Consider the following 144179-nt stretch of genomic DNA (forward strand, 5'->3'; position numbering starts at 1 on the left):
AGGGAGAGAGAAGGGAAATTGCATGGAAATGGAAGGAGACCCTCAGGGTTATACAGTGGAGGGGGTAGAGAGAGAGGAGGGAAGGGGAGGGGAGAGGTGGGGAGTGGGGATGGTGGAGGATGGGAAATGCAGCAGAGCACAACAGACACTAGTATGGCAATATGTAAATCAATGGATGTGTAACTGATGTGATTCTGCAATCTGTGTATGGGGTGAAGGTGGGAGTTCATAACCCACTTGAATCAAAGTGTGGAATATGATATGTCAAGAAATTTGTAATGTTTTGAACAAGCAACAATAAAAAATTAAAAAAAAATAAAAAATAATTATAAATCTCGGTTTTGTTACCAAGAAAGAAAAGAAATTGCTATTGTGTATCTATTATGTCACTTAGTTTTCTGGTAGAAAACTGATCATATACTCTTTACCTCTCTTTTTAACTTAGGTAACTACTATTGAGTTTATCTTTACTTGCATCTCTTTTTTTAAAATTTCATGTTAAGTTTGTTAAAATTTCAGTGCTTTAAAAAAATTACATGTTGTATTTTTCACTTGTAGAATTTTCTTTTGGTCCTTTCTATAGTTAGTATATTTTTTTGTGTGTGAATCTGTTACTTCAGTCTCCCCAAAAGCTGGGATTTGGGTAATGTTATTTATTTATTTATTTATATTTTTAGTTGTAGCCAGATACAATACCTTTATTTTATTTACTTAGTTTATGTGGTACTAAATATGTTGTGTTTTTTCATATGAGCTATTTAAAAAATTAATGAATAGTTATAACGTCTACTTGAAAATTCTTATTTATTGCATCCTTTGAATTATCTCATGATCAGTCTCCATTTTGCTTGAGTGTGTGTAGAAATTCTGTGTTATATCTTGAACATGGTGAATGGTACATTGTAGATATTCTGGATTTCTTTTTTTTTTTTCTCATTTTATTTCTGGGTATTTGTTTATAGATAACTATAGCAAAACTTAGTATATTAGAACAAGGACAACGTTTAGTTTGCTATTGACCTTGTAATTTGTGCTGGGCTTAGTTGGACAGGTTTCCTCCTGGTGTTAGTTTTGGCAGTTTGAAATCTGTGGTTTGGAATCATCTGAATGCTTGCTTACTTGCAGGTCTGATAGTAAAATGCTAGCTGTTGGCTCGGGTTTTAGGCTATAACTAGGACAACTGTATGTAGCTACATAACAATATGATGGCTATGTTCATAGAATGAGGTAGTGTGAGAAAGCGAGTGTGCACTTGATATTATCCTGATGAAGAGCATCAAGATCCTTATGGGATCAGTTGGCAGACTTCCTTACAATGTAAATACAACAGATAAGACACTGTTCTGAAGGTTTACCTGAATATTTTATGTTGAAAAAAAAATGGGAGTTGCTATCTGGTTGTATAAGCATGCAAGCTCTCATAATATCACGATATCAGAACACAAAGACAAGATCTGTTTTTCCATTGAGAATATCAGATGCCTCAAACTATTTCTTAGTTTTCATTAAATACAGGTGTTTGCTACAGGACTCTTTTCATAGCTTCTTTAATCTTCTTATTCATTAGGGTTTTTGACATTAGGGTTATCAATCCACAAAGTAGCCTGATGATCTCATCAGATTTGTTTTCTTTTATTTGGTTTTCATGTATATAAAAAAGGCTGAACCATCAAATAAGATGAGTACTGTCCAGTGGGAGAAAGGCTTCTGTCTCTTAAAATTTATTATCATTCTGAAAGAGATGTTGGGACTTCAGTTTCCAAGAGTTTTAAGACACAATGGTACTCATTGCTATATATCATCACTTTCTATAGTAGTTTAACCACTTCTTCCTGTCTCGATATTAAATGAAATAGGTTGCGCTTCCTCAAGCTAGTTCACATCTTAGCTGTCTTCTTTTTCAGCTGTTTCCATGCCATGGGCCCCTAAGAGAAGAATGCAAGGAATTCCATCATTCCACAAGTTTTCAGTACATTATAATCCCATTTGTCTGTTTTCACTTTGTTCCCTGTGCTTTCAGTCTTATCTCCCAAATTCTTGCCCATTCCAATGTCCTTAGGTATTTCTCCTAGGTTTTCTTCTAGTCATTTCATGGTTTCAGGTCTTGCCTTTAAGTCTTTTATTCTTAAAGGTGTATTTATTATTGCATAAAAGTTATGTGTAATATTGGGGAATCAGTTTGATATGCTCAAACTTGCATGGAATATAATTTGCTGTATTTCAGTCCCCAGGACTTATTCTTTCCTGCCCTTCCTTACTTCCCTATTCCCCTTACTCTCTTCTACTGTTTTTTCATCTATTTATTTATTGTTTTTAAAAATAAGTGCTTCATAGATACATGTAAATTTTAAATTCAGTGGTATATTCATAAATGTACATAGAATTATTTGGTCAATATAATTCTGCAGTTCCTCCCTTTTCCCGTCTGCCCTTAATCCCTCTGTATTTCCTTCCTCTAATCCACTGTGCTCTCTTCTATTTTTATGGGATCCCCTATCCTTTCCACTTCTTATTTTGTTTTACCTTTCATATATGAGAAAAATATTTGACCCTTGATTTTCTGAGTCTTGCTTATTTTATTTAGCATGATGTTCTTCATTTCCATGTAATTACCAGCAAATGTCATGATTTAAATCTTCTATTTCATTTCATTTCATTCTTATTTTTTTCATTCTTATCAGGGGACTCAGAAGATCTAGTGCTGGGTGAAAAAGACATAATTTTAAAATGGTATTGAGCCTAGAAATTTTGTTGTATTTTCAGGAACTGTAAATGAAGTTTGACGATATCTATGAGTTTTTATTGGCTAACAAAGTCAGAAGATCTGCTATAATATTGTAGTTTATTACCTCCCTTCATAAACAAAGGATTGCTTTATTTCAATTAGAATGCAGTGACAATAAATACATAACCTTTAATTATGTAAGTTACCAGATCTACAGAGTCCTTAATAGACTTCCTTTGACTCTGTGTGTACTAGAGATTACAAACTGCTGCTGTAGTATATGAAACACGCGGTGGAAATCCTGGTTCATAAATTATGTTCATATTAATCTTTACCAAGTATTGACAAAATATTTTATAACTTTATCCCCTTAAAAGCAGTTTATGAGGTTTATCTGACCAACTTTTTATTTTTGCCCATTTAGTCTTTGAATATGAAGATACATTGTTACACTGTTGAGGGCCACAGCCGAGTCAGGATGACACATGGCATTTTTGCCAGAAGTAGTGGTTGAGATGTGACGCCAGCGAGCCATTAAGATGATGACTTTTGAGTTCTGGCGGAGTTCCCGTTGAGTTCCAGTTGAGCTCTTGCCAGGATTCCTGAAGAGTTTGCGTTGGTTGGTGAAGTTCCATTGGTGAGAGTTCCGGTTGGTGTGTGGTGTGTCCCGGAGAAAGCCGCTTGGGTGGCGTTCCTGGGAGTTCGGAAATAAAGTTTGTTCCTGCTTGAGTGGCTCGTGATTTGTGCCCAGCCAGACTGCGGAATTACACCTTGTATTACAAATAGGCAGGAATTGCATGGTGGTGGAAATTATTAGGTGGCTGAGGGTATATAGTCTCTTGATGGTGCTCCTGCTAGCTTTTGTTTGAAAGCTGGGTTCATACAAGTTTGCAGCAGGAAGCAGGAGAGGTGGATTCAATGCTGCCTCAACTGAGTAGGTGGGCAGAAGCTTCAGCTCAACTCTAGGTGTTTATGTTCTGGGGCTACATCCCTGGGTAAGTACCTTCTTTTTTTAATGCCCTGTTATATAGTCACTAGATGGAGGCATAGACTAACTTTCCCTTCATTAAGTTTCTGAATATATACGACTATTTTTATTGTGTGTATGTATTTTCATGTGTGTAATGCTGGATTATACAGTGGACAAAATTGCAATAAAGTGATGTTGTATTGTTATTATTAACAGTAATTGATATTAAAACAATAAAAACTTTTCTTCACTTTTCCTTACAGAATCCCACTAGAATCATTAGATTTTTGTTAGGTAACTATTGGGTGATGAATACTGAATTAAATGTTTTTGAGAGGAAAATAAAGCAGCCACTGCATCTCTCCTCTTTTAAAAATGTGTTTTTACTAGTGCATTCTAATTATACATTGTACTGTGGTTCATTTTTACATATTCAGAAATGCACATAACATCATTTGCTCTAATACATTCCCTAGTACTCCCCCGCAATCCCACTATCCTTCCTATACTCTTCTGGTCTTCCTTCATGTGTTTACATTCATTTTTGATATAAATGTGGAATTCATTGAGATATATTCATACAGGTATTCCTGTTATTTTTTTTTTAAATTAATTTATTTGTTTCAATTAGTTATACATGATAGCAGAATGCTCTTCAATTTAAAACATATGGTTCACAATTTTTCACTTCTCTGGTTGTACATGAAATAGGGTCACACCATCTGTGCAATCATACATGTACCTAGGGTAATGATGTTCATCTCATTTCACCATCTTTCCTATCCCCATTCCCCTTCCCCATCCCTCCCTCCCCTTTGCTCAACTCAAAGTTCCTCCACTCATCATATGCCCTGCCCAATTAAGGATTAGCATGCATGTATCAGAGAAAGCATTGGTCTTTGTTTTTTTGGGATTGGCTTACCTCGCTTAGCATTATATTCTGAGTTCCATCCATTTACCTGCAAATGCCATAATTTTATTCTCTTTTATTGTCAACTAATATTCCATTGTGTATATACACCACAGTTTCTATGTCCATTCATCTATTGAAGGGCGTCAAAGTTGGTTACACAGTTTGGTTATTGTGAATTGTGCTGGTATAAACCTTGATGTGGCTGCATCAGTATAGTATACTATTTTTAAGTCCTTTGGGTATAGATCATGGAGTGGGATAGTTAGGTCAAAAGGTGGTTCCATTCCAAGTATTTAAGGACTCTCCTTACTACTTTCCAGATTGGTTGCACCAATTTGCAGTCCCACCAACAAAATGTGCCTTTTCCCCCACATCCTCCCCAATACTTACTGTTTCTTGTATTCTTGATAACTGCCATTCTGACTCATAGTGAGATGAAATCTTAGAGTACTTTTGATTTGCATTTCTCTAATTGCTAGAGATGTTGAGCATGTTTTCAAATATTTCTTGATTTATTGTATATTTTCCATTGAGAACTGTCTGCTTAAATTCTTAGCCCATTTATTGATTGGGCTGTTTGTTTTTTGGTGCTAAGTTTTTTGAGTTCTTTATAAATCCTGGAGATTAGTGCACTATTTGATGTGTGTGTGGTAATAATTTTCTCCTATTCTGTAGGCTCTCTCTTCACCTCACTGTTTGTTTCTTTTGCTGACAAGAACCTTTTTAGTTTGAATCCATCCCATTTGTTGATTCTTGATTTCATTTCTTGCACTTTCAGAATCTTATTAAGGAAATTGGGGCCTAATCCAAAATGATGAAGATTTGGGCCTACTTTTTCTTCTATTAGGCATAGGGTTTCTGGTCTAATTCCTAGGTCATTGATCCACTTTGAGTTGAATTTTGTGCATAGTGAGAGACAGGGGTTTAATTTCATCTTGTTGAATATGGGTTTCCAGTTTTCCTAGCACCATTTGTTGAAGGAGCTGTCTTTTTTTCAATGTGTGTTTTGGAAACCTTTGTCTAGTATGAGCTAACTATTTTTATGTGGGTTTGTTTCTTTGTCTTCTATTCTGTACCACTGGTTTACATGTGTGTTTTAGTGCCTACCAGGCTGTTTTTGTTACTATTGCTCTGTAGTATAGTTTAAGGTCTGGTATTGTGATGCCTCCTCCATCACACTTCTTGCTAAGTATTGCTTTGTCTATTCTATTTTTACAGACAAATTTCATGATTGCTTTTTCTATTACTGTGAGGTATGACATTGGGACTTTAATTGGTATTGCATTGAATCTGTATAGTGCTTTTGGTAGTGTGGCCGTCTTGACATTGATTCCACTTATTCAAGAGAATGGGAAATCCTTCTATCTTCTGATGTCTTCTTTAATTTCTTTTAAAAAATGTTCTGTAGTTTTCTTTGTAGAGGTCTTTCACTTCTTTTGATAAATTGATTCCCAAGTATTTTATTTTTTTGAGGTTATTATGAATGGGATGGTTTCCCCAATTTCTCTTTCAGAGGATTCACCAGTGATGTATCAAAATGCATTCGATTTATGGGTATTGATTTTATTTCCTGCTACATTGCTGAATTCATTTATTTCATCTATATATTTTCTGGTGGATTTTTTTGGATCCTGTAAGTATAGAATCATGTCATCAGCAAATAGTGATAATTTGAGTTCTTTTTTTCCTATTCATATCGCTTTAATTTCTTTTGTCCCTCTAATTGCTCTGGCTAGAGTTTAAAGGACTATGTTGAATAAACATGGTGAAAAGTGGCATCCCAGTCTTTTCCCGTTTGTAGAAGGAATGCTTCTAATTTTTCTCCATTTAGAATGATACTGGCTTTGGGTTTAGCATAGATAGCTTTTACAATGTTGAGGTATGTCCTACTATCTCTAGTTTTTCCAGTGTTTTGGACATGAAAGTGTAGTGTATTTTGTCAGATGCTTTATCTGCATCTATTGGTATGATCATATGGTTCTTATCTTTGAGTCCATTGATGTGGTGAATTACATTTATTGATTTCTATATGTTGAAACATCCTTGCATCCCTGGGATGAACTCCAGTTGATCTTGGTGCACTATCCTTTTAATATGTTCCTGTATGTAATTTACCAGAATTTGAGAATTTTTGTGTCTGTGTTCATCAGGGATATTGGTCTGAAATTTTCTTTCCTTGATGAGTCTTTGTCTGGCTTTGGTATTAAGATGATACTAGCTTAGGAGAATGAGTTTGGAAGGGTTCATTCCTTTTCTATTTCATGGAATAATTTGAGGAATATTGGTATTAATTCTTCTCTGAAGGTCTTGTAGAACTTGGCTGAGAATCTGTCTAGTCCCTTGCTTTTCTGGTTTGGTAGGCCTTTCATGGTGTCTTCTATTTCCTTACTTGTAATTGATCTGTTTAATTTGTATATGTCCTCCTGATTCAGTTTGGGCACATCATACGCCTCTAGAAATTTGTTGGTGTCTTTGGGATTTTGTATTTAATTGGAGTATAAAGTTTCAAAATAGTTCATAATTATCTTCTGTATTTCAGTAGTGTCTGACAGCCTGTGGATGTCATGATGGTTCCTTTTTCATCATAAATTTTAATAATTTGTGTTTTCTCTCTCCTTATTTTCATTAGGGTGGCTAAGGGTTTATCAATTTTATTTATTTTTTTTCAAATAATCTACTTTTTTTTTCAAATTTTTCAAGTGTTTCTTTTGTTTCAATTCATTGATTTCAGCCCTGATTTAATTATTCCCTGTTTTTTATTGCTTTTTATGTTGATTTGTTCTTCTTTTGCTAGAGCTTTGAGATGTAATTCCAGGTCATTTATTTGTTGACTTTTTCTTCTTTTAATGAAAGAGCTTAATGCAATGAACTTTCCTCTTAGCACTGCCTTCATAGTTGATTTTGATATGTTGTGTCAGTATTCTCATTTACTTCTAAGAATTTTTTTTAACTCCTCCCTGATGTCTTCTGTTATCCATGCATCATTTAGTAGTCTGTCATTTAGTCTCTAGGTGTTGGACTTTGTTATATTGTTTATTTTATTATTGATTTCTAATTTCATTCCATTATGGTGTGATGGAATTCAGGGTAGTATTTCCATTTTTTCTGTATTTGCTAAGACTTGCTTTGTGGTGTAACATATGGTCTATTTTAGAGAAGGACCCATGTGCTGTTGAGAAAAAAAGTACATTCGTTTGTTGATGTATGAAATAGTCTATATATGTTTGTTAAGTCTAAATTATTGATAGTATTATTGAGGTCTATAGTTTGTTTATTTTTTGTTTGGAAAGCTATCCAGTGGTGAAAGAGGTGTGTTAAATTCACCAGTATTAATGTGTTGTGGTCTATTCAATTCTTGAAATTTATAAGGGTTTGTTTGATATACATGGATGCTCCATTGTTTGGAGCTAAATATTTGTGATTATTATGTCTTGTTGATGTATGATTCTCTTAAGCAGTATGAAACATCCTTCTTTCTCCCTTCTGACTGACTTTGGTTTGAAGTCACTTTATCCGATATGAGGATGGAAACTGCTATTTGTTTGCTCAGTCCATGTGAGTGGTATGTTTTTTCCCTTCAGTTCACTTTCAGCCTGTGGATGTCTTTTTCATAAAATGAGTCTCTCAAAGGCAGTATATTTTTTGGGTCTTGTTTTTAAAAAATCCAATCAGCCAGTCTATGTCTTTTAATTGATGAGTTTAGGCCATTAACATTCAGGATTATTATTGAAATATGTTTCTTTATTCCTGGTCATTTTGGTGTGTTTCTGGTGTTTTACTTGACTTGGTTTCTCCTTTGATTGGCTTTTACTTTACTGTAGTTCCTTCTTTGCTGGGTTTCCTTATAGTTTTTCATTTTCTCCTCATGGAATATTTTGCTGAGGATGTTCTCTAATGCAGGCTTTCTTTTATTCTTTTAACTTTTGTTCATCATGGAAGGTTTTTGTTTTGCTGTCAAATCTGAAGCTTAATTTTGCTAGATATAAGATTCTTGGTTGGCATTCATTTTCTTTTGAAAGCTTAGTATATGTTGTTCCTTTATCTCCTAGCTTTGAGGGTCTGGGTTGAGAAATCTACTGAGATCCAAATTGGTTTTCCCCTATATGTAATCTGAGACTTTTCTCTTATAGCTTTTTAAAATTCCTTATTCTGTATGCTAGGCATTTTCATTATAATGTGCCTCACTTTACATCTGTTGTAATTTTGTGCACTAGATGTCCTATAAGCCTCTTGTATTTGATTTTCCAATTTGCTTCTTCATATTTGGGAAATTTTCTAATATTATTTCATTGAAGAGATTGTGCTTTCCTTTTGTTTGTATCTTTATGCCTTGATCTATCCCAATTAATCTTAGATTTGGTCTTTTGACCAAATAATTCTTGGAGATTCTGTTCATGGTTTCTTATCATCTTCACTGTGTGGTCAACTTTATTCTCAAATTTGTATATTTTGTCTTTATTATCTAAGGTTCTGTCTTCCAAGTGATCTACTCTGTTAGTGATGCTTTCTATTGATTTTTTTGTTTAGTTTATTGTTTCCTTCATTTCAAGGATTTATTTGTTTGGTTTTTTTTTCTTTTCAGAATCTCCATCTCTTTCTTGAAGTAATCTTTTGCTACCTATGTTTGCTCTCTTATCTCTTTGTTGAAATGATCAATTGTTGCCTTTATTTGGTCTATTATGTCATTACTTATTTGCAGATCATTTTAATTATGTACATTCTAAACTCCCTCTCTGACATTTCATCTACTGTTCTTCTAAAGGATTCTATTATTGTATCATCTTGGTTTGTTTGGGTCACTTTCTTCCCTTGTCTTTTCATGCTTTTTGTGTCTCTTCCCCTTTAGCAGTATGAATCTTAGGTGTTACAGTTTCTACCCTATAATTTTAAAGTATCCCTGAAGATTTTGGTGTCTTGCCTTTAAGGAGAGAATCAATATTAACAGTTCCCAATGCATGTGTTACACAGCTTTAAACCAACTAGTTCCTGTTTAATGAATTAGTTTTGTAATTGATTAAATGATGTGTTCAATTATTATCTGCAATATAAATAGTAGGTTAGCAAAAGTGTCTACAGTTTGTACTGGTGAGCAAAGGCAGAAGTGGAGTGAGGGTAAAGGGTGTGAAGTTTATGAGGTTGGAGCTGAGAAAACAGAGGTGTTAGATCATAGGCAAAGTGAAAGATGACTCAAAATAAGTTGGCTATTAACAGGCAAAAGGAGAGAAAGAGGAAAACCTATCTAAGGTTCTCTTCTGCCTCTGTAACAAGATGGTGGCTATCAGCAGTGATTAGATCTATCAGTGATACATCTGGTGTAACCAGGTCTGCAGGAACTTGATGATGGTCTTATGGGTCCTGGCTGTTGTCCCTAGATGGAAGTGGCCACTTCCCTAGTTGGTGGTGGCAGTAGCATCAAATCTATACTGAAAGTGGTGGTGTCAGCAGAGGAGAAGATAACCCAAGATGGCATGGAAGTGTCGCAAAATGGAAACTACCACTTTCAGAGATGGAGCTGAAAGGTCAGGCTGTAGGATAGCTTTGTGAGGTCTTTTAGGAGATGTAGAGCTGTGGCATGTGTTGCTATGAGAAGCAGCTTCATCCATATCCTGTCAGATGTTCCAAGGTAGAGGCTACTATGTGGGGAGGACTATGGTGATGGCTGTAGTGTCCTAAGATGGAGGAAGGCCAGGAGAAGCCACGCATTTGGGAGTCACATTCAACCTCCCTTCTTCTATTTTTCTGCTTTTGGAAAGCACCTTTCTACTTTCTGTCTGTGCATTTTACTACTTGAATAGCTACTACATATTAGTAGGCTCAGATGGTATTTGTCTTTTTTGTGACTGGCTTATTTCAATTAGCATAATGTCTTCAAGTTTCATCTATGGAGTCTTTGTCAAAATTTTCTTCCTTTTTAAGACTGAATGATATTATGTTGTAAATATACACCACATTTTGCTATTCATGTATCCTTAGAGAGAGAACTTGGGTTACTTCTGTGTTTTAGCTATTGTAATAATGCTGTTATGAACATAGATATACACATATCCCTTGGAGATCATGCCTTCACTTATTTACTTATTTATTTATTTGGCGTTGTGTACTCAGATGTGGAATTGCTGCTCTGTATGGTAATTGCACTTTTAAGTTTTTGAGGAACTGTCATACTATTTCCATTGTGGCTGTACCATTTTACATTTCTACTAGCAGAGTACATGGGTTCCAATATCTTTATATCCTCTCTAGCACATGTTATTTTTGTTATTTTGATAGTATTCATCTTAATGGGTGTGAAGTAGTATCTCACTGTAGTTTTGATTTGCATTTCTTTAATAATCGGTGATATTGAGCATCTCTTCCTGCTTCTTTTGGCCATTCTCATGTCCTCTTTGGAAAATATGCCTATTCAACTTCCTTGCCCATTTTTTAATTTGTTTTTGTATTTTTGTTATGTCTTACTAAAATTTTTAAACTACTTATTAGTCTTCTACCTGTCATTGGATTTCTTTATTTCCTGTTTTTTTTTCTAAATTTTTAAGCTTCCTGGATTCTAAGAGTATTAATTTTCCATCTTTCTTATTTTCCATTGTATGTGTTTGAACACATAATTCATTTATTACACAAATTTTGATTGTAATTTTATCATCATTAACATTTTAAATATTTTAAATTTCCATTATGATTTTTAAACTTTGGATTATTTAAAAGTATTTTTTAATTCCATTTTTTTTTGTTTCATCGGTTTCTTGATCATATGTCCAGAATTCAGTATGGAAATCTTTCAAAAATAATGAGCTATTACAAGATGAGTTTATAAGTCATCTCTGATTATGCAAGTACTTGATACAGGAGACCATTTTTACAAATATGCATGTTTATAAGAATTATAAGTTATAAGAATTCTTTAATAAAGAAAATAATTCTCCATACATCTTACAGCAAATTTTATGCATTTTCATTTGACCATTCTCTCATCCTGTTGGGTTTTACATTATAGCAAATATATTACATCCAAAAAACCAAATTTCAACCTGCAGCTTCTTCTCACTTTCAAATACTATTGTGAATTTACACAAAGTTCAACATTTAAAAGTCATTGTTTTTGGGGGTTCTTTTTGATGTGAATTTATAATGTGTGTTATATTGTGACCTTGGATTGTAGTTTGAATGTCTTTGGTATTCATTGAAACTTGCTTCCTTTTCCTTAATTTTATGAATACTGTAGTACATTTTAAAACATTTTCTATTATGAGAGCACATTCTCTCTCCCCCCTCTCTCTCATTCTCTGTCTCATATACACAACACAAACACACAACATACACCACACACACACACACACGATTGCCTTAACATAAAGATGGGTATACAAGGGCCTTAAAATGTTTACATTTAACCTCTCTTATCATCTTCCATGTTGTGTCTATTCTTTTTTACCTTGTTTTTAAGTCCTTCATTTATTCTTTCTTTTCCTTACAAAGCCAGTGACAGTTTATATATACCTATAAATTTAGCAATTTCATTGTTTATTATATTTTAGTTTTAATTTAATTCTTTTAAGTTAGGGAATTTTTTTTTCTAGGATTGTTTGGATGATAAAATCTCTTTCTTTTTTTCTCCTAAAAATGTATTTATTTTGCCTTCTCTCATGAAAGTTTAATTTGATACAGAATTCCCAGTTTTCAGTTATTTTATTTGGATATTATGAAGATATTATTCCATTGACAAGAGCCTTGTGCTTTTTGCTGACATTTTTTATTCTCTTGAAGCATTTCTGAAACAAATGATGTTATATGATATTAAGATATAAGATCATTCATTAAAAAGAACAAGTTTAGCTGAAATTTTTAAAGGCTACTGTAAGTATTCTGTGTGGGAAGCATCATGACATTGTTAGACCAATATCCTCATTTCCATTTAGCCATTTATTCTTTTTTTTTAAAGAGAGAGTGAGAGAGGGAGAGAGAGAGAAAGAGAGAATTTTTAATATTTTATTTTTTAGTTATCGGAGGACACAACATCTTTGTTTGTATGTGGTGCTGAGGATCGAACCCGGGCCGCACGCATGCCAGGCGAGCGCGCTACCCCTTGAGCCACATCCCCAGCCCGCCATTTATTCTTATCATTACATTTTGCTTATTTATAAACATGCTTATATACTTGTATTTACTTTTTAAAAGTGAATTACTTTGTTTTAAGCATTAGGTAAACATTGTTACATATTATACAAATGATTAATTGAAACCACCTTTCATAAGTTTTAGATTTTAAAATGTAAATGAGTCTGCAAAATCATACTATAAAACCTAGACTGGATTGTACATACAATAAACCAAAAAGATATCTTCTGCAGACAGAGCCTTATTATAGGTGTTATCATTTTACTCTTTATGTTATAAACTTAAAAAGCTTTATAACATAAATTATGTATTTCATAATTTGGTATCTTAAAGAAGAGATATAAGGCAAATATCAATGTCATAATATACATATAGAAACATTATTTAGTTTTGTACACACTATATTCTACATAATCATTCTAATGACCTCACTATTGTAGTGAGACAACTAGTTTAAAAACATAATGAAATTTCCTAATCTAGTTCAGTTAAAAATATGAGTCACTCTCTCAAATCTATTTTGCACTATGACTCTTACATAATTATTTTGGTATTTACCATGGGGTTGTTTCTTTTTTTGTTCCTGAATACCATTCCACTGTATGAGAGAGTGTAAGACATTAAGATACCTAAATCTTCGTGTATTTCTCACAAAGACATCATTCCTTCTGAACCCAGATCATTATAGTATATAGTCTTTGCCATCTAATTTTCTTGATTTATGTCCTAAATAATTTATTTCACTTGTTATTCAGTCACTGATGTTTTCATTTTTGCTGTCTCTCAACACTTTAACTTTCATGAGGAGCATAAAACTCAATAGGCTTTTCATCACTAATACCATTAGTATGCATTATATTGAGTAGTCTCATCTCCCACTTTAAATAATGATATAGAGTACAGCCTACATATTAACACCTGTGTTCTGTAATCACCTGAATTATTATTATAATATTACTACTGTTCATTTACATTAGCCTTACCCAATGGTACCTCATATTTATAATAATTTTTGTCACATATCTGATGTGAGAACATGAGTGGCATGGAATAGAATCAGTTCAGCCAATTTATAGATTAATTGTTGGAATTAAACTTCAACTTATTTTTTATAGAGGTTCCAAGTCAGAAAAAAATCTCTGGGAATTGTGATTATGTAACTTGATTGTTTTAAGGGTATCAGCGTTACAAGGTGTATAGGCAAATATCTTGTGAATACATGAATGGCATCATCAAAAACTTCTTGGCTTTAATTGTCGTGAAAAGGTGTATACTTACAAAATACATGCTGTAGGAAGAGCCCAATTTCTTTTGCTAAACCCTGTACAGTCTAGTATGACAGGGGAATCACTAGTTCTGTCAGAAAAAGCCAAAAACACATGAATGACCACCATCAACAACACATCATATCAAACAAATTTATTGTTTTCCTTTTCTCTATTATCTTTGAACTTAATTCTAGTAAATCGTCTGATGTCTTACTTTTCTTCACTTTCCTTCTCCCCTTGTGCTAATTCCCCAAGGATTAGCAACTGAAACCCTGACAAGAGTTCAATATAGGAAATTAAGTTTCATAGGGACCATTAAAATTTATTTTTAACTTCTCTCTTTCAAAAGTTGTAAATAACCTGTTACTATGTTTTCCCTTTTAAAGTAGAAGAACTTTTTCTTAAACTAAGTTTAAGAGAATTTATAATGATATCATTTAGGATCCAAATTCTGTCCTTGTCTCATTATTCATGAATATAAAATTCATTCAAGAGCTTTATTCCTGCCAGATTTTGACAGTTTTTTTTATATGGTACTGTGAAAATTTGAAACATAAAGAAAAACTGAAAAAAAATTGTTATACCTATATATTTACCAACTAGATTCTACCATCCATATTTTACTAGATTTGCTTATCTCATTCTATGTATTTATCCCTGTATCCCTACATTAAGTCCAGATCATTTTTTTGGGTGCATTTCTAACCAAACTATAGATATCATTACACTTTTCTTTAAATAGTTGAGCATCTTTATTATTAACTAGAGTTTAATATTTATTTAGTTTTCCTTTTAAACAATTTCAATAAACAAATGTGAATGTAAGAAAGTTCTAACAAATGCATGCCTGTTTCACTGAAACACCTATCAAGTTACAGAACATTAATATAGCCTCAGAATATTCCCTCATGCCCCAGCCCAGTTGATACCTGAAATCACCCCTCACCCACAATGACAGCCACTATTCTGATTTTAAAGATACCATTGACAGGTTTTTATCTGTTCTATGACTTAAGTGTGCGCCATTCTAAAAACAAAACTCTGTTTGGTGTGCAAAGAATGAATTGTGGGAAAACAAAAGTGGAGTTGTGGGAGAAAAAAAGTCTGGATTTGGGAAGCTTTTGTATTAGCATAGGTAAGACCATGTGACTTGGAATAGAATGGTAGCAATGGAGGTGATCACACTAAATTGTGCTGGTGGGTTGGATGGGCATTCCTGTGTGGTGCTATACTTCCTGAGATGATCAAGACTTGAGAAGTAGTTTGAGGATAGGGAAATCAACTTTCTGTTTTGGACTGGTTATATTTAAAATGCCTATTATACTCATTCTCAGGGCTGAGGCACACATATAGGACTCATTGTTCTTCATATTAATGTCTTTTTCTTTTGGTTATTGTCAAGTCTCTGTAACTAGCTTGGAGATTATATGTATGTGAAAATGGATTAGGTAGACTATGCCAATCTGTTAACAGTCAATCTTCTGATGCCCAGAATTAAAAAAAAATACTATATATAAAACAGGGCATATTAGTTTAACCAGATTTTTTTTCTTTTGTATTTGCATATATTATGTATATCACAGGCATATTTCCCATATTGTATGAAAATGAAATTCTCTTAAGTGAATAAACTTCATACAAAAAGGCACTCTACAATGACACCGTTAATGTTCTTATTGAAGCCCACTTTGTTAATAATTGTATGATTACAAGACCAGATAAGTCATAGGCTTTTCCCCTGTTAAAATTTCAATGAATAGAAGGTTAATTGTAAAGAGAATATAAACCTTAACATAATAAATATTCCAAAACCTAAATAGTTTGCTATGGAAATTTAACACAGAGGAAGAAGAGCTAAGAATTGTGCTAGGATTTTTAAAAAGGCTTTGAGTTAGAGGAGACATTTTTGAGAGGCAGTTTGAGTTTTTACAAGTTGATTACAGTATTGGCAATTTTGTGGGAGTGAATGGCCATTGTAGGGCTTATTTAGGAAATGGCAAATATCCTTATTTATGTATAGCATAAGAAAGGCAATCACATATGTATTCAATTAGTCAATACACTTTATAACAAATGCCTTTTATCTGGATACCAATGTCTCTTAAATAAAGATTAGTTTCATATTTTCCCTTCACGAAATTTAGAATCTATTTGAAGAGATAGGTATATATGTGTAAAGGTATGAAGAATGTATGTATTTTTCATTGCATGACATTGGAAAAACATTAATAAGACATTTTGCTTTTTTTAATTCAATCATAATTACCCCTCCCCCCCAATCTAGGTAGTAAATTCAACATTCTAGTTCATGGGAAATGTAGCGTCTATTACATGAAAGTTCCTAATTCTAGTAAACTATAGTTCATAATCGTTTCTTCTTGACCTCTAAGCGCATCCTCATTTATGCTACATTGAATAAATATAAAACATATAACAAGAAATGTAACAGAGGCACATTATAAAACCTATATTAGAATAAAAGAGAAAGAAATAATTTCTTCCTAAAGAAATTGATAAAGTGGTAGAAAGATAACATCTGTGAAGTGTGGTGTAAAAAGCTAGATTTGTGTTGGTAAGTAATATTGTAGGATAAATCTTTTTGAGAATTTTAACAGCTTTCCCCCCATGAAGTTAGGGCTCAAATGTTCATTTTCTTTAAAATCCATGTCGTTCTAAATTCCTTGCCATCAGAGTATTCACTATTTTATGTGAAAAAAATATCCTGATCAAGGAAGGTTGGAATAGAAAAGAAAGGATGTAAACTGTAAAAAAAGAAGACTGGGTCTTAGGAAATGATGGAAGGAGATGCTCCAGAGCAGCTGTGAGCAGGGATTTTTAAAATACAATGGGATTTTAAAAAATATTACTATAGTATTGGAACTTATAAGAAACTCAACTAAAGGATGTTAAAATTTGTTTTGATTGCTGGATTCCAATCATGGTACTTCCATTGTTAAGAATGAATCATGTGGACCTTAGTATTAGAAGAGTTGTGATGATTATTCTAATATTTATTATGTGAGGCAGGCAATGGGTTGTGCATTACTTTATTGAATCCTTTTTGAGAGTGGACAAATCCTAAGTGTGCAGCTTGATATATTTTCAAACAGAACTTATCATTCAAGGTTCTTGTAGATTGGACTTTAATATTTTAAAATCATTAAGGCCCAATTTCCTGGTGAGTAAGCACTGTTCTTTTAAAAATGAATAGACAATATCAACCTGGTAGCAGGAAAGTGATAAAGAGGAAAATAGACTTGAGAGAGGCCGTGGGCATTGGCATGGCTAAGAGATAACAAAAACAGTGATGTTTTTCTTGCTGTCTCACTGATCTTATCTTTCAGCCTACAGAAGGATGTTAAATATAGTGATCTGTAGAATATGGTTATTTAGGAGACTTATGTCTATTGTTTGTGGGCAAAATATACTGTTGAGTTTTAAAACAAAGAGGTATTTAAGATTACCCAAGGAATGGTAGTAAAGTTTAGAATGATAGTCTGGGGCAAAAATGAAAACCAGAATGTTAGAAAACGTAAACACTGCTTAGAAATTATTGGGGAGAAATCTCTATTCTGGCTGCACCAATTTGCAGTCCCAACAGCAGTGTATGAGTGTGCCTTTCCCCCCACATCCTCACCAACACTTATTGTTGTTTGTATTCATAATAGCTGCCATTCTGACTGGAGTGAGATGAAATCTTAGAGTGGTTTTGATTTGCATTTCTCAAATTGCTAGCAATTGTGAACATTTTTTCATATATTTGTCGATTGATTGTATATCATCATCTGAGAAGGTCCTTAGCCCATTTATTTATTGGGTTATTTGTTTATTTGGTGTTTAACTTTTTGAGTTCTTTATATACCCTATAGATTAGTGCTCTATCTGATGTGTGAGGGGTAAAGATTTGCCCCCCAAAATGTAGGCTCTCTGTTCACCTCACAGTTTGTTTCTTTTGCTGAGAAGACTACAGGGAAACAGCTATATCAATGTTTATAGCAGCACAATTCACAATAGATAAACTGTAGAACCAACTTAGATGCCCTTTTATAAATGAATGGATTAAAAATGTGGCATATATACACAATGGAATATTACTCAGCAATAAAAGAGAATAAAATCATGGCATTTGCAGGAAAATGGATGGAGCTAGAGAAGATAATGTTAAGTTAGCCAATCCCAAAAAGCCAAATGCTGAATGTTTTCTCTGATATAAGGAGGCTGATTCATAGTGGAATAGGGAGAAGGACCATGGGAGGAATAGATGAACTCTAGATATGGCAGAGGTATGGAGGGGAAGGGTGAGGGTATGGGATGAGAAATGATGGTAGAATGTGATAGTCATTATTATCCAAAGTACATGTATGAAGACATGAATTGGTGTAAATATACTTTATATACAACCAGAGATATGAAAAACTGTGCTCTATATGTGTAATAAGAATTATAATGCATTTCGCTGTCATATATAAATAAATGAATAAATAAATAAATAAATAAATAAATAAAAGTCTTTCATTGGGGAGTTGACTAGAGTATTTACTTACATTCAGAACAGAAATTATATGATCATAATTTAATTAAAGAAAGGAAAATAAGGATCCCTGAGTTCTGGAAAACTTGGGGCTACATAAATAACATATCCCCACAATTTTTTTGCCTTAAAATAAGAATGGAGAGGTGACAAAGGAATACATTAGTTAGGACTATTTGATTGTATGTAATTAAGAGTCCAATTCAACGTTAGTTTTTAAAGAAATTATTTTTATTGAGTGTAATTATTCAATTAACTAATTGACTAATATAAGCGTATATAAATAATATAACTCATATAACCAAAAAATGCTTGGGAATTTGACTTTAGACACAGCTTAATCAAGAAGCTAAAATCACTGCATCAGACATCCCCTCCCCTCCCTCACACAACCCTTGTTTTTTCTTTCATTTAGACTTTCTCCATGTATGGGCAAAGATTACCTCCAGATGAATACTCTACCTACTTAGCAACTCTAGCAGGAAGTGTTCCCCTTTTTTCTCATACAGGGACAGTACAGATTGAGTTTGATTAGCCTGACTTGGCTCACTTGAAATGTTAAATCAATCACTGTGGCAGGAAGGATTTTGTTTTTAATCACTTAGGCCAATGTTAAGTGCTTATACTATTTCCAAAGGATTGGATCAGCTCTATCCAGAACTATACAAACTCAAGTGGATGGACTGTGGATTCATCAAAAGAAGGATACTTTTAACAGAAGAGTGGATTCCAGACAAAAATAAATCAATACATGTTCAATTTAAAATGACAGAGAAATGAGACTGAGAGTACAAAAGGAAGGAAGAGAAATGAAATAGATGAAGGAGAGTTGAGGGGAAGGACAAAGAGGAGAAAGAGACAGGGGAGAAGAAGGAGTAAAAAATGAGGAAGAAAGAAAAATAGAGGAGATAGCAGAGGGCAGAGAGAATAAGATGCATATGATGGAAAGATGTTTAGAGACTAATTAGAGGAGCTGTGCACACACAGAGACTGCAAACAAGACAATATTCAGAAGCTTTATATGAGCATTCCATGTTGAAAAGAATGGAGTCCCATGTATGGCCTTACAAGCAGACTTTTTCTGTGACTATAAAACACCTGATCTGATCCTGTGTTGAGAGAATCATGTTTCATGGCCTTTCATACTTTTGTTAGATGCAAGTATCCGTTTGAAATTTTCTTCACAGCCGCTTTTACTTCCTTATTCCTCAGGCTATAGATGATGGGATTCAACATTGGGGTTATCACTCCATAAGACAGTACAATGATTTCATCAGATACTTTGGTGTTGTTTGACTTGGGCTTTGTGTACATAAAAAGGGCTATCCCATAGAATAAGATCACCACAATCAGGTGGGCTGAACAGGTAGAAAAGGCTTTTTTTCTCCCCTCAGCAAAATTAATTTTTAGGATGGAAGAGAGAATGAAAATATAGGATACAAAAATTAACAGCAGAGGAATTACCAATAAAACAACACTTGCCACTGTCAGAATAAGCACATTCATTGATATATCTGAGCACACAAGTTTTAGAAGAGCCAGGATCTCACAGGTAAGATGATCAATAACATTGTTACCACAGAAAGGCAACACCATTGCCATGACTGTTTGCACTAAGGAATTCATGCAGCCTATGACCCAGGACCATGCCGCCAAGTGCATGTATAACACCTTGTTCATGATGATGGGGTACCTCAGTGGGTTGCAGATGGCTACATACCTGTCATAGGCCATCACAGCCAGAAGGACACATTCTGTGGAGCCCAAGCCAAGGGTGAAAAACATCTGTAGAGTACAGCTAAGAAAGGAGATGGATATTCTCTCTGACATAAATATAATAAGCACTGAGGGAATGGATGATGATGTGTAACAGATGTCTAAGAATGAAAGATTTCCAAGAAAGAAGTACATGGGAGTATGGAGGCGAGGATCCAGGATGGTGATGATAATGAGGAGACTGTTTCCTAGTAGGATAATCTTGTACATGATGAGGCAGAGCACAAAGAGAAAATGCTGTAGTTCTGGGTATTGAGAAAGCCCCACCAGAAAGAATTCAGTCACTGAAGAATAATTCCCCATCTTCATGTGTCCTTGTCATCTACAGGGTTCATATCAGGAGGTGACTCAGGGGAATCTGAACTTTTCATGTATTATATCTAATCATTTCACTTCCATTATTTATTTATTTTGATGTTTTAGAACATGTCCTGGAATCAGTAACAGCAGGGATAGTATATTAATTTTACTTATGATGAAAGAGACACTGAAAGATAGGTAATACTACCTAGCGTCAAATAGCAACAGAGACTTGGAATTGTGCTGAGAAATGCCAGGCCTTTTATTATGTATAAATTTAAGACAAACTGCATTCACATTTGTATACCTTAAAATCTCTTTATTAATGAATGTTTTGAAATAAAACTATTCTAATAAAGCTCATTCAAAATTAAAGTACCATGTAGATTTAGTGCCATGCTACTTATCTTCAGTATGATCCGTTGTAAGTTACCTAACTATTTTGAGTTTCAACTAGCTCAGCTACTAACCTCAGCCTGTAAAATGGAGGATGTTATTAATTATTTGGTATTTTTTGTGAGAATTATATTAGATAACATCTATTAGGTGGAAAGTACAATAGACAGCTTCAACATGTCATCTAAAACTATGTGAGAATAAATTATAATAAAATATATAATTAAATATAACAAAATAAATATATAATTCTTATTTGTAACTGTAATAAACTACAATTTTAAAATGTCCTTGATTGGCTTAGAAGGAAAAGTTGATTTTTTAAAAAATGTGGATTGAAGTTGGGAAATGTCATTGATGAAAATGAATATTTCCTGATCTGTGGGACATGTAATCAGTTAATATTCTAAGATTCATTGGAGTTTGATTTCTAACAACTAGCTGGCACAAAGGGATCTGTGCTGCCATTATGCGGAGATTTTGTTTTCCTTTTTGTGGGGTGCACATACCAGAGATTGAACCCAGGGGCACTTAACCACTGAGCCACATGCCCAGCAATTTTTATTGATTGATTGATTGATTGATTGATTGGACAGGGACTTGCTAATTGCTGAAGCTGGTCTTGAACTTGTGACTTTACTGCCTCAGCCTCCTGAGCTGCTGGGATTACAGGTGTGAATCACCGCACACAACCATGCACAGATTTTTAGGGCCTATAATTCTATCCTTCAATTTAAATCACCAAACATTACCTTTCCTCCTTACTTGTATACATTTCCAGTCAATCTAAATTCTCCATTCCTTTTTCTCTACCACTTTTCCTTTAGGTGTATATTTTATGTTTTCTAGGCATATTCCTATCATTGCACAAAATAATATTAATATATCTATTATTTCATTTATTATATTTGATGCTTTGTAATGCATCCATGGATCTTCCTGTTTTTTTATTTTTTGGCCACGAAGCTTCTGTAAATGACTAAACTAATACTGGTTATTTTATATTGAGTTTGCTGTAAGTATATTAGATTAATGTAACTCATTGAATGTGTTAACTGATTTAAACTTCAGGGCAACTCTGTAATACAAATATCACTTTAAACTCCCATTTTATGTGGAACAAACAAAGACACAAAAATTGAAATAACTTTCACAAGGTCATGATATAATAGATGATCAAACTAGAATTGAGTATTTTAGTCATGGTTCTAGAGTCAGCCCTCTTAACCACCAGAGCAGACTATATGTCACAGATTTCTATACTGATTTTAAGTAACAGAAAACTATTAGAAAAATGTGTTACACTTATATAGGAATCAAGACATTTTTTTTTTAAATTTCTGACCTTAAGTGTTATGACAGAAAGCTCTGAAGCCTGGGTCATACCATCCTTAATTTTCCACATGTAGGAAGGAATCTCACAATTATGAGGATTAGCATAATCAGGATTAATGGCCTGAGAACCCTTATCATTTTATTTGCCTCTGGCAAACACACACCTGGAATTCTTAGCATTTGGCTTTCCTCTCAAAATCAGTAAACACTTCCGGAAATTCAGTTACCTTAATTTTGGCCTTTTGTTTTCTTCTCTGAATTTTCTATCCTTTCGAGTTATGCTTCAAAAATTAACATTTTTTCTTTTTTCACATTTTTTATAGGTGCATCATAGTCATACATAATGATGAGATTTGTTGATATTTGGACATGCACACAATATAGCAATATAATTTGGCCAAAGTTTGGCCTTTTCTACCCTTTTCCTCCCAACTCATATTTTCTGAAGTTCTGTCTACTTATAACTTCAAACTATATAATTAGAAACTTAGTTGTGTTCCAATTATTTCATACTTTTAAGATGCTTAAACATGAATGTAAATATATTATATAAAGGATTTCATCTTTTATTCTTTTATTTCTTCACTGTTGTAGCTTGTGTTCTCTGAGTTATGGTGATAGAATGCAAATATTCATTTTGAATCATATATATCCCATAACTATAGTTTTTTTTGGCTTGTTTATATCCCAAGAGCTTGAAGATATAGATGAAGGACTTACTACTTGGGGGGGTCACAAGATGACAGGACTTTCTTCCTATCAGGATCAAGACAGGATGGAAAAATAATTTAATCTTCATTTTTTTTCCCCTTTACATTTGTCTTCCTGTTGGAGAGTATCCCTTGGACAGTGATTTTTGATAAGGCTAAAAAAATGATAGAACCAGTATCAGCATATTGAAAACTATTCCCTTCTTCCTATCTTTCCTTTCCTGTCTAGGCACATTGGCCACAGGGACTTATTCCACAAAGGAAAGAGTTAAGATAGCAGTTTTAATTAATTCTCCACATTTGTGGAGAAGAGAGGGAGGGCAGGGAAGAGAAGAAGAAGAAAAGAAGGAAAAGTAGTCAAATAAAGTTAAATAAAGTAGTTAGATAAAGTTCACTAAACATTTGTATTCTAGAGTAGGGTTCTTGGAAAAATAGGCACGAAGAAAACGTAGTTTCCTTTTTCTCTGTTCAAAATCTTTCAGGGAAGGTGTATATCTTTTCATAATTAAGGAGGATTTTAAGAGAAAGAAAAAAAGTCATGTTGCCATAAATATAGTTAACCCATTACAAAAAGTCTATCTGGTCTCCCTCAGTTTTCATTCCTCCTCTCATTTCTGATATTTCTCTTCCCATTTTGGTGTGCAGTAAGGAGTTACTGGGTGGGTTTGCCCTGGAATATTCCTCATCAGCATCCTCATAAAAGCCATACCAACAGAGGAATACAGTCTGAGGAAAACTATGTGCTGCCTATGCAACTCAGCTTAAAAGACTCCAGCCAATCATGCAATCATTCTTTGGTCCCTTTGAAGTAGAAATTCTGAAACCACTAGTGACACTTCCAATGCTCTGCAATGACCATGCTGAGTATCTTTTAGTCATCCTGAAACACTAAAATCTTTTTTCTTTTTGCCTTTGTACATGCTGTTTTCTTAAACTGGAAGGACTTCTTTCAATTCAGATGTTGTTTTTTTCTAGGAAACTTTGTCACCTTCTATTGGGAGGGTGATGCTCCTGCTATGTCACACAACCCTGTGCTTCCTACTTTCATAGCATACTTCATTTACTTATTTATTCAACACAAACTATGCCATTTATATTGTGATATATAGCAGGGCTCCAATGTGAGACTTTCCAAATGGACACTGGATGCAGAATAACTATAGGGATTTTAAGAAACAAATAATTTATATGCTATCTAACACTTTAATGTGAAAAATTGTTACAAATTATTTTATGAAATTAAAATATCATTTTTACCCAAATGTGTGAGTGCCAATAAAGTTCTGTTCAATCCAATTTATGACTGTATATGCAAAGCATACAAGGTACATCCAACTACACAATAAAGTGAAATTACTTATTTTTTATTAATGCTTGGAATTCCACATTAATGCCTGAAAGATTGTCAAGATAATATATGAAGTGAATTAGTTACAAAAATAAGATTCACTGCCATCTAACTCTATGTGCAAGAGCATTTGATAGAATACAGGATTCATTCTTGGTACAAACTTTTGGGAAACTAGACTGAGGAAGATAAATTATTAAGATGATAAAATCATCTCTCTCAAAGTGTTGATCAATATAATTTCAAGTGTTGAGATGCTGGAAGTATTTTCCTAAAAGCCATTAAAATGCATTATTATTATTTGACATTTTAATGGACAGTTACAACAACTGGATCAGAATATAAAAATAAATGACATTGCACACAGTCTCTTATTTCAAGTTAAATTATACTTTAGTAATTGCTATATTATTTCCTCTAAGATACTGAAATTCTGGCATATGATGGCCATGGTGTAACAAGTGAAAAGACATAAAGTCACATGTAATATTACCAGTGCAAATTGTAGTCTTAGAGAAGTGTTAAAAACAATGGAGGATAATGCTCATGGCATATTTCCAGAGAAAAGAAGTTTCCCAAAACTACATAAATGATTGCAGTTTTGTAAAAAAACTGCCAAAAGGAATTACACTGTGTTTATTGAGGTTTTCCCTGGAATGTGAGACTTGAAGCATTAACAATTTAATCTTCTCCATATTTTCCAAATAGTTTTTAATTGGACTATATTTTATCATTGTAAATATAAAATATACTATTTCCTAATTTTTAAAGGAAGAGAATAGTAGAATGGACATCTACAACTTTCACACCAGTTTTCTTTCAAACCCAAGCAGAAAATAAAACTGTCATTGGGCAGGAAATTTGAAGGAAACTTTTGTTGCTTTATATTATTTAGATGACTACAATGCCATTTAGTGTTCTGATTTCATCCAGTACATCTCACACAGATACTCACTATTAGCAAACAGCCTGATGCAGTCTCAGTTATTGTAAAAGAATTCCATAATCCACCATTTAGAATCTCAACATTGTGTACATCCACAAGACTGGGATCCTAATTAGAATAAGATATACTTCATGTTTGTATAAAGCTGTTCAAATGGAGTCTATTGTCATGTATAACTAAAAAGAACAAATAACACTCACATGAATGTGATCAAGTTTGACACTGTATATAGGAGTCATTGTAAATCATGTTGTAATCTCTCTGTCTCTCTCTCACACACACACACACGCACACACATATACACACACACACACAGAAACAGAGTTACTTGGTAGACAAAAGGAAGCATGAGGAAAGATCAGGGGCTTCTTTACCTCTCTTTTTTTTCTGTCAGAAAACTGTATAATTTTGATTCCTGGTCCTCCACATTTTATTCATCTCTCCAAATACTCAGTCATAGATTGGTCCTCACCATTGTGCATCACTTGTGGAAAGAAAGAAGTCAAACTGCTGATCATGAAGCATTCACTCTTTTTCTCTGCATGTTTATCAAAAAGAAAGAGTATTAAGTTGTAAAGTATGTTATTCACCCAAATTCTCTGATTTTAACCCATGGAATGTTTGAGCAGTATATGACAACAATCATCTCCCTTCCTCCAGGTTTTCCTAATGTTTACAAAGTGCCTTTGTTCTCCACAGCATGAAAGTTCACTCACTGGCATGAGGCCTCTAATGCTTATCTAAATAAATTACTTCCTAGAAGCCCCCAAAGGAGTTGTTAATAAACAGTAGTGGATGAGTTAGAATTAAGCCCTCTTTTTTCTTTTTTTACACAGTCTTAAAAATTATTCTGTTTTTTTTTAATTCTTTTTTAAAATTACCATCATTATGTGAGTACAAAATGCATCCCTCCCATACCGGAATACAGAGGAAGCTTTAAACTCTTACCTATAGGAACTTCTATTTGTGCCATAGGCTCTCTGGGATTGATTAGCACATGCAACACACTCAATTATTTCTAAGGCTCTGCCATGTAAGCCTATTTTGTCTGATCTTCTTTTTTGTTCTTATTGTTAGTTATGTATCTTTATGGAGAAGGACCATGTTTTAATGGAAAGAGCAGTTAACTTAGAGTCAGGATTCCTAGAGTTCAGTCTGGGTCTGTGATTTACCAGCTATACAAACTTGTGTGTCATGAGCGTCATGAAAAATTGGTTAATCATACCCTCATTGGAGTGTTAAGATGATTAGCATAACATACCTGAAAGATTTTGGCACAAAGGGAGTGCGCAGTAGAAAGTATGTCAGTTCACTCTGAACTCCTAAACTGCCATATTTTAATTTTCCAAGGTAAGCAGAAAATAATTTAAAATGATGTTCATAAATATTCAAGGTATTTCCTTCATCAAATAAACATATCCCATATTCTTTTCACTATTTTATTAAAAACTTACCAAATACAATAAATCATTCAGAATTCTTAACTGCTACATCCTTTTTGCTTTCTGAAAATAGCTCTTCCCAACTCTGCTGTAATTTACCTCATTTAAATATTAGTGTAGGATTTTCAAATTCTCCACATAGAATAAATTACCTGGTTTATTGGGACTACAATCTTCAAAACAAATACGACATTGTAGACATAAGCATGGATATCACTAATATTCACTTCTTCTAGTACATCATTAAATTTTTATATTTATATATTGAAGTATGAAGATACTTCATGGCTTCATGCTGAAGTATAAATTCAAGAATTAAGTAGCTATGATTGTTCCTCTTCATATTAGTTTTAAACTTATTTATCTTCTCTTTGAGCTTAATAATACCATAGAACCCATACATCAGGATCCTACAGCTCTTGAATAATGCTAGTAGTTGGAGTCAGTGGGAGGCAGATCAGAGTAAAGCTTTTATGTCTAATACAATCTCATGTCATAAATTGGAGTTTGTAGTAAGTCAATCTGCCACCTAGGTACTCTCTAACCTCTGGGTTCCTACTATTTCCAGTGGGCCTATTGGTGCTTCTGGCAGCCAATTTAAGTCCATCTTTGGTTTCTTCTAAGAGACTCTATAATCCCACAAGTGATTTAAAGTTGAATTTAAATCTTCCTAATGGTAACAAATTGTAGAATACTAAAGATAATGTCTCAAAGACCTAATCATGTCTTCCTCATTAAATAGCATTGTTTTCTTCTTTGAATTAATTTTCTCTGATTTTAGATATAATATAAATTTATTGTGGAAAATTGATTTATTCAGAAAAAGCCAAGAAGGAAAGGAAAGTCATTTATAATTTTAGATATAAGTACTGAAATTTTAGCATATTTTCATGAATATACTTTATAAGGTATGGAGTATAATTGATAGCATGCTATCAATTATACTCCTTACCTTAAATATTTGCTATTTTATAACCTTCTGTTTAAAGTTCTTTTTATAAGTTTTCTCATTCCATTTATTTATGGTACTGAGAATTGAGCCTAGGGAAACCACTGAGCTACATGCCAGCCCCTTTTATTTTTTATTTTGAGACAGGGTCTCACTAAGTTGCAGAGGGTGGCCTCAAAATTGTGAATCTGTTACTTCAGTCTCCCCAAAAGCTGGGATTTGAGTAATCTTATTTTTTTAGCTGTAGCCAGATACAATACCTTTATTTTATTTATTTACTTTTATGTGGTGCTGAATATCGAACCCAGTGCCTCTCACATGCTAGGTGAGCGCTCTTGTGCTGAGCCACATCCCCAGCCCCAGACTCATGTTATTTTTAAAGCAGGTGTTTAATGAAACCTGTCATTTTCAAATGGAATATAGAGAGGAAGAAAACCTGTGTATTGGATGAGTAGAAATTATACAGGTTCCTCTTGAATTTCTTGGTACTTTCTTCTTGTCTTCAGCATTAAGATGATTACAAGGTTGGAGGGCATTATTCTTATTCTGTGTTAATAAAATCTAATTCCAATTATCATAAATTTTGTAATGCCCTTTATATAGAATAGAAAATGGAGTGAGTGTGCAATACATTTTTTTCTTGGTTGTGTGAAATAGATATAAGTGTGTAACAACCAAAGCTGTGGACATGTATCCTCCAGGGAATGAACAACAAACTCCTGCCATGGCTCCCTGGTAGCGTCCTCTTCCTCTACTTATCCTATTTCAACTTCCTTAACCCTGCCCACGCTGTACTAACTCCAGATTTTAATATTTTAATTATGTTCCTCTTGTAGTCTTTTGACACCTATGTAATCATGTAGGCCTTATTTAGAACAGTTGTTCTCAAGGACTTTAGCTCGTTTAAAGTAAATTCAATATCAAATGAGAGGATAGAACACATAATTTGAAAGAGAAGCAATCAATTACAGTTTAGTGGCATCATACGTGTTTCTCATTTCCATTTTTTCACCTCTGTTTGCCTTTAAAATTAAAAGGAAATTGTACCTATGTGGTACCCTTTGCTCAATTTTGATGCAAAATAGTCATTGTTGTATGGATATGCAAAATGATAAACAGAAGTCCTTGTCATAAAGATTAGTGTGGAATCATCAATAAGCAGGAGACAATCTAAATGAAACTATTAGAAAAGTCATAGTAGATTTGGAGATTTAAAATATTTCCTCTATATGTAGCACTTCTGAAAATAAAAGTAGACACTGTTAATAAAATAACATCATAACTATTCAAGATTAAAATAGAGCATATGTGCAAAGAAAAAATTAGTGACTTAAAGTAAGAAATTATTACCTTATCGGTCATGAGAATCAGGAAATATTTGAGATAGAATAGGCTCAGTGACAAGTTTTTCATGTCAGAAAAGTTTCCTTGGATGCAACTTAGGGAAAATGCAACCTCAAAGTGTATTATAAAGTAAAGTATTTATTAACTCACTTAACAAGAACTTAATAGATTCAAGACTTAGAGAGGTTATCAAGGACCCAAGGGTTTTCCAGGTTTTTTTCCTTTATTTTTTGATATTTATTTATTTATTTATTATTATTATTTTGCATTACAATTCTTAATACACCTTTATACCACAATTTATCATGTCTCTGATTGTATATAAGGTATGTTGACACCAAATTCACATCTTCATACATGTATTTTGCATAATGATGAGGGTCTCCTTCCACCATCCATGCTATTCCCATTTTTCTTGGTTATTGCTACTGTGCTGGCAGTGACAGAAATCAAATCGTCATACTATAAAAGTCAGGAACATAGATCAGGTCCCTGCCTATTACTCTTCTTAAGGGCAAGAAGCATTCCCAGAAAGTCTGTCTCATTCACTCTCAGTCTAATTTTCGAGACCTGGGTCATATGCCTATCTAAAGGTTGGCGTACATAACATTAATTACAAAAGGAAATAGGATTTACCATATTAGCCTGAAATAAACATGCTTCTTCTTTCCCACCATTCCTGACCATGAAGCTGATAGTTAAATATAAATTGTGCTGGTGAGTTGGATGGGCATTCCTGTGTGGTGCTGTACTTCCTGAGATGAGCAAGACTTAGGAAGTAGTTTGAGGATAGGAAAGTCAAAGCTTCTGTTTTGGACTGGTTATATTTAAAGTACCTATTATGCTAGATATCAGGGCTGGAGTACACATATAGGACTCATTGTTCTTCATTTTAATATCTTTTTTTCCTGTTGGCTATTTTCAAGCTATAAGCTCAGTAAATTAGTGATTATTATTATTATTAGTGATTATTTCCATGTGTACCTGCATTAGTAAAACTATGCCAACCTGTTAACAGTCAATCTTTTGATGCCCAGAATTAAAAAAACAAACAAAACAAACAAACAAAAAACTATACATAAAACAGGGCATGTTAATTTAACCAGGATTTTTGCTATAGTTGTATGTGTTATATTATCACAGTCATGCTTCCCATATTCTATGAAAATGAAATTATGTTAAGTGAATAATCTTCATACAAGAAGGCACTATACAATGACACAGTTAATGTATTAATTGAAGCCCACTTTGTTAATAATTGTGGCATTACAATACCAGATAAGTCATAGACTTTTTTTGTATTCCACTGTCATATATTTAAAAAATAAAATCAATTAAATATAAATAAATAAATAAATAAACAAATAAATAAATAAGTAAAATTCTAAAAAAAATTCAATCAATAGCAAGTTTATTGTCAAGAGAACATAAATCTTAAAATAATAAATATTCCAAAACCTAAATAGTTTGCTATGGAAATTTAACTTAGAGGAATAAAAGGTAAGAATTGTGCTAGGATTTTTAAAAAGGCTTTAAATAAGAGGAGACCTTTTTGAGAGGTAGTTTGAGATTTTATAGGTAGATTATAGAGAGGGCAATTTTAGTGGGAGTGAATGGCAATTGTAGGGATTAATTAGGCAATGGCAGATATCCTTATTTATTTATAGCATAAGAAAGGTAGTCACACACTTTATAATAAATTCTTTTGTTTCTGGATACCAAGGTTTCTAAAATAAAGATTAGTTTTATATCTTTCCTTGAGGAAATTCAGAGTCTATTGTAAGAGATAGTTGTGTATGGGTAATGGTATGAAGAATGTGTATTTTTAATTGCATGACAATTTTTTTAGCCTATAGAAGGATGTTAAATATAATGACCTTTATTATAGTTATTTAGGAATATTTCGTCTATTGTTTATGGGCAAAATGTACTGCTGAGAGTTTCAAAACTAAGAAGCACATAAGATTACCCAAGGAATGGTAGTAAAGTTTAGAATAATAGTCTGGGGCAAAACTGAAAACCAGAATGTAGGAAAATGTAAACACTGTTTAGAAATTATTGGTGGGGGGTGATTAGTGTATTTACCTTCATGTAAAACAGAAATTATATGATTATAATTCATTTAATGAAAGAAAAAAGAGAACCCCTGAGTGCTGGAGAACTTGGGACTACTTCAAGAATCTATCCCCACAATTTTTGGCTTCACAAAATGAATGCAGAAGCAACAAAGGAATACATTAATCAGGACAATTTGATTGTATGTAATTAAGAATCCAATTCAAAGTTAGTTTTTTTATAGAAAAGTAATTTATTGACTCATAAAACCAAAAGAACATTTGTGAATTCGACTTTAGACACAGCTTGATCAAGGAGTTAAAACAACCTTTCCCACACTCCTTTCAACTTTTCTTTTACCTTTCAGTTAGGCTTTCTCCACATAAGGGCAGTGATTGGCTCTAGATGAATACTCAACCTGTTTAGCAACTCTAGCAGAAAGAGTTCCCCTTTTTCTTCAAATTGGGACAGAAATCTTGGATTGAGTTTGATTAGCCTGACTTGGCTCACTTGAAATGCTGAATGAATCACTGTAGCAGGAAAGATTTTGTTTTTAATCAATTAGGCCAATGTTCATTGCTTATACTATTTCCAAAATATTGGATTAGCCCTGTCCAGAACCACACAAACTCAAATGGACGGACTGTTGACTCATCACAAGAAGAATACTCTTACCGAAAAGAGAGTGACAGACCAAAAAGACATACATGTTCAACTTTAAATAACTGAGAAAGGAGACTGAGAGGACAAAAGAAAGGAAGAGAGATGAAATAGATGAAGGAGGGAGGAGGAGAAGGACCAAAAGGAGAAGGAAACAGGAGCAGAGAGAATGAAAAATGAGGAAGAAAGAAAAATAGTAGAGACGAGATAGCAGAGGGCAGAGAGGATAAGATTCATATGATGGAAAGGTGTATAGGGACTAATTAGAGGAGCTGTGCACATTCAGGGACTGCAAACAAGACAATATTCAGAAGCTTTATATGAGCATTCCAGATTGAAAAGAACGGAGTCCTATGTATGGCCTTACAAGCAGACTTTTTCTGTGACTATAATATACCTGATCTGATCCTGTATTGAGAGAATCACATGTTTCAAGGCCTTTCATATTTTTGTTAGATGCAAGTGTCTTTTCAAAACTTTCTTCAGAGCCTCTTTTACTTCCTTATTCCTCAGGCTATAGATGATGGGATTCAACATTGGGGTTATCACTCCATAGGACAGTCCAATGATTTCATCAGATACTTTGGTGTTGTTTGACTTGGGTTTTGTGTACATAAAAAGGGCTAACCCATAGAATAAGATTACCACAGTCAGGTGGGCTGAACAAGTAGAAAAGTCTTTTTTTCTCCCCTCAGCAGAATCAATTCTTAGGATGGAAGAGAGAATGAAAATATAGGACACAAAAATTAACAGCAGAGGAACCACCAGTATAATAATACTTGCCACTGTCATAATAAGCACATTCATTGATATATCTGAGCACACTAGTTTTAGAAGAGCCAGGATCTCACAGGTAAGATGATCAATAACATTGTTACCACAGAAAGGCAACACCATTGCCATGGCTGTTTGCACTAAGGAGTTCATGTAGCCTATAGCCCAGGACCACGCAGCCAAGTGCATATATAACACCTTGTTCATGATGATGGGGTACCTCAGTGGGTTGCAGATGGCTACATACCTGTCATAGGCCATCACAGCCAGGAGAACACATTCAGTGGAGCCCAAGCCAAGGGAGATAACCATCTGTAGGGCACAACCAAGAAAGGAGATGGATATTCTCTCTGACATAAACATAACAAGCATTGGTGGAATGAATGATGATGTGTAACAGATGTCTAAGAATGAAAGATTTCCAAGAAAGAAGTACATAGGGGTATGGAGGCGAGGATCCAGGATGGTGATGATAATGAGGAGACTGTTTCCTAGTAGGATAATCTTGTACATGATGAGGCAGAGCACAAAGAGAAAATGCTGTAGTTCTGGGTATTGAGAAAGCCCCACTAGGAGGAATTCAGTCACTGCAGAATAATTCCCCATCTTCATGTGTCCTTGTCATTTACAGAGTTCATATGAGGACATGACTCAGGGAAATCTGAATTTTTGATGTAGATATATCTAATCATTTCTCTTCCATTATTTATTTATTTTGATTTTTTAGAACATGGCCTGTAATCAGTAACAGCAGGGATAGTATATTAATTTTACTAATGATGAAAGAGACACTGAAAGATAGGTAATACTATGTAGCAGCAAACAGTAGCAGAGATTTGGAATCGTGGTGAGAAGTGCCAAGCTTTCCGATGAACACATAATTTTAGGGCAATCTTCATTGAAATCTGGACACATAAAAATCTTCTTATTATCAATATTTTGAAATGATACCATTCTAATAAAGCTCATTTTAATTTAAAGTACCATGTGGATTTTGTGCCATCCCACTTAGCTTTAGTGTGATCCATTTTAAGTAGCTTAACTATTTGAGTTTCAACTAGCTAAGCTACTAGTCTCAGATAGGAGAATGGGAGATTTTATTAATTCTTTGGTAGGTTTGTGTGAGAATTAAATTAGATAACATCCATTAGGTGGCAGGAACAGTAGACCATTTCAACATGTCATCTAAAACTATATGTAAGAATACAACATAATAAAATATAACAATATTAAATATACATTTCTATATTTATAACTGTTAAAAATGACAATTTTTATGTCTACATGTTTTTCTTAGAAGGAAAAGTTTATTTAAAAAATGAGGATTTAAGTTGGGAATCATAAATGATGAACATGAATATTTTCTGATCTGTGGGACATGTCATCAATTAAGATTCTGATAATCACTGGAGTGTGGTTTCTAGGAATTTGTAGGCACTAAAGAGTCTGGGCTGCCATTATGCACAGATTTTCTTTCCTTTTCTTTTTTTCTTTTCTTTCTCTCTCTCTCTTTTTTTAAGGGAGGATACCAGAGATTGAACCCAGGGGCACTTAACCAGTGAGCCACTTTCCCAGCACTTTTTATTTTTATTTTGGATAGGGACTTGCTAATTGCTGAGGATGGCTTTGAACTTGTGACTTTTCTGCCTCAGCCTTTTGTGCTGTTGGGAATACAGTTGTGCACCACTGCACCCAACTATGCACAGATTTTCTAGGGCCTATAATTCACCGTCCTTCACTTTAAGTCACAAAACATTACCTTTCCTCCTGACTTTTACACATTTCCAGTTGATTTTAAGTATCTAAATTCTCCATTCTTTTTTCTCTATCACTTACCTTTTAGTTGCACATTTTATTTTTTTTCTAGGCATATTCCTATCATTTCATATCTATTACTTCATTTTTTATATTTGATACTTTGGAAAGCATCCCTGGATCTTCCAAATTATTTTTATTTTTAGCCATAAAGTTTACATAAGTGACTAAACTGATTTTGGCTAACATTTATTGAGCACTTTGTTGTAAGCACATTACACTAATGTAAGTTCATTGAATATATTAACTGACTTAAACTCAGGGCAACTCTATAATTAGTACCATTTAAAACTCATATTTGATATGGAGCAAACAAAGATACACAAATTGAAGTAACTATCACAAGGCCACAGATATAATAGATGATCAAACTAGAATTGAATATTTTAGTCTTGGTTCTAGAATCAACCCTCTTAACCACCAGACCAGACTATATGTCACAGATTCCTATACTGATTTTAAGCAACAGAAACTATTAGAAAAAATGTGTTACATTTATATAGGAATCATCACAGTTTGTTTTATTTCTGACCTTAAGTATTATGACAGAAAGCTCTGAAGGGTGGATTATAGCCTCCTTAATTTTCCACATATAGGAAGGAATTTCACAATTATGAGGATTAGCATAATCAGGAATAATGGCCTGAGAACCCTTACCATTTTATTTGCCTCTAACAATCACACACCTGGAATTCTTAGCATTTGGCTTTCCTCTCAAAATCAGTATATACTTCAGGAACTTCAGTTATCTCAATTTTGGCCTTTTGTTTTCTTCTCTGAATTTTGTATTCTTTCAATTTTCTTCACAAATTAACTTTTTCCACATTTTTTATTGGTGCATTATAGTAATACATAATAATGAGATTTGCTCATATTTGGACATGCACACAATATAGCAATATAATTTGGCCAAAGTTTTGGCCTTTTCTGTCTTTTTACTCCCAATTCATATTTTTTGAAGTTCTGTCTACTTATAACTTTAAACTATATCATTAGAACTTAGTTGTGTTCCAATTGTTTCATACTTACTTTTAAGATGCTTAAACATGAGTGTAAACCTATTATATAAAGGATTTCATCTTTCATTATTTTATCCCTTCACTGTTGTAGTTGTATTCTCTGGATTGTCATAATAGAAAGAAAAAAATTATTTGTGATCATATCCATCCCATAACTATAGGTTTCCTTTTGTCTTATTTGTATCCCAAGAGTTTGAAGATGTAGATGAAGGACTTACTGCTTGGCTGGTCACAGATAACAAGACTGTCTTCCTACAAGGGAACACAGGGCTGGAAAAATAATTTCATCTTCATTTTTTTTTCTTTACATTTATCTTCCTTTTAGAGAGTATCCCTTGGACAGTGATTTTTTGGTGAGGCTAAAAAAATTATAGTACCAATATCAGTATATTGGAGAATAATCCCTTCTTCCTATACCTTTCCCTTCCTATTGGCCACATGGACTTATTCCACAAAGGAAAGAGTTAAGACAGCTGTTTTAATTTGTTGTAAGGCATTAGTGGAAGAAGAGAGGGGGGATGGGGAAGAGAGAAAGAAGAAAAGTAGAAAAAGTGGTTATTATTTACTATTTAATAAAATACACTAAACATTTGTATTCAGCAGTGAGGTTCTTGGATAAAAGGGATAAAAATGGTTTTTCTTTTGCTCTATTCAAAAAACTTGCAGGTAATTGTGCATATTTTTTTTTCAAAATCAAGGATGAATAAGAGAAAGAAAAAACAGTCATGTTGTCAAAAACATAGTTAACCCATCATAAAAAGTCTATCTTGACTCCCTCAGTTTTCTTTCCTCCTCTCAGTTCTGATTTTTCTCCTCCCATGATGGTGTCCAGTAAGGAGTTACTGGGTAGGTTTGCCTTCAAATAATCTGCATCAGTATCCTCATAAAAGTTACATCGACAGAGGGATAGAGTCTAAGGAAAACAATGTGCTGCCTATGCTACACAGCTTAAAAGACCTACAGCTCATCCTCCAATCATTCTTTGGTCCCTTTGAGGTAGAAATTCTGAAACCACTAGTGGCACTTCCAGTGCTCTGCAATGACCAATCTGAGATTCTTTTAGTTATCCTCAAGCACAATAGTCATTTATCTTTATGCATTTGTACTGTTTTCTTAAACTGGAAGGACTTCTTTCAATTCAGATATTATATTTTCTAGGAAACTTTCTCACCTCCTGTTATGAGGGTTATGCTTCTGCTATGTGCTGTCACACAACCCTGTGCTTCCTGCTCTCATAGCATACTTCATTTACTTATTTGTTCAACACAAACCATGCCATTTATACTATGATATATAGTAGGGTTCCAATGTGATACTTTCAAAATGGGCACTGAATAAAGAATAAGTATTGTGATTTTAAGAAACAAATAATTTATATGCTATCTAACATTTTAATGTGAAAAATTATTGGAAATTATTTTATCAAATTAAAATATCAATTTTACCCAAATGTATTAGAGCCAAGAAAGTGTTGGTCAATCCAATTTATGAACATATTTACAAAGAATATAAAGTACACCCAACTATACAATAAAGTGATGTTAATTATTATTTTTAATTCTTGGAATTCCACATTAATTTCTGAAAATTTGTCAATATAATATATGAAGTGAATTGGTTACAAAAGTAAAATACATTGGCATCTAACTAGGTGTTCAAGAGCATTTAATAGAGCACAGTATTCATTCTTCATACAAACTTTTGGTAATCTAGACTTAGGATGATAAATCATTAAGATGATAAAAATCATCTCTCTCAAACTGTCAGTCAATATAATTTCAAGTGTTGAGATGCTGGAGGTATATTTTTAGAAGTCATTAAAATGTATTATTTGAGTTTTTAATTGAAAGTTCTAACAAATGAGAAAATAAAAAAATATTTTTCACTTATTTTATTGTGTCATAGTTTAAATTAAATTATGCTTTATTAATTGCTATATTATTTCCTCTAAGATAGTGAAATTCTGGCATATAATGGCCATGGTATTAAGAGTGAAAAGACATGAGTCCCATGTTATATCACCAATGCAAACTGTAGTCTGAGAGAAGTGTTAAAAAAAATGGAGGACACTTTCATGACATATTGCCTGAGAAGGGAAGTGTCTCAAAAGCACCTAAATCATTGCAGTTTTGTACACAAAACTGCAGTTTTATTTTTAAAAAAGCTGCCTAAAGAAATTATCCCTGGGGCTGTGGCTGCAGCTCCTTGGCAAAGTGCTTGCCTAGTGCTTGATCCTTAGCACCACATAAAAATAAACAAATAAAATAAAAGTATTGTCCATCTACAGTTACAAAAATAATTAAAAAGGAAAAAAAATTATAGTGTGTTGATTGAAGTTTTCTCTGGAACAAGGAACTTGGAGCATTAACAATTTAATCTCCATATTTTCCAAATAATTCTTAATCAGTCTACATTTAATTATTATAAATATAAAATATATACTATTTCCTAATTTTTAATAATAATTTTAATAAATATAAAATATATACTATACTATATTTAATAAATATAAAATATATACTATTTCCTAATTTTTAAAGGAAGGGAATAGTAGAATTGACACAAGAACTTTTACACCAGTGTTATTTCAAACCCAAGTAGGAAATAACACAGTCAATGGTCAGGAAATTGGAGAGAAACTTTTTGTTGCTTTATATCATATAGAGAAATACAACATTTAGTGTTCTGATTTCAACCAGTAAATCTCACACAGATACCCACTATTAGCATACAGCCTGACAAAGCCTCAATTATTGTAAAAGGATTCCATTTAGAATCTCAACATCATGTATATCCACAAGACTTGGATCCTAATTAGAATAAGATATACTCCATGTTTGTATAAATATGTCAAAATAGAGTCTACTGTCATGTATCTAAAAAGAACAAATAACACACACACACACACACACACGAATGTGATCAAGTTTGACAGTGCTCATAGGAGGCACTGTAAATCATCCTATAGTATCTCTCTCTCTCTCTCTCTCTCTCTCTCTCTCTCTCTCTCTCACACTCACACACACACACACACACAAATGCAGAGATACTTGGTGGGCAAAACTACGCATAATAAAAAAAAAGTAGGCATCAGGAAAGATCAAGGGCTTCTCTTACTATCTTTTCTTTCTGTCAGAAAGCAGTAATTTTGGTTATTTGTCCTCCACATTTTATTCATCTCTCCAAATACTCAGACATAGATTGGTTCTCAGCATTGTGCATCACTTGTGGAAAGAAAGCAAACTGTTGATCATGAAGCATTCACTCTTTTTCTCTGCATGTTTGCATGTTTATCAAGAAAGAATAGTAGTTGGAAAAGGATACATACTCACCCAGACTCTCTGATTTTAACCCATGGAATGTTTGAACAGTATATGACAACAGTCATCTTGCTTAATCCAAGTTTTCCTAATGTTTACAAAGTGCCTTTGTTCTTTACAGTATGAAAGATCACTGGCAGGAGGCTCCTAATGCTCATCTAAATAAATGACTTCCTAGGAGCCCTAAAAGGGGTTGATAATAATCAGTACTGGGTGAGTTAGAATTTAGCCCTTTTTTTTTTTAGTCTTAAAATTATTGTTTTTTAATTAACATCATCATGTGAGTACAAAATGCATCCCTCCCCGACAGGAATATCGTGGATTGTTTAAACTCTTACATTGTTGGAACTTCTATCTGTGCTATAGGTTTTCTGGGATTGATTAGAACATGCAACTCATTCAATTATTTCTAAGGCTCTGCTATGTAAGCCTATTTTGTCTGATCCTCTTCTTTGTTCTTACTGTTAGTTATGTATCTTTATGGAGAAGGACCATGTTTTAATAGAAAGAGCAGTTGACTTAGAGTCAGAATTCCTAGAGTTCAGTCTGGATCTGTGATTTACCAGCGATACAAACTTGCATGTCATGAGTGTCATGAAAAATAAGATAATAGTACACTCATTGTACTGATAAGATGATTAACATAACATACCTGAAAGATTTTGGTACAAAGGGAGTGCACGGTACATAGTATGTCAGTTCACTCTGAACTCCTAAACTGCCATTTTTAAATTTTCCAAGGTAAGCAAAAAATAATTTAAATATGTTCATAAATATTCAAGGTATTTTCTTTATCAAATAATTATATCCCATGTTCTTTTCACTATTTTATTAAAAACTTACCAAATATAATAAATCATTCAGAATTCTTAACTGTTACATCCTCTTTGCTTTCTGAAAATAGCTCTTCCCAACTTTGCTTTAATCTACCTCATTTACACATTAGTGTAGGGTTCTCAAGTTCTCCACATAGAATAAATTACCTGGTTTATTGGGACTACAATCTTCAAAACAAGTAAGACAGTATAGACATAAACATTGATATCTCTAATATTCACATCCTCTAGTATATCATTAAATTTTTCTATTTATGCATTGAAGTATGAACATACTTTATGGCTTCATGCTGAAGTGTGAAGGCAAGAATTAAGTAGCTGAGACTGTTCCTGTTTTTTTTTTATATTTTTTTAGATGTTGATGGACCTTTAGTTTATTTATTTATATGCAGTGCTGAGAATTGAATCCAGAGCCTCACAAATGCTAGGCAAGTGCTCTACCACTGAGCCACAACTCCAGCCCCTGTTCCTCTTTTTAGTATTTTTAACCTTAGCTATCTTCTCTTTGAGCTGTACTCATGTGTAGAATCCATACAGAAGAATCCTACACCTCCAGATGAATGCTAGTAGTTGGAGTCAGTGGGAGGCAGATCAAAAGTAAAGCTTTTATCTCTAATACAAACTCATGTCATATATTTGAGTTTGTAGTAAGTCAGTCTGCCACCTAAGTACTCTCTTACCTCTGGGTTCTAAGTATTTTCAGGGGGGTTACTGGTGCCTCTGGCAGCCAATTTAAGTCCATCTTTGTTTTCTTCTAGGAGACTCTATATTCCCACAAGTGATTTAAAGTTGAATCTTTCAAACTTCCTAATGGTAGCCAATTGTAGAATACTAAGGACAATGAAACAAAGACCTAATCATGTCTTACTCATTAAATAGCATTTTTTCTTTTTAATTAATTTTTTTCTGATTTTAGAAATAATATATATTCATTGTGGAAAATTGGTTTATTCAGAAACGGCCAAAGAAAAAAATGAAAGCCATCCATTATTTTAGATATAAGTATTGAAATTTTAGCATATTTTCATGAATATACTTCATATAGTATGAAGCGTTATTGATAGCATATTCTACTTGCTATATTATATTCTTGTGGTTAAAGTTCATGTATTTTATATATTTTTGATTTTATTTATTATGGAACTGAGGAGTGAACCTAGGGGCACCCTACCACTGAGTTACATCCCAACTCCTTTTATTTTTTTATTTTGAGACAGGGACTCATTAAGTTGATGAGGGTGGCCTCAATCTTGTCTTCTCCTATTTCAGTCTCCCAAGTAGCTGGGTTTTGGCTCATGCTATTTTTAAGCAGGGTTTTAATGAATCATCATTGATTTCTAATTTCATTCTATTGTGATCTGATAGAATGCAGGGTAGTATCTCTACTTTTTTGTATTTCTAAGGTTTACTTTGTGTCATAATGTGTGGTCTATTTTAGAGAAGGATCCATGTGTTGCTGAGAAGAACGTGCATTCGCTCATTGACGGATGAAATATTCTATATATATATATCAGTTAAGTCTAAGTTATTTATTGTATTATTGAGTTCGAGAATTTCTTTGTTCAGCTTTTATTTGGAAGACCTATCAAGTGGTGAAAGAGGTGTGTTAAAGTCACCCAAAATTATTGTGTTGTGTCTATTTGACTCTTGAACTTGAGAAGAATTTGTTTGATGAATATATATGCTTCATTTGTTTGGTGCATATACGTTTATAATTTTATATCTTGTTGATGTATGGTTACCTTAAGCAGTATGAAATGTCCTTCTTTATCCCTTTTGATTAACTTTGGCTTGCAGTCTATTTTATTTGACATGAGGATGGAAACCTCTGCTTGTTTCCATAGTCCATGTGAGTGGTATGTTTTTTTCCAACCTTTTACCTTCAGTCTGTGGATGTCTTTTCCTATGAGATGAGTCTCTTGGAGGCAGCATATTGTTGGGTCTTTATTTTAAATTCAATCTGCCAGTCTGTGTCTTTTGATTAGTGAGTTTAAGCCATTAACATTCAGGATTATTATTGAGACATAATTTGTATTCCTAGTCAGTTTTGTTTATTTTGGGGATTTAACTTGACTTTGTTTCTCCTTTGATTAGTTTTTCCTTCAGTGTAATACCTCCCTCTGTTGATTTTCATTGTTGTTTTTCATTTCTTCCTCATGGAATATCATTCCAATATGAAAAGTAATATCTATAATATCAAAATTAAAATTAGAATTATTTATGAAACCCATGCCCATGTGGGGAGATTTCTAATTGAGTTTTCCTGATTTTATTCTTCTCAGGATTTGAGACATTTAGAAAATAACCACTTCCTGACTTTTCCTCCAACTTTTCTTGGGTTGGGGTTAGTGATCATACCAGCTTACCTCTGATACAGTTCTAGGGAGGATCTTTCCAATCTTTGGTGTGTCTCAGTACCTACTAATTTTCTGTTGGGTCAATGGAGACAGTCCCTGATTGGGACTTAGTGGCCAAGTTATTTCCTTTTTTGGAGTGCAGGCTTATGTTCCCTTCTGAAGAGAAGGTCCATGTTTCTGGGCTGTCACACCCAATGTGGGCTACCTGATGCATATTTTGGAGTGTGCAGGGGATGGAAATTCTAAGGTAGAGGTATTGAAATCTTTTTGATGTGGTGCTGACTGGGTTTGTGGATGGGTGCTGTCTCCTCTTGAGTGCAGAGGTCACAGGTTAATGGGCTTGTATCTGGGCACACTGGATGGTGGTTGGCTGTGGGATGCTCCTTCATAAGCCTATTTGTGGGGTATACTGCTGTTGTGTATGTGCACAAGGTTCTCTGCTGGCTGTTTGGGGTTATCTTTAGAATTGCCTTCTGTGGGTCTGTACCTTTGAATGATAAATGAATTAATGGCAACTCTGGGAGTCACAGCTGTGGATCTTCCTAGAGGTGCTGGGGCACTGGAGTTACTTTCTATTCCTGGGTTTTTTTCTCCAGCTAATGCTTATTCATCAGTCCAGGAGACCAAATCTGCACGCTTGGAAGATGCTGCAGCTGCTGGCTGTTTCTATTAGGTGTGAGGGCACAGGATGCAGGGCTGAGGGGTGCCACTGATTGCTCTGAATGCTGTGCATCCGTTGCTTCCACAGAGGCTTCTTTAAATTGGCATAGAGCTTAGTGGCTGACTGGTCAGCTGTTCTTTCAGTGCTTCATTTCTGGAGTATGGAGAAGTTGAGGCTTGTTGCCTGGATCCACTCCATCATCTTCCATTTCTTTAGTATTGCCGCAGTCTGGCTGGGCACAAAATAACCGAGCCGCCACACAGCCTTGTAGGTTCAAAACAGGAACTCCTTTATTTTCCGCACTCCCTCCAACGCCATACACACGGCCTTCTCCCAGGACACACCACACACCATCCGGAAATCCCTCCTGCGCAAATCCCTCCTCCGGCACTTCCCCAACCAACGCGAACTCCCCAGGAATCCCCAAAGTAGCAGGAGAACTCCAAAGTAGCAGGCCAAGGAGGACAGCAGGGGTCTAACATACAATTGAATACACAGCTTAACATAACCATCATCATCTCAGTGGCTTGCTGGCATCACCTTTCAACCACTCCGTTCTGGCAAAGATGCCATGCATCATCCTGACTCAGCTGTGGCCCTCAACAAGTATTTTCATGGTAGCATCTTGTCCTTTGGTTTGTGCAAAGAATCGCTGCAGAGGTACTACTTTTCCATGGTGTATTCTTGTGAGCACATTCAAATATTTATATTAAGTTTTTTAAGTGGTAAGAGATAGATAGGGGTCTAATTTCATTCTTCCATATGAGGCTAGCCAGCACTATTTATCAAAATGATTATCCTGGGGCCAGGGTTGTAGCTCAGTGGCAGAGTGCTTGCCTACATGCATGAGACACTGGGTTCAATCACTGGCACCATATAAAAATAAAAACAAATAAAATAAAGGTATTGTGTCCATCTGCAAATAAAAAAAAAGAAAAATGATTATTCTTTCTTCAGAGCATGTTTTTAGCCTCTGTTTTGAAAATTGTTATGGTTTGGACATGAGTTGTCCTTGTGTGAGACAGTGCAAGAAGGTTCAGAGAAATGAATGATCTGACTGTTAAAAGTCTTAACCCAATTAGTGAGATTTAATCCCCTCATAGGCATTAACTGAATGGTGGCTGAAGTGGTAGGGTATAGCTGGAGGAGGTGGGAATCAGGGTGTGGCTTTGGTGTATATATTTTATCTGGAGAGTTGAGTCTCTCTCTGCCTCCTGGTCACCATGATGTGAGCTGCTTCCTTTGGCCACCATCTCCTGCTGTGATGTTCAGCCTCACCCCAAGCCCAGAGGAATGAAGCTGGCCCTCTGTGGACTAAGGCCTCTGAAACTGTGAGGCCTCAAATAAATTTTTCCTCCTTTAAAATTGTTCTGGTTAGATCCTTTAGTCACAACAGCAAAAAAGCTGACTAAAACAAAAATCATTTGGCTTCAAATGTGAGGGTTTAATTCTAAGCTCTCTATTCTGTTCTCTTGCTCTCAGTGTCTGCTTTTCTGCCAGTATCATGTTGTTTTTATTACTACAGCTTTGTGATATATTTTGAAGTCAAGTAGTTTCATGTCTCCTGCTTTGTTCTGTTTTGTTTAAGATGGCTGTTGCTTTTATTTTTTATTTTTTATTTTTTTGTGGTACAAAAAAAGTTGCTAGAAATTAGAGTAGAATGGTTGATCATCAGAACCTGGACAGATTAGAGGGATGGGGTGGGGAAAGGTTGATGAGTGGGAAATTAATTATAATTAGATAGAAATGTGTAATTCTGATGTGCTATTGCACAGTAGGATGACTATAGATAGTGGTAAGATATTGTATAATTTAAAAACCTGAAAGAAAAGATTTTAAATATTGTCACTATAATTTATAAACATTTGAGGAGACAGATAAGTGTAACCTGATATAAACATTATGCAATGTGCCCATGTATTGAAACATCATTTGGTACCTCATAAATATGTACAATTTTTATGTTTTAGTTAAAAATAATAATAAAAAAGAATTCCACCATTCCAGGCTATCATGGGTAATCTCAAAGGGAACAGACTAAAGGTAAGTCTTGCTTAAATGTTCTACCTTGAATTTGTATCAACAGCAAACAATATAGGTTTACTCTGACATTTGAGCCCTAAAACTTTCCAGAGAACTAAATGGAGACTCCAGTAGAGAATATAAATCCTTCTTTGCTTTCTTCAAAGAGACTCTTGTAATCCCAGAAGTGATTTAAAGTGATATTTCTCATCTGTGTGGGAAATAGTAGGTCCTAAAAGTTTAATAATACTGTCTCAAAGAACTAATTGTATCTTATTTATTAAGCAATAGCTTATTTTTTAAAAAATAAACTAAATTTTTATAATTCAATAATACATATTAATTGAAGAAAATCTGGGAAATTTGGGAAACCCTAAATGAAGAAATCAAATTCATCCATAATTCCAGACATGGTAACTATTATTAGTTTAATATGTTCATAGGCATATGGTAAATAATAGGAAAAACTGTAATTCTCCTATTGTATTTTCAACACAGAACACTCTGTCAACAATTTACTTCTGACATGAGATAACCAGATGTGTATTTTCTCCACATCAAGCAATTTTCTGACTTCACTGGATTGTCCTACAATTTATTTCAATTCTGACACTACCTACGTGGAGTTTGCATCAGATCCCACAGGTAAAGGGCTCAGTGCCACAAGATTGTCCCGTACTTTAGATGCCAAAAGCAAATCTGAGCCTCAGGGACTTCTGACCAACTGGCTGCATGTTGAAAGTTCCTTTTGGTATTATGTTTTTTTGAGTTCTTTATATATCCTGGAGGTTAGTTCTCTATCTGATGTGCATATGGTAAAAATTTGCTCGCATTCGGTAAGCTCTGTCTCTACCTCATTGATTGTTTCTTTGGCTGACTTTTGATTTATTGATTTCTGATTTATCGATGATTAAATATTTTGATTTATTGATTCTTGATTTTATTTCTTGCACTTTAGGAGTCTTGTTAAGGAAATTGGGGCCTAAACTGGCATGATGAAGATTTTGGCCTTTACAGTGGCCACATCAACCTACTTAATTCTTCTGTTCATTGAACATTGTTTAGAGTGAAAAATTCTCAACAGTTGCATTATGAGCCAGTATACTGAGCATGTCTTTGCATATAGTTAACAACTCTGAGAATTGATTTTCAAATTTTATTTATTGAAGAAAGTCATAACATCTTTCATGGCATATGTTGCTTTTCTATGTTGTATTTCTTCCTCAATGACATTTAAAAATATTTTTCACTGACAAAAATGAATCATGTTGTCAGATTTTATTCTCTTCTTTTTAATACTACACATAGTGATTCCATTTAATTTCAGAATTTGAAACAAAAAGTATATTTTGTAATATCCATGTTAAAGAATTGAATTTTCATGAGTTAACATTCATTTCAACAGATAGTCAAGGCAAATGTTATTAATTATAATAACATTTAGTTAATAATTATTTCAAGTCAGAATTTATTTTCCTGTTCTAAAGTAAACTATGGTTTTTCTCAGCCATTGAAATTGTTGCATTTCTATTACTTTTTGTGCCAGGCCATTGTGAGCTTAAGTAAAGGAAAGGTTGGATAAGTTTGGGACCTTGTGTATATACTTGAACAGAGACATGGATAAGCAAAATTAAAATGACTGTGCTTATAGTTATGTCTGTTTAGAGGAACCAATGATACCAGAATGATGCTTATGGGATCTGGGACTCTAGTACTGAAGGTCAAAGTAAAGATAATTGGCAATTATCGAGAGCAAAGTATCATTTTGAACCAAGTGTCACAGATTTCTGACATATCTCTCCATTAAATATTGTCCATTCTAATTTCTATCTCTTGATCATTTTACCTGGGTAGTAGTCATTTGCTCTTCCCAGAGAGTGTGAGCTGGAAAAATTATTGCTGGTTTGCAAGTTATACAATTAAATTGTACTAGCTACTTTGTTTTAATTGCTTCTGAGGGACTTTATCCCAAAATTACTAGGAAGTGAACTTTAAATTACTTTGGGGATTAGAAACATTCTCAAAGCAGCAAACACTTTAAGTTGCTTTGGTGTTCCATTGGCTGATCCTTTAAAGGATCCTCTAGTAGTAAAGAAGACTGTGAAGAGCCCCGGCTTTCATCATTACTGGAAGTCGTTTCTGTTTTGCCACTGGTTAATTGGTTTTTACAATGCCAGCAACTTGATTTTAATGAGAACTGGGAAGTAGATAGTTCTTATTTATTTTGCTGAAATTATTGAAGTGGAAATTATGAGACTAGCAATCTTGTAAAAATGCAGGACTTCTGGTTTTGGCATTTTAATATAGAAACACTCCATATTCCAATGTAATGGGGATACAAATAATTATAGAAAATTGCTACATTAAGAATTTTCAAGTGGCCTACTCCTTACTGTCATAAGTATTGCTAAATATGCAGGGAGAAGACCCCAGCTCTGCTGTTAGAGCAGAGGAAGCTGACATCTGTGCAAAGAGGAGGTAATACACATTTTCTCCTACCTGAAGGTAAAAGAGTAAATCTCTTGTTACTGAAATTTTGTAATTTGTACATTTATGATTGTAGCTTGAGACTGGGCACTAGTGTTTTCCTGAGGTCAATTTATTATTCATTATGTGCATCAGGCAGGACAATATAATGTTTTACAGATACTTCCTGATTGTTACTCAAAGACAGAAAGAAAAATCGTTCTACCTAACAGTGTTTCTTGTTTTGTTTACCAACATGCTGTAGTTAATATTCTTAGGATGTTGCAGGCACTTATAGTTCCCCCAAATTAAAAACAACCAAAAGTCCTTTTTCAAAAAATACGTCTTCTTTTCTATTTGTCCTTTGAGCTCCAAAACTCTTCTGAAACTGAGGTTAAATTACCTTTGGAGCAGGATTTACATATGCTGCTTTGTTTTAATAACTGAAGAGCAGTCATTTTTGTTAAGGATATCATATTGGTTATTCAGAAAAAATTGTTATGACATACATGATTTTTAAAATGGTCAAATGCTTGTTGGCCAATGTTATTTGATACATTTTAGATTTATTCTGAATTATTTGGTCAAAATACTAATGTGACATTACATTAAAGTAATTTTAAATTCATAATGCAAATGAGTTGCATAATTCTAACCCAGTTGCATGTATTCTTAATCTATTCTCTAAGAAGGACATTTAATTTAGAGCTAAACCTCTTTTATGAGATATGAAAGTCTAACTGATCTTAACTTCAAGGATAGTAATGTATTCTTGTGTTATTTGTATATTCAATTATAGGTCTTTATTGCCCATGAGAGAATCCACTTAAGAATGTAAACAGTTCTTACAGACACTGCTGCAGCAGATCACATGCATTCCAGCCGTTATAGAATTCCTGTCGGTGAAAGAAAATATTAACATGGGAAAATACAATCAATCTTCTGTGACAGAATTTGTCCTGCTGGGGCTTACAGGTTACCCAGAGCTTGAGGCCATTTACTTTGTGCTGGTCCTTTGCATGTATCTGGTGATCCTGTTGGGAAATGGAGTCATCATCACTGTTAGTGTCTGTGACTCCCACTTGCACACCCCCATGTACTTTTTCCTCAGTAACTTGTCATTCTTGGACATCTGCTACACTAGTTCTTCTATTCCCTTATTTCTCAGCAGCTTCTTAACTTCAAAGAAAACCATCTCCTTCTCTGGATGTGGAGTGCAAATGTTTCTCTCCTTTGCTATGGGAGCCACAGAGTGTGTCCTTTTAAGTATGATGGCATTTGATCGCTATGTGGCCATCTGTAACCCTCTGAGATACCCCATCATTATGAGCAAGACTTCTTATGTGCCCATGGCTGCTGGGTCCTGGATCGCAGGGGGTGTCAATTCTGTGTTGCAGACTTCACTTGCAATGAAGCTTCCTTTCTGTGGTGATAATGTCATTAATCATTTTACTTGTGAAATCTTGGCGGTCTTAAAATTGGCCTGTGCTGATATATCCATTAATATTATTAGCATGGTTGTTGCTAATGTGATTTTTCTTGTGGCCCCAGTACTTTTTATTTTTATATCGTATGTTTTCATTCTCTCCACCATCCTGAGGATTCCTTCTGCAGAGGGAAAACGGAAGGCCTTTTCCACGTGCTCCGCCCACCTAACAGTGGTTATTATATTCTATGGGACCATCCTCTTCATGTATGCAAAACCCAAGGCTAAAGACTCTTCAGGGGCTGACAAAGAACAAGTCACAGACAAAATCATTTCACTCTTCTATGGAGTGGTAACACCCATGCTCAATCCACTCATCTATAGTTTGAGGAACAAAGATGTGAAGGCAGCTGTGAAGAATATACTGTGTCGCAAACGTTTTTTGCAAGGAATGTAAATGCTACTCTATTTTTTTTATTGTTTTACTCTAAATGCAAGGGTAATTTTTACTTGGTGGTTCGAAAATAAATATAAGGACTAGTGGTGCCACTAATTTTTTAAATTCTTAATTTTTTTGTGCCTGATATTTAAATGAAAGAGAAATGTAGGGATAAACTTTTCCCTTCACAATAGGTTGAAGAAGAGGAGAGACAGAAATTTATGAATAAAAAATTCTCATCCAAATCACCCTCTTTCTCATGGATAATGAAGTTTAGTTTAACTCTGAAATGATGAGTTCTATAATCTTATGTAAAGGGAAATAACATTTTAATAACTTAATCTCTTCTATGTGAATCAGTTTTATAGTCATGTCATTCTTAGAAAATCTAGTAGGAAGGGTCTTGTTAAGGGTCAGAGTACTATATAAATTCAACATAAAGTGACCCATAATGAGATGGATATGGTCATGTAGAGGGGATGGAGGAACACTTGGGTATTGGGTACCTGGACTGGACATATATCATTTTCATTGAAAAATATGAAGCTATATCCCCTAGGTCTGATTTCCTTTTGGTTACTATCTGGCAAGCACCCCACCTACCATGAAAAGACACCTGGGGCAATGTCACCTTTTGTTTATCCAGCTGACAGTGAATTTTGGTCTATCTTGTGTTTAAATCAGTGAGCAGTGGTATCTTCAAATAGGAAACATTGTTATTATCTTTTAACATTGTTATTGTTTAATGGCTGAAAAATTAGTTTCTAAAGAATTTGACAAGGTTCTCTAAGAACACAATAGTAATTTATTAATGATAATTTAGTATAGTTTAACAAATTAGCTATTTCTGCAGTTACATGAATTTCCTGTAGAATAGGAGCTTTCCTTTCATTCATTCAGTTATTTGTTACTTATTTAATCAACAAGTATTTATTGATACCTATATTGTCTCAGGCACTGTGCTAACTATTGAAAAAAATAACACAACTAAACAACCTGGAAAAACAAAAAAAACAGAACATGAGGAACACTTTTGTTTTTGTTTTTGTTTTTTGGAATATAGACTAATATTAATTGGGGACAAAAATATAAAAAAAAAATTACCTCTCCCCAGTTGGTCTTGGGTCTTGGTTGGGCTGAGCAGAGTAATAGGTAGACTTGGAGCGATTAGTTAATTAATTTATCAAACCCATTGAGTTACACTCCCAGCCCTACTGGGAGTAATTTAAACGTGGTCATATGCTATCTTCATATGAAAGTATTTGAACCATCTTTGAGAAAGAAAGAAAGGGGTTCAGTGAGAAAGAGGGGACAGTGGAGTAAGGAAGAAAGCAGTGCATACTAGAGATTTCAAAGAGAATGAGATACTGCAAAAATGGAATTAGGGAAAAAGGAAAATAACAACTAAATAGAATTTTGGGGAAGTTTAGATGCTGGTTTTGTGTGGCACTACTTCATTGAGTCTTAGTAATCTCAATAAAGATGAACAATATTCTTTAAGACATTTTGTGATGGATTCAGTTTCTTTTTGCAGTTTTAACATTCTAAGACTGGCTATAGATGAGCATAATTTAGGTATGTAACAGACTTAAGGGGTGATGGTGGTGGTGGTGGAGATTCTCAACTACAGTGTAGCATGTGAAGAGTTTTTGAAGGGAGTATGTAAAATTTCCCTTGAAGTGGGGGGTGGTGTTCCAGGAAGGAAAGGGCGACTTATGCTTAGCTGAGTTGGTAAATATCTCAAAAGACATTTCAGAAGGACAAGAAGGTAAAAGAGAAATTGTTATAAAGCATCAGAACAGTTGTTTTGCCTCATATGCATGCTGACATTTCTCTGAAGGAGAATTAATACGTTGATTCTGAATTTTGTTTTTGAATCAGGATTTTTCATGTGCTGCGAACTGAATTTCCTTGGAAAGAAACATTTACTCCAAAATATTTTTAGAGTACAACATTTTCTAAAAGGTCAACCTACAATATTTGGAATTATTTTAAAGATTTTTATTAAATTTTGAATATAAGTTTGTAGTAACATTGGGGCAAAATACAAACCAAGAAGAGTGATGATATATTAAGCAACAATAGCATATATTGCACTTCATTAGCCACCCAAAGTCAAGATTTTATGAATAGAAAATATTTAGAATAAATTTACATATTTGCTTATGAATGAGAGTCAGTGATTTTTGTATTTTTTTTTTGCCAATTGATTATCAGAGAATATTGTACACTTCTATGCTTTTTGTCTTGCCCAGACCAGATGACTTTTTCAGTTTGTTTTAGTCAGTCTTTTCTTACCTGTTTCCTCCTATGTTTTAAGGTAAGCTGATATTTTACCAACAGTGTTTGAAATTGTGATTTTGGGGATGGAATGATATATAATATCCACTTTTCTTATTTCAAATACCTGGACTTGTATTTTTACTATCCTTTTTCAATTTTAATTAATTAGTTCATTCAACAGTTAATTACTGTCAACCATTTATTTAACTTGGCATTGGACTTTATATAATGAACACTTAGCCATGGTTCCAACATTGAGATTTCAGAAGCTAACAAATGGTTATAGCATAAAAGAAAAACCATGGTAGTAAAGGTAAGGGTCAGAGCAGTACAGAGTAAGGAATAACCAACTCGAGGGAAATATTAGAAGGCTTTGCAGAGATTGTGACATTCTACCTGTCCCTTCTGACATTGCTAAGATTTCACTAGGGAAGGAAAGTGACAATACAGAGGAAATAGCATTTGTTATTATTGTCCTTAGGTGTGAAAGAATGTGGAGTAATTATAAAATTACATGGTGAACGAACACAGTATGTGTGAAAGTAATGGGAACAAACATGGTCATGAAAAGAAGATGAAATACCTAGCCAGAAATGTAAATTGGAACTAGATAAAGTCCCTGGGTAAAATATAAAAATAATGGTAAATAAGTCAATGTATCAAAGGTTTTCCAAATGGAAGAGGCCAACAAATATAATTTGCTCAGAAGCCATATGTGTTGGATTTTCTTGGATAAGATTAATTTCACTTTTTAAAATCTTGACCTTGTAAGTTTACTTGTTTGTACTACTTAGACAACTTATTTCTACATTTTGTGAGATCATTTTCATAAAGTGATGTAGTTAGATTAATACTAAAATTTCTAACTCTAGCATTGTTTCCACACATATCTTCCTTTCTTTGCTCTGCTTATATTTAAAATTTTGCCTCAAAATATGTCAGCTTATTTTATTTATGAACTCAAAGGTGTCAGTTTCTCATCATTTCTTCCAGCACCAGTGTCCACTCATCAATTTTCTTCATATACTCAAGCACCTCTATATTCCTTAGGTTACAGATAATAGAATTGAACATGAGGGGAACTACACAATAGACCAAGTCTATTAGTTTGTCTGAAGGAGATTTTTGTATGTTTGCTCCATTTACATAAAACATATTTCATAAAACACAATCCCCTCTCTCATGTGGACTGAGCATGCAGAAGAAACCTTTTTACTTCTTCCAGCTGAATTGATTTCAGTATAGCATAGGTGGTAAAAATATAGAAAGCAGAAATTAGCAGTAATGGAGTAACTGAAAACATTCCATTGCCCAACATATACTATCATTCTAGGAAATATGTATGCACACTACTTTCATTAAAGATACTATTTCAGAAAAATGATCAATGAATGACATTTCTTCCACAAAAGGACATTTGTAATGTTAGTACATTTATGCCAGTTTGTTGAAAAAGCCTAATCCATGAAGAAAAGCTGCCTTCTAAATACAAGGACTCTTATTTATGATGATGGGAAAACTCAGATATTTGCTGATGGACACATAGAAGTCATACACCATCACTGCCAGAAGCACAGTATGAACCCCATGAACTGGAAACAGACACTTACGTATTACATCCTGTGAAAGAGTCTTTTTCTCTGATAAGAAGTTTATCAGTATTGCAGAGACAACAGGGATGAAACCTAGATGTTCAGAAAGGAGGGGTTATATACTTAGGTAGGAGGAAGTAGAAAACCTAGATGCTGTTCCAGGGAAGGATTATATGATTCCAGTTACATCACTAAACATATGACAGAAAAAAATTTTTTATTTAATTCTGGGTATTCAGAAAGACCTCACAGGATGAACTCAATTTCAATTGTCCATTTTTTTTTCATTTTATTTTTCAAATCCAGAGTAATTCAGAAAAGGAAACATTGTGTGAATTAAATGAGTGATTCCATATCATGTGAATTGGTAATTGAAGTAGGAGGTCAGTCCTACAACTATGCTATCACTACCTGGAACAGTGATAAAAACAGAGAGATTAGTTCATGAGGTTCTCCTAACTTATGAAGCAATTGAGCTGCTTTTGTAGCTTGCTAAATGTACAACTTCTGTATTCTATTTTCGGAGACTGTGATGCATGAGATTTAAAGGAGGGAAGAACCCTTTGTATTTTTATTTTATGCTTTTGTTGGTGCATTTTAGTTATAAATAATAGTGGGATTTATTGTAATATATTTGTACATGCACATAACATAATTTGGTCAATTTCACTTCCCAGTACCCCTTCTTTCCCTCTCACCTTCCATTCCCTCAATTACCTTCCTTTATTATCTGTTTTTGTTGATTTGGTTGATCCACAAATTCCACTTTGAGAATAAATATTTTAGAGAAGGCATGTCTGCCGCAGTCTGGCTGGGCACAAAATAACCGAGCCACCACAAAAGCCTTGTAGATTCAAACAGCAACTCTTTATTCCCGAACTCTCACCGGCACTCTACACGCACGTTCTGGGAAAATACACTCCCTCCACCGGGCGTACCAATACTCTCAGAACCCGGCGAGAACTCAACGGGAACTCTAGGAGTGGGCACCTGAGTCAGCAGGATATGCCCTAATCCCAGCAGGATCCGCCCTAAACCTGGAGCTGCCCTATTCCAGCAGGATCCACCCTAAACCTGGAGCCACCCTAATCCCTGAGCAGGGTCACCTTTCAACCCAAAAATGCCATGCGACATCCCTACTTGACTATGGCTCTCAGCATCTCCCCTGTTCTGTTTAAATAAACAACAAGCAATGTGGCTTAGGGACCGTGCCTGTTAGGTTGTCCAATTCAACATATGGTCCTTACCCATCATCGGATGAGCTGACCTCTAGGCGTCAGCCTCCTGTCTTAGGTTGGTACCACTGCAATTGGATCATGCCCGTCACTGACTACCAGTCCAGTATACAGCCATACTTGTGGATAGGCCTATGCACCANATGTAGTAAACAGAACTAGCCATCTCTTTCTTGTTGAAGAAAAATCCTTCTACAGGATACCATGATGGTCCCATTGATATACTTAATAACTCGTCTTTAAAAAGCCAAGGGCTACATTTTTGTATTGTATCAACATATGCCCTTATTGTTCTTGGTCTTACTGGGGTGCCTCCTTCCTCTCACAATTTCTCTTCCTCGGAGGCGAACAACTTGAAACCTTGAGTCAACCATTTTCCCCAGTTTGCCTGAGAAAGTTCTAGGGACAGGCAACTTGAAATAAAAACAAAATAAATCAAAACAAGAACACATTGTTTTTTGAAATGGTCACCCATTCTTTCGCTCTTCCTCAGGGACGAGCAATTTCACTTACCTCCAAGCTTCAGGCGTTCCCCGTACGGGCCACCAAATGCCGCAGTCTGGCTGGGCACAAAATAACCGAGCCACCACAAAAGCCTTGTAGATTCAAACAGCAAATCTTTATTCCCGAACTCTCACTGGCACTCTACACGCGTGTTCTGGGAAAATACACTCCCTCCACCGGGCTCTGCATACCAATACTCTCAGAACCCCGTGAGAACTCAACAGGAACTCTAGGAGTGGGTGCCTGAGGCAGCAGGATATGCCCTAATCCCAGCAGGATCCGCCCTAAACCTGGAGCTGCCCTATTCCAGCAGGATCCACCCTAAACCCGGAGCCACCCTAATCCCTGAGCAGGGTCACCTTTCAACCCCAAAATGCCATGCATCATTCCTACTTGGCTATGGCTCTCAGCACATGTCTTAATATGTTAAAAATATTTACTTTATTTTATATCATACCAATCATTAATAATACCATTGATTTAGGGGTTTATATTTACAATATTTTCATGTTTTACTCATTTTATCAACGCTGTAATTCTGTGAAGAAAATGAAATCCACAGAGGTGAAGTTTACTTAAAATCATAGTGAGTAGGCTGTTATTAAAATTGCTTTTTCTGATTTTAAATCTTGTGTATTTTTTAGTGCATTGTAGTTATACATAATAATAAGCTTAATTTAGACATATTCATAAATGCATATAACAGTTTTCTCCATTTAATACCTGGTACCACCCCATTTCTTCCCATCCTCCCTTACCCTGATCCCCTTCTTCTACTCTATTTATTTATAATTGATGTATTATAGTTCTATATAAAATTATAATGAATTGTGGTATATGCATGCACTTTTTATAATCTAGTTAACTTAATTTTTCCCCCTTTTCCTCTCCTTCTCCTTTCCCCTTAGTCCTTCCTTCTACTCTATTGATTTTCCTTCTGTTTTCATGAGGTCTATCTTTTTAAACTCCTTTTTTCCCCCCCTCTAACTTTTGCATAGGAGATAAAATATTTGACCATTGATCTTCTGAGTCTGGCTTATTTCACTTACCATAATGTTCTACATTTTCATCCATTTAACAGAAAATGTCATAATTTCATTCCTTTTTATGGTAGAATAGAACACCATTGTGTATATACAACAAATTTCCTTTATCCATTCATCGACTGATGGCCACTTAAGCTGATTCCATAACTTGGCTATTGTGGATTGTGCTGCTATAAACGTTGGTATGTATGTATCACTATATTATGCTGATTTTAATTATTGTGGATAAATACCAAGGGGTAGAATAACTAGGTTGCTGCCCCTTACTCGCACAGACAGCTGAACTAAGGTCGTTCATGTGAATTTCCAGGGACACCAAATAAAACACAGACACACACTTTACCTTTAAACAAGCTTCAGGACGGCTTCTCTGCTCTTGGCCTCAGGCTCCCCAAATGGGAGAGCAAGAGAAAGTCATGAGAGGCTGGCAAGAGACAGTGAGCACATTTGGAAGTGGGCTTTTATTGGGAGCACCCTTGTTCTTAGAAAGTTTCATCCAAAAAAGGCCAGAGGGGCAGGGTTACAAGGGACAGGTGAGTGTAATTCAGTCCAAGGGGCATCGCCTACATTTGAAGACACACCCTCAACTTCCTGAACCAGGACAATGTCCAGATGACTATGAAATGTAGTGATGGTCAAAGCCTCTGGCTTCAGGGCGGAAGGCACAAGTCATTCAGAGTGGCTCCCCACACTAGGTCATATAGTGGTTCCATTCCTAGTTTTTTGAGAAATCGCTCTATTACTTTCTAAAGTGGTTGTAATAATTTGCAGTCCCATTGACTCTGTGTAAGTATACCTTCCATGCACCCCTGATCCTTGACAGCAATTGTCATTATTCATCTTCTTCATGAATGCCATTCTAACTCAAGTGAGTTGAAACCTTAGTGTAGGTTTGATCTGTATCTCCCTAATTGCCTAGGATGTTGAAGATGTTTTCACATATTTGTTGGCCATTTATATTTCTTCTTTTGAGAAATATCTCTTTAGATCTTTCACTCATTTATTGAGTCAATTATTTATTTTGAGTTCTTTTTATATTCTGCTTATTAATTCCCTATTGGAGAAGTAGCTGGCAAAGATTTTCTCCCATTCTGTAGGTTCTCTTTTCATGCTCTTTTTCCTTTGCTGTGGAGAAGCTTTTTGTTTTAATGCATGCATTTTTTATTATTAGACTTTATTGTTATCCAACAATTATGGATGGTGCCTAAGGGCTGGGAATCAGGCATCTTTTAAAATAATATTCTCCAGGTGATTCTAAAGGGCAATCCAGGGAAAAAAACATGGATATGCTTGAGTGATTCTTAAACTTTAAAATTTCTAGCAATCACTTGGGGAATCTTTGAAAATAATTCTGATTTAGTGGGTCTGATGTGAGTCCTGAGATCTTCATTTATTAACATGCTCCTGGGTGATGTTGATGCTGCTTGTCTTCAGAACATGATTGCGTAGCAAGGCCTTTCAGACCATCTGTCTCCTATGTCTTGGAAAGCATCATTGGTATGTTATGTGGATGGCAATTTGTATTCCAAGTGAAAGAACATTCTGGTGACACTTGGAGGTGAGACTACTGTGTGGTTTATTTTGGTTTTGTGTTGCTAGATTCAAGGAACAGAAGCAATCACATTGCTTTCCATGGAGCCTGCATTCTGTTCCTGTCCAAGAAAGTCATTCTTTGTGCACTTGATGAATTGTAGTTAGAGCCATCATTTTCCTAAGGAAGGAATTTTGGTTTGGCTCAAGTACCTGAGATGTGCACCCACCAGTAAGGAGCAACTGATTTTAGTCTTTAAAAACTTAATTGGTAAATTTTAGCAGCTGACCTTCCTGTTTATAGTAAATGAATCATAGAATTGTATTCTACCTCAGCTACAAAATATAGTCCTAGATAAATAAATTAACTCATTCAATGGATGATTAATGAATCAGAATCTTCAAACAATAGTTTTGGTTATTGTGTAGGATTTGCTATGTTGGTCATTTGTTGTCAGGTTATGCTACTCCCTAATTAAATCATGGTCCACATAAAAGATGATTTCTTATCCTAGTGGTTCTTGAAAGGACTCTTATCTAATTTAAGTTTTATTTAACTATTCAGGCTTTATAAACAGAGCAGTGAAGAATGGAAAGGCCAAGATTCACTCCTATTTGGTACTGTTTGTGACTGGAATTTGATTGACTGTAAGTCACAACCAGCCTACTATTAGTGTACCCAAAACACTGAGGCTTTGAATGAGCATCAATAGTTAGGTTTGTACTGAAGCTAATAAGAGAAGGTATGAGTCAAGTGGGATTTCTTTTCATGTAATTTCTCCAGAATGTTTGGTCCTATTTACTTTCAGACAATAAACAATTATTTTATGCTGATAAGGTTGTACATTTGGCACTCTAACATCCTTGAAGTAATTGCTGCCAAAAGATTTTACTTGAAAACATCCCTATGGGATCCACCCATCTCTTTAGGTGCTTTTGAGAAAAAGATAATTAATTGCATAGAGGCCATTAACTGTATTTCTTTTGCAATGCTAGAATAACTCTGTTAAAAACCAATTGATTGATTCCAAATGTTTGACCTTTCAAAAGAGCATAGTGTTGAATATCTTTTTGCTAGAAACCTTCTCTACATTTATGTTTACTTCTCTAAGGTGGAGTCACAAAATTTGTTTGGATAAAGAGAACAAAAAAATATTAGACTAGGGATAGTTACTAATAAATGATTTCACATAGGCTTTAGGGTATTGGATAACTTGGCTATCATTACATGTTACCCTTCTATAATCATTTGATGATGGAGAATTATGAAATTGTCATAGTACATTCACTTAATGGACTATTTGTAATTACTAAATAGATTTTTTTGAAGAATTTATATTATTGAAAAAATACTTATACTAGTATAGTTAAATAAAAGAAAGACAAAAACAGAATTCTGCATTTTTATCCAGAACAAGATTTATCAAAAAAATTACCATGGTATCTTTTCTAAAATTTCCTAACTTTGAAAATTAATACAGACACATTTAGATAGAACAAAACAATTCCACATAAAAGAAACAAATGAAGATGATACCTAATTACATTAGAAAAATTGATTCGGTAAATAACGTAAAAACCTTAATATAAATGATTAGGGAATTTCTTCACATTTGTGTATGTTACACACTGAGGCTGTGTTGTACTTCATGCTCATTGATGTTTCCCACATCCTAGATTGTGGCAGAAAGGATAGTATACTTTAAAATACTTGTTATTGAGGGGCAAATTTGCTTTATAAAATTATCACCTGTGTCTAGCTTAAATGAGAGATTGATAAAAGTATAAGTTTTATTTAACTATTCAGGCTTTATAAACAGAGCAGTGAAAACTGGATAGGCCAGGTTTCACTCCTATTTGGTACTGATAAAAGAACAATTAAAACTTTGCCAAAAAACTTGATTTTTAAAAGTAAAATAGATTCTAAAAAAGAAAACCACAATAATTGGTTGTTGTTCTGTTCCTAAAAAAAAAGCTCAGCCATAAGGTGGCGAGACTTGAGAAGATGGCCAGGAATCAATTCGTGTGATCAGGTTGATCAATAAACATTACAAACAATGAGGAACATTCAGTTTTAACTTATTTCTTCTTATGTGCTGTGATTTTAGTGTTTTGTGGTTAACAAATTATGTTCATTATTTGAGTGGAGTAATTCAATGAAGGAGGATCATTTCTGCAGGAGTAGAGATCAGATGGCCAAGGGGCGCAGAGTGTCTGGAACTTACACATATTTACCATTGCCAATGTATTAATTATTAATTATGCCAATGTGATTAATATAGGTGATACATATATCCCATTAGGTAAATTTTTTGGAATACCCAATTAGAATGAAGTTACAAATTACCTTTTAAAACACTATAAAAAACTGAATAGCTTGATATCTTTTAGGTTTCCTTCGTACAGTTCAAAAATTTCTTAATTTGTTGTGAATTTCAAAATGCCACCTACATTTACAATCTGTTTCAGAGCCAAATATTATTAGTATAGTAAAACCATTTTCTTCTTTTACTGATTTATCAAATATGACTTAGGTACAGCTAGGTGTGGTGGCACACACGTGTAATCGCAGAGGTTGGGAGGCTAAAGCAAGGGAGGATTGTGAGTTCAAAGCCAGCCTCAGCAAAAACAAGGCACTAAACAAATCAATGAGACCCTGTCTCCAAATAAAACACAAAAGAGGACTGAGGATGTGGCTCAGTGGTCAAGTTCATTCCATGAAAACCAAAGGGGGAATATACAATATGAACTCTCTCTCTATATATGTATATATTATATATATGTAAAAAATTAAATTAACATATATAAAAATTTTATAACAATGCATAAAATATGTAAGTTATTATTATTGCTAATAACCAAGAATTAATAAAGAATTCATGTAGCCTAATAACTTCCATTTACCAATAGGACATAATAAGATAGATGAACAAAGTGATTAAAATGCATTTGGAATAAGAATCTAAGGAGTATATAGAAACTTGGGAATGGGGTAATGAATATCCTCAAGACTTCTTATTTGTTATTTAAAATACAGTAATGTGAGCAATATAATTAAGTCTTTAGGGTATTATTCTTGAAGTTTCAAAAAGTTTTGAACATCTTTCCCCTGAAGCAATTTAAAATTTTGGCTTAGAAAATTGCAGAAGTCCCTAAGAGCATGAAATATTTAAATTGCCTTCCTGAGCCTAAAAAGATTCTTTAGAGAATTTACTGGGCCTTCACGATGTGCCCCATTCTCAGACTGAACTAGTGAATATTTGTTCTCCCTTCCCTTCTGAACTAGTGAAATTAAACTATACGTCCTTTGGAAACAATTTTGACTGTAATGTACAGAAAATTTTGAAATAATTTGGGAATGGTAACTTTGTCATCAATATTTTCCAAATTCTATGTCCATCTGGCTCTCCAAAGGTAACACTTTTTTTTAATTTTTTTTTTTTTAGAAACCCATCAGCCTCATAGAAAATTTTGTAGACTAGCCTGAAAATCAAAGATCAAGGAAAAATTTAACTATGTGTGGCAGCCTGACCAGGTAAGACTATCCCTTTATAGATAATTGCTGAAAAAATACTAATAACTAACAAATAAAAGAAAGAGACAGTCTTTATGAACTGAGTTGAAAGAACACATATGTTGTGAGGCTGGACTATTTTCTACTAGAAATAGTGTGTAGGGAATAGGAATAAAGATTCCAAGAGAAAGGTCTTAAATAATAGGTAGAAAATTGGGGGGGGGAGGGAAAAACAACCAAAAGAATAGTTGTAAATCCAAAGCAATATGAACTTCTAAAACAGATGGTTGTTTAGGTCTAACGGGGAATAAAGATTTATTTGGTCAGAATGTATTTCCTACTCCTTGCTTCACTACAAGTGTCTACACTTCAAATTTATCATTTTCTTTGGTTCTATGAGGTCACAATAGTTTGCAGATCTGAACTCTTGATCAAAATATAAAGCAGGTTGTTTTCACCAAAGTCTGATTTTGTAGCTATTTACCACTTAGCACCAATTCAGCTTTGTTGGGTTCACTTTAGCAAATGTTTGTCCATAGTAATCATGAGTAGACAATGTTTTACCTTGTTCCTGTCCTAGAACCTTTACATGGGCAGTTTGTTTGGAATGTGTCATTTATTGTTCTTGAATACATCATTGGATTTGTGAAAAAAGAAAATGAAGAGAAACAATGAGTCATTATCTAACATGAAGAAATTCTGACTTATGTTTGCATAAGTATTTGGAAGCTTGTTTTGAGTATTTCATTTTGCTGTTGTTAGTGATGCATTTCTATGATAATTTTAGATATTATATTTGTATTACACATACATTTAGATTTTAGATGAATGAACTGCAATAGTGTTTATTATCAAATGTCAGTCTGTGAGTTCTTTGTTTCAAACTGCCGTGGACTTTTGTTATAATAGTATAAGATTATTCATTGCAAAGTGAGTAAACTTTTGCTATAGTGTGCATCCATCTCAAATCATAGATGTGATGAAAAATAGTAGATTGGATTGGTTAAGGAGAGATGACTGACAAAGCGTAACTGATAAATAATATTTGAAGATACTCTTGTAGAAGGATGATGGAAGAACAAGTCACCAGAAGATGAAGGAAATCAAAATAGTACTTGCCATGTGCGACGTGCTTTACATACATTACCTAATTTATTTTCTGAAGGATCTCATAATGAGGCTATTAAAATCTCCCTGTTATGCATGGGAATATGGAGACTCTGGGAAGTAAATTACCCAAGACCATGGGACTAATGACTGGCTAAGATAGTATTTAAATGCATGTTTTTTTTTTTTCTACTAGGAAAAGTGGACCTGACATGATAATAAGTTGTATGGTGGCAGTATTTAGAAGAATGATTCTTAAAGTAAAATTGCTTCACAGCCACCATGTATCAAGGAGTAGGAATTTGGGTGGTGTTCTCTATAACATAGAATTAAGAAGGCAAATCTTGGCTTGAGATAAAAAAGAAATATTCATATTTAATGTATAAAAAAATCTCAAAGCATAAAGGGAAAAGTAGACTGAAAGAAAAAGACCCTAATAATGGCTAAAGGCAGAGCATTGTGGGTAGTTAGAAGAGGAGTGAAATAGGGTGAAAGCCCTTAATTCAGACTTTGCTCTTGTGTAAAGTTTCATTAGGGAGGGGAAATGTATGTGTTAAGTGCCTGTTTGATTCCAGAAATTACTTTTTGTTTTGTGAATTGATTGGATCACTTTCAATGGATTCTGTGCTGAACAAGGATATAACTGGAAATTCGTATGTGTTTATGCATGTATATAGGATCATTAGGAAGGGGCTATTTTTGAGAAAAAATTCACTGAGGTGGTTCATGACCTTCTGAAGAAGGATTTGGAGGTGATGAACACCATTCCTAATTCTTGGGTGATATAATGGGTATTTTAGTAAAAACATTCAAAGTGAGAAGTTTATAGAATTGCCCTGTTGGAAGATATATTCTTAGTGAAGAAATTATTATTTAAAAAATTCTTTGAGGGATGTGGGGATAAGAAAGAATGTAGAATGAAACAGACATTATTACTTTATGCATGTATGTGACTGTATGCCCAATGTGATTCTACAATATGTATACTCAGAAGAATGAGAAATTATGTCCCATCTACTGTCATATATAACTAATTAAAACAAATAAAAAATTTTAAAAAGAAGAAGAAAAGTCCTTACTATAAAAAATAAAACATAAAAAATTCTTTGAATTCTTACAGGTGAAAGAGAGATGATAAAATGGGATGGGAAAACCAAACCATTCTGGTGGAATTTTTTCTGAAGGGACTTTCTGGTTACCCAAGGCTTGAGGTACTCTTTTTTGTACTCATCTTATTATTGTATGTGGTCATCCTTCTGGGCAATGGCACCCTCATCATACTCTCCATACTCGACTCTCACCTCCACACCCCTATGTACTTCTTCCTGGGGAACCTCTCCTTCTTGGACATCTGCTACACTAGCACCTCAATTCCTTCCACTCTGGTGAGCTTCCTCTCAAAAAGAAAGACCATTTCCTTTTCTGGCTGTGCAGTGCAGATGTTCCTTGGCTTGGCCATGGGGACAACAGAGTGTGTGCTCCTGGGAATGATGGCCTTTGACCGCTATGTGGCCATCTGCAATCCCCTGAGGTATCTCATCATCATGAACAGGAATTCCTATGTGACCATGGCAGCTGGCTCCTGGCTTTCAGGCGTTGTCAACTCTGCAGTGCAAACTGCATTTGTGGTATGGTTGCCTTTCTGCAGGAATAATGTCATCAATCATTTTTCTTGTGAAATTCTGGCTGTCATGAAGTTGGCCTGTGCTGACATCTCAGGTAATGAGTTCATCATGCTTGTGGCCACAACTTTGTTCACTTTAATGCCACTTCTCTTGATTGTCATATCTTACTCATTAATCATTTCCAGCATCCTCAAGATTCGTTCCTCTGAAGGGAGAAGCAAAGCCTTCTCTACCTGCTCAGCGCACCTGACTGTAGTAATAATATTCTATGGTACCATTCTCTTCATGTACATGAAACCCAAGTCTAAAGACACACTTAATTCAGATGGTCTGGATGCAACAGACAAACTTATATCCATGTTCTATGGGGTGATGACTCCCATGATGAATCCTTTAATCTACAGTCTTAGGAACAAGGATGTGAAGGAGGCATTAAAAAATTTACTGAGCAGAAGATTAATTTGCAAGTGAATGTATATATTGTGCTGTGAACTAATTGGACATTGTTCAAACTTGAGAATTACATTGGAATTTTGGTTACTTTTACTTTATCTTTGCTGTTTTGTGTATCATGTTAAAATTATTAGATGCTCATAAAGAATTTTCATTGTACAAGATAGTAAGGTAAGACATAGATGAGAGGTCACCTGCCATCAAGAGATGGGTACTTGCAAACTTTTTGAACAGTTTCTTCATATTCTGTATTTTTTTTGCAGTATCAAGGTAGAAAATTGTGTATCTTTTTATGTTCTTTTTTTGCATACATACATTATTTCATACGCAACAATTCATCAAATCATTAAAAATAAACAAAGCTCTCTATTGTGAAAAAAAGCCACAGAGAAAATCCCCAAAATGCTTCACTCATATTTTCTATTGGAGAGCTTCTATTGCAGTTTTACATCAATCTACAAATTTTCTTAGGTCACCACATGCTAACATGCTATTTATTTGGCAATCTATATTTAATTTAACCCAAAGTTGCTTTACCATTGAGCTACATTACTAGTTCATTTTATTTTATGTTTTTTTAAAATTGTTTTTTTTTTAGAGAGAGAGAGAGAGAGAGAGAATTTTTTAATATTTATTTTTTTTTTTTAGTTTTCGGCGGACATAACATCTTTGTTTGTATGTGGTGCTGAGGGTCGAATCCCGGCTGCACGCATGCCAGGTGAGTGTGCTACCGCTTGAGCCACATCCCCAGCCCTCATTTGATTTGTATTTTGTGACAGGGTCCTACCAAATTGCTGAGGCTAGCTGCACTTTGTCATCCTCCCTCAGCCTTCCAAGTCACTGGGAATACAGCTGTGTGCCATTCAACCCAGTTCAAGTGCTGTTTTTTTTTTTTTTTTTAACCAACATTTAATGTTGGAAAATGATGTTTGGAACAAACTTCTGCCTAAGACAGCATAAAAGTAAATTGTGAAATAATGATTTTTTGCAGACAGTTGATTTTTACAGATCTATGCACAGTCTTCATTATTCAAAGAGCTTTGCGTGTACCTAGTGCCCTTTGTGGTCTTAAGTAACTATCCTTAATCCAGAAAGTCTGACAAATTGAGAAACTGCAAACTTTATAAAATAGTCTGCAGAATGTTAAGAATTGACAATAGGAAGATTTAAAATTGGCAAGTCTGGTTGGGTTTAGTGTGATCCCGAGGCAACTAATTATGTCATACAATTAAGAAAAGAGAAACACCTTAGAAAGTAAAGTGAGAAAAGATTCTGAAAAGGAAAGAGTCTTTGGACCTGAGACTAGAACATGAATAGTAACTGAAATTTATTAAGCTGCAATTTTTCTCCAGGATGTTTACTAGGGCATAAAAGCATTAACAGATAATGGAAAAGAAATGACATGGATTTGAATATTAGACCCTAGGTCAGGTCAAAAAATAGCCCAGACCTTGATGATGAGACTGCAAATGGACTGGGCCTAGAACTCCTAGGGACAATATGCAAAGTATCTTTATATTGAGAATGTGACTGTATTAAAAGTTTAGCAATCCCATTTAGTGTGTGATATTGCAATTTAGAATAATTTTCAAACGTATCATTATGTCCTATGGTAATAATACAGTGTATTATTGGAAAAAAAGAAAGGAAAAAGTATGTATCTTAGAAGCAAGAATTCTTCAGCTTAAGTATTATTTATTGATTATATTATATACATTCATTATATTTATTGAAAAAAATTTTGAACAGGCTTTAAAATTTTAAGATGCACTTAAGGATATAAAATAAACAGCTTATCCCTGTTGATAAGTTATCCATTTCTTTTTCTGGAATTAACAAACTTTATATTTACAGAGATATGTGTGGGGAAAAATATATACACACATATATACATGTAATCTTTCTTACACCAACAATGGAGTCCCATATAAATTGTTCTTAATGTTACTTTTCTACCTATTATTTCTTGAATATCTTTCCTTATCAGTGTACAGAAAAAAGCCTCATTTCTTTTGACAGTAGAATAGTGTCCCACTGTTTTTATGTTCCTTTCTTATAGAAATTTAAATTGTTTCCACATCTGTCATTACAAACAATATTTTAATTAATCAATTTGTAAGTTAATCACTTTGCAGGTAATGCCAGTACATCTGTATGATAATTACTGAAAAGTAAACCTGTTGTCAAAATTGTATGTATTCACTTGTGATCTTGATAAATATTGCCACCTGGAGATGGTAGGAAATTTCTGATTGGAAGTTCCCTGAGATTTTGGCAATCTTTCTTAAACATCCTTTTCATCTAACATCTGTTTATTTATCCATATGTACATGTAACAATATATATGTAAACCATGTGTAAATAATGTATATAAGTACAAATTACCAAATAGTATAACTATATGTCAATTAATAAGGAGTTATAATCTATATACATATGTATATAATTATTATTTATATGTTTATAATTTATTTTATACATTAGTTGTACATAAGATTTAACTATATGTTGTACATGATATGTAATTATATATTATTTTCTCTAATATATTCTTAGATGTAGAGTTTATGGTTGAGTCATATACTTTTACCTGAAATATAAAATGAAATATTTGATGATATTATACATTATACTGTAATCTGAAAAAAGCCCCTGAAAATGTACTCTAATTAAACCAATATATAAATATAGCCCTCAAGACTGGGAACAAAAAAAAGGAGAGGTACTAATAGTGATCAATGAATAAGCACATTAGTAGGTATATTGATCAAGACTATTCAAGTTTCCATCATATAAGGGCTGAAGAGATGAATCGTACATAAACTCCAAACACTTTTATATTATCTCAATAAAATTTGGGAATTTGGAGATTAATATGGAAATTAGGGAGTTGAACTATTCTCTTAGTTTCATCTTCCTTTTGATTTGAAGGATTTAAGGGTGTCAGAGAGCACCCTACTAGAAAGGAACTTCATCTTTTAGAGCAGAATGGTTGGATCCTGTCAGTCAAACTAAGAGTAAAGACAGAGAAGAGAACTATTTTTGGAATGAAAATATAGCATAAATAGATAAATTAATTAAAAAAATAGTCCTGCCAATGTCAACAACCAGTAGAACGTGAAGAAAAGAGAATGTTGTAATCCCAAACAAGGAATGAGAAATAAGTATGATGGAAAGAAGAAAATGAACCACATTAATAATTATGTTAAAATGAACACGATGGATATTTTTATAAATTATAGAAACTTAAAAGTAGCTGGTACGGTGGCACATGTCTATAATCCCAGTATCTTGGGAGGCTGAGGTGGGGAGGATTGTGAGTTCAAAGCCAGCTTCAGGAAAAGTGAGGCACTAAGCAACTCATGTAAGACCTTGTCTCTAAATAAAGTACAAAATAGAGCTGAGGATTTGCGTCGGTGGTCCAGTGCCCCTGAGTTCAATCTCTGTTACCCAAAAACAAAAACAAAAATATGACTTTAAGTAGATTAACATATATAAAGTTTTATAACAATGCATGAATATTTGTAAGTGATTATTATTATTAATAACTAAGAATTAATAAAGAATGAATGTAGCTTAGTAACTTCCTTTAACAATAGGACATAGTAAGATGAATAGTGTCTGGACAAAGTCCAGACAAAGTCCACTATTTTCCAAGAGAAAGAATGCATTTGGAACAGGAATCTGAGAAGTACATAGCAAGTTAGGAAAGAGGTAATGTATGTCCTCAAGTCTTATGATTGGTTAATTAAAATACAGTAATGGACCCAATATAATTAAGTCTTTAGGGTATTATTCTTGAAGTTTCAAAAAGTTTTGAACATCTTTCCCCTGAAGCAATTTAAAATTTTGGCTTAGAAAATTGCAGAAGTCCCTAAGAGCAAGAAATATTTAAATTGTGTTCCTGAGTTTTAATTGAATTTACTGAGTCTGTAGAATGTGCCCCATTCTCAGACTGAAGTAGTGAATATTTGTTCTCCTTTCCTTTTGAAATAGTGAAACTAAACTATACTTCCTTTGGAAACACATTTGACTGTAATGTACAGAAAATTTTGAAATAATTTGGAAATGGTACCTTTGTCATCAATGTTTCCCAAACATTGGCTCCCCAACAGTAACACCTTTTTTTTAGAAATCCATCAGCCTTGTAGAAAATTTTGTGGACTAGCCTGGAAATCAAAGATCAAGGAACAATTTGCTATGTGTGGCAGCCTGATCAGGTAAGTCTACCTTCCCTTTATAGGTAATAGCTGAAAATATACTAATAACTAACAAATAAAAGAGTCAGACTTTATGAACTGAGTTGAAAGAAGTTATGTGTTGTGGGGATGGATTATTTCCTAATGGAAGTAGTGTATAAGGAATAGGAATAAAGATTCCAAGAGAAAGGTTAGAAAATAGTTAGAAATCCAGAGGGAGGAAGGAAAAACAATCAAAAGAATAGTTGTAAATCCAAAGCAATATGAACTTCTAAAACAGATGGTTGCTTAGGTCTAACTGGGAATAAAGATTTATTTGGTCAGAATGTATTTCCTACTCCTTGCTTCACTACAAGTGTCTACACTTCAAATAGTTATCATTTTTTGGTTCTGTGAGGTCACAATAGTCTGCAAATCTGAACTCTTGATCAAAATGTAAAGCAGGTTGTTTTCACCAAGGTTTGATTTTGTAGCTATTTACCTCTTAGCACTGATTCAGCTTTGTTTGGTTCACTTTAGCAAATGTTTGTCCATAGTAATCATGAGTAGACAATGTTTTACCTTGTTCCTGTCCTGGAACCTTTACATGGGCAGGCTGTTAGGAATTTATTTGAATACAGCTTTGGATTTGTGAAAAATGAAAATGAAGAGGAACAATGAGTCATTATCATTTTTTACAAATTTCTTCCTAACAGGAAGAAATTCTGACTTATGTTTGCATGAATATTTGGAAGCTTGTTTAGAGTATTTCATTTTTTGTTGTTAGTGATGCATTTCTATGATAATTTTAGATATTATATTTGTCATACACATATTTTTAGATTTTAGATGAATGAACTGCAATAGCCTTTATTATCAAATGTCAGTCTGTGAGTTCCTTGTTTCAAACTGCAGTGGACATTTGTTATAATATTATAAGATTATTCATTGAAAAGTGAGTAAACTTTTGTGTGCATCCATCTCAAATCATAGATGTGATGAAAAATAGTAGATTGGGTTGGTTAAGGAGAGATGCCTGACAAAGCGTAACTGATAAATAATATTTGAAGATGCTCTTGTAGAAGGATGATGGAAGAACAAGTCACCAGAAGATGAAGGAAACCAAAATAGTACTTGCCATGTGCTATGTGCTTTACATACATTACCTAATTTATTTTCTGAAGGATCTCATAATGAGGCTATTAATATCTCCTATTATGCATGAGGATATGGAGACTCTGGGAAGTAAAATACCCAAGACCATGGGACTAATGACTGGCTAAGATAGTATTTAAATGCATGTTTTTTTTTTTCTACTAGGAAAAGTGGACCTGACATGATAATAAGTTGTATGGTGGCAGTGTTTAGAAGAATGATTCTTAAAGTAAAATTGCTTCTTAGCCACCATGTATCAAGGAGTAGGAATTTGGGTGGTGTTCTCTATAACATAGAATTAAGAAGGCAAATCTTGGCTTGAGATAAAAAAGAAATATTCATATTTAATGTATAAAAGAATCTCAAAGCTTAAAGGGTAAAAAGGATGAACATAAGGGAAAAGTAGACTGAAAGAAAAAGACCCTAATAATGGCTAAAGGCAGAGCATTGCGGGTAGTTAGAAGAGGAGTGAAATAGGGTGAAAGCCCTTGATTCAGACTTTGCTCTTGTGTAAAGTTTCATTAAGAAGGGGAAATGTCCTGTGTTAAGTGCCTGTTTGATTCCAGAAGTTACTTTTTGTTTTGTGAATTGATTGGATCACTTTCAATGGATTCTGTGCTGAACAAGGATATAATTAGAAAATCGTATGTGTTTATGCATGTGTATTGGAGCATTAGGAGGGGCCTATTTTTGAGAAAAAAATTCACAGAGGTGGCTCATGACCTTCTGAGGAAGGACTTTGGAGGTGACGAGCACCTTTTGTAATTCTTGGGTGATAAAACTGGATAGTTCCCTGAAAACATTCAAACTGTGAATTGTTATAGAACTGCCATGTTAGAAGTTATCTTCTTAATTATAGGGTTTCTTTTGGGTCCTTTTCAATTAGACTTACATAGCAATTCATTAAAATGGCAATTAATGGATGTTTGCTTTACAGAATTAGCAGTCATAGACTGGGAGTCAATATATGCAAATCACATACATGATAAAGCACACATATAAAGAACTCTGAAAATTCAACAGAAATTTAAAAAACTCATTTAAAAACAGGTAAAAGATATGAACAGATCCTTTACCAAAGAGAATATAAGGATGCCAAAAAAATGACCATGGAAAGATGTTCAACATCATTAGTCATTAGGAAATGCAAATTAAAACCATGATGAAATATAACCACATACCTATTAAAATGAATTTCCAAAACCTGTTGGCAATACTAAATGTTCATGGACATGGGATGGCACATTGCTGGTTGCAGTGCAAAAGTGATACAGTTGCTCTGGAAAACTACGTTTATTGCAAATTTAAATGTGTACTTTCTATATGTGTATTATCCCACTACTGGATATTTACCATAAAACTAATGGAACCTGATCTTCATTAAAAAATTGAAGCAAAAATACTTACATTACTCTAATTATAACTGCCCCAAACTGGAGACAACTCAAATGTTCTTTAAAAGATAAATGGATAGACAACTGTAATACATCCATTCAATGGAATTCTTATTTAGCCCTAACAACTTGAATGAATATTAGAGGCTTTAAGCTAGGTGAGAGAAGCTCAACTTGGTTCCATGTCATTTGTAGGACATTCTGGATAAAGTGAAACTATGGGGCCAGAAATCACATCAGTGGTTAACAGGGTTTGTGAGTATGTGGAAGAAGTAAGTAGAAAAGAAATTGAATGAAAGATTTTTTGGAGGTTATAAAATAGTTCTGTGATCTGGTTATGGTGGTAGTTACTTGATTCTATATATGTTTAAAATTCTTAAAGTTGTACATAAAAAGGTAAAAAGTCAATTTATTTTTAACTGAATGATAGTTTAAAAAAATTAGGATAGAAAATCATTCTATCTCTTTCACTGCTATTCCACCCTAAAAAGACATTGCATTTTGACAAGAATATTAGGCTTAAAGCAATCCTTAGCAAGAAGAGTGAAGCAAGAGGCATCACAATACCAGACCTTAAACTATACTACAGAGCTATCGTAGCAACATCTGCGTGGTATTGGCACCAAAACAGACATGTAGACAAGTGGTATAGAATAGAAGACTCAGAGACAAACACATATAAATACAGTTATCTCATACTAGACAAAGGTGCAAAAAACATACATTGGAGAAAAGAAACTATCTTTTCTCCAACAAATGGTGGTGAGGGAACTGAAAATCCATATGCAGTAAGATGAAACTAACCCCTTACTTCTTACCATGAACAAAAATCTCAACTCAAAGTGGATCAAGGACCTAGGAATTAGACCAGAGACCCTACGCCTAAAATAAGAAGATGTAGGTCCAAATTTTCATCATGTTGGATTAGACCCTGATTTCCTTAACAAGACTCCTAAAGTGCAAGAAATAAAATCAAGAATCAATAAATGGGATGGATTAAAATAAAAATCTTCTTCTCAGCAAAGGAAACAATGAGGTGAAGAGAGACCCTACATTTGGGGAGCAAATTTTTGCCACACGCACATCAGATCAAGCACTAATCTCCAGGATATATAAACAACTCAAAAAACTTAACACCAAAACAAAACAAAACCAAAAAAAAAAAAAAAAAACAACCCAATCAATAAATGGGCTAAGGAACTGAACAGACACTTCTCAGGAGAAGATCTACAATTGATCAACAAATATATGGAAAAATGTTCAATATCTCTAGTAATTAGATAAATGCAAATCAAAACTACTCTAATATTTCATATCTCTCCAGTCAGAATGGCAGTTATCAAGAATCCAAGTAACAAAAGATGTTGGCGAGGATGTGGGGGGAAAGCACACTCATATACTGCTGGTAGGACAGCAAATTTGTACAACCAATCTAGAAAGCAGTAAGGAGATTCCTTAGAAAACTTGGAATGGAACACCATATGACCCAGCTATCCCACTCCTCGGTCTATATCCTCAAGCTTAAAAACAGCATACTAAAGTAATTCAGCCACTTCTATGTTTATAGCAGCACAATTGAGAATTTCTAAAGTATGAGAGCAACCTAGATGCCCTTCAATAGATGAATGGTTAAAGAAACTGTGGTACATATACACAATGAATATTACTCAGCATTAAGAGAGAATAAAATTATGGCATTTGCAGGTAAATGGATGGAGTTGGAGAGTATCATGTTAAGCAAAGTAACCAGGGGCTGAATGTTTTCTCTGACAAGTGAATGCTAATCCATAAGGAGGGTGGTGAATGGAATAAGTGAAGGAACTTCGGATAAGGCAAAGGGAAGGACATGGCAAAGGGGTAGAAAAGATAGTGGAATCAGATGGACATCATTACCCTAGATACATGTATGATTGCATAAACGATGTGACTCTACTTCATGCACAACCAGAGAAGTGAAAAATTCTGGTCCATTGGTGTACACTGAATTGAAGAGGTTTCTACTGTCATGTATAACTGATTAGAACTAATAAATTTAAAAAAAAAGAGAAAAAAGAATATTAGGCTTTACACAAGAATTGCACCCTGTTTCCCCCCACTATTGACAACTAGGCACTAATATGATTGGGTTCATTTCTGACAATTCTCTCTTCAGTGTGATTCACTTCTTTTAATATTTTAATACTTATGGGTTATTACTGAGTTCTGATCTGGAGACACACTGCCTTTTTAAGTAATTTATCTCATCTCTGATATGACACATTGTGTATTATTTTTATGGTTTATAGAAAAATGTCAGATAAGTATGTGCCATAGGAAGGTAGGTTTGAACTTGAACACGGGCTTTGCTAAACATTTGATGTATGACTTCAGGCTTAACTTCCCTATGTTAGGTTTTACTATCTATAAAAGAATAATATTGTGAGGTTTCAATGACATAATCTATGATAAAGATTCCTATGAAAAACAAACCTAGCCCAAAATGAATGATCAATATAATTGTTTCTCCTTCATACACATCCTCTTACATTATTTATTTTTTTCTGTTTATTTTTCTTCCTTTCTTTTATTTATGATTTTATTTCTATTTCCTCTTGCTGGGATTATTACAATTTTTCATATTTGTGCATTGGTATACTTAGGCTTATTATAGTGGAATAGTTATTTTAAAAATGCTTTGAATTCTTACAGGTGAAAGAGAGATGATAAAATGGAATGGGAAAACCAAACCATTCTGGTGGAATTTTTTCTGAAGGGACTTTCTGGTTACCCAAGGCTTGAGGTACTCTTTTTTGTACTCATCTTATTAATGTATGTGGTCATCCTTCTGGGCAATGGCACCCTCATCATACTCTCCATACTCGACTCTCACCTCCACACCCCTATGTACTTCTTCCTGGGGAACCTCTCCTTCTTGGACATCTGCTACACTAGCACCTCAATTCCTTCCACTCTGGTGAGCTTCCTCTCAAAAAGAAAAACCATTTCCTTCTCTGGTTGTGCAGTGCAGATGTTCCTTGGCTTGGCCATGGGGACAACAGAGTGTGTGCTCCTGGGAATGATGGCCTTTGACCGCTATGTGGCCATCTGCAATCCCCTGAGGTATCTCATCATCATGAACAAGAATTCCTATGTGACCATGGCAGCTGGCTCCTGGCTTTCCGGCGTTGTCAACTCTGCAGTGCAAACTGCATTTGTGGTACGGTTGCCTTTCTGCAGGAATAATGTCATCAATCATTTTTCTTGTGAAATTCTGGCTGTCATGAAGTTGGCCTGTGCTGACATCTCAGGTAACGAGTTCATCATGCTTGTGGCCACAACGTTGCTCATTTTGATGCCACTGCTCTTCATTGTTATGTCTTACTCATTAATCGTTTCCAGCATCCTCAAGATCCATTCCTCTGAGGGGAGAAGCAAAGCCTTCTCTACCTGCTCAGCGCACCTGACTGTGGTGATAATATTCTATGGTACCATTCTCTTCATGTACATGAAACCCAAGTCTAAAGACACACTTAATTCAGATGGTCTGGATGCAACAGACAAACTTATATCCATGTTCTATGGGGTGATGACTCCCATGATGAATCCTTTAATCTACAGTCTTAGGAACAAGGATGTGAAGGAGGCATTAAAAAATTTATTGAGCAGAATATTAATTTGCAAGTGAATGTATATATTGTGCTGTGAACTAATTGGACATTGTTAAAACTTGCGAATTACATTGGAATTTTGGTTACTTTAACTTTGTTGTTTTGTGTATTATGTTAAAATTATTAGATGCTCATAAAGATTTTTCAAGGTACAAGACAGTAACATAAGATATATAGAGAGGTCACCTGCCATCAAGATATGGGTACTTGCAAACTTTTTGTTTTCTTCACATTCTGTAGGTTTTTGCAGTATCAAGGTAGGAAGTTGTGTACCTTTTTATGTTTTTTTTGTGCATAAATACAGTATTTCATAGGCAATAATGCATCAAATCCTTAAAAATTAACATAGCTCTCTATTGTGAAAAAAAGTCCCAGAGAAAATCCCCAAATGCTTCACTCATATTTTCTATTAGAGAGCTTCTATTGCAGTTTTGCATTAATCTACAAATCTACTTTAGCCATCACATGCTATTTATTTATTTATTTGGCACTGGGTATATAATTTAACTCAGAGGCAGTTTACTATTGAGCTACATCCCGAGATTTATTTTTTATTTTTTATTTTGAGACAGGGTTTTACTGAGGCTAGCCACTACCTTGTAAGACTATGTTGAAATATTTAAACCTTCAGTTCAAGTAGTTCTTCTAGTTGATAAATTTATTTCTTGTTCTTCCAGTAATTTACCTCTAAACCAGAGGTTGCTTTATAGACTGTAAAATTAATAGCTCGTTGTGTCTCTTATACTTATATCCAGTCTTCACATATCCTCATTAGTAACTTAACCTCCAAAAAGGCAGTTACCAGTAAGTAACCACTTTGTGACAGAAATTTATTGACTCCTTGATATGCACCGAAACACAATATGTGGATATGATTACTAGGTGTGAAAAAATGATTACTAAGATTAAGTGTAATTCAATTCCTCTTGTTCAGATAAAGTGTCATTACATTTCTTTAGTTTAACATTAGGAAGAAAACCAATATTTAGCAATAAATTTTAGGAACAGGTCAAATTAAATTTTCCCTGAAAACAAAGGTGGAAATACTGCTCATTGTGTAGATACACAAGATCCTAAAGATCTGCTTCAGGGTTTAGAAGGCAATTTAAATATTCTGCTATTAAAGACTATTCTGAACATCTGTGCACAATTTTAAATTGCCTCAGAGATGAAATATGAACAAAAGTTATGAAACTTCAGAAATAATGCCCTGAAGAGCTAACTACAAGAGGTCTATGACTCTATTTCAACTCTAAAATCAGAAGGAAGTCCATGTATTTTCATCAAAATTTCCTCAGCTGAATTCTCTCAATCTTTACTTCCCTCTGTCTCCAAATCCTACACAAATATTTTGGAAGTATAATTATTGACTGTATGAACATAAAATTTTCATTCACTTTATAGATTTAGTTTAGAGTAAAAGTTAACATTTCGAACACTTATTTTTATTAATTGTAAAGGTAATACATAGTGTAGAAAGAATGAACAATTAAAAAAATTTAAGGAATGGAAGAAAGTAAAGGAAGGCAGGGCGGGAGAGAGAGAGGGGAAAAAGGCAAGCAAAGAAGTTATCTTCTAGCAACACACAAAGGTAAACAAAAAACACAAAATATTATAATTGAATAGCTTAGTAATTACCACAGCTCAAAAAGATCACCAAGGTCACAGATCTCATCAGAAAACAGATAAGACATGAACAGGGGTAATCTCATTAAAAAGAAGAGCTTGGATGCTCTAATAAGATTTGGATAGCATTAGAGCAGATTATGCTAAGTGAAGTTAGCTAATCCCCCCAAAACAAATAGTCTTTGAAACCCTAGAACAATTAGACAAAAGAAATAAGTTAAAGTGAATAGGAAAAGCTCAAACTATCCCTATTTGCCAATGACATGATTCTATATTTAGAAGGCCCACAAAACTCTCCCAGAAAGCTTCTTGAACTCAGAAATGAATTCAACAAAGTGGCAGGATATAAAATTAACACACCTAAATCAACTGCATTCCTATACGTTAGTGATGAATCAGCCAAAAGAGAAACTAGGAAAACTGTCCCATTCACAAGAGCTATCCCATTCACACATAACAAAAACAAAACAAAACAAAACATTCCAAAACCAAAACAAAACAAAAAAAAAACAACTTGGGAATTAATCTAACAAACAGGTGAAAGACCTCTACAATGAAAACTACAGAAAACTAAAAAAGAAATTGAAGAAGACCTTAGAAAATGGAAAAATCTCCCATATTCTGGGTTAGGCAGAATTAACATTGTCAAAATGGCCAAGGTACAAAAAGCACTATACAGACTTAATGTAAATTGTATTAAAATTCTAATGATGTTCTTCATACAAATAGAAAAAGCAGTCATGATATTCATTTGGAAAAATAAGTGACCCAGAATAGCTAAGGCAATTCTTAGTGAGAAAAGTGATGCAGGAGGCATCACAATACCAGACCTTAAATTATACTACAGAACTGTAGTAACAAAAAGCCATGGTATTGGAAAAACAGACATGAAGACCAAAGGAATAGAATAGAAGACACAGAGACATACCCACATAAATTTAGTTATCTCATTCTAGACAAAGGCTCCATAAACATACACTGTAGAAAAGATAGCCTCTTCAACAAATGGTCCTGGAAAACTGGAAATCCATAGATAGTAGATTGACATTGAACCCATGTCTCTTACCTACATAAAACTCAACTCAAAGTAGATCAAGGACCTAGGCATTAGATCAGAGACCCTGTACCTACTAAAAGAAAAGTTGGCTCAACTTTCCATTGTGTCAGCTTAGGAACCAAATTCTTCAATAAGACTCCTAAAATGTAAGAATCAATAAATGGGATCACATCAAACTTAAAAGCTTCTTCATAGCAAAGGAAAAAATCAAGAACATTAACAGAAAGCCTACAGAATGGGAGAAAATCTTTGCCACCTGCACATCAGATAGAACATTTATCTCCAGGATATATAAAGAACTCAAAAAACTTAACACCAAAAACAAACAAACAAACAAACAACCCAATCAATAAATGGGCAAAGGAACTGAACAAACACTTCACCGAAAAAGAGAGATGAGTGGTCAAAATATATGAAAAAATGTTCAGCATCTCTAGCAATTAGAGAAATGCAAATTAAAACTACACTGAGGCTGTGGGGAGAAAGGTTCACTTATACATTGCTATTAGGACTGCAAGTTGAAGTTGGTACAATCACTATGGAAAGCAGTCTATATAGAAGATTCCTTAGAAAACTTGGAATGGAATGACCATTTGATCCAATTATCCCACTCCTCAATTTGTATCCAAAGGACTTAAAATCAGCACACAGTGACACAGCCACATCAATGTTTATAGCAGCTCAGTTCACAATAGCCAAGCCATGGAACAAACTTAGGTGCACTTTAACAGATGAATGGGTAAATAAAATGTAGTATATATACTCAGCCATAAAGAAGAATGAAATTATGGTATTCACCAGTAAATGGATGGAACTGGAAAATGTGCTAAGTGAAATAAGCCAGTCCCCCAAAACCAAAGGCTGAATGCTCACTTTGATATGTGGATGCTAACCCACAACCAGGAAGGGTAGTGAGGGGAAGAATAGAAGTTCATTGGATTAGACAAAGGAGAATGAAGGGGAGGAAATGGGGATGAGAATAGGAAAGGCAGTACAACGAATTGAACATATGAATGAATCAAAATGAATGCTCATAAGTGAATAGACAACCATAAATGAATAGACAATTCCACATCATGCACACCCACAAGAATGGGATCTTAACTGGAATGGGTCATACTTTATATATGTATAATATGTCAAAATACTCTCTACTGTTACTTATATCTAAAAACAACAAACAAAAAGAACTTTAAAAGTGATTTTTAAGTCAAACTCTGTTACTTATAAGTAGTACTTGAAACAAAGAAAAAGTTTAAACTAAAAAGTTGTAGAGAGATAAGCAGAAGGAATCTAAAAGAAAGTTCTAGTTAACTTTAAAGTATCAAATAAGATTATATGTTAATCAGTGATAACTGTCATAATTCATAAAGAAGATATTTCAGTCATAAAGCTATATACACAAATCAACACAGAAGCTAAACTCATTTTAAAAAATGATTCTAGATTTACAAGAAGAATTGAATTACAAATATTTATCCAGAATTGATTAAATTAGGGTGGCAGGAAATTAGAATTATTGAAAAGATTGTGATAATACAAAATAAACTTATCATATGTATACATGTTGTGTGTATGTATGTAAAATTATATATGTTTCTGCAAGAGAAATCACATTTTTTGTTAGCATTTACAAAATAGCATAAAATGAGAGTTGCCTGTGTATGTGTTCTTTTCTCGTGATGAGACATGTCTGTTCCATTTTTTAACTTTTAAAACATATATCATGTAATTGACTGTCAAAAAGTTCATAAGTAGAGAATTATAAGTCCCATTTTCTTATAATAAAATAAATTATAGGTTCCCCAAAGATCATTTTGTGTATTCTTTCATGAGATAATTAGTAAGCTGCAGCTATAGAGACACAGAAGACACTCAGGAAAACAAAGTTTATTGTACTTACAGGTCCTAGCGACCAAAGAATGACACATCATGCAAGACACATAAGGAAGACACAGGCATGGTCAGGAGGCAGAAGATAGGAGAAAAGGGAAGGTCGATGTCACAGCCTTTATTAAGATTTCCATAGAAAAGTCAAGATTTCCTGTTCAGGGCAGGGTGAACAGCACAGACAACTTCCATAATCTCTTCAGGCTTTAATGCCAAGGGGAAATCCCTAGTTGCCTGGCATTTGGTCCTAGAATGACTGAGGCAGAGGGATATTGCTTCCTGGGTGTATGGGACAGATAGAGGAGTAATGGCTCTAAACTAGTTAGTTTGAAAGGCATGTTCCCAGCTGGGCCCATTACTATGTCCAAGAATTGGCTAGACACTGGAGGGTCTCCAGCCAGAAAGTTTTTCTTTAAGATGTAAAACATCTTAAACATGATGAAAAGAAAAAAAACGTGGTTACAACATGGTATTCAATTCGATTCATTCCTGTTGCTTAATATTTCCTTAGCACTGTTCTAGACACAGTTGAATTGGTGAACAGAACAAACACTCTTGCCCTCCTAGAACTTCCACCTGATCCAGGAAGCCAAAATACATAAAAACAAAACCAAACCAAAGTTAATATTGAGTGTTAGCTACACTGGAATAACTAATGTCTAAGAAATTTATAAATGCTGGATAAATTAAACAATTTTTAATGAATTTTACTATTTTTAAGGAAGTCAGTATATGAAGAGTTAAATTTCTAGAGAAAAAGGATCATTTAAGTGAGCTAAATATTCTGTGCTCCTCTTCTTCCTTCCTGTGGATTTACTGTTTCTTAATTGTTGCCTCCTAATGGGTGAAGGGCTGATGATAAGAGGGAGAAAAGTGAAAATAGATTTTGAAACTATCTGAAAAGCTAAAATTTGGATTTTGTATCTGCCAACATATGCTGTCCTTGAGAGCCCAAGTCCTTTAATTGAAGAAGGGTACAGGTGAGTGATCTCCAAGTTGTCATTGGTTTTCCTATATAAAACATTTGCTGATTCTTAGGGTAGTCAGAGTAAGAGGTCAGAAAATTGAGCAAAAAAATGACTAAAAATATCATGAGATTTTGGCAATCTAATAGTGTTTTTGAGTTGAACATTGGAGTCTGGGACCCATGAAGGAGAAAGCTTGTTGATAAAATCTCCAGGGTCTTTGTTGGGGCCATGAGGGGAAAAAATTAAAAAGGAATTAACTCAGATTTCATATAAGCCTTACCAAGTCTTAAGTCCAACAAAATTGTTTTAATCCATTTTTTACATAAGGAAATCTTCCCTAGTGTAGGTTTCTCCTGAAAAACACTATGAATCCTCTTCCAGCAAATAAAACATTGCCCAAAGACTATCTATCTATCTATCTATCTATCTATCTATCTATCCACACATACACACATATGTCAAATTACATGTATGTATATATATAATTTGACATTTAATAAAAAATTGTAAGAAATGTTAAGAAACAGAACCTGGAGACAAGGATGGACAATTAAATGTCCCCAGATGATCCAAATATAAGTGCTATCACCATAGTCTCTAAAATAACTGATGCTACATGTCCCTGAACATATATAACCAGATGATAAGTGGAACACATGTATCCAGAGAACTATAAAGTATGTTGAAAAAGAAAATGAAACTTATAGAGCTGAAAACTACAATGACTGGAATTAAGAACTAAATAGATGGATTGATCAGCAGATTAAACGAGTTTGCAGAAAGGCTTAACAGGCTGGAAGGCAGATCTACAGAAAGAATACAAATATATATGAAGAGAAAAAAGGAAGGAGAATAAAAGACTCTAAACACTATAGGTGGCATAGTAGAAAAATCTAGCATATGTATAACTGGATACTCAAGAGAGAGAGAGGAGAAAGAAGATAGAAGAAAGGGGTTAAAAGAAGAAAATTACTAATACTGAATAATTTCCTGAAATTTAAGAAAGATATCAAGCCACAGATTCAAGGAGATCTATAATGTGAAGAAGGGTAAATAAAAAGAAAGGCACATATAAGAGTCTCAGCATAAAATCATGGAAACCAACAATCAAGAGAAATAAAAAAAAAACATCCAAAGGAAAAAACAAACACCTATTTCCTCATGAACCTATTTTCATGAGATGAATAGTAAGCTGCAGCTACAAAAGTAGACACAGAAGAGGCTCAGGAAAACAAAGTTTATTGTACTCACAGGTCCTAGAGACAAAAAGAATGACATATTATACAAGGCCACATAGGGAGGGTAGTGGGATGGTCAGGAGGCAGAAGACAAGAGAAAAGGGAAGGTAAGGGTAAGTTGGAGGTCACATCTTCCTCAAAGAAGCAGCAAAGAAACAGAGAGTGACTATTCATCAGAAACAAGGGGTACCAGAATATAAAAAAGAGTTAAAAGAAAATGTTGAAGGAAAATAATTGCCAACCAGTAAGTATTTACTAAGTGAAAATATTCTTTAAAAATGAAAACAAAATTAAAACATTTTCCAGACCAACTCCTCCCCTAAATTCCCCATAATACATACACATGTTTGGCTTTGGTATCAGGATGATACCATCATAGAATGAATTTGGAAGTTTCCCTCCTTTTATATTTCAGGGAGTAATTAGAGGAGTATTGTTGTAAATTCTTCTTTGAAGGTCTGGTAGGACTTGGCTGGGAATCCATCTGGTTCTGGGATTTTCTTTGTTGGTAGGCTTTTGATGGCATCGTCAATTTAATTGCTTAAAAATGATCTGTTTAAGTTTTTTATTTCCTCCTGATTCAATTTGAGTAGGTCATATGTCCCTAAAAATTTGTCGATGTCTTCATGACCTCATAAATGAATTCAGCAAAGCATCAGGATATAAAATTAATATCCATAGATTAATACATTCCTATACACCAAGGATGAATCAATTGAAAGAGAAATTCGGAAAACTGTACCATTCACAATAGCCTAAAAAAATAAAACACTTGGGAATTAATCTAACAAAACAGGTGAAAGAACTCTACAATGAAAACTACAGAACACTAAAAATGAAACTGAAGAAGACCTTAGAAAATAGAAAGCTCTTCCATACTCTTGGATAGGCAGAATTAATATTGTCAAAATGGTCACACTTCCAAAAGTACTAGGCAGATTTGATGCAATTCCTTTTAAAATTCCAATGATGTTCATTATACAAATAGAAAAATCAGTCATGATATTCATTTGGAAAAATAAGAGGTCCAAAAGCAATCCTTGGTGAGAAAAGTGGAGCAGGAGACTTCAAAATACTTGATCTTAAATTATACTACAGGGCTGTAGTAACAAAAATATCATGGTATTAGCACCAAAATAGACATGAAGACCAATGGAAAAGAATAAAAGACACAGAGACAAATACACATAAATACAGTTTTCTTATCCTGGACAAAGGCACCATAAACATACATTGGAGAAAAGATAGCCTCTTCAACAAATGGTACTGGGAAACATGGACATCCATGTTTCCCAGTACAATTGAAATTGAACACCTATCTCACACCTGCACAAAACTTAACTAAATAAAGTGGATCAAAGACCTAGACATTAGACCTGAGACCCTGCTCCTACTAGAAAAAAAAATAGGCCTAAATCTACATCACACTGGCTCAGGAACTGAATTCCTCAACAAGACTCTAAAATGCAAGAAGTAAAACCAAGAATAATAAAAAAAAAAGCATCAAAGTGAAAAACTTCTTCACAGCAAAGGAAAAAATCAAGAACATTAACAGAAAGCCTGCAGAATGGGAGAAAATCTTTGCCATCTCCACATCGGATAGAGCATTAATCTCCAGGATATATAAAGAACTCAAAAAACTAAACACCAACCCCCCCCCCCCCAAATAACACAATCAGTAAATTGGCAAAGAAACTGAACAGGCCCTTCATAGAAGAAGAGATACAAATGAACAACATGAAAAATGTTCAACATCTTTAGCAATTAGAGAGATGCAAATCAAAACTACACTGAGATTCCATCTCACTCTCATGGGAATATCAATTATCAAGAATACAAGTTCAAAAAACGTTGGTGAGGATATGGGGGAAAAGGTACATTCATACATTGCTGGTGGGATTGCAAATTGGTGCATACACTCTGGGAAGTAGTCTGAAGATTCCTCAAGAAACTTGGAATGAAACCACACTTGACTCAGTCATCCCACTCCTCAGTATATACACCAAGGACTTAAAAAATCAGCACACTACAGTGACGTAGGCACATCAATGTTTATAGCACTCAATTCACTATAGCTAGCTATGGAACCAACCTATATGCCCTTCAACAGGTGAATGGATTAAGAAAATGTTTTTTATATACACAACGGAACATTATTAAGCCATAAAGAAGAATAAAATTATGACATTTTGCTAGTAAATAGATGGAACTGGAGACTATCGTTCTAAGTGAAATAAGCCAATCCCCCAAATCCAAAGGCCAAATGTTCTCTCTGATGTGTGGATGCTAACACTCAATAATGGGGGTGGGGAATAAAAGTTCATTGGATTAAACAAAGAGGAATGAAGGGAAGGGATGGGAGATGGGAATAGGAAAAACAGTAGAATAAATTGGAACCGAGCCTTCCTATGTTCATATATGAATACACAACCTGTGAAACTCCACATTATGTGCAGCCAAAATAATGGGATCCTAAATAGAATGTTGTACTCCATGTAGTTACTTTATGTCAAAATACACTCTACTTTCATGTATAGCTAAAAAGAACAACAAAAAAGAGGATGTTTGAAATCCTTATAACTGTTCAAAATAGTCATTTTCTATAGCCATTCTACCATGCAATAGCACACCAGAACTTCTTATACCCATCTTACTATAATTTAGTGCCCACTGATCAATGTCTCCCCATCCCTATACCAGCTCTAAGAATCACCTCTACAGAATCAAGTAACAGTTTTTTCTCCTATTTCATAAATTGCCTGTGTATCCAAACTGGCCACTCAATGTCTCCCTCATGATATCTCATAGTTCCTTAAATTCAACAGGCTTAATTCCTACAAATTTCTCAAATTCCTTCTCTTTCTCCATACTCCATCTTGCACAGTTTTGAAGTCTTCATAAAAATATTCATGAAAGATAAGATTGGAGGTGAGAGGGAAGGAAATTTTAGGTTACAAATTATATATTAAAGTTATAGCAATAAAGAATGGTAATGCAAAAATGAGGAACCACAGTTGGTCGCTATTTCAGAGCAGAAATTGTGTGTGGAGATGGGAGGTATAGTGTTGGGAGATGAACTTGGAGAAGTAGAGAATAGAGAGAATGCAAGCCTGTGTACTTGATACTGTGTTTCAACTCTGTCTTGTACAACCAGGTTTTTAAACATGTCTCCATATGTGATCAGTTGTGAGATATGTTGTAAATAATTTGATTTAAATAATAACATAGTGAATTTTAAAAGCGATTTCATTTCTAATAAAGCAGAGTCAAGATCATTTCCATATTCAAAAGTGCCTTCTTGAGGATAAAAATTGGGTCATATGATAGTGACTGAGATATTGCCTGCTTCCCTAGTCTTTTCTGATATTGGTCAGTATACAGAATATTCATCTGTTAAGTAGTCTGCATGTTTATGAAGTCACTTCTTATTTCAACTTAAATGAAACAGCTCTTTGCATAGCTAACTCTCTATGGTCCTAATTAAATCCAATAAATTTTTGGATTAAAATAAGTTTTAGAAAAATTTCCGAAGCAACTGCCTGTAACATAGAGTTACATTTCTTAGTTTGTATTCATCTAGTATCACAACACATAATTACATCATAATATTATAATTATTTATTTACTTGACTGTGTCCTATATTTCCTTGTACGTTGCCCAAGAGAAGATTTTGTGTAATTCAGCTATAGATATTCAGCACCCTAGAGTGTATTCAATAAATATTGGATGAATGAGTTAATAATTAATGTGATATTGCCAGGACAATGAACCCCATAAAGCACTTCTAATAAAAATTCCTGGAAAGTTCATGAGGTTTAAATTTTTAAATATATAAAATATACACTTCTCTATTCACTACTCCAGATTCAGGCTGGATAATCATTTCAAAATGTTTTTCCTGGGATTTTTCCACTGTCCCAAAGTTGAGGTCTAATAATGCACCTGAGCACCTTGCTGGGCAGTGTAACTTTGATTTCCATTACTATCCTGGATTTCCACCTGCACATCCCCATGTACCTTTTCCTCAGCTCCTCAGCAACCTTTCCTTTCTGGGCATCTGGTACACATCTTCTGCTCTCATTCCGATTCTCATAACTTTGTTTCATAGAAAAATATCATCTTGTTCTCAGGATGTGCTCTTCAGATGTACTGCTGTCTTGCCATGGGCTCCACTGAATGTGTGCTCCTCTCCTTGATGGCTGATGACTGGTACCTGGCCATTTGCAACCCCCAGAGATACCCTCTCATCATGAACAAGAGGGTCTGTGTGCAGATTGCAGCTGGCTGCTGGGTGACAGGCTGCCTCGCTGCCCTGGTGGAAACAGTGCCTGTGCTGCAGCTGTCTCTCTGTGATCACAGTATCATCAGTCATTTCTCCTGTGAAATTCTGGCTGGCCTGAAACTTGCTTGGTTAGACACTTCCGTGGTACAGTTAATTATGCTGGTGATCAGCGTGCTTCTTCTTCCCATGCCAATGATGCTCATTTGTATTTCTCTTTTCTTTGTGGGTAGGGTGAGGTACTAGGGATTAAGCCCAGAGGTGCTTAACCACTGATCCACATCCTCAGTCCTTTTTATTTTTTATTTTGAGACAGGATCTTACTAAGTTGCTTAGGGCCTTGCTAAGTTGATAAGGCTGGCTTTGAACTTGCAATCCTCCTGCCTCAGCCTCCTGAGCTACTGGGATTACAGGTGTGCTCCACTGAGCCTGGATTTTTTTTATCTTATATATTTGTCCTCTCCAACATCCTGACAATTATCTCAGTGGACTGCCTAGGCAAAGCCTTTTCAATCAGGTGTAGCCCACCTGATTGTGGTGATTCTATTTTATGGGGCAGCTCTCTGCATGAACCTAAAACCCTTGGCTATAAATTCACAGGAAATAGGTAAATATATGGTTTTATTCTCTATGATTTTGACTCCCATATTGAAATGCAGTCATTCACAGGAGAAAAACAGCTGTGAAAAATTTCTTATTAAAACTGTCTTTGTGTTCTCTTAATCCCTGGTGATAAATAAAATTGATAAAAATTAATATAAAGGGGGTTTTGTGGTCAATGTATCCCAAAACATTGACATAATTGGAGAAGACACTTATTTATTGATTTTATATATTTTTAGTTGCCAATGGACCTTTATTTTATTTTATTTATTTATATGTGGTGTTGAGAATTGAACTTAGTGCCTCACATATGCCAGGAAAGCACTCTACCACTGAGCTCTGACCCCAGTCCCCAAAAGACACTTAATTAAAATAAGATGTGCAATTTCCTTAGTCCCTTGTTTGACTATTAAAACTCTTAGATGATGTAAAGCCATCATATATACATCTATCTGAAATTTTTATATAAATAATCTAATAACAAGAAATTCTTTTTTGTTGTTATAAAGAATAACAAATTAACTTTAAATATTGTTAGTAACTGTTGATTCACTCAAACTTTTACACATGTAATATGAAAATGTAATTACTCTAGTAGGTAATTGACTGATTTATAATTAACCTGCTTTTCAGAATGGCTAAATTTAATAGAAACGATCACATATTCTATGAATGGGTGGCTAAGTTTTACAAGTGTGAATCGTTTTTTCCTGGGATGAATATGTGTGATGTGAATGCCTTGGAGTAGAGGAGGGCCTAGCAGGAAAACAAAATCAGAGTTCAGCAGTATGTTGCTGATCTCAAGTTGACATTATATTATATGTTATGCTTTGAACTGAGGCATCATTAACCAAGCAATAAAGCCCTGATCATGTATTTCCACAGATAAAAATACCGACATGCATCAACAAACAGTAACAGGCAGAAGAGTGAACAAGATGAGAGGGTTGTAAACTGCAGAACAAGGATGAGGAGGATATTTTATTCTTTTATCGTTTTATTTTAAGCTTAGGTCAAGAGCTTGACTGTTTCAAGTTTCTGGAAGAAATACCATGTGTAGCCTCTTTGAATTGAAAAGGTACAAGTTCATTTAGGAAAACCTTTGTTGAAAGAGCTTTTATTCATTCAAAAAATGTTAAATGAAACTTCTTTATGTGTTGGTGTATGATGCTAAGGTACAGAAGAGGGCATTTTGTGAGATGGAACTCTGGACATATATCTGTCTCTCTGTCATGGTGATATAAAAAAAATTAGAAAGTTTTCATATGATCTTTAAATTGAGCTATAAAGGGGTAACAGATTTTGGTATGCTGAAAAATGAGTAAAACTTATTTTTGTTTGTTAACAAATTCACAAAGGGAAGATCTTTTTAAGACTACTAACATTTATTTAGGGATAAACGTGAAATGGCTTCTTGAGGCCAGATTGTTGAGTTTTGTAATACAGACAATGCAAGTTTAGGTTTTATTTTGTTGATAATAAAAGCTAGTGGAGATTTTGTCGCACTCTAGTACATAGATCACATTGTGTTCTTAGGCTACAAAGACTGATCTTGTGATAAAGACTGCTTTTATGGTAGTATGGAATATTTGTCAAAAACAGGAGAGATAAGTTAGTGTAACATTGCAAGAGTCCAAAAAGGGCTAATGACTAGTTAAACAAATCAAAATCTCACAGTTTTGGATGCTGACGGCCTGTGAACAAGTTCTTGGCAAGGTTATGATCCTTTAGCAGGTGCTAGGGAAGGGACTGTTCCAGGCCTCTCTCGTAGGTTTTGGTAGTCCTTTGAGTTACAGAAAATCCATTATGATTTCAGATGACAGTTTTGTTTGTTTGTTTTTTAGTGCTGGGGATTGAACCCAGGGTATCACAATCTGACATAATGGTGAGAAAGAAGTAAAATATGACTTCTATTACTGTGAACTTTATGGTACTATCTTTTTTAAAAATAATTCCTAAAGGCCTTTTTAAAATTTAATTATTTTTTATTTATATATGACAGCAGAATGCATTACAATTCTTACTACATATATAGAGCACAATTTTTCATATCTCTGGTTGTATACATAGTATATTCACACCAATTCGTGTCTTCCTACCTGTATTTTGAATAATAATGATAATCACATTCCACCATCATTAATTACTCCATGCCCCCTCCCTTCCCCTCCAACCTCTCTGCCCTATCTAGAGTTCGTCTATTCCTCCCACGCTCCTGCTTCCTATCTCACTATGAATCAGCCGCCCTATTTAAAAAAAAACAACATTCAGCATTTGTTTTGTTGGGATTGGCTAACTTCTGTGATACTATCTTTAATAGTTAACTTTATGTGTCAACTCAGTTGTGGTTCTTTAGTGGAGATTTGTATTTAGAAACCAAGATTTGGTACAAGGTGCATAATAGTTGTTGGAATGGCATTCCTCTCAGGCCATATCAGTGAATCATATTAAAGTCTAGGGAATAAATTTATTTTATACATATATACATACATGTACAAACACATATACATACCTACTGATAGGCATAATAATTTCCATAGTTTTATCTGCTATAGTTTCTCTATTATCTTTCTCCAAAAGAGAAAAACCATACATTTACACTGATACTTTTAATTCTAAGTCAATACCACAGTTTTCTTCCTTTCCATATTTGTATCTCCTCCTCTGACAGTGAGAACCCTGTCATTACACCTAGTATGTTTACTTGTTGCTCATTTGAGTCTCTGTGTGTAACTGACTTACCATTTCTTTTGCATCCCCATGAGGGTGTCCTTCACATTCTGCTCTGCCAACACTGACCTCAATCTCAACTTGCTTGTGTTTTGACACTTCAGTCAAGGTTGTCCCACTTCACTCTTATCTGGTTCTGACTGCCTTGACTGACTGGAACAAGTAAGGATCTCTCCTCTACACCATTGTGTTACGAAAGCCCTTGCTAAGTGGTCTTTGAGCATGGAGGCCCTCAGCACCCAGCTCAGGCTGGGACACTGTGCCAGGCAGCTCAAATTTATTCCATAAAAACATATGACATGATATAGTTTATAAAATACAATTATATATTATTACTCAGTAACCATTTTGAAGGTTTTTTTTTTAAATGAAAGGAAAACATTTAAAATGAGACAATACATTGCTTCCAAAAGAATGAAATTGTCAGTTTCCTTGAAGAATTTATACAATTGATTTATTTTTTTAGCAGTTGATAAATAAAGAAAAATATACACTTTGACTTTTGTCTTACCCAGCCCAGATGACCTCTTCAGTATGTTTTATTCAATCTTTTATCTTTCCCTATATTTAAAAATTACTTGAAACTTTAACTTTTAAAAGTATAGTTTTTTGAAAGAAATAATATCTAAAGTCTAGTTCTCTGAACTCTTTGTGTTAAATCTGGTACTTAGATTACATTTACTGTCCTTTTAAAATTTTAATTGATTTATTTAATAGTTAATTACTGCCAACTGCTTTTAATTAATTGACATTGGACTTCGTACAGGGCACAGTGGGCCATTGTTCGGCCTTTGGGAGGATTTCAGAAAATAACAAATGATTATAACATGAAGGGAAAGTCTCTGTAGTGAAGAGAAGAGTCAGGGCAGCATAAAATAGGAAATAAGTTTTGGATATTGTTGCAGAGGATATGACACAGCCTATCTTTTCTGAGATGTTCAGTATTTTATGGGGGAAGGAGAACTGTGAAAATGCAGATGAAATACTATGTGCAGTTGTCTTTAGATGTGAAAGAAGATGATGTAATTGGGTAACTACAAAGTAAAGGGAACCTAACATGTGCATAGGGGGTTGTGTGGGACACTAGCAGGGAAAGAGAAGGTGAAATATAATGTTTCAATTAAGACCAGGGTCAGATCAAATCACTGGATAAAATAAAAAGCAAGAATAAAACCAAACCAAACCAAACAAAAAGCATTAGTTTTCTAAAAAAGAAGTCTGAAAAAATGTGGCTTAATTCTTAAGTAAACACATGGGCTGGATTTGCTCATGATGATGGAGTACCATAGAGAGTTGCAGATTCCCAGGTCACTAGACCATCACTCTAAGAGCAAGAGAAAAAACACATCTAGCAAAAAGCTTAATTAAATTTTTTATTGTCTTCAAATATCTATTCTTACTTCTCAGACCAATTATTCTTGTATTTTATGAGATCACATTTTCATAAAGTAATATAATTAGATTATTAATCACATTTCTTTCTAATTGCAATTCTATGACTCAAGAGGCAATCTTCATTTCTTTTGCTTATATTCATAATCATTGCTTTGAATTTATGATCTTACTTTGTACATAAGCTCAAAAGTGTCAGTGTGTCATTATTTTCTCTAGAATCACTGCCTACTCATCAATTTTCTCATAGCTCCATGCACCTCTGCATTCCTCAGGCTATAGATGATAGGATTGAGCATGGGGGTGACAACGCCATAGAACAAGGCAATCAGCTTGTTAAAAGCAGAGTCTTTTGACTTTGGCTTCATGTACATGAAGAGTATTGTCCCGTAAAACACAATCACCACTGTCATGTGGGCTGAGCAGGTAGAAAAGGCTTTTTTCCTTCCTTCAACTGAATTGATTCTTAGTACAGTAGAAAGGATGAAAATGTATGAGATACATATCAGCAATAATGGAGAAAACAAAAATATTATATTGCCCAACATTATAACAATCTCATTCAAGGAAATATCTGTGCAAGCCAGTTTGACAAAGGCCAGTATTTCACAAACAAAATGATTAATGATATTTTTTCCACAGAACGGCAACCGTATTGCAAGAACAGTTTCTATCAATGAGTTGAGAAGTCCTAAACTCCAGGAGAGAGCTGCCATCTGAATACAGAGTGCCTTGCTCATGATGATGGAGTACCGCAGTGGGTTACAGATTGCCACATAGCGGTCATAGGCCATCACTGCTAAGAGAACACACTCTGTGGATCCCATAGTGTAGGAGACAGACATTTGAATAACACATCTAGTGAAAGAGATCGTTTTTTTCTCTGATAGGAAGTGTATCAGCATTGAGGGGATAAAGGAGGATGTGTACCAAATGTCTAGGAAGGAAAGATTACCAAGGAAAAAGTACATGGGCACATGGAGGCGGGAATCCAGCAGAGTTAGGATGATCAAGGTGCTGTTCCCCAGAAGGATTACCAGGTACATCACCAAGCACAACACAAAAAGAAGTTTTTCAATTCTTGGGTATTCAGAAAGTCCCTGCAGAATAAACTCAATCTCTGTCCAGTTGGTCCTTTCCATTTTACTTTCATATACCTGGAGTTTAACAAGTCTGTATAGGATTATCATATGAAGTGAGAGTTAATAGGGGCAGGAGGGGCAACAGGTGTATCAGCACCAATCAAAGTGGTGGTAATCGCCGTGATTTTAGCTTTTGGGAGGGATTCTTCTTCTAGTTCATAAATCAGTTAATTGAAGACACATGAGAATTACATTGGTAGCTTATTAAAAATGCAGGCTTCTGTATTCCATTTCCTGAGATTGTGACGCATGAGGATGGAGGCAGAGAAGAATCGTTTGCATTTTTAATATGCATCTGTTATTTCGGATGCAGTTGATCCACAGACCCCACTCTGAAATTAATATTTTGGGGAGAGTATGCTTCAATCTGTTCAACAAAGATTCATTTACTTGATTTTATACCATGCCAGTCATTAAAAATACTGTTGGTTTAAGATTCAATAAGTTACAAATATTCATACTTATTCCTTATTTTATCATTGCTATTGGTCTCTGGGGAAAATACAGCTAAGAGAACAATTTATAAAAAGTTATACTGAGTGAACTGCTATGTAAATCTTCATTTTCTGATTTTAAGTCCATTTTATAAAACTATAATATATTGTCCTCCCGATAGTTTAAAAGTTGACTAAAGGGAGGAAATTAGCTATTTGGAAAATAATGCTCTTCAGGTGATTTTTAAGGTGAAACTAAGGAAGAGATCCACTTATCCAGTGGAGTATTTCCAAACTTTAGTATTCATACGTGTCACCTGGGGAGTCTTTTAACTGATTCTGATTCAGTGTATTTGAGGTAAGTCCTGTGATCTCCATTTATTAACATGTTCCCAGGTGATGTTCATGTTGCTTGTTTACAGAACATACCAGAGTATCAAGCCCTTTTGGACTGTCTTTCTCTAATACCTTCAGAGTGCTGTTGCTGCTTCAGCTGTGTGTAAGCAGCTGGATAACAAGCACTGCTAAACTGAGCACTGTGGTAAGACTTCTGTCTGGTTAATGATAATCGATTCTGTGTTTTTTAGATTTCAGATGTACAGACGACCAAATCACACATTGATTGCAATCAAATTGCCTTTTATTTTTGTCCGTATAAAATGTGTTATTTTTATACTTGTCAAATTTGCAGCTAGGTCCAGTATTTTCCTAAAGAAGGAATTTTTGTTCAGCTTAAGCACCTGAGTTGTACACCAAAGAACATGGAGCAAATTACTTCAATTTGAAAAAAAAATTAAAAACTAGTTATTAGCAGGTCATCTTCTTTATAATAAACAAAGCATAGAAATATCATTTTGAAAGTACTTGATCATCCTCATGATATTCTACCTAGCTTTCAAATATATTCTACAGAGTAAAAAATTTTAATGGATGAGTTTTCACTTAGTGTTTTCAAAACCTGGCTGTTTCTGGTAGAGGATTGTCTCAGATTGTGCTGCTTTCTTTCAGTTACAGTGGTTGGGCAATTTAATCACCAGAAAGGATGTTTGTATTTGTGTTGACATTGAAATGAGGACTCTCCTCCAATTCAAGCTACAACTTATTTTAAGCACATACATTGTAAAGAGGGTAGGAAGTGTTGGGTAGGGCAGCATATACTTCTTTTAGAAGTAAGATTGGAATTTGATTGATGGTATCTGCATATATCAACCTACTCTGAATGCCCATGAAATTCTGACAGAGGTTTTGACAGAGTATTAATTGTCTGGCAATTGGAATGAGGTTTTTGCAAGGAAGATGTAAATTAAGTAGAATGTCCTCTCTTTTCTAAGAACATCTCCTAAAAGTTGACTCCTATTTGAAAATTAATTTAAAAAATAATTACAGTAAATATTTAGTATTCTAGCAGTCCTGAGATTGTTAGGGCAATAAAAATTTCACTTGTGAATATATGTAAAAGAAAACATTGGTCTGCTTTGATGGTTTCAATGGGGGGGGATAATAATAGTATAGAGAAATGATTTGCATTACTCTTGCAATCCTTGGATAGCTTTTAAGAAGTAACATTTAACAAACACTCTGTTGAATAGAATTGTTCCTAATTTTTTATACTGAATTTAAATTTACTTCTCTAAAATGGATTCTTAGAATCTGTTTGGAAACAGGAATTGAAGACTGTTAAGAGTCTGGATAGTTTCTAATAGATAACTTTCCTCGTTACTTGTAGTATTAGATAAATTCATTTTTTACCAGACCTTTGCTATTGTTGGATATTATCTTTCTCTCTCTCTTTCTTCTTTTTTTTTTTTTTGGTTAGGAGGATTGATCCCAGTGACGCTTAACCACTGAACCACATCCGCAGTCCTTTTTTATATTTTATTTAGAGACAGGGTCTCACTAAATTGTTAGGGCCTTGTTAAATTGTTAAGGCTGACTTTGAACTTATGATCCTACTGCCTCAGCCTCCTCAGCTGCTGAGATTAGAGGCATGTGCCATCATGCCCACCTGGTTATTACATCTTAAAATATCTATTTTTGTATTTTCCTAACTCTAGGAGAATTGTTACATAAATTAAAGTTCATTTGTGTTATGGGCCACATTAAGCACTTATTTATGACATTTGTTTGGACTTTGTATTAACACAAAGGTAGTTTAGCTTAAGTTAAAATGATTAAATAAAAACAGAAACTAAATGGCAATATAAAGTATTGTTTACAAAACACAATCCTAGACCAAGATAACTTAGGATACAAAGGCTAGAAAGAAACATCTAAAAAGCTAATGGTTATCTTAGCGTTTTTCCACTTTTCTGAAATATCTAAGATTTTAAAATAAATATACATAAAGTAAAAATATATCAAAGGAAGACACTGAAGCAAGTTTATAATTGTGCTTAAAAGACTAACTCAGAGTACAAAGTGAAAAAAAAAATTAACATTAGAGAGATTATTTTAGAAGTCTAGAGATTGCACATTGAGGCTGAATTATACTGGTGTTCTTTTTCCATTTATCCAAAGAAGCCCATATTTCTTTGTACTGGACCTAAAGCATTTGTAAACCATATCCTCAGAATCTTCCAGGTAACAGTCTTCATTGTTTTCAGGGGGTACATCCAAGATAAAGAATTGAGTTTCTCAACTTAAATCATATGATCTCAGAAAGGTCTACAGACCATTGGTGCTTAGACCAGAATTATCACTAGAAGATGAAATTCATATTTGTAAAACACTCTGAACTGGCCTAATCCTGGGCATCCTCTAATCCCTTCTTCCCAAATCATGATATTTGTAAAAAAATTTCAATGCTTTGCTGCTGTATCTGGGTACTTCTTTAATGTTGTAATAGATCTAAGCAAAGTTTGTGACTTGTATGCAAGCCAGATGTCAAGCTCTCTATCTTATAGGACTTCTAGCTTTCTATAAGTTGTTTGTTTTGTTTTAATTTAACTACTTGAAGTTCTAGTATTTAAAATGTTAAGATTTTTCAGTTATCTGTAACCTAATAGTCAATATGGCAAACAATCCTGTAACCTTCTCTGACATTCTAAATAGATTAATTAAGACAACTGATATTGTGCAAAGTTTCATAGTCATGCCAATTTTCAATTTATAGATTTTATAGACTTGAAATGTCAATATACCATGAATAAAGACATTATTTTAGTTCACAAAGGGAAGAGTAATTGTCAATATGTGGGGTCTTAGTACATCTTTTTCATTTTGTAGAATTTTTTTTATAATTTAATCTTTAAAATAACTCAAATGCTACTATGACATTTTATGGATAAGAGAATTATATTGAGATTTCAACAATTAAGTAAAATTTTAATTTTTTGGTGGTAAATGCCAGAATTATGGTTTAAACCCATATCTTCATGATTTCCAAGTTACCATTTTCACCACTGTACTACACACAATGTGTACTTATTTGTACAAAAAATTTTATAAAAACACTACATAAACTTGACTTTCAATGATGAACCATATGATAAATATACACATGAAATATATATTTTCCCCTTTTGAAAGCCATCTGTGAAGATATTATCTTTAAAAATTAATTCAAATGAAAAACTACCCTGAAAATTCTTTCAGGATTTTTTTTTCTTTTTTTTCTTTTTTTTTTAGAGAGAGAGAGAGAGAGAGAGAGAGAATTTTTTTTTAATATTTATTTTTTAGTTTTTTTCGGCGGACACAACATCTTTGTTTGTATGTGTTGCTGAGGATTGAACCTGGGCCGCACTCATGCCAGGCGAGCGTGCTACTGCTTGAGCCACATCCCCAGCCCATCTTTCAGGATTTTTTTTAAAATTATTTTTTAGTTATAGGTGGACACAATATCTTTATTTTTATTTTTATGTGGTGCTGAGAATTGAACCCCGTTCCTTACACATGGTAGGCCAGCGCTCTACCTCTGAGCCACAACCCCAGCCCAGGTGTTTTTTTTTTAAATTAATTTTTAAAAAATTTATATATGACAGCAGAATGCATTACAATTCTTATTACACATGTAGAGCACAATTTTTCATATATCTGGTAGTATACAAAGTATATTCACGCCAATTTGTGTCTTCATGCATGTACTTTGGATAATAATGTCCATCACATTCCACCATCATTTTGGGGATGATATCTTCCACAGTGGAGTTTATTTATCATATGAATGAAAGCACACAAAAGAATCTTAAAAGTTCTTTTGCCTTTGGCTGTCTGGGTTTCAGATTAACACTCAATTATGATTACATCTCCTCCTTCATATTACTTGTTTCTAATTTTGTTTTTATCATTAACACCTTTAATTATATATTTTCCCAAAACTTTGTTGGGCTTAATTTAAATATTCAGAATATTAAAATCACCACATTCTTCTTCCCCAGATAACTACTACTTAAGATTTTAGTAAACCAGATGCTTGAATAAAACAACTATTTGGTTATTATTTATAAGTTCTATTATATTATAATCAACTTTTCCTTCCTTAAAAGATTTACTCATACGATTTCAAAAGAGATTGCAGATCACTGAATTATTTGGAGATTTTTCAAAAAAATAAATAAATGAAATATCCTGGTTTGGTAGATGATGCCTGGGTTTTTGTATATTTCCTTTATGCATATATTCATATTTTAAAAATCCAGCAAGCAATGGCACCTCGACTAGAAAATATATTTATTCATAGGATTGTTTTTGAAAAAATTATAATAAACTAATCTCTTTTTATCTTACCTCCTGACTGGATTTAAAAATCATCCACACCATTCCTGCTATTAAGTAATAGGAACATTTCCCAGCAATTTGAATTTCATTTGCAATTTTCTGATGAGAAGAGAAAATTCTCAGTTTGAAAGGCTGTAGCTTCTCTTTCCTGAAAGGAAATGTGAGAAAGAATAGCCACAACCAGGCTATTTATCTGTAACTGAATCTTCTTAAGAGGGTATCAAGGAAACAAAACATATTAAGCATAAAGATCAATGATGCAATTGTAGTTTTCTCATGATTTGTTATAAAGTTGACACTTAATTAAGGCCCAGCTTCTTTTGGAGGGGAATTTAACACTTATTTTCACAAACTTTGTTAGTCCCTAAGGTTGTAAATCAGAAATTGAGGATTCCCTAAGGGTTAAACTTCCTGACTTCCATGCATTCTAAGGACCCAATTATATTAACTTCAAGAGAATCTTTCCCAGTCATACATTTCTTGGAGTATTCATTAAGTATGTTTGTATTTGATGGTGTCATCATAAGTTGGTACTAGAAACAGAATATCCAAAATTTCTCAGAAAAGTTAAACTTTCCTCAGAAATATATTTTTCTTTTTATTGAACAAAAAATATAGGATAAACTCTATGGAATACTAAATAAATCATTCCATATCTTCAAACTTTTATTTTTCATATTTTTCTTAATTATAGGTCATATACATTATTCTTGAGACTAACATAATTATAGGAAGTTTTAGTTGCATTTGACACTTTCTATCAATGATTTTTTTCATAGTAACTATAATGCTATTTTTAATACTTGAAGACTATTCCATTAAGTGTAATTGCTCTAATCTAGCCTACTATTTTCACATTATTGAACACTTTGTTTCTTTTTTTTTGAGATGTATATATAATGATCATCAATATCTATGCTTCTTGCTAATTTGGTTTTCCTTCTACTAGAAATAAGATAAACTTCTAGAGTTGCAACTATAGAAGAAAGAATATGGAGTCTGAGATACTTCTTAGTATACATACAAAACTTTTCCCCAAAAACTTAATGTTTTAAGTAGCTGCTAAAATATTTGCACAGACTATTTTCTGGAATCAGAGATACTTATTCTTTTCTATTTATATAAAACATTACTTTGTTTTACTTTTCATTTCTGTAAATGCTAGTTAGATTGAACATTTTCCCTGTGTTTACTTATATTTTCTCTTATATTTTCTTTTCAAACCCATCACTTAACTATCACAATTTTAATAGTTTTCCTCTCAGTTTGTGTGAACTCTAATAAAGTATGTTTAACCTATCTTTCAAATTTTCTGCAAATACTTTTCCAACAGTGGCTTTCCTTCTTATTTTTAAAATATTCTTTTTTTTCTGCATTGAAGTAAGACTTTAATACAATCCTAAAAAAGTGAGCAAAACTTTTTTGTGATTTGATATTTTGTTTCACCAATATGATAACTATGTTCTTATGTGTCTAAAGCATGAAACAGATGGATATTTTAAAAATATTAATTATTTTTTCAAATGCTTCATTAAAGCTATGTCTTATTATTTCCCCTTATGCATTCACAGAAGACTTATTGAATACCTGTTATATATGGGCTAGGCACTGTGATCATCTTTGAAGTGAATTTGGAAATAATTTGTAGAAAAATATGGGTTCATAAATTTTAAAACTAAACATGAAGAGCATTAGGTTATAGGTCATAACATTTCTGTTATTTACATCCTTTTATGCTCAAAATTATATCATAATCATTTTTTCACATTTATAATAGCTACATTGTATTTTACTTTTGTTTCAAGATATACTTAATTTATTTTCAAATAATGGGCATTTATTTTTCTTATTATTATATAATTTCATATTATATAATAAATATTAATATTATAATATATAATAAATATTACTATTGTAAAAATTATTATAGAAATAATTATAACATTCTATAAGGGGTATGTTTCTATTTTATTTTGAAATAATCTCAATCACTTTAATAATTGATTTAAAAAGTGAAGATAAATATGATTAAAAGCCTATTCATATGGAATCACACTAGTGAAATAATCAAATTCTAAATGGTTAGTTTTAGGGGTGGAAATTATTTAAAATTAGTTCTAATGAGATGAGATAACAGAAATACACCAAGAGTATGACTAATGGTCAACGTACTTCTGCCTCTAAGCCCATTGATAGTTAGAGCACTTTATGAGGCCACATGAATTATTTTTTTATCATCATAATTATCAGAAATTTGTTTGTATGCAACTGTAATATTCGAAAGACAGAAGAATGAAAGTGTTAAAATCATGCTTTCTGGAGTTAGGTCAGCATTGTCAAGCACTACCTGTATAACTTTGAGGATGTCACTGCACATTTGTAATCTTCAATTTACCTATCTATGAAATGAGGAACTTAAGAATTTCTACCTGATATTGTTAATATGTGAATTAATGAGGTAATGCATATGCAGAATTTGACATAGCTATGGAGGCATAGTAGATAGTTAATAAAAGTGCTTTCTATTCTTCTAATGGTATAGCCATTGTAAATATATGCCTTGTTTTTATAGAAAGAGATTGGTTTGAGGATAGATACACATAAGTTAGGGTCTCACTTTAGAAAATCCTATTTTATTAATCTCTAGTAAGCTATTTAAGCTGTAAAATGAATATTATAATTGCCTTTCAGTATTGCTATATGATAATATTTTAGTTGTGCTTATCATGATTCTTGGTGTTTGACAGATAGTCCATAAAAGACTGTTAACATTTTTATTATGAATGAGTGAATTGGATAGATTTTCCCTAATGTTGACCCACCAAATAACCACTTTCAGTTGGTTTTCGTAAGTCAAAGGGACATGTAATCATTCTACTTCAATGTAAAGATATAAAAATCAATAGAAAAAGAATTAAAATAAATCACTGCCACCAAAATATGGAATCTCTTCCTTGATTAGATAGGGAAAATACAGATTGCTTCTGTGAGACAAAATTATAAACCTTATTGAATTTGATTACATAAATTCTTCACAAATTGCTTAAGATAATTGTGTCAAAATTAAAAGAGACTCATTTGTTTTGGTAAGTGTATGGAAGTCAATTTATTTCAGGAGGCACATTGGTAGACCCAAAAATGAGGAATGCACAGCTCTGACAAGTTGGGTTCCTGCTTATGATATTTCTGTCAATCTCATAGTAGCAGAGAGTAGAATGGTGGTTGCTAGAAGCTAGGGGTGGGAGAAATTCTGGTCAAAGGGTACAAACTTTCTCTTATATGATGAGTAAGTTGCAGATACCAGTGTAGATGGTGATGGTTGTATTAATTAGCTTGATTGTGGTAATCATAATACAATGCTTACATAGACTAAATCATTATGCTGTATACCTTGAATATATTCTATTTGGCAATTAAACATTTTTAAATAAAAATAAAATGGCCTTTTTGCAAGAGTTTCCTATTAGATCTCTCAGCTCACATTCTTTTCTTCCTTCAGTATATTCTATAGATAGTAGCATGGTGGATCTTAGAATGTGATACAGGTCAAATCACTATTTATCTTACTAATATGTAATACCAGTTATATTTCTATTCTGAGTTGTTGTTGTTTATGCCTTACATGAAATTTATTTTGAATATCATCCCAGTATCATATTCAGGCTGAGCCAGGAATGGCTGAGCCAGGGAATGGCTGCACTTGATATCTCATGAGGAGTCTTTTAAACAGTTTTATTTGTGTTTAAATGAGAGAAATGCTACAATCTCACTACTTATGCTCTTTCACTTGTAGCATAGGTTTCTCTTAGACAAAGTGAGAAATATTTTTGGGAAGCAGGGCTCATAGTTTCAAGGATCACATCTGTCATGATAGCAACATTCACTAGTATGTCCTTGAGCCTCAGCTCTGGAAGACATGAGCTCTGTCAAACTACAGCACACTCATCTTTGGGTGTTTCATCCTCTGCTAGGACTGAGATAGAGCATCCTGCTTTTGCTGGAGCTGTGTGTGGAGCAAGGCTGGGTGAAGAGCACACTATGGCAGAAATACTGGATGTCCAATACCCTTCGCTATAACTTCGCTATAACTATAGGGCCCAATGCTCTCAGATATTAAAGGGACAGACACTGATCAATTTTTAGTTGTGATTAGTACTAGATAATATTTTATTAGCACATTATAGTTATACACAGCAGTTGGTTTCATCCTGACAAAATCATTCATGCATGGAATTTGATTTCAGTTCACATCCCCCAATAGCCCTGCTGTTCTTTTTCTTCTACTCTGCTGGTTTTCCTTTCACTCATCTGTTTATTTATTTTTATTTTTGATTGGTTGCTTCTCCCTATACATAAAGGCGAAATTCCCTCTGGTACATTTATAAAAGCACAGAACATGATTTCTTGAGAATTCATTCTGCATTTCCTCCCCTTCCTGCCCCTCTTCTCTTCCTCTCAATCTTCTATACCCTCCCTTGATATCCAGTTCTCCCCTCTTTATATACTTTATTTTACTCTAACTTCACATATGAGAGAAAACATTTAACCTTTGATTTTATAAGTCTGGCTTATTTCACTTAGCATAATGTTTCCTATTTCTATCCCTTTACCAGCAAGTGCCATAATTTCATTTTTCCTATGGCTAAATAAAACTCCATTGTGTGTGTGTGTTTGTGTGTGTGTGTATCTCAATTTCTTAATCCATTCATCTGTGGCGTCTGTGTTGATTCCATCATTAAATGATTGTGAATTGTGGTACTATAAACATTGAGGGTGCTGTATCACTATAGTATGCTCATTTTCGTTCTTTTGGATAAATACTGAGTGGAATAGCTGGGTCATATTCCTAAGTGTTTTGAGGAATGTCTATAGTGCTTTCTAGAGTAGCTGTACTAATCTGCAGATCCACCAATGGTGTACAGGTCTATCTTTCCCCCATATCCTCACCAGCATTTATTATTGTTTGTGTTCTCATAATTGCATTATGATTGGATTGAGATGAAATTTAGTGTAGTTTTGATTTGCATTTCCATGATTGCTAGACAAGTTGAACATTTTTTATATATTTGTTGGCCATTTATTCTTCTTTTATAGTTTCTATTTAGTTCATTTTTGCCCATTTATTGATTGAGTTATTTATTTATTTATTTGGTGTCAAGTGTTTTGAGTTTTTTGTAGCTGGCAAACATTTTCTCCCATTCTGCAGGCTCTCTCTTCATCCTCTCAATCATGTCCTTTGCTGTGCAGAGGCTTTTTAATTTGATGGCATCCCACTTATTGATTGTTGGTTTTATTTCTTGAGCTTTGTGCATCTTGTTAAGGAAATTGATGCCAGCACCAGTAGGATGGAGTGTTGATCCTATGTTTTCTTCTGACAGTTGTGAGGCTTCTGGTTTAATTCCTAAGTCTTTGACCCATTTAGATTTGACTTTTGTGCAGGGTGAGAGATAGGGATCTAGTTTCATTTTTCTAGACATAGCTATCCAGTTTTCCCAGTATCATTTGTTTAAAAAGGCTGTCTTTTCTTCAAAAAAGACAACTTGTCAAGTATCAGATGGCTGTAAGTATGTCAGTTTGTCTTTGTGTCTTCTATTCTGTTCCATTGGTTTTCTTGTCTATTTTGATGTCAATACCATGCTGTTTTTGTTACTGTAGCTCCGTAGTATCATTTTGTGATGAGGCATTGTGATGCCTCCTGCATCACTCTTCTTGTTCAGTATTGTTTTGGATATTCTGAGGTCTCTTATTCTTTGAAATGAATGAAGTATTGTTTTTCCTAATTCTTGAATGTCATTGGTATTTTGACTGGGGTTGCAGTGAATCTGTATATTGCTTTTGGAGGTATGGCCATTTTGACAATATTAATTTTGCCTATTGAAGAACCTGGGAAGTGCCAGGTACAGTGGCATATACCTGTGATCCCAGCAGCTCGGGAGGTTGAGGCAGAGGATTGTGAGTTCAAAGCCAGCCTCAGCAAAAGTGAGGTGCTAAGCAACTCAGTGAGACTCTGTCTCTAAATTAAATGTGAAGTAGGGCTGGGGTTGTGGCTCAGTGGTTGAGTGCCCCTGAGTTCAATCCCCAGTACCAAAAAAAAAAAGAACCTGGGAGGTCTTTCTATCTTCTAAGGTCTCCTTCAATTTCTTTCTTCAGTGTTCTATAATTGTCGTTGTAGAGATCTTTTGCCTCCTTGGTTAGAATAATTCCCAAGTATTTAAAAATTTTTTGAGGTTTTTGTGAATCAGGTGGTTTTCTTGATTTTTTTTCATCAGCAGAACTACTGTTGGAGTGTAGGAAAGATATTAATTTATGGGTTTGATCTTATGTCTTGGTAGTTTGCCAAATTCATTTATAAGTTTTAGAAGTTTTCTGGTGGAGTTTCTTCAGTCTTCTAGATATAGAACCATGTCATCAGCAAACAGACATAGTTCTACTTCCTTTTTCTGTTTGTATCCCTTTAATTTCCTTCTCTTGCCTGATTGCTCTAGTTAGTGTTTTGAGAACTATACTGAATAGAAATGGTGAGAGTGCACATCTTTGTTTTATTTCTGATTGTAGAAGAAAGACTTTCATTCTTTCTACATTCAGCATGATGTTGGCTTTCAGTTTGTCATAAATAGCTTTTAAAAAGTTAAGGTGAGGTGCTTCCATCCCTAGCTTTTCTAGCATTTTTAACATGAATGGATTTTATCAAAGTTTTTTTTTTCCTGTATCTGTTGAGATGATCATGTGTGATTCTTGTCCTTAATTCTGTTTAAGCAATGAATTACATTTATTGATTTGTGTGTGTTGAACCAACCTTGCATCCCTGGGATGAAACCCATTTAATCATGGTATATTATCTCCTTGATGTGTTTTTAAATATGGTTTGCTAAATATTTTAGATGATGTGTTTATTTGAGGCAAATTTGAGTTCTCCAAAATCATATCATAAATTTGAGCAATTATGATAAATCTCCAATGAAAGGTAAAGCAGCATGATCAACCCTGAAACCTTTGCTGAAATCTATGTGATACTTAATGTAAATATACTCTCAGTGTGTCATCTCATGGATACATGATCATATAGCCACTGTCTGTTAGAAAGATTGGGCATCCACATCTTCAAATATCAGTAATGCTCACATTTCAGATGAACAGTTCGTTCTTTGGTGGCCGTCATAACCATTTCACATTGATTTGTATCAGCAGGATGAATAATCCTAACAGAAAGGTGCACTGATTATCATGAACGTCTTCATTTTGTACTGGTCCTGATTTTTAACTTTGTGCTATCTTTAAATGTCATTGTAGTTATTGTGAATCAAAGTTAGAAAAAAAATCTTAATACTTATTGACACATATACTAGCTTGCTGTGGAATTCCTCCTTTTAGATTCCTGCCCCATGATTTCCTTATATTCATGTAAACATTGCAGAAAAACACTATTTCACTCCCAAAGTTGGATATACTGTATTCAAATCAACTTTTGTTCTTTCTAAATTGCAATGGTTATGTGGATTCTGAATCAATTTCCTGGGATCAAAATGAACTATTTGCATAATTTAATGTCTCGGGCGGGAGTCACAGCCCACCCAGATCTTTACTATTATGTGATTAATGTATTTGAGTATAGTAGACTAGATTTAAAATGAGAAGGAGGGGTGAGAACTGTGACAATCTCTAGTTCCATGTGACTAAACAAAATGTGGTGTTATCATATTCTCTTTCTCATTGCTTTAATAACTCTGGCTCTAAATATTTTTACCGAGATATCTTATTTAACCTGTCTAACTTACTATTATTATTGTTTTTGTACTGGGTATTGAACCCAGGAAACTTAACCACTGAGAGCTTTTTATTTTTATTTTGAGACAGGGTATCTCTAAGTTGCTTAGGGGCTTGCTAAGTTACTGAGGCTGGCCTTGAACTTGTGATCTTTCTGTTTCAGCCTCTTACGCTACTGGGATTACAGATGTGCACCACTGTGCCTAGCCTAACTGTGTTTTAAAGTGACTTGTTGATGGCAGTAACACAGAACTACTTTCTTTTCACAAGTGATTACACTTTTAGAATCTTCCACATGATGATTTCATACACCTTTTCTTCCTGTTTAGTTGTAACTGAGGAGGAGACATCAGTCTTGAGAAACATCCCCAGATTCCCTCTGGAAAACTTGTGGAGGAATGAGTTTGTTAAAAAAGTTACAAGTTTACTTTAACAAGCTTGACTTTAGACTGCTAGCAGGCACATGGGACCCCTTCCCTGTGTTGCCTATTTGTGCCTTGACGTTAGAGAGAAGTAGGTCAGTCAACTTTTAATAATGTCCTCTGAGACATCCCTGCTTAGATTCCCTGCTTAGGTATAAATATTAGACTGTATTTTATATTCCAGTGAGATATGATTACCAGGCTATGGGATAACAACTAGAAAAGAAACAATGTCTTTTCTATGTTGGTTGGCCTCTTTGGAATTGCCCTGTTTTACATGGTTAAAGGTCATCTAGAGCTGAAAATTGTTCTTATATATTTGCTAAAAAGGTGGATAGGGAGGTCTTGACAGGTCTTTTAGCAATCAAAATAAAATGGAACTCTATGGTGGGGTAATGGGTATATGAATTTTGGATTCTACTTAGTAGTGCTCCAACTGAACTATTTCCTAGCTGCGGACCTAGAGCAATTCATATGCTCTTTTGTGATTCTACCTTATTATATAAAAACATGTATGTCTTTGTTTTTAATGACAATTAAATGTATCTGCAGCATAATGTGTTTGGTGGATTCTCTTTCCTGAGTTATAGAAAACACTAATCACTGAAATGATTACTTCATTAATCTGCAACAGGTATGTGTTAGTTTTTTATCACTGAAACCAAGATACCTGAGAAGAACAACTTAAAGGAGGAAAAGATTAATGTGGCCCACAGTTTCAAATCTTTCTCCAATACCAGAATCTGAGTTGAGGCAGAACATCATGGTGGAAGAAACCTGCTCAGTTCATGGTAGTTAGGAAGGTGGGAGGGAGGAAGGAAGAGGGGGGGGAAGGAGGGAGAAGGAGAGAGGTAGGAGGAGAGAAGGGGAAGAGAGAGAGAGAGAGAGAGAGAGAGAGAGAGAGAGAGAGAGAGAAAAGAAAAAAAAAGAGGAACCAGGGATGAAATACAATCCCCAAGGGTATGTCCTCCCTATGCCCCCCCTCCCTATGGGTACCACCCAGTAGTTCGTGGATGAGTTACAGCTCTCATAATCTAATCATGCAACTCTGAACCTCCCTACATTGGCTATCATGTTTCCAACACGTGAGATTTTAAGTAATACTTCATATCCAAATTATACCAAGGGAAAAGGCCTCTCCCTTTCCCAATTCTCTGAAAATATCTTTTGTCCAGAGATAGACAGAAGAATTGGTTTTATCTAGTATTAGTAAAATTATCACTGTTTTATATTGGTTTAGAGCCCAACAGATCCTTTACAACTTTGGACTTCCTACTGGTGACTCTCCAATATGCCTGAGAAGGAGCCATTGCTGAATTCATTGGGTCATGGTACCTCTTCTTCTGAATAATATCCCGGAAATCTTTGATGCTGGTATCTTCCATTTCCTTCCCTAGATAGGCTAGTTCCTTTTTGAGTTTTTAAAGCTCTATTTTTTTTGTGATCTCTGTGCCTCTCTTCTGCCTCTTGGATGGCTTACTTCCCTCTCCTTTTAGTGACTTTAAAAAGTGGAATGAGCTTAGTAATTAGTTGCTCTGCTTTTATCATATAGCAAGAAGACATGGCCTATAATTGCATCAAGAATCTTGCTATCTGTGTATCAAATCAAATGTCCACCATTAGTGTTTAAATTTGTATCTCCATATGTTGGCAGATGCCATTAACCTGGTGATCCATTATCACCCCCAGCAAACCTATTTTTAATTAAACTCCCTTTAGACCTCTGGGTTTTTGGTTTGCTGAACTAAGCACTCTTTGTATAGAGTGAGAGAAGTGCTATAAAATGTGGATGAATGAGCTACTATGTTTAATCCTTACAATAATTGAGAAAATTGAGGTTCTGAGTGTTCAAATCACTTGCCCCGATTTACATATTAGTAAGGTATATGTGGAGGGGATATTCCAATCTAAGCAGTTTGACTACATATACAGCCTCCTAACCAGGAAGGTTTATCTATCTTCCTAAAAAACTGAAAATTCTTGAACCCTTCTATCTTCCCTGTAGTATATTACACTGAAAGCCCATGATCTTAAGTTTATTTAGCAGTTTTATGGTTTGTTAAAATCCTTGGTGCTAATACTTACTGTCTATTACCTGTGAGTGAAGGTAAAGGAGGATGTTACAGTACTGGGATCAAGAAAATGTAAAATTATTCATATTTGTTCATGGCCTTTGCTACAGTCATTCAGTCATCACAGTGCTTGGTCATCATAGTCTCTTAAATTCAACCAATTACACATTAACAGCTTTGAAAAAATGCCAAGGTAAAATCCAATTGGGATTTTGTAACTCATCTGACCTCTAACAACTGTTTATTAGTAATCAATATTAAGACTGTGAAGTACAAAAGACCAATTTAGTGTCTTCAGAATTACAATTCAGGAGACAAAAATTTGAGTAAAACTGAAGATGTGTTCCAGAGAGAGAACAAAGAGCTTAGGCTTAAGAAGGAAAAAACTTACAATGATTAATATAGGCAGACATCCAAGTTCATGAATCCATACCTAATGATCAACTTCTGATTATAGCTGCAGGCCTATCTAAGTGTAGCCTGTCAGATGATCAGAAGGCTCCATTTAAAAATGCTCTCTCTCTCTCTATGCCCTGATGAAAGTAATACCATTTGGGGTGATTTTCCATGAATTTACATACCTTTGGGTTATCTTCCCAAACTTTGGTACAATTAGACTGTAGGATATTTCCTTCCTGACCAGTAGGCCTCTAGAGGAAAGAAACCTAGTTATATTACTTAACCTGTCTTAACTTATGTGAGTCTTAGGTTCTTCATCCTTGAATTATGCATAAGAAGATACATCTTAATATTCAAGAGTGTAATAAGAAATAATGTCCTGTGACTTATAGCACATAATGCCTGGCCTTGTGGCCTGAATTTAAATTCTCTAGATAGTGCATTTTCATTTTTCCTTTGATGATTGTTTTCTTCTCTCTGCTCTGTGAAGTCAAATTCTCTATAAGGAGTTGAACATTTCCTGCTGAAAGCACTTTTATGTTTCCATTAAATTTTAACATGTATTATTCAATTACATTTGATTTTTTGGCAGAATTGATGATGAAAATATTTTACAAAGATGGAACATAGTTACAAACCACTCAGAATAGACATTACTATACAACAGATATAGTAGCTATAATCTCAGACCTGTTTTTTGATGTTTTAATATTTTGGTTGATACACACATATTTATGTATATAACATCTCTTTCTATCTATGTATGTATCTATCCATCTATTACTGTTTTCTCTGACCTATAAAAGGAACAATATTTAGCTGGCATAGTTACTATGGCCACATTGGGTATTTATGACAGGCTTTCATTTTGATTTATTTGAGCCCTGGCTATACAATTGTTAAGGGATCTGAATATCACTGCTATTCATTAGTTATTTAGAATTTTGTTTTAATAGTCTCAGGTAATGGAAATTTTGTATTAACTCTTTAATCATATGTAAGAAAAAGAACATGGACTAGTAAATATCATTTCTTTAAAATTTGATGAATCTTACCTGCTGCCTAACGTAATATTAATTTTTGCCTATGTTCTACATGTGCCTTAAAAGAATGTATATTCTATAATAGTTGGGTTGTAGCTTGTTAAATTTTTGTTCAAATATTTTACATCATTATAAATCTTTGTGTGTTGGTTCTTCCAGTACCTGAGAGAAATGTATAGTTATATCAAGTTTTCTTTTACACATTAAAGCTCTTTTATTAGGGAAATAAAGCTTGAATTTATATACCTTCCTGGTTAAATGAAAATTTTATTTTAATGTAACTACCCCTTGTATCTCTAATAATGATTTTTTTTGGTCTTAAATCTACTTTGTCACATTAATATAGAAATATCAGCAACTGGTTAATTTGCCTAATATATACATTTTCCATATTTTATTTCAACTTATTTTTTCTTATGTGTTATATCTGTCTCTTGTAAACATACAGATTAAAACAATCTAAAAATCCTTTTAAAATAAATGTTATATATCTAGCATAATCATATTTCTCTTAAATACCTTCCCTCCCCACTCCAAAATGAACTGACAAGCACATTCAGGATTTGCAAAAAAGCTTTAGACAATCAACCAAATGAACTGATAGAGCATTTACAATTTTTTTTTTAAATTTTAAAACTATTTTATTTTAAACTAGATTTTAAAAATTCTTTTCTATGTATATTTGAACTACTATTTAGTATTATTTATTTTCACCTGAAGAACTTGCTTTAATATTTTGGAAGATGGGTTTGTTTATAAAGAATCTTGTCAGTTTGATATACAGTTTTGCTTGACAGACATGAGTAATAGTGTGTTTTGTTTTATTTTTTGTTTTTCTTCTAGGTTTTTGAATATGTTATCCTACTACCTTCTTATAAAAAATGACAAGTCATTATTTGATGAGAAGTCAGCATTTAATCTGATAGTGATTCCCTGGTATATGATGAGCCAGTTTTCTCTTAATACTTATGAGATATTTTTTTTGTCTTTCAGTATTTTAATTTTGATGTGCCTGAGTATGGATCTCTTTGAATTTATCTTGAAGTTTGTTGAGCCTCTTGTATGTGAAGGCTAATGTTTCATCAAATATAACATTTTTTTTCTGCTCATCCCCTTATGCTACTCCCATTATGTATTTGTTGGTACACTTAGCAGTGTCTTGCTCCAAAGTTCTGATTATCATATAATTATAAGGTTATTATGATTATGCCTTTTTATAGTATACTAAAGTGACTTTCATAAGTTCCATTTTAGAAACAAGAAAGCAAGCAGAAGAAATGCAGTATCTTTCTCAGTAACTTCTGTTGTTTAGTTGGGTTTGGAAATGATAGTTAGACCAATCTATGTAATTAATTAATTTATTTTTTAGGTATGGGTGATTGAACTCAGGGACTATTGAGCCATATTCCTAGCCCTATTTTGTATTTTATTTAGAGACAGGATCTCACTGAATTGCTTAGTGCCTTGCTTTTGCTGAGGCTGGCTTTGAAGTCATGATGCTCCTGCCTTAGTCTCCTGAGACAATCTACTTTGTATGCTCTGACTTGCTGTATCTCTCAAGCAGATCATTTTATATATTATTGCTTTTAAAGACACCGTAAGAGAACATAAAACTGTGGCAGGGCTCTTACTTTACTACATGTAAAAGCAAGGGATAGTAGGCTCTGAGGAGACAGCACTGGTAGTCTGCTGGGTGTGGGGAATGGAGAAAAATAAATAGAACTAAAAGTAATATTGGAGGCACCTAATTGCCATGGTGAAGAACCAAAGCTGGGGTGATGCTGACAGGAACAGGAAGCAAGTGACTGAGGGGTGCAACTCCTTTATCTTCATTCAACATTCTGTTCTCCTTCTAGTGTTCTTTTGGTGAAGTCTAATGGAAGCTGGATATCAAGGGAGAAATGGGGTTTTCAGTGGCTAATCCTAAATTACAAAGTAGAAGATAGAAAAGTCTATTTGAAGCTCAGAGACAATAGTTTAATGGCATCAAAATTGTTCCCTAAAAAGTGAGGATGAAAATCTTGTGCCAGTTCAAAGACTAGGACCTAATAAATTATACCCAACACTAAAGTTATAAAATAATGAATTGGGAGTGTGCATTTAAGTTTTTCCAGGCACTATTAAGTGATGTTCATAGATTACCTTGTTTAATATTATGATATAACAATTATTATCTATTAGCAAGGGAAGAAGGTGTTATGATAGGCTAACTGTTATAACTTAGAGGAATCCATTGTCTTTCAATTTGTATTAATGTCCTATATTCAATTACCTCAAACTCTTAAAAGAGCTGGGAAAAGTGATGTTTTTCTCTGTTGACCACACCAGACTCAATTTTGTGAGTTTAAGTGGGGCTTCCTCTGTAAACATGAGGGCTGCTCCACCTGGCTGCACTCTTCAGTAAATAATCTCAATTTTGGGCCATCTCTGTCTATCCCCCAAAGCTCCAAACCTTTTAGCTCCTCAGTCCTTCAAACAATTCGACCTGATCATTCATGCCACTTATTTTTGTATTGCGATATTTGTCAGTTGGGTTCTGTGTAGTTCTACTGCTTAGAAGCTGTGTGATCCAGTGAAGAGCAGAAAAGAAATCCTTCTTCCAACCTGAACTCCTCTCAAAAATCCAGCAGGAATACTTTGCCACTATGTCATCTGTATTTTACTAATTTAAATCTTAGGATTCATTATTAGGGAATTTTTTCATCTATTGCGGTCTCATTATATACCAAAGCCCAGAAAAGTTATGGTAGATGGTAAGCACATATGTATAATTCCTGTGTGTTATAACAAAGAAAACAAAAGGTAATATGTTAGCTATTAATAAAGTTTAGTGACAAAATGCCAAGAGTATTTATTCAGAATATTTCATGTTTTCTTCTTGAATAACATTTGCAACCTCAGCTGTGACAGACACACATTTCTGGTTTTATACATCAGGTAGTTCACTTATTTATTTAAAAATATTTATTGGGCATTTATTATGTTCCAGGCTTTGTTATAGGTCCTTGGGATGCTGGAGGTTAATAAATACTATCCTCAGGGTGCTTATATTTGTGGTTAACAAATAATAATAAATGAACAAATTAAAAATGAATGCATAATATATATGTGCCATTTAATATTTACTTTGCTTACTAATAAAGTGCCTATTATAGGTTATAGAGTGCTTTTTAGGATATCTTTGGTTATTATTATTTTCTCAATGTTGAAGAGTGATTTCTTTTTGCTGAGTATTCCTAAGAGATTTTCAACAATTTGCATTTCTGTATTAATTATGTTTTAAACAAGGAGCATGACTCATTTCTATAGTTAGTACAAAAAATTGTATAACAGCTATTGAAATATTGCTATCACATGGTTTTGAATGATACATGGTAAATTTGTTTTCATGTGGTAATTTTCTGTTTCTGAATTTTGAGTCTGTAGCTACTTTGAATACTAAGTCATATAGTAAAAATTAGTATTCATATTTCATCAGAAAATTTTCCTACTCAGCATATTCTTAACAGCAGCCTTTACATCCTTGTTCCTCAGACTATAGATGAGAGGATTGAGCATAGGGGTCATTACTCCATAGAAGAGAGAGATGAGAGCCTCAATGATGTCTTGATTATCTGTACCAGTGGAAGTTTTAGCCTTGGGCTTTGCATACATGAAGAAGATGGTTCCATAGAATATAATCACCACTGTCAGGTGGGCTGAGCAGGTGGAGAAGGCCTTACGTTTTCCTTCAGTGGAAGGGATCCTCAGAATGGTAGCAACAATAAAAATGTAAGAGATCAAAATAACTAGCAGTGGAATAACTAGGGCAATCAGATTTGACCCTGCCATGCTGATCACATTGATTGAAATATCAGCACAGGCCAGTTTCAATACAGCCAGAATTTCACAGACAAAATGATGAATAACATTATTAGTACAAAATGGTAATTGTATTGCTAGAGATGTCTGTATCATGGAGTCAACAAGTCCAGTGACCCATGATCCAGCTGCCATGGGCACATAGACACCTTTGGTCATGATGGTAGAGTACCTCAGTGGATAGCAGATGGCCACATAGCGGTCAAGTGCCATCATGCCTAGAAGCACACATTCTGTGGCTCCCATGGCAAAGGAGAGGAACATTTGCCCCATGCACCCAGGGAAGGAAACTTTTTTCCTTAATGTCAGAAAGCTGTCAAGAATTAGAGGGACAGAAGAACTTGTGTAGCAAATGTCCAGGAAGGAAAGATTACAGAGGAAGAAATACATGGGGGTGTGTAGGTGAAAATCATAGATGATCACTGAGATGAGGACTCCATTTCCAAGCAGGATTATTACGTACATCCACAAAACTAGCACAAAGAAAACTGTCTGGAGTTTTGGGTGGGCAGAAAGCCCCACCAAGACAAATTCTGTCAACACAGAATCATTGATTCTTTCCATGTTATACACTTTCTCCAACAGAACTCTGTGGATTATAGAACAGAAATCTGTTAATACAATATCTGCAAGAGCTGTTTTTTTTTTTTTTTAAAGAATCATAGTCTGGGTTACTGAAATTTTGTATTTTGTTGCAATAGTGTAACTCTGAGAATTTTTTTTTTTTTTTTTACTATAAATCTGGCTCACTACATTGAGGATCCCAACCTGACTTTCTCAGACTTAAGAGACAGGAGCTTTGGATCCTGAACCATTTTCTTGTCATTTCTACAAGTTCTGCCTCTTGCAAAGCAGTGGCTGACAGCCTGGATTCAGCAGACAGCTGTGCTTGGTTTGGCCCTGGGTGTCTGCACTGTGTTTAAAGTGTGAAGTAGAGGTCAATATTTTAAAATCATCAGCTATGGTTAAACATCTATACTTCCAGCTTGGTTCCAAATAAATGAGGATTTTTGAAAATACTGAAGCAGTTTCCATCATAAAGTTGTTACAACTGACCCATAGTCTTTGAAGCATGTCTCTTCATTCTGCTAGAGTACTCTCCTCACTCTCTTGTGTCTTGTCACTGGAGGTGAATATAGGTTGCTAATGAACATGTTGTACTTAATTGGTCTTTAATCATTTATATTACCCAACAGAATCTTATATCTATTTGAAATATTAACACAAGGCTGTCAATGCAGCAAGCCTGTCATACGGTGAGGAGCCTAGGAAAATGTTTTAAAATCTGAAGAAAAAGTGAACTTTTCAGTTTTAGCATATAATATTAATATATATCTTTATACTGATACAGAAATAAAATATAACTTTTAACTTTTTAATGGAAAAAAGGGCCCACAAAGACAAAAATTGATTAGGTTCCATCAAAATAATAGTATGGCCTGTGTGACTGAGTACCATTCTAATCTTAGTCTGTCTGCTGGTGAGGAGTGATTGTAACATATAACCTCCTTGAGTGTTTATGAAAAATCTCATTGAGGAAAGTACCTTCCTCGAGAAAAACAACAAATATTTACATTTATCCACTCTCTTCTTCAATGTAACAAGGGCTTTTATGTTTTAACAAGTATTTTTCAAAATTGGAATAAATTGAAAGTATTAAAAAAGACAATTTTATTATTGGTAAAGAAAGGTGACATTGTACATTGTAGTCTTCTCTAATTTGTTTATTTACACCTCATGCAAGAACTATCAGGTGAGGATCATCTATAATGATAGTGTTTTTATTAAAAATATATACATTTAACAATGTCACTGACATCCAGTCATTATTTTTGGTAAAGAAAATTCACACAGGAACCTATAAAACACCCAAAAAGGACAGTTTAGAAAACCAGTATTGGCAGTTATACTTGTTTTTCTTTTTCTTTTTTTTTTTAGATTTAAAAGTTAGTTGTTATATTGTTGAAAAACAAACATGCCAGTTTTTTGTCCATCTAAAATCTATTTTTTATTGGTTGTTCAAAACATTACAAAGCTCTTGACATATCATATTTCATACATTAGAATCAAGTTGGTTATGAACTCCTAATTTTACCCCAAATACAGATTGCAGAATCACTTCGGTTACACATCCACATTTTTACATAATGCCCTATTAGTAACTGTTGTATTCTGCTACCTTTCCTATCCTCTATACTTGTTTTTCAAGTGAGAAGAATGCACTATTCTTTCAGATTCTTAGCACTCTTCTGTTTTTTTTTTCTTAAAGAGAATTCCGAGGTCATAGTTGAAAAACTGCCCAGTGAAATAAGTAAGAATTAATATTAAAATCTGTATTTTAAATAATTTCAATGATAATAAAATAGTGTTTGTGTTTTGGTAACCCTCTGCTACATACATTTCTAAAGAGACAGGATTGCTATTTTGTGGGACATAGAGTGCCCTTCCTTAAATATTTGGTAACTATCACTGCAAATCATGGTATAAAAAACCTGAATAAAAAAATGTTATGATTTTGGAGATGTGAAAACACATTTAGTGAAGTTCAAGTCATAATTTTCATATAATTTATCTGAAGTTCACAAAGCAGAAGGTAACTTTCTAAATTTGAAAGAAAGCCCATATCAAATTACTATTTGCTAGTAATTAATGGAGATAGCTATTTCATTCTTATTAATATTTGTTACAAGGTTAGAATGTCCATTCTTACAGCCTCCATTTAACATAGGCTTAGCAATTTCTGGTAAAAATCATTAGACAAGAAAATAACAGAAGTAATGTTAAATAAAGGCTAAAAATCTATATGACCTAGGGGGAAAAATAGTAAAATTTATGGCTATAAGATCAATGGAAAAATCAACAGTTCTCTTTACATTTATAAATTAATGATTAGAAAACTTTAGAAATGTAATAACAATAATAAAAGGATAAAGCCCCTGGACCTTTTAAAGTCTGAATGAGATCTTTCAATAAATCCTTTAAAATTATGATATAGAGAATAACAAACTATGAATAATTGTGAAGGTATAACTTATTAATCGATGATATAAAAATGCAATAGTCTGCCCCTGCCAACCCCATTAGTCTGTACATCCAACTGAATCCATTCATAATGTACCCAAATTTTTATTTTAAGGAATGTAAGTACTCATTTAAAAAGTTGTATGGAAGAATAAAAGTACACAATTTAACATACACAATTTTATAAAGGAAAAATAAGGAAGAATCTGTATTTGGGATACACTACAAAGCCCCAATAATAGAAATAGTATAATAATAGTGCACGTACATTGAAATAATCCAAGGTTAAAGAAAAGAGATCATAGATAGAGACACATGTACATATGGGAGCTAGATAAAAATTGTGAAGGCAAAGCAGCAATGGAGTGAAAATTTAGTAGATAATGTTAGGAAAATGTTTTTTATATTAAAAAAGAGATTAAATTAGAATTTGGGTTACCAAAGAGACAAAATTAGCCTTTTGGGTCATCATACGTACATAAAATTGGAAACCAAATGGATTACAGATATAAATGTGAAAAATGAAAATTTTCAATTAATGAGCTAATATAGTATATCTTTGTGAACTAAACAGTCTTTCAAAATCTCAAATGTCATCAACTATAAGCAAAAGTTGGTGGTTTAAATTATATCAAAATAAATAATTTCTTTTCAATGAAGTACATTAGATATAAAGTTAATAGAATGTAGAAGCTGATTATAAGGGATAATCATACAGGGGATAACTGACAAGGGGTCAATATTATAATGGATAAAAAAATCTTGATAATTGAAAATGTAAAACTTTAAACCAAAAGAAAATTGGTCAAAGGGTATACAATAGCAGTTTACAGAAGTGGTTTCCTAAATGGCTGACAAGTATATGGAGAGATGCTCAAACTTAGAAAATCTGAGAAATGCTTATTAAATTCTCAGAAACAACATTTCATAGTAATGTTACAGTAGAAAATCTGAAAATGTTTATTAAAGGTTCAAAAGTGATCACTTAAACAGGCATGAAATATTACTTATTTTTATTGGAAAAGTAAAATCACCCCAAAATGGCAGACATGGGGGCAGGTAGGATTCACTGATACAATGGAAAGTTTTCTGGCTAAATTAAAATTGGGTAGAACCTAGGGATTCCAGTCCTGGGAATGTTTCCTAGTTTAGTCTGTCCTTGGGCTAAAGAAGACAAGCATGATGTTAATCATTGCACTTTTTGTGGCAAAAGAATGTCAGAGGCAAACTGTATTTTCAGAGTATTGGTTCTACCACATGTGAATATGCACAATGGTACACTCTACAGAAATTGGAAGCAAATGGACTATTAATACAGTAATATAAATAATAATATAAATAAATAAATTCCTGAAAAAATAAGCAGCAGTGTGATCTACATCACTATAAAATTATTAAAATTAAAAATACATATTTTACCAGGATACATGCATGTATGGAGACAAATCAAACACATCACTGTGAGATGGGAGAGAGAATGTAAGTGGAATCAGTGATTGTGGGGAAATATAGGAGGCTTTGTAAAGACTGAGGAAAATAACATAGGGAAGTAGGAAATAAAATACAGAGGTGAATGATTAATTAAAGCCTAAATATAAAAGAAAAAGACAAACAAAAGTACATGCATAAATCAAAGAGTGTGTATATATATATATATATATATATATATATATATATATATATATATGGCATAGTCAACAAAGAAATGCTGATAAAAAACAGTAGTTTAAATGGAAGGAGGTATCATAAAAATTAAAATAAAAAGAATTGATTCATGATGCCATATACAAATAATATTTAATAGATTAAAAGGGAAAATGAGTCATTTAAAAGAAAAAAAAATAAATCAAAGCTTAGTTTGACCAAACCTTTTTTAAAGTCAAACTTTTTATCTAGGTAAATTTTTTTAAAAAGTCATAGAGTGATTGGTCAACAATAAAGGAGAATGAAAAGAAAATTAGGTCCTGTGGTCCCACTGGAAAGGTTTTTCCTTAGTGTGACTCAAATAAATCTGGCATTGGTATTAGCCCTGATTAATGGAGGAGTGTTCATCAGGATCATGTATGTTTCTCATCAGTACTCAACTTTGACCTGTGTTTTGTAGATTTGTAATCATTGCTTTTCAGGGAAATCATGGGCTCCTTCTTTAGCTTATAGAGAACTTGACTCATAATTCATCTTCCTTTGGAAATAGACACATGGCAGTTCATTTTAGGTCAAATTGATATCAAAAAGTTTTTATTTTCCTTGGCAAAAAGAAAATCTTCCTGTTTCCCCTGAGTTTCCAGTTCACTTCTGTCCCTGGTGACTAATGTACATCTAGTTTAGCTTGAAGAAGTGGCTAAAGCTTTTTGGGTCCTTCATAGGTAGATCTTGGGTGCTTCACTTACTAAAGTTATTAAGTGCCTCTTTCTGCCTGGATTTTCAGTATCTTTCACTTCTGAGTGTGAAAGTCACTTCACCAGAAACTCAGAATAAAAGAAAAACAAAAACCATATCAGTTAATAAGTTACAGGATTGGTGCTGGGGGATGGGGTTGTGGTGGGAGTGTGTGTGTGTGTGTGTGTGTGTGTGTGTGTGTGTGTGTCTGCACGAGCGAGTGCTGTTTGAACCTTTCATATACATTTTTTTTTTTGCTAAAGACAGTCTTCTTTCCTCCTTTTCCTCTGAGAATTTCTCTTCTAGAAGTAGTAAATTCATTGAGACTTTGTTCATAGTTTGAAACAGTACACATTCATTTTGTCTATGGTTTTTCTATATGGACCCCCCAGGGTGTATTGAACATTATAGGAAATCATCCTCAAACACATATAAACTGAAAAGAATATTTGCTGCCACCTCCTGGGAGCTTTGTGGCATTGCGCTAATGTTCTAGCTTCTGGCTTTGGGAGTTCACTTATGTATTGGGACTAACAGAGGCTCATTAGTTGGATCTTAAGTTTCATTGTTATCACATATGTTAAAATTATGGTAGAGAGTAGGAACATAAAACCTATTTCGTTCTTTCTTGGGTCATATTTAGTTACAATTAAAAGGTAACTCAAAGTTACTTTCTTGGTCAATGAATAAGTAAAAGATAAAGAAGCACTGATTATAGAAACTTGGTTCAAGGAACTTCCAGAAAGGGTTAATAGAAGAGGAAGTTTACATCCATTATTATTTACAGAGAATTATATCTAATAAGAATTGCATTTATATTAGGTATAGGAATCATCATAATTGTCTCTTACAAAGTTTGAATCCCACAATTTTTAAATATGTTATAATATAACCACACGGGTGATATGATATCTGAGCTAACACATGATATCTCAGAAAACATTTTAAAAATCTTTTCAAACATAGTTCCCATAGTTATGGCCATATTATTTGACCACAAGATGGTCAGATTATAATATTGCAGTTCTATATATTTGGGACAGAGATTTTAAAAAAAACAGATTACAGGTACAGTAACAGTGTTCATATTGCTTGTCTACTGAAGAAGATGAGGGATAACACACCAATTTACATTGATATTTCTAGGTTAAAGCACCACAGAGGGGAATCCAATGTACCTTCTATCTTAAGAATTGGTGGTGGGTGGGAGAGAAAGGAATAGATGCTTTTCAAGAGGCAGATGTGACATTAGAAGAGAACACTGAACTTAGAGTACCTACATTTGAAACTCAAAGACTTGGAACCATTTTTCTCCCTCTTCTTTAAGTAAGGGCAGTTTGTACCTAAGAGTTTTGTTGTGAATGGTACTCAGAGGATGGTCTAAAATATAATACAAATCTCCATGACGCTACTGAAAACTCAATAGATGAAAAAGTTAAACCATATACAATTAACATCCATAATTTGAGGAAGAGTATTTACATAACAAGAAGATGACTTTGATGTCATTTCTGTACCCCTGAGTCTGAGGAATGTTTTTTTTTTTCCTTTGGTTTGAGACTGGCTTTCTTCCTTAATAGCATTTCCTTTGTAGCCATAAGAAATGCTCTCCATTTTAGGTGATAGTTGGCAGGATAAAGCAAGGGGGTTCAAATGAGAATAAGTAAACAGTGTGCTCCTCCTATTATTTTCTTCAAGTTTCCACTTACCTGTAGTGTATCCTTCAGGTAATACCAATAGGTGAGTCTGTCTAAAATATTCTAACTCACAGGCCCGTATTCTAGTTCAATCTCAGAAAAAAAGAAAATGGTGTAAGATGGTCCATGGTTCATTGAGAACTTTGTGGTGATATAAATATTTCTCTACATTCTGAGCTCCAGAAATATCTTCCAAAGGACTAGCTATTAGCACAGGAAGGCAATTTAAATTATTTCTTGGAAAAGATAGGGAGGGGCCTAATATTTGCAACAAATTAAAGTCAGGAATATAAGCATAGAAAATTAAAAACTTTTCAAAACTCTAGGGGGAATGTTGTCAGACCTCATTATGTCCTATAATTGGTACATTTTTGTGTTGACAAAATTCAAATAAGGAATATATTGCAACCCACATTACCACAGTATTTGAAGACTTTAAGGCTGATCTATGGTAAAGTATGCCATTCTTTATGAGTTAAGTCCTCTTCCACCTGGAGGAGTAGAGGTAATAAATACCATCAGTGTGCAGGGGTTATTGTGCATATTTCCCATTCTTCTGCCCTAGGATGTTGTATTCCTATCTGTTAAAATTTTTCCCCATTTTTTTCTAAATCTCTATTATCTGTCCAGGTCTATTGTCATTATTTCCTATCCTAATGAACCAACATCCCTTTATCATATATTTTTTTATTGGTTCATAATAGTCATACATAACATTAGGCCTTATTTTGACATAATTATAAATGCTTAGAGTATAGTTTGCTCCAATTAAGTCCTCAGTACTTATCTTTGCCCTCCCCCTCCTCCAACCTCCTGTTTCCTTTCCTTTATTCTACCTATCTTTCTATTTATTTACATTTTCTTAAAAAATTAGTTTCTTGTGGATAGACATGATGATATTCACTTAGTATATTCATATGGTACACTGGAAAGTTAGCTAAGATTAATTCAATTATTTTCCCCTTAACCTGTCAATCTTCCCTCCCTATCAATCCCCTTCTTCCACATCCTTGATCTTTCTTCTATTGTACCAAAATCTATTTAAAGCAGTTAATGTGGACCAATAGGCCAGTAAGTTGATTCATGCTAAGGCTCATAGATCTATGTTCAAGTCCTTTTTAGAATGTTTTGGTCCAAGTCATCTTATACACAAACTTGTTGTTGCCTTTAATGACATATTGCTTAAGTAGAGTTTGAATCCACATTTTGGACCCCAATGTTGACTTCTTCAGGATACTATCATACCTCCAAATACACTTTAGATTGACATGCCAAAGAACTTCCCATAGATCCCTCAGAAAACAGTGGTCCTATCAGTGGTAGGTTTGTAAGCCCAAAAAGTTACCTTAACCTAACCATGGCTTCCTCCCTTCTTCCCTCCTTCTCCTTTTGTAATGGGGTCTTGTTATGTTTCCCAGGCTTGCATCCTCAAATCTCCTGGGCTGGGGGATCCTCCCACTTCAGTCTTCCGAGTGTTTGAGTGTTTGGACTATAGACACATGCTACCATGCCTTGCAAGTTTTTTTATTTTTTATAAATAAATAAATTAATTAATTTGGTGGTACTGGGATCAAAAGCAGGACCTTGCAAATACTAGGCAAGTGTTCTATTCCTGAGCTACCTCTTCCCTCTCCCTTCTTTTCATTAATTTTTACCCAGATCATCTTCCTTGAAGTTGGACTGTTAAGCTTAGCAAGGGAAATGACCCATGAAACTGGCAGCGACGTAAATCACTGCAGTAATTCTCCCCTTCATCTATTCCTAGTCATATGGAATAGACTCAGAAAAGCAAACATATAAGCCTTCCTCATGCACTGCATAGGAAAGAAACAAAGCCCACTAATCCTGTTTTTAAAAGATGAAAAGAAGGAAATGACCTGTTCTGAAGCAATGATGGGCACTTATAGATATTGTCCCAGTGTCATGTTCCACAATTGATCCTTCTCCTGGAACTCATAAACGTAATCCACATGCCACCAACATAGACGCGAACAAGGAAAAAAATAGAAAATGAGAAGTTTTTGCAAATGCTGTTATTCTTACCACCTCTCTATATCTTTATAAAATATCTCAATAATCTATCAAATGACAATCCCTCTTTTCCTTCATATATATGAAATTTTAACACATATTCATTCTGTTGTAAAAGCTATCAGTCTTTTATTAGGAGATTCTAACGTTCAATCAATCCACTTCTTTATGTATCATGCATATGGTAAGCCCTTTGTGATGCTTTATAACTTATATTTCACTTGGAGTAAAATGGGTTCCTTAAATACAGTATCAACATTAAAAATAGCCCAATATTCTTGCTAGAGGACTTTAATAGTGGTAGCAGTATTTTCTTCATTTTTCAGGTATGCAAATATAAGTCCAGCATAAGTGTTTCCCTATTATCCACTTGAAACCAAGGATAATAAACCAATGTAATCTACTTGTCAACTGCAGTTTTTCCTGGGTTCCTTCAAAAATCAGTCTGTTGTGAGTTGAATAATGTCCCTCCAAAAGATATGTTAAAGGTCCATGCTCAAGTGCCTCAGAATGTGACCTTATTTGGAAATACTGTTTTATAGTTTTAATCAGATAAGCTGAAGTTACACTGCAGGACGGGGTTGTTTAACCAATGTGACTGGTGTCCTTATATGAACAGCAGAGAAAAACAGACACAACGGTGAGGGCTACCACATGACACTGGAGGCAGAAACGGAAGTGTTGTGGCTGTACACCAAGGAAAGTCAAGAATTGCTGACAAATCACCCAAAGCTGGGAAGAGGAAAGGAAGGATTCTCCCCTACCGACTTGGTGCATTGGCCCTGCTGAAAACTTCATTTTACATTTCCACCCTCTAGAACTGTAGACAATATATTTCTATGTTTTAATTCACCCAAGTTGTAGTGCTGTGTTATGTCAGGCATAGAAAACTAATATATAGTTCATAACTGCTTTTAGTCTCTGTTTTTTCTGCTGACAAGCATAATAATTTTAGTATATTTTCAGTTTCTAAGGGAGACAGTGGATGCATATTTTTGCACATATTATTGCATTGCTTGAATGCCTCCATGTCTTCTCATCTCGTGTCCAAGAGAGGCACTTTCAAAGAGCTAATGAAAGCTCCCACTTGTTAATTACTGGTCCTTTTCTAAATTAAGAATGATATTTCATCATAGGCATAGACTTACTCCAGTTGGATTTCCCCTCTTCAGGTCCCTAAAGTGTTGTATAACTTCCCATCTCGTATATGTGTATTTTTTCATCGTTCAATCTTATAAGGCCCATTTTCCAGACCATAATGTCTGTCCATACCTTGCTATCTGAGAAATTATAAAAATGTACACCATGTTATTATAAAGTTTTCTGAAAGTAAGAAGCACTGCTAATACTCATTGAGCAGATTTATCTTTCTATTTTCAAGGGACTATTGTAAACAAGTGAAAAGATTGTTTCCTTTGAGGTTGAGCGTCTGCTTTCTCTACTTGAGTAGATATGACGCTGCTTCTTTAGCATCCTTTGTAACTGATCATGGGGAGAGGCCTATTTTTCTATGGGGTAAGAAATTCCTCGGGGAGATTAACATAGGGACCAAACACATGGCAGGCCTTTTTATGTATGCTATGGACACCTCCAATTATCCTTCATTTCATATTCTTGAATATGCAATTTCCATTTAAAAGTGAACCCTGTGTGCATTTCTGTATTAGAATGTTCTTTTCATATACTTCATAACATGCATATTTCAGTTCCAAAGTAATTTTCCATACTTCCATAATAGAATAAATATAAATTAATGCTCAGTTGGCCGACTGTTGTCTTCCAAAAGGCATAAAACTTGAGGCTTCCTCCAATAATTATCTATGAAAAGTCTCAGTGGTATTCCCAGGATAAAAGTAATGGAATTTGGTTAAAAGCTTTCATCAGTGTGATGACATATTGTGGACACTTCTGATTATATTTGAGAATTGGGATTTAATCTCCTGGGACGTACATTTGAATATTCTTTGGAGCTCCAAGAGTACCTGCTGCTATTCAGAGCCCCACTCAAATCTAGCTTTTCTCAATCTCCTGGCAGCTTCATAAATAAAGAATAATAATGTTTCTTGATATGACATATGATTTCTCTACAAATCAATCAACCTGATCAATTAAGTGCTTTTGATTTGGAGGCCATAGAACAATACCTTACTTGGATTGATAAAGGAAGAAATAATAATAGACCAAATAATTCCTAAGACAATATTGCTGTTTGCTTGGCCTTGTATTTTAGCAAGTTTAATCAGCCAGTCCCCTGGTGGTTATATTATTTATCATCGCTTGTAATTCAGTCTTAAATATTCAGATTAAGATATCAGCATTTTGTCATCAGAATAATGAACAGTAATTTACAATTGCTTGAGTGTGCCACCTCAACAGAATGTGGCAATAAACAGGATAATTTAAATGTCTTCTGGGAGCATAGTAATTATGTATTGGAATCCACTCATACTGGATTTAAATTTCTTCTGAAATAGAAATAAAGAATATGCTATTAAAATAGATCATAAAATAATAGTACATATCTTGAATTGTTAATGCCATGTCAGTTATGGCTAAGCAACCACATTATTTAGTCCTCAGTAGCCAATCATAAACCTCATTGGCTACAGGTCATACTGGATGATTATACAAAAAAGTTGTGGGTACTAATACATACATTTTTTTTTGTATATCCAGGATTGAACTCAGGGGCACTCAACCACTGAGCCACATTCCCAGCCCTATTTTGTATTAGAGACAGGGTCTCACTGAGTTGCTTGGTGCCTTACCATTGATTGCTGAGGCTGGCTTTGAACTCATGACCCTCTTGCCTCAGCCTCCTGATTAGAGGCATGTGCCACTGCGCCTGGCATACATACATCTTACAGAGTTCCTTGATGTATATTATGAATTTGATTGTATTCTTATAGTTCTTAAGTTCCCATGTGGCTTATTCTTTTAGAAAAAAATAAACAGAAGATTTGTATGACCCAATGATTTGGCTAAGTGAAGTGTCCTCCATTCAAACATATAATACATATCCAGTAATAATTTTTGGTAGAGGTGATACAATATACACACATTGCTTTCATTTTTAAATTAAGACTTTGAGACTTATTTTTATATCTCTCAAAAGAAAAGCCTAAGTCTTGATGGCTTCAATGGTGAATTCTACCAAACATTGGAGAAAGAATTAATGTCAATCCTTTATAAATTTTTCCAAAAAGTTGAAGATGAGGGACCCCTTTTAAAATCATTTTAGGAAGCCAGCATTGCACTTTAAATTAATCTACTTTCAATTAATAATACTAGTAGACTAAATAATCCTAATAGACTCCCCTCCCCATCATTAAATGGCATTTTGGAAAGTTAAGCTAGAAAATCTATGCATTCTCTTGTTCTTCTACTTCACCTTCCTCTCAGATGAGTACATGAAATGACCTGAGCAGTTGGAGAAGTTGTCTGTGTCATAAGCATAATATTAGGGGACACTTCAGTGTCATTGTATAATCAATCCAAATTTTCTTGCATTCTCAATGTCTTTGGAGCTTCAGAAAGATGATTACATTTAGTCTCTAATGGTGGAATTTGATTATTCCATCTTTAAGGTATTCTTTGTGTAGCTCCATCTTTATCCACCTCATCAGATTGGAAGTTTTTCCATCTACCTAGATCTTTTAAGGTTGTAGTTAATTTAGTATCCTGAGTAAGTCTGCAATAAATCTTTCTCTTTTTTTAAAGAAAAAAATTTGTAGTTGTAAGTGGCAGAATGCCTTTATTTTGTTTTTTTATTTTTATGTGGTGCTGAGGATCGAACCCAGTGCCTCACGCATGCTAGACAAGCACTCTGTAGCTAAGCGACAGCCCAGCCCTGTAACAAATCTTTCTATTCAACTATTCTGAAAGTAATGGAAATATCTCCCTCTATGCTAATGCATAAAATCCAAGTTAATATTGGGTTAGCTGGAAGTTGATGACATCCATTTACAGTATGATCTAACTCTTTGAATAATATCCCTGCAACTCTGATGTCTCTTGATTTTCAGCTCTTACAATATATATTATCTTAGTAGTGACTATGGATTAAATGGAGGTCACATTCCAATCAAAGAAATATCTTCCTAACTCCATGTTAGTGCCTGTCCTTCCTCATTGCAGACAGGCTATTGTGGACTTGGCAATCTTAGGATCACTCTGGTATTTTCATTTTTGGTAAAGCAGCCCAGGTAACAAATTGGCTTAACTTCCATCCATCTGAACTTCCTGTTAATACATTTAGTTCTTTTCTCAGCTTTAGATCTATCAGCCACAAGTTCCACTGATATGTATTTCTTCTTCTCAATGCTGATAGAGCTACTGTGACATTAAGTAACTGGTGGCCTTGGAGCTATATATTTTTAATAATTTTAGTATATTAACAAAACCATGTTATTAATGGTTTCTTCCCCACCTCCCCACAATTTACCTTTTTTTCTTCTGAATAAAGCCTTAACTCTCATTTAAATTATGGAGATGAAGATGTTTCAGATATCCTCATGTCACCAATTGCAACAGTTAACAGATTTTTATGTAGGTTTGAGTAATTGAAGCTCCACAGGGTATAGTCACATAGATTTTAATAGAGATAAAAGATACAGCATCTCAGCAAATGAAATAGCAGTCACAGTGAGGTCCAAAATCTTCCAGTAGCAGTTCCAGGATTTTCCTCATTCTCACAGGACATATTTTATTTTTGGATTGTGAAATGCCAAGATATGTACCAAAATGGTTTGGTCCCTAGAGAGACAAAGCTCAAGTTTGGTAAGAGGTCTTTTATACTCCACTGTTCCTGTATTTAAAAAATGGCATGTAAAAAAGCTATACGCATATCATTATCATAAACAATCTAGTACAGTGTACATCCAGCAGAGTTTCAGACTATAAATAGTATGTTATTATTTAATAGGATATTTCATTATTTTCTTGACCAGGCATCAGTCCCCAATTTCCCAGTGTTCGTGGAGGTAAACATAGACAACTAACACATTCATGAAGCTCTTCATTTTACAGCAAATTTGAATTTTTTTTTACCAGTCTCCTATACTCTATAGCTAATGTAACATAATAAAAAAGAAAAACTGCATATTTCCATTAGTTTTATAGAATACATTGGATTGGAATAGAGTTTGAAATTTCTTTTCTTGCTTGATAAATTATAACACCTAATCAGATTAGTGAACTCCTAGCTTTGTCTCTGATACTGCTTAAACTACTCTTAAGTACTATTTCCGCCATCTTTTTCTTACATTTTTCCCTCCCTCCTCCATTTTTGTTCTGTATCTCTCTTCTTTATAACTCACCACTGCAGCAGGTATTTGAGTTGATGACTCAGTTACAAAAAAGACAATCTAGCTTTTTATTGATATCCAATTTAAAATTCACTATTGAAGAAACAAATTGCTTAGATGATTTGATTCACATTAAAGCAATGGTGAGAAGGCTTTTAAAACTCCAATCTTGTTAGTCTTTGCCTAAGTAAAACAAACAAAAACCACAAATTAAAATGAGGATAAAAAATTATTCCAATGTCTGAATTGAGATAATGTTGCATCTTGAAGAAAAGCTAGTAGTGTTTTGGGAAATTAATCAGGTGATAGGTTGGAAAGATGATCTTAGCAATATTGTGAGTCTTATGTATCAGACTCTGGTATAAGAATATGCAGTTCTGCTAATAAGTTCTATTTTGAAGTGCCTTATAAAGCATTACACTCTAATGAACTTTTTGTGATCTTTTAGAATTACTAGGCACATTAAATTGGAGAAGAGGAAATTACTGTAGAAACCCAATGCTATTATATCATACATCATTTTCAACTACTCATCAAATTGTAATACAGTCATTACTTTATAGGTTTGTTTACTCCATATGTTCAAATCTTGAGGAAAGGGAGTGTAGCAATTTCCTTCTCTTGCAAATAATGTTCAGAAATGTTGCTCATATGCAATAGTAGATATGAATATGTTTTATGAACTTCAAGATTCTGTAACATTTACTGTGAAAAATATAATTCATAAGAAATAAAGATAAAAATACTGTTTTAATAAAATTGTCTCTTAGAGTCCATATAAAACTGGTGAAAACTAGTTAATACATTATAATATATTTATTTTTAAAAAGCTTGTTATTCTCGATATGGAGAAGAAAAATATACAACTAATTTTTGTTTTATTTTTATTACTTCACTGATGAAGATGTTTATTAAGTATTTCATGGATCAATTTTGATTGTAAAATCTTAAGTAAATCCATTCCATTAAAGTAATAAGATTTTTCTAAATAAATGAAAAAAAAGTTTAACATCCTTAGTGGAGAGATACAAATCAAACTACACTGAGATTCCATCTCACTTCAGTTATAATGGCAATCATCAAGAATACAAATAACAATAATTTCTGGTGAGGATTTGTGGGAAAAGGTATGCATTGTTGGTAGGACTGAAAATTAGTACAATTGCTTTAGGAAACAGTATGAAGATTCCTCTAAAGATTCGAAATGGAACCACTATATGACTCAGCCATCCCATTCCTTAGTATCTATCCAGAACACCTCAAATCAGCACACTACACTGATACATGAATACCAACATTTATAGCAACACAATTCACAATGGCCAAATTATGGAACCCACCGAGGCCTCTGTCAACAGATGAGTGGGTAAAGAAAGTACATACACACTCACAAAGGAGTTTTACTCAGCCACAAAGAAGAATGAAATGATGTCATTTGTGAGTATATTGATGGAACTGAAGAACATTATGCCAAGTGAATTAAGCCAAACTCAGAAAGTCAAGGGTTAAATGTTTTCTCTCATATGTGGAAGCTAGAGAAAGAAAGAGGAGAAAAAAGGATTAATAAAAATGAATCTCAGGAAAATAGAAGGGAGACCAATAGAGTAAGAAAGGGGACTTAGTGGGTAGTAAGGGGAGGAGGGGAAGGCAAGGGAAACTACTGAGAAAGGAAATCTACAATTTACATTATGTCCATGTACAAATAGACCACAATAAGTCACACATACACACACACACACACACACATGATGGACTAATTAAATCACAATAACAATAATAGAAGGAAGATAAATAGAGCAGAGCAAGTGGATTGGAGAAGGAGGAGAGGAGGGAAAGGGAAGGTACTGGGAAATGAAACTAATCAAATTATATGCCGGTACAAATATGGTATAATGAATCCCACTATTATGGAGAATTACAGTTTACCAATAAACAGAACTATTTGGAATTTAAAGAATGTAATGAAATTTTCTAAAATTGTACTTAAACTATATTAATTGAAAACCATGTTATTAGTGGTTTCTTATCCCCTTGAATTTACCTTTCTAATGTAAGAGTTGTCAAAAGTATTCTTTCCCTTATGTAAATAATGTGACCATTATATGTTACGTAGGTTTAGTGCAACTCTTTTCTCAGTCCTTAGTTCCTTGTAAAATTCTCAACTGAACATTGTATCCCCAATGTCCAGTAAAGGGTTTGTACATAGTGGTATTCAGCATATATTTTTGACTAAATTAATTTATTAAGTAGGACACTAGAAGAATTTCTCAATTCTTTTTTTAAACTTTAATTTGTTATATATGACAACAGAATGCATTATAATTCATATTATACATATAGAGTACAATTTTTCATATCTCTGGTTGAACTCAAAGTAGAGTCACATCCTTCATATCTTCATACATGTACTTAGGGTAATGATGACCATCGCATTCCACTGTCTTTCTTACCCTCGGGACCCCTCCCTTCCCCTTTCTCCCCTTTTCCCCTTTGTCATATCTAGAGTTCATTTAATCCTCCCATCCCCCCCCAAAAAAACATATTATAAATCAGCATTCTTCAATCAGAGAAATCATTTGGCATTTGGTTTTTTGGGATTGGCTAATTTCACTTAGCATTGTATTTTCCAGCTTCATCCATTTACTTGCAAATGCCATCATTTTATTCTTTTTTAATGCTAAATAATATTTCATTGTGTATATACACCACATTTTCTTTATTCATTCATCTACTGAATGGCATCTATGTTGGTTCCACTGTTTAGCTATTGTGGAGCAGGTGGCATCACTATACTGAGCTTAAACTATACCACAGAGCAATAGTAACAAAAATGGCATGATATTGGCACCAAAATAGACTTGTAGACCAATGGTGCAGATTAGAGGACACAGAAGCTAACTCAAATAATTACAGTTATCTTATATTTGACAAAAGCACCAAAAACATACATTGGAGAAAAGATAACCTCTTCAACAAATGGTATTGGGAAAATTAGAAATCCATATGCAACAAAATGAAATTTAACCCTTATCTCTCACCATGCACAAAACTCAACTCAAAGTGGATGAAGGACCTAGGAATTAAACCAGAGAACCTGCACCTAATAAAAGAAAAGGTAGGCCCAAATCTCCATCATGTCAGATTAGGCCCCAACTTCCTTAATAAGACTCCTTTAGCGCAAGAATTAATATCAAGAATCAATAAATGGGATGGATTCAAATTAAAAAGCTTCTTCTCAGGAAAAAAAAAACAATTAGTGAGGTGAATAGAAAGCCTACTAATTGGGAAACAATTCTTATCACACTCACATTAGACAGAGCACTAATCTTTAGAATATATAAAGAACTAAAAAATCTTAACACCAAAAACACAAATAACCCAATCAATAAATGGGCCAAGGAACTGAACAGACACTTCTCAGAAGATATACCTGATTTCCAAAAATAAAAATTGTTTAAAAATATATTTTAAAGAGATTTGTCACCTAAAATATTAGACTTCATAGTTTTTACTAATTAAAATATTAATAATGACATTGTGACTTTGAACACTTTCTGAGTTTTCTCACATAGAGAAAGTGAAAACTTAATTGGTTTCTGTCATGTTCTTTAGCTTAAAACTTCTGTGATATTAAATTAAAACATAAAAAAATTCCAGGCATTATTTTAATTTGTATTGATTTAAATTATCTTGATATTTTGGAATATTTTAGATTTATACACAAGTTGCAAAGATAGTGAAAGAGTTTTTATACTTGTAATCTTGATGAATGGGATTTTATAATTGCTAGTTATTCAAGTACTACTGTGTAACCTTGGAACATTATTTTATTACTTCATACCTTAGTTTACTCATTTATAAAAGGATAAATCCTACTATATAATTTCTACAGAATTTCCCAGCTTTAAGATTCTCTGGCTTTAAATATAAAACACAGTGCTGACATGTTCTTTTTTGTATTTTAATGCTAATATATTGTGTTTTCTAGTATGTATTTGTGTCTCTGTGCATGCATAAGTACCACTCCTGCTTTGTTTAATAAATTGTTATTTCTCAGAAGCCCAACATTGTATGACAAATTTCAGTATATCTACCCTATAGCTTAATAGACTTTCCTAAAACACTTTAATTCAATAATGTGTTATCTACTTACCTGAACTTATTCCCAGAATAATTCATTCTGGATTAAATTTTTTTTTATCTTAACATATGGGTTTACTTTTGTCTTGTGGTTTTTTACTTATTGTATAGTTTGGCTGTTTGTCTTCATTCCAAACAAGGTTGGGGATGGCATTCAAAAAGAATAAAGATGCAGTAAGGTAAAAATTGAATAATAATACATTTAATTCACAGTGATTAGTTGCTTTATTTCAATAATAATACCTAGTTCATTTTTTTTTCAATAATGACATTACATCATTTTGCCAATTATAGTTTGAATTATTAATCTCTTTGAATTAACTTTGCTTTGGTAGATATATTTTAAGCAAAAAAGCTCTCACATTTCAGAAAATATCTTAGATGAACATTTGCCCTGTTTCCAAAAGGTAAAGGGCAGAGGAATGTTATTTTTGAGCTTTAGTTCAGTCTCAACCAACACATTCACAACACCAGATTTAATTGGGTGTGTGGGAAACTGTCCCTAACGCATCAGAAGTTTCTCCATTGCACAGATCCTTCACTCCAACTTCAAATTGTTTGGGGAATTGGGGAACAATTATAATAACTGTTGCATAATAAATATTTACTCTCCTGCCTGTGTGGTATCAAGCATGGTTTATTGAACTTGACTTTAATTCAGACTGCTGACATAAACACTATGAAAAAAGTCCTGGTTCCTATAGGAGGTGGAAATAATTTATCGTGATCAAGGTGAGTCCTGCATACTAGAATCTGTACCATAACTCAACCAAACTCTATCTATAATAAATGTTATTAATATGAATCTGTACTATAAATAACCTGAAGCAATACAGGCAGGCTCCATTTTATTTTCTCCAAATGCAGCTGCAAATTATTATTGTATTTTTATTTGCATAATATCTGTTAATTCTAAAAGTAATCTCCATATACTATCTTATCATTTCCTTGCCATATTCTTACAAGAAAATTAAGGTAGGTGTTTTTCTCAATGATATACAAATGAGAAAATTGAGGTCATCAATTACAAAGAACTTCAAACCAAAGGCTGATTCTAGTCTGAGGCACTATTCCATTTTGCTAGATCCATATCATAGATAGTCCAATGAGCCCCATGTACTTGCAGTCCATGAACTGGTGATTGCATACATAGTAAGGCAACTTGTTAGTACTGATGGAAAGATGATTAAAACCTTTTGCAGGTGAACAATTCGGACATTATTAAGTTGCCCTGAATTAGAATCCACAAGTACCACACAGGGAAATTGCTCAAATGTCAAGAAAATAAACATTGATGTATTCAGTCAAAACCCATCTGCTGTGTGTAGCCACTCTGTTAGAGTTGGGTATAGAGGGATGAATAAGGAAGGCAGTGATTCCCTATTTCTCTTGTAATCTCCTAATAAACATGGTAGCCAATTTAAAGTGCTAGGAGCAAAAGAAAAGCAAAGACAGCAAGACAGGCCTGGTTTGAGGTAGATTTGAATTGGTAAGACATTCCAACTCCGGAAAGGAAGGCTTAGAGCACATGGCAAGGTAAGTTCCATTAGCTTAGGATGCACTGCTGTTAAGTGTGTCTGGAAGTGGAAGACAACAGGCTCCCCAAGCCTGAACCCCAATTTAACCCTAGGTAGGGTTATGGTTAGAATATCTCGTGACCTTTTGGAATATCTCTGTGACTTTGTCAGTGCCTTGTTGTTTTTTTTTTTTTTGCATTTGTGACTGGACTTACCAAAATTCTCATGCTTCTTATCCAATGTATCCCCCTGGTTAATTTCTGAATCCCACTTGAGAATTTTGATGTATCATAAGAATTCCTATAGAATCAGTGGAGTGTCATTGGATCCTTTCTCTGGGCATTGTTGAATGAGTACAGTTAATTAATTATTGTGACCCTAGTTTCTCTATGGTTCTCCGAGCACTTTCTGATGTTGACATATAAATTCTCTAGACTTTAGAGATACCATTTGTGCATGATAGTAATGTAAAAGGAATGGACTTAGGATCTTGCCTCTGCCCATTATTATCCATGGGACCTTGGCCCAGTGAACTCTTTAAACACAAAATATAGCACATAGGATGCTCCATTAGGCTGAATAAAATAAAAATTGATAACCTTTTTTGGTCTCACCTTTTCATCTCTAAACTTATATATATTTCCTGTCTTTCTCTTCAAAGTTTAAATGTTATATTTATTTTTAACTAAATTTTTCTGTGAAGAGAGACTATTCCTATTCAGTTGGATTTCTGACTCTAAGCAATATTTGTTCTAGTAATTTTCCCAAATACTATCATATAATGTGAATTGTGATGAAATTCTCAAAACTATCACTCCTTGCAGCAATTAAATTTGGAATTTTTATCAGAGTCAAATCCGTGATGATTTACAGAGAAAGTAATATTCACATCAAGTCAGCTTTTAGTGAACTCCACTAATACAAATATCTTAGTTCATATTGTTACATTTCTGCTAAAAACACCTCATATCATACTGTATGATGTCAAGCTTGGAGAGCTGCTAATGTCAGTTGTGGGCTAACACTTACCCCTTGCTTTTTGCTTTCTAAACATGAACCCTTTCCCCTCCAAAAGAAGTGTCACAGTCTCTCCCTGGGTTTAGACTTTTGACATACTAGATTCATTTTCCTTACTGGAAGGGCTTGCCACCATTCCTCCTTAGCATCCTTAGCAAGTACCTTGTGCATAGAAGACATGCTGCCGATTTGCCTACTCCTAATTTTGGCTCAACTTCTCCCTTTTGGGTTATATCCTCCTCTTTTCTTAGAAACCTGCCTAATTCTTTCCATGCTTCTAGATCCAGCCTAAGTCTTAAACTATTCCTGAAGTCTTCCTTGTAGGATAATTTCTTCTTCTGGGAAAAATCTATAATTTTAATCCAAAGTATAATATATAAACATAGTTATAAAATATTTCCATATGTACCTTTTCTAGATTCCTAATTGAATGGTGAACTTTATAATAACAATATGTTATTTATTTATTTATCTTTACTATACTTGGAACAGCTTCCAAGCTAAGCTGTTAATGATATCCTAAACATTTTATAGTAGTTTGGAACAAGTTTATTTTCCTTAAAAATGTGTCTTTCAGTAATTTTGAGTGCTGCTGTCCTCTCATCTCTGCTCTCAGCTGTGTCATTAATTTAGGGAAAAGACCCTGGAAGAGGGGAATGGGGGATGAAGAATAGGCAAATAGACACCAAGAGAAAAAAGCTGGGGCCAGGGGGAAGGCAAACCATGATGGAGTTTGACTGACCCAGAGCTAGCTTAGCACATTTATTTTATAGGTTTTGTCATTAAAAGATTATTTGTGAGAAAGTGTCAACAAAGCAGGCAATCTGGAGGACACAGGACTGACTACCAAGACGTAGGGTTATCTTGTTATGTTCAGAATTCTCTATCCCTGGAAGCTGGTGGTGCCTGAGCCAAGGTCCCAACTGATACAACTCTGTGCCTTTGCCCAGTTTCCTCAGGGCTGGCATCACCCTAGCAACTGGGCCATCTTGACCTGCACCTTCCTGTTGGAAGTTCCCAGCCCAAATGCAGCCACAAGGCAGTCAGACCACGATTCCCATCACTGCTCTCTACATTTGAGTATTTAAAAATGAAAGAAAGAAAAGAAAAACTCAACTCATCATTAGCTAAATAAACAATCCATTGCGAAGACTTAAAATATAATTATTATTGAAAATAAAAGAAGAGATCATGGGGAATTTATTACTTGATTTTCAAAAGGTATGACACTTTCGGTAGGCCTGATAAGTGTAGGAGGAAGCCTTGTTTCACTATCCACTCTGTCTCTGTGTCTGATAAAAAAAAAAATCCTTGAATTTCTGATTGATGTAGCGCTATGTTTATATAACATTTAATGTTGCAGAGAGAAATTTGAAAAAGAAATGTGTCAATGTGGAGTTTTCTTTAAACACAAAAAATTATGTTCCTGAATTTTTCTAGGTTGTTACTCTAATCTCTTATAATTAAGCACTCTTTTGTCCCCCACCAAAATTGGTTTGAATTAGGAACATCGAGATAAACTGCAAACTCAGTGTAGTTATAAACCTTGCAAGTCAAGTGCTTTGGCATACAATTGCAAAAACATCACCTGGGGTACTTATGAGAAATTCAGATCTCAGGATTTGCCCTGAGCACTAAAATGTGATCTGAATATTCCCCATTTTGAAAATTAGTGAATCCATGAAACTGTACTTCAAACTCAATTATTTCCTATCTTGGTCAAGTCCAATCTTTTAATATTTGCCAAAGAATAGGGATACTATAAAGAACATTATACTTTGTAAAGCATATTAATGATAGTATAGATGCACACATATTTGTATAAAATATTTAAACATGCTTACAATTTTTAGGTTGGCTTAAGCAAAATTTCAAACTCTGAAGCTGCAGAATGAAATAAGTGAAGATACTGTGTAATGTTTTCTGAAGATTCTCTATCTCATTTATGTGGAACTGGTCAACCCAATGGTCTTGTCATAGAAAAATCAAACAAGATAATAAGAGTCAGCTGAAATATAGGATCAACTCTAGCTATGTATTGAGTCAGATGTTATACTTCAGTTTATGTTATTTAATTTATTATGATAATATGTTGATAAAATATGCAATTAAACTGATTAATACAAGATATTGATCACTATAAAAAGAAGCAAATTTAAAAGTATTGGTTATGAAAGAAATATGTTTAAAAAAATCAAAACTGCTACAAAGTTTTGACTACTTCTAAAATTCCAGCCCTGGAATTTTAACCTCTCTATTGCTCTTTCACTAGTTCAAATGACATAAAGAAGTCAGGCTTATAGGTGGTACTTAGCCAGGGACTGTAGAAATACCAATCCAGAAAGCCGTTTTAACAACAGAAAAGATTACTTCTATATGTGTATCTGGCATACATATAGATTTCCTTCCTTTGTTAGCTCCTTTTTGATATGATACACATATAGAAATACCTGTGAGATAATTGATATGATACACATATAGAAGTATCTGTGAGAATAAAAAAAAGTATTCTCTTGCCATGCGACTATCTTTCTGTGGGAAGAACATTATCAATCATTTTACATGTGAGATAGCTGTCCTCAAGCTGGCTTGTGCTGATATATCCCACAATATTATTACCATGTCAAAATCAAATACGGCCTTTCCGGTTCTCCCACTACTGGTCATTTAAAAAAAAAATTCTCACAGATACTTCTATATGTGTATCATGGGTAAATATCTATGTATTGTCAATGGGATATAGTTTTTTCATTATTAACTATTTCTTTGTTTTTTAGTAATACATATTATTGAAAATAATTTCCAAGCTTCAAGAAAGAACTCCTTCTAACATTCTAAAAAAATGATTGTTCATGTACATTGTAATTTTGTTTCTTGGAAATATATGTATATTATGCTGGGTCATATTTGATATTCTGAAAATGAGTGAAAAGGATAAAATTAACCTGACATTTGTGTCAGAATTTCTTCTTCTGGGTCTTTCTGGATACCCAAAGACAGAACTCATTTACTTTGCCCTGATTCTAATTATGTACCTAGTGATTCTCAGTGGCAATGGTGTTCTAATCACAGCAAGCATCTTTGATTCCCATCTTCACACTCCTATGTACTTCTTCCTGGGCAACCTCTCCTTCCTGGATATCTGCTACACATCTTCTTCTGTACCCTCAACATTGGTGAGCTTAATAACAAAGAAAAGGAATATTTCCTTCTCTGGATGTACAGTACAGATGTTCTTTGGATTTGCAATGGGATCCACAGAATGTTTACTTCTTGGTATGATGGCTTTTGATCGCTATGTGGCCATCTGTAACCCTCTGAGGTACCCCATCATCATGAGCAAGGGGGTGTGTGCACTGATGGCCTCTGTATCATGGCTGTTTGGTGGAATCAATTCGGCTGTGCAAACCTCTCTTGCCATGCGACTGCCTTTCTGTGGGAAGAATATTATCAATCATTTTACATGTGAGATCTTAGCTGTCCTTAAGCTGGCTTGTGCTGATATATCTCTTAATATTATCACCATGTCAATATCAAATATGGCCTTCCTGGTTCTCCCACTGCTGGTCATTTTCTTCTCCTACATGTTTATCCTCTACACCATCTTGAGAATGAACTCAGCCACAGGGAGACGCAAGGCCTTTTCTACCTGCTCAGCTCATCTGACTGTGGTGGTCATATTCTATGGCACCATCTTCTTTATGTATGCAAAACCCAAGTCCCAAGACCTGACTGGGGAAGAAAAATTGCAAACTTCGGACAAACTCATTTCTTTATTTTATGGGGTAGTGACCCCCATGTTGAATCCTATCATCTATAGCTTGAGGAATAAGGATGTTAAAGCTGCTGTAAAACATATGCTAAACCAAAAACCTATTCAATAAGAACATCAGAAATCCAAGTTTTTTTTTTTTATAAGAAGCACAAGATGGACTCATAGGTAAATCAATGAGAAAATTTTGGTAGAAACTAGGAAGAAACATTTTCTCTGTCTTCATTAACCTTGTTCAGCAAGAAAGGTTGAGAAATACAATTTGCTACAAACTCTGTTTCCAACATGTCATGATCCAAATCTTAAAAACACCCTGAATCCCATTTGAATCCCATTCTTGGTGATGCATGAAAAGAGTATTTAAAGTGAACTGTGTGGGTCAGTGGAGAACAGTCACACATAAGCTTTGGAAACAGGGATACAAGAGTACAAATTCTCCAATTCCCCAAACTAGCTAAAGTATATTGGATAAATTATTCATTTTTCTCTATGTCATAGCTTTCTTACCAAGAATAAGGAAAGAAAGAAAGAAAATGCAGTTGTTAGTGTCATTTAACATTTCAATAAGTTAGAGAAAACAACTACCATAATGCCAGTAACATTCTGTCCTGAAATTTCAGAATTGAAAATAAAACTATATTAAGCACTAAAGATTAGTACTTAGCATCTCTTTACTCTAGTAAATAATGGTTAGAGTCAGACATCTCCCTGCAAAACTTACACCATTCATAGAAATCACACCATCCTTATTCACAAAGAGGAGATTGATCAGGCCAGGAGAAGAAATAAGAAGTGTGAAATGAATGTTGGGAAGCATTTCACTAATGTCCCAGTGACAGGAGAGAAACTGTTTCTGTTCCCATTTCGGTGAGGAGGCTGATAAAAGCCTCTTAAAATTTTGAGAGCCAACAAAGGAAGGGAATCTGGCATCTGGCTTGATGAGTGGAGGCCTTAAGAGTTCTCAAGGATGCAGACTTGCAGAGTAAACTAGTCAGAAGAGAGAGGAGGGTAGGTATTCTACACAGAAAACAAACAGAAGCATTTCAAGATGTTCTCACAAGCTCACAGTGAGGGATGAACAGTTAGTGATTGGAGAAAGGAATCAATTCTTGTTGTTTTCCAATGAGGGGATACTCCTCGGTAAATCTAGAATAATATTTTCCTTTTTTGGTATGTTACTTGTTATAAGTCCAATTTTGAGCACAGGCTAACGTTGGGCTGTAACATCCCGATTTCCCATGGTCTCTGTGATACCTGGGTTTTGACTTCATTTTCCTACTCAAGTTTCCTTTTCGTCATCTTTATTAGAGTTACAACTTTATCCTCCCTCTTCTACTCAGATCTTCACTTTTTTGGCCAATCCTCTTCTTTCAGGTAGGCTAACTTCTACCTAAGTGTTCAGATACTGCTGTGCTGTGACTATCTGCACATAAGTGGATATTACTGCAGAGCACCTAGAGCTGAACATCTGTGCCTCTCCTCCATCCCCTCCATAAGTCCTACATTTACATCTGATCCCTGGCTATCTCCCTTTACTGTTTGATCTCTTTAAATAGGTTTTGGCCTATAAAATATTATTTCTATTGTTTTAGCCAACTCCTTAGCACCTAACCTTAATTTCCTCCACAATACCAAAATAGTCAGCATCTTCTGTGTATGCTTCCATCATATTGAACTCATCATCATCTGGCATAATACCAATAGATATGTATGAGTGGATGTAATCTAGCTTTGGTATAGACAAAATGTGCCCATGTTAACCAGTGGTCAGAAAACCAATAGATTAGATAACAAATTGTACTCTCTGGAAAATTGGAAAATCTCTAACAGATTTTAAGTATATTAAATTTTGACTAAAATTCATGTTCTTTAAATTTCTAAGAAGCATCAATAATAAGAAAGAAAAAGTGCTGTATTTTAGCCATCTCCCCAAAATGTCACTTTTAGTGTTTCTGCTATTAATTACTAGTCATATATTCATCATGTTTTTTATTTTGATTTATCAGTGATGTAGTATAAGCACTTTTTTAATGTATGAGTTTTATAGGATGAATCCAAGAAGTAACAACAATAGTCCAGATGATATGAACATTTCTATTTCTGGCAACATTACCCTTATAAATGTCATATTATCTATGTTAAACACAATTACAAGAATTTACTCAAACACGTTTTTAATTCTTATTATATTCATACAAACATATTTATGTATCTCTATATTATTTCATGCATGTTATATGTATATTAATTTTCTCTAAGTATAATGCACTTAATATTTTTCTTTAAAACAGTTTTTAGAAATGTTAATTTAAAAATATTTAATAGAAGATCAAGAATAATTTAACAAAACCCCATGTACATGTTATACAGCTTAAATAATTATCATACATGGAAAACCATCTTTTATCATGTCTGTGCTCATTAATTTTCATCTTCAAGATTATTTCAAGGCAAATCCTGGCATAATTACATCATAATATATTTTATATTCTATAATTATGCTCAGGATATTAAATTGTGTGGAAATACCACAAATGGCAACAACCCAACAACCACCATTCACATTGTAGTTCAAGGGAATACACCTTCTGAAACACGTAAACTCTGATATGAATGACACCTCCAATACTGAAGCAAATATGAGGACTGGAGTCCACCATATGGGCACATGAGCCATATAAAATCCATCATTTGTCATTCTACTGAAAAGTTACTGTAAGATAATGTGGGCCATATGTTGATTGATTTTCTAAATTCCAAGAGAGGACTTTTTTTTAAAAAAAACACTGAACACTTGCCCAGAGTTGGATATTTTACAAAGCACTTGCAACTTCAGAGTGTACACTCATGCAACTTTAGTGTGTGTACTCATACAACTTCAAAGTATATACTCATGTGAAACTTTGTTAAAGATATGACATGGTCCTGGTGTAGGAAGATATTTCCGGACCAAAAAAATTCTAAAAGTTTATTTTTACCTCTCAGGAGAATATAGTAGAATGTTTTTGTCACTGTTGGCTTATACACCAATCATGTTGTCACCATTACTGCTTATTCGTTGAGTAGAATTTGAATATATGTCATTGGTCCCAAATGTTCCTCAGGAGACTACCATACACGTACTAGTAACTTCCAAATACACATAGTTTGTTTGGGTATGCCAAGAAGCTGTCATAGGCTCCATTTCTCCCATCACTTGCTTCTCCTTTTTTCCACTTTTCATTTATTTATTTTTTCCAGATTATCCTTCTTGGAGTAGGACTGTTATGTTCACCCAGAGAATGATCCATAAAATTGGTAGCAACTGTGGACAATATTTAGCCCTTTATTATTCTCAGTTATGTGAAGTAGGGTTGGGTAGGTACAAGTATAGTGATTAGCATTATCCAGCAGTTTGGAAAAAGACCAAAACATTTATTTTTTTTTTAATCCTCATGAAACATGTGTCAAACTTCTTTTTTTTCAGGTAAATTATTTATTTTTTTCTTTGAATAATTTATTTTTTTACTTCCATATTTATTTATTTTATTCTTTTTAATTGCTTTTATTTTTAAATATATAACAGTGGAATGCATCAGTATTCTTATTACACATATAGAACACAATTTTTCATATCTCTGTTTGTATATAAAGTATGTTCACACCAATTCATGTCTCCAAGATACCATCTCACTCCAGTCAGAATGGCATCTATTATGAAGACAAACAACAATAAGTGTTGGCAAGGATGTGGGGAAAACGGCACACTCATACATTGCTGGTGGGACTGCAAATTGTGCAGCCAATATGGAAAGCAGTATGGAGATTCCTTGGAAAACTGGGAATGGAACCACCATTTGACCCAGCTATCTCTCTCCTTAGTCTATACCCAAAGGACTTAAAAACAGCATACTACAGGGACACAGCCACATCAATTTTTATAGCAGCAAAATTCACAATAGCTAAACTGTGGAACTAAACTAAATGCCCTTCAGTAGATGAATGGATAAAAAATTGTGGCATATATACACAATGAAATTTTACTCAGCAATGAAAGAGAATAAAATCATGGCATTTTCAGGTAATGGATGCAGTTGGAGAAGATAATGCTAAGTGAAGTTACCCAATCTCCCCAAAAAAACAAATGGTGTTTTCTCTGATGTAAGGTGACTGACTCATAGTGGGGTAGGGAGAGGGATCATGGGAGGAATAGAAGAACTCTAGATATCACAGAGGAGTGGGAGGGGAAGGGAGGGGGCAGGGGTTTAGCAATGATGGTGGAATGTGATAGACATCATTAATCGTGCTTTAAAAAGCAGAGAACTAAGAATGATTCATATAGTCATTCTTCTGGTAATTTAGACAGTAGTAATATTTAGATATACTATTGTGATATCATGTCCAACAAATGATCAGTCTTTTGGAGTTTATAAATGCAACAAATGTCCCACTAATATAAGATCAGGGAAAGAAAAAAAAATGGGAACAGAGAATTTTCTATGAGCACCTATTTCAATTATTGCCATCTTCTCTCTATCTTCTCCTACAGGCTTTCAATAATATATCCAAGGCTTAGTTCCCTTTAATTCTTTGTATGTTAGGTTTTAACACTCTTCATGTAGTTGTGAAAGCCATACCTTTAGTCTCTTAACACACTCTAGTATTGTTAGAAGGACTTTCAAATATCCATTTCAATTTTTACTAGTCTACAATTCTGTGGAATGGGAATAAAATTAAATCTATTGCTTGTGCTACTTTGCAACTCATTTTTAAATATCACATGCTATACCTTAATGATATAACCAATATCCAAGTTAAAAAAAAATACTTTTGCACCAGGCCCTGATATTTGCAGTAGTAATTACTTGACTTGCCATGTATGCAAATCCAAACCCAAAACAAATGTCTCTCTCAATCAAGATTCACAGCTATCCACCTGGAAACAAGGGTAATGGGCCAATGTAATACACTAGCCACCTGTAGCTCTTCTGCATATTTTCTGTAGAAAGACCATAACTGTTTTTAGTCTCTGATTTTTCTAATAACAAATGAAACAAGTTGGGGGAATATTTTCAACTCTAGAGAGAAGAGGGACACATAATTTTTTTATAGTTTGTTGCATTGGTTGAAGACCTCTATGCCCTCTTATCTTATACCCCAAACAGGCTACTTTCAAAGAGAGAATAAAAGCTCCCATTGTTGGTTTTAGTCCTTTCCTGAATTTGGAAGGGAAGTTTTATAATAAGACATGAACATGCCCCCACTTTGATAATCTCTCTTCAGGTTAATAAATTAAGGTATCTCAGAATTTACATGCTAAACAGGAATCCTATGCTGTTACATAAGGCCTGCATTTTCAGGCTATACTACTATTCCATTAGCTATCATCTGAAAATTGGTAAAAATTCATGAGTCATTATCTCATTATCTAGTTCCTCTGATTCATAAGGAAGACTGTTCTTAATTCTTCCTAAATCAAATGCTATTATTACTTGGGGACATCATTTTTTCATATTTATTCATTTTTATAATATGGTTCAAGTACCTATTATAGTAAAGAAAAAAACATGGACACATATCTTTTGTATTTACTATACATATATTATGGGTTATGGTATATGTTTTGGTGTGTGTTTTTATTTGTGCATGTTTGTGTCTGTGCATGTATAATACAATTCCTACTTTCTTAAGTATATTGTCATTTTTTAAAGTTCAGTTATTTTACAGTAAAACATGGCATCTAGTAGTAAATTACTATAATTATCTAAGCATTAATATTCATACTGTACCTTAACAGACTTGACTAAAACACTTGAAGTCAATAATATGCTCTTTACTTATCTGAATTTATGTCCCAAACTATTCATCCCAGACTTTAAAAAAAAAAACTTCTATGGCCTTAACGTATGAATTCACTTTTGTTCTTGGATTTATTTATAGTATGGTTTGCAGGTTATATACTTAATGGTATATTTGTATTTTTTCATCCCAAAAACTTGGTGATTTCATTCTGTATGAAATTAATTTATCATGAAGAATGAAGAGAAAGTAAGGTAAAAGGAAAACAATAATGCGTTGAATTCACAGTGTACTTGTTTTATGTCACTCATCTCTATAATTTTTTCAGGTATGGTTTCATTTATATAGTTATTATTTGAATTATTTAATCTCTTTGAATTAATTTTACCTTAGTAGACATCTTTTAAACTAATGATTTTTTTGTGTTTCGTAAACTTTGGTTTGTTGAACATTTCCTGTTATCAAAAGTAACAAGGACTGGTGTATGTTATGTTCATATTGACATTCAGTTCAGCCTATATTCTCAGCATCACTCTTAATTGGCTATGTGAGACACTGTAACTACTCTTCAGAAGTTTCCCCATTCCACAGATCTTTCACTCCAACTTTAAATTGCTTTGGGTATTGGGGAACAATTATAATAATTATTGCATGACCAATGTTTACTCTTCCACATGTAAGGAATTGAGCATCACTTGTTAAACTGAGAGCTTACTGAAAATGAACATTTGGACCCATTAAGTTGTCCTGAACTTAAGTCCACAAATACTGGTCTGGTAACTAATTTGATAATCTGGAAAGCAACCTTCCCCAATTCAATCAAAACTCATCTGTACGTACAAAAACTGTGTTTGGACATAGTTGTACAGGGATAAGCAACAGAGATGAACTGCTTTCCAAGTCCCTTGTCTCCCAATACACATAGTAACCAAGTTCACTTGCTGGAAGTAGAGGACAACCAAAGGCAGCAATTTAGGTCTGGCGCAAGGTGAACTGGATCAGTGAGGGAGTTTCTGCCTGGGAGGGGATGGCAGAGCAGGCGCAGAAGTGGTTTAGCATCCTAACATGCATTGTAGTTACATTTTTCTGGAAAGGGTAGTAAACTAAGGCTTCTTAGTCCTGGATCCCAGAAGGGCTGGGTCTGGAACATTGCCACCATGCCCTGTAGGTCAGTTTCTTACAGTCATCTTCCTTTTGCATTCATGGTGGGTTGATCAGAGTGCTCATGTCCCTCATCTGTGGCATCTCCTGACAAATGTGTGATCCCCACTTCAATAGGATATTAATTTATTCTAACAAGTTTGCAGGGTGAGTGATTTCACAGCCAATGTTTCATAGTCTGAGGCAAGCGATTATTCCCACAACCTGGAACATTCTTTTTTTTTCAGTTCTTTTTTTATTCTTTTTTTATTATTAGTTGTTCAAAACATTACAAAGCTCTTGACATATCATATTTCATACATTTGATTCAAGCAGATTATGAACTCCCATTTTTACCCCGTATACATATTGCAGATTCACATCGGTTACACATCCACTTTTTTACATACTGCCATACTAGTGTCTGTTGTATTCTGCTGCCCTTCCTATCCTCTACTATCCCCCCTCCCCTCCCCTCCCCTCTCCTCCCATCTTCTCTCTCTACCCCATCTACTGTAATTCATTTCTCTCTCTTGTTTTTTTTCCTCATTCCCCTCACTTCC

The 144179-nt window shown here is 34.1% G+C and overlaps 8 protein-coding genes, 1 long non-coding RNA gene and 1 pseudogene across 9 annotated transcripts; 5 read left to right on the forward strand and 5 right to left on the reverse strand.

The window, feature by feature from the left end:
* Positions 1-18150: 18150 nt before the first annotated feature.
* Positions 18151-25658, reverse strand: LOC107147888 (olfactory receptor 13D1-like). Its single transcript, XM_048783280.1, has one exon. The coding sequence runs from the start codon at positions 20605-20607 to the stop codon at positions 19663-19665; it is 945 nt and encodes a 314-aa protein (XP_048639237.1). The 5' UTR covers positions 20608-25658; the 3' UTR covers positions 18151-19662.
* Positions 25659-29009: 3351 nt separating this feature from the next.
* LOC107147889 (olfactory receptor 13D1-like) lies at positions 29010-34143 on the reverse strand. The gene has a single exon (XM_048783281.1). The coding sequence runs from the start codon at positions 33167-33169 to the stop codon at positions 32225-32227; it is 945 nt and encodes a 314-aa protein (XP_048639238.1). The 5' UTR covers positions 33170-34143; the 3' UTR covers positions 29010-32224.
* Positions 34144-45226: 11083 nt separating this feature from the next.
* On the forward strand, positions 45227-53901 carry LOC107147736 (olfactory receptor 13C7-like). Its single transcript, XM_048783282.1, has 2 exons — positions 45227-47065; positions 47853-53901. Exon 2 carries the CDS (start codon positions 47974-47976, stop codon positions 48934-48936), a length of 963 nt encoding a protein of 320 aa, XP_048639239.1. The 5' UTR covers positions 45227-47065; positions 47853-47973; the 3' UTR covers positions 48937-53901.
* Positions 53902-55707: 1806 nt separating this feature from the next.
* Positions 55708-75804, forward strand: LOC107147738 (olfactory receptor 13C9-like). Its single transcript, XM_015492244.2, has 5 exons — positions 55708-57756; positions 60555-60643; positions 62850-62940; positions 67940-68027; positions 73223-75804. Exon 5 carries the CDS (start codon positions 73242-73244, stop codon positions 74196-74198), a length of 957 nt encoding a protein of 318 aa, XP_015347730.1. The 5' UTR covers positions 55708-57756; positions 60555-60643; positions 62850-62940; positions 67940-68027; positions 73223-73241; the 3' UTR covers positions 74199-75804.
* LOC107147737 (olfactory receptor 13C9) lies at positions 62856-64459 on the forward strand. The gene has a single exon (XM_048783283.1). The coding sequence runs from the start codon at positions 62869-62871 to the stop codon at positions 63823-63825; it is 957 nt and encodes a 318-aa protein (XP_048639240.1). The 5' UTR covers positions 62856-62868; the 3' UTR covers positions 63826-64459.
* Positions 64931-81788, reverse strand: LOC125610678. Its single transcript, XR_007340675.1, has 3 exons — positions 81650-81788; positions 78871-78873; positions 64931-64940 (listed from the first exon to the last, which is right to left on the reverse strand). It is a non-coding gene; the product is annotated as an uncharacterized LOC125610678 (long non-coding RNA).
* A 1544-nt stretch (positions 81789-83332) lies between these two features.
* On the forward strand, positions 83333-85548 carry LOC107147617 (annotated as a pseudogene).
* A 4638-nt stretch (positions 85549-90186) lies between these two features.
* LOC107147890 (olfactory receptor 13D1-like) lies at positions 90187-91170 on the reverse strand. The gene has a single exon (XM_015492496.2). The coding sequence runs from the start codon at positions 91153-91155 to the stop codon at positions 90187-90189; it is 969 nt and encodes a 322-aa protein (XP_015347982.2). The 5' UTR covers positions 91156-91170.
* A 20257-nt stretch (positions 91171-111427) lies between these two features.
* On the reverse strand, positions 111428-112382 carry LOC107147891 (olfactory receptor 13C8). Its single transcript, XM_015492497.1, has one exon. It carries the CDS (start codon positions 112380-112382, stop codon positions 111432-111434), a length of 951 nt encoding a protein of 316 aa, XP_015347983.1. The 3' UTR covers positions 111428-111431.
* Positions 112383-135733: 23351 nt separating this feature from the next.
* Positions 135734-136871, forward strand: LOC107147892 (olfactory receptor 13C4-like). Its single transcript, XM_015492498.2, has one exon. It carries the CDS (start codon positions 135779-135781, stop codon positions 136808-136810), a length of 1032 nt encoding a protein of 343 aa, XP_015347984.1. The 5' UTR covers positions 135734-135778; the 3' UTR covers positions 136811-136871.
* Positions 136872-144179: the final 7308 nt, after the last annotated feature.

Source organism: Marmota marmota, unplaced genomic scaffold (assembly GCF_001458135.2).
Source record: "Marmota marmota marmota unplaced genomic scaffold, marMar, whole genome shotgun sequence".
Taxonomy (NCBI): domain Eukaryota; kingdom Metazoa; phylum Chordata; class Mammalia; order Rodentia; family Sciuridae; genus Marmota; species Marmota marmota.

Excerpts from the sequence above, each read along its gene's own strand:
- LOC107147738 (XM_015492244.2), top strand. The coding sequence starts at position 73,242 with ATGGAATGGGAAAACCAAACCATTCTGGTGGAATTTTTTCTGAAGGGA.
- LOC107147891 (XM_015492497.1), bottom strand. The coding sequence starts at position 112,382 with ATGGAAAGAATCAATGATTCTGTGTTGACAGAATTTGTCTTGGTGGGG.
- LOC107147889 (XM_048783281.1), bottom strand. The coding sequence starts at position 33,169 with ATGAAGATGGGGAATTATTCTGCAGTGACTGAATTCCTCCTAGTGGGG.
- LOC107147892 (XM_015492498.2), top strand. The coding sequence starts at position 135,779 with ATGTACATTGTAATTTTGTTTCTTGGAAATATATGTATATTATGCTGG.
- LOC107147736 (XM_048783282.1), top strand. The coding sequence starts at position 47,974 with ATGGGAAAATACAATCAATCTTCTGTGACAGAATTTGTCCTGCTGGGG.
- LOC107147737 (XM_048783283.1), top strand. The coding sequence starts at position 62,869 with ATGGGATGGGAAAACCAAACCATTCTGGTGGAATTTTTTCTGAAGGGA.
- LOC107147888 (XM_048783280.1), bottom strand. The coding sequence starts at position 20,607 with ATGAAGATGGGGAATTATTCTTCAGTGACTGAATTCTTTCTGGTGGGG.
- LOC107147890 (XM_015492496.2), bottom strand. The coding sequence starts at position 91,155 with ATGATAATCCTATACAGACTTGTTAAACTCCAGGTATATGAAAGTAAA.